General features: G+C 40.6%; 2 protein-coding genes and 1 long non-coding RNA gene across 5 annotated transcripts; 2 read left to right on the forward strand and 1 right to left on the reverse strand.

Moving 5' to 3' along the window:
* The first annotated feature begins 4,572 nt into the window (after nt 1–4,572).
* Nucleotides 4,573–44,162, forward strand: LGALS8 (galectin 8). 2 transcript variants are annotated; one of them, XM_028104579.2, is made up of 11 exons: nt 4,573–4,680; nt 21,866–22,013; nt 30,792–30,880; nt 31,818–32,028; nt 33,491–33,610; nt 34,281–34,337; nt 35,075–35,101; nt 35,228–35,350; nt 35,802–35,890; nt 36,665–36,830; nt 39,622–44,162. In XM_028104579.2, the coding sequence occupies exons 2-11, from the start codon at nt 21,972–21,974 to the stop codon at nt 39,769–39,771; spliced, it is 1,074 nt and encodes a 357-aa protein (XP_027960380.1). In that variant the 5' UTR covers nt 4,573–4,680; nt 21,866–21,971; the 3' UTR covers nt 39,772–44,162. The 2 variants fall into 2 exon arrangements, with proteins under 2 accessions (XP_027960380.1, XP_027960381.1); XM_028104580.2 differs by lacking the exon at nt 35,228–35,350.
* HEATR1 (HEAT repeat containing 1) lies at nt 42,254–88,773 on the reverse strand. Of its 2 annotated transcripts, XM_028104577.2 has the most exons (45): nt 88,691–88,773; nt 88,214–88,387; nt 87,437–87,653; nt 85,341–85,482; nt 84,361–84,462; nt 83,792–83,932; nt 82,808–83,019; nt 82,522–82,655; nt 81,019–81,121; nt 79,988–80,098; nt 79,416–79,533; nt 78,235–78,342; nt 75,729–75,824; nt 75,200–75,288; nt 74,122–74,333; nt 73,348–73,469; nt 72,569–72,760; nt 70,507–70,690; nt 70,226–70,362; nt 69,326–69,518; nt 65,181–65,350; nt 64,602–64,760; nt 62,889–63,131; nt 62,487–62,618; nt 61,590–61,693; nt 61,295–61,438; nt 60,558–60,676; nt 60,340–60,461; nt 58,640–58,768; nt 56,836–57,066; nt 55,977–56,103; nt 54,363–54,523; nt 51,416–51,462; nt 51,193–51,316; nt 50,443–50,583; nt 49,650–49,939; nt 48,808–48,958; nt 47,711–47,869; nt 47,412–47,546; nt 47,160–47,264; nt 46,902–47,070; nt 46,244–46,398; nt 45,531–45,689; nt 43,535–43,643; nt 42,254–42,559 (listed from the first exon to the last, which is right to left on the reverse strand). In XM_028104577.2, the coding sequence occupies exons 2-45, from the start codon at nt 88,353–88,355 to the stop codon at nt 42,471–42,473; spliced, it is 6,429 nt and encodes a 2,142-aa protein (XP_027960378.2). In that variant the 5' UTR covers nt 88,356–88,387; nt 88,691–88,773; the 3' UTR covers nt 42,254–42,470. The 2 variants fall into 2 exon arrangements, with proteins under 2 accessions (XP_027960378.2, XP_027960379.2); XM_028104578.2 differs by lacking the exon at nt 72,569–72,760.
* On the forward strand, nt 67,322–78,882 carry LOC114210304 (uncharacterized). The gene is made up of 3 exons (XR_003609502.2): nt 67,322–67,577; nt 75,220–75,308; nt 78,262–78,882. It is a non-coding gene; the product is annotated as an uncharacterized LOC114210304 (long non-coding RNA).
* Nucleotides 88,774–144,179: the final 55,406 nt, after the last annotated feature.

The following is a 144,179-nucleotide window of genomic DNA, read 5'->3' on the forward strand; positions in this document are numbered from 1 at the left end:
CCTGCCGAGCAGGGAGCCTGATGTGGGACTCGATCCCGGGACTCCAGGATCATGACCTGAGCTGAAGGCAGTCGCTCAACCAACTGAGCCACCCAGGCACCCGGAGGTAAAAAAAATTTAATTATAATAACAAAAGCACAGCAACACAATAACAAGCAAAACCGCCACCAGAAGTGCTTCCTACCTTTAAACAACACAATTCACATCATTGACAAACTATGGCAGGTATTTCTTTGTAAGGTGGTAATCCTACCAAGTAGCAAGAGCATACAGAGTTTCAATGCATAAATCCGAAATCATTTTTTACTACTTTTTTCAAAATTGGGGCAATATACGTTAGTTCACATTTTGCTTAGAAGACACAATTTTTATATCATACTATTTCTAAATTGGCAGCCACGCTTACCATACATATGTGTCTTGTTGGGTGAGGAAAGAGGACGGTAGCGATGGAAAGAAATTGATTCCAACTAGCGATGGTCCCTTCAGCTTTGGAGTCTAAGGCAACTGTCTGCAGATAATTTTGTGACATCTACGTTACTGTTTTGAACTGATTTCTGAAAGTATATTATGGTGTTTTGGGGGCAAAATCATCTAAAGAACCACTCTTGTAACCATCCCCTTTCTCCTACATCATTAGAGTTCTCTGTTCTACTGGATCATGCGTAGAATTACGGTCAGTAAGTGGTGGCAAATGTTTAATATCCAGCTTTGGAGACTGGGGTGAATGGGGGAAAGCCTTAGGTTGCAGTGGTTGTCTATGCCTGTGGTGTAAAAACTTCCATTCCTGGCGAATTTCAAGATACCAACGTGGAAGAGATGTGCAAAACTGGCTCTCGCAAGCCAGTGTGAGCCAGCTCCAATACACCCCTGAAAATGTTTTTCAAGGCTCAGTTTACAACCCACTAATGGGTCTTGCAAACAATTCAGTGGGTTATAAGCAGCATTTTTTTTTAAATGAAAAATTAGAATGCAAGAGTATTGTTTTGCAAAGTTTTTGTTTTCATAATTTTAAATATGTATGCAACAATTCACAATGTAAATGTAGTTGTTACTGTGGATTACTTGTTGAAAGTCTACAAGGCACCACTGTAGTATCTTCTTTTTTTAAAGATACAATTAATTTATTTATTTGAGAACGAGAGAGAGCACATGTGCATGAGATGGGGGGTGGAAGGGTAGGGTAGGGTAGGGGGTAAAGTTGGGTGGGAGAGTGGGAGGGAGGGTCAGGGGGTGGGAGAGGGACAAGCAGACTCCACGCTGATTGCTTGGGAGCTAGACCCCATGACCCTGAGATCATGACCTGAACCGAAATCAAGAGTGGGTTGCCTAACCGACTGAGCCACCCAGGCGCCCCAGTATCCTCTCTTTTTAAAAACAAACAAAAACAGAAACAAAACAAAATCAAAATCTTCTTTTTATCCCACCGCTTCCTTAGCTACAACAGTTGCTCTGTTCTTCACAGCTAAACTTCTTAAAATATAGATAGTCCTGATTTCTGCCACTTCGCCTCACATTTCTCAGCCCACTTCAGAGTGAATCACTGATGACCTCCCTGTTGCTAAATCCATGGGTCACTTCTATGTTCTCAGCAGCATGTGGCACCAACTGGCTTGTTCTCTCTTCAAACACTTTCTTTCGGGGCACCTGGGGGGCTCAGTCAGTTAAGTGGCTGCCTTCGGCTCAGGTCATGATCCCAGAGTCCTGGGATGGAGTGCCGCATCCGGCTCCCTGCTCAGCGGGGAGTCTGCTTCTCCCTCTCCCTCTGCCTGCCACTCTGCCTACTTGTGCTCTCTCTCTCTCTCCCTCTGTCAAATAAATAAGATCTTTAAAAAAACAAAACAAAACAAAACCAAGAACCTTTCTTTCTTTGGCTTCCAGAACACCACTCCCAGCAGGTCTCCATGGCTGCCTCTTCTCAGTCTCTTCCATTGACTTTTCTTGACTTAACCTCCCCAGGGCTCGGTCCTAGGTCAAATTCTCCATCTATCTACTCTCGTAGGTGACCTCATCAAATTCTATGATTTCATCTCACATCATTGTCTCCTTTACTATGTGTCAGCCATGCTTGTGACCTCTCTATTCCTGAACACGTTAAAATGCATTTCTCAAGAACCAGAGGGATCTTCCATTACTATTCCCTCTGCCTAGAATGCTCCTACCCAAGATCTTCACTTGGCTGCCTCTTTCATTCACCAGCAGTTTAAACATCACCTCTTTGCAAAGGATTTCCCCGGCGCCCAATTAAAGCAGTCACCCAACGGCTCCCAATTACATTACCCTTTTTTATTCTTCTCTGAAACTCCTCACTCTCTGTGTCCCCCGCTGGAATGTAAACCCCATTGAAGCAAGAGTAGTGAAAACTCCCTGTCCTCATGAAGCTTATCATTTGGTGGGTGAAGTCACATAAAGTAAAAAGGTAAATTATATAGCATATTAGAATATGATAAGTGCTAGAGAAAAATAAAGCAAGGAAAAGTGATAGGGATTTTGTGTGTGTTTTGGGAGGGTGTTTGAGATTTTAAATATGGTGGTCAGGAGAGTGCTCACTGAAAATTGGTATTTGAGTAGGCTTTAATGAGGAAAAGGTTGTCAAATGCAAAGGTTCTGTGGGGGGGGGGGGGGAGTGTGCCAAACAGGCCCTAGGAATACCAAGAAGGCCAGTGTGCTTGCTGGAAGAATGTAGTAGGAAAAGAAGGGAGAGTGTGTGTGGGTGGTAGGCGGATCATGTGAGGACTCCAGTATCTACCCAAAGAATGAACAATAGCTAGTGGAAGATTTTAGCAGAGTAGTGACATTGTTTGAATTATATTTTGTCCTGATCTTTCTGGTTGCTGTGTTGACATCAGATTGTAGGAGAGCAAGAGCAAAAAGCAGGGGGACCAATTAGGAGGCTCTTGCAATAATCCAAGAAGGAGATATGGGATTTCCATTTTTTTGTTTTGTTTTGTTTTGTTTTGGTCTCTTCTCTCCATCTAGAAGGGTCCCATGAGGCAAATACTACAAAAACCTTTTAGTATACTTATATTCCTTATCACTGTACCTTGTCTCGGTGGGCATTCAGCATATATTTGTAGATTTTAAATGATATAAAAACATACTGAGCTCATTGAACAAAACAGGGACTAATGAATGGGTTATTTCTAAGAACAGGTTCTCTGGCTTTGTGGACACTTTAATCCAGAATTAGTTCACCAACACTGGATTTCAGGCTGTTTTACTTTGCCACATTTGCACCTAGATACCACTTAACAAAGAAATAGAGAACTGCTGTGTATTGATTTCAACTTATTTTGCAAAGGAGAGGTACGAAACCCAGGCAAAACTGTGTAGACATTTGATTGCTCCTCACCTCATCAATAACCTATTATTTCAACCTAACATTTAGTGCCTACTTCATGAGAAGCATCACACTGAGCGTGGGGAGCATATAAGACAAGTTCCTTTTTTCGATTCAAAATCGAGTTGGATAAAACACAACGCACAGAAGGATAAGTACAAATCCAAGGTAGTGCACGTCATGGGTTAAATGCAGCTATTTACATTGGCTCCTGAAGAGTGAATCAAACTTGGAAAATGAATAGGAGAAAGAGAGAAAAGTAACAGTAAATCGGAACGTGAGTTCACTGGTATGGGATTTGTAATGAATTCTTCAATTACAAAAAATAATAAAAGCCGAAGCCACCGAGAAGAAAGCCCAAAGTGGCGACACCAAAAACAGGTCTTTCAAAACGAACGTGGATAAAAATCAAGTAGAGACACGTAGGAACATGAGATCTTTGCGGTGCCGAACAGAAAACCGCGAGCAGCCAACCGTTTTGGGTAGCTTACATAACCTTATTTACATTTCTCTGTTTTTACAGCAAACTAGCGGCCAGTGTGGGTGAAGCAAGAATAGTGAAAACTGAGCTGAGAAATCAGTTATTCACTGATTATCTAAGTCTGCTCGTAACTGTGTCCCATTCTGCTGGCATTTTTTTTTTCCCCCTAGGGAGGCGCGTATCTTAGAAAACCAGTGCGTAAAGGACTTGGCGAGTCAGCCTCAGCGGCTGCAAGTCCAAGTTAGAGTAGCCAGACGCGGTGCTTCGGCCTGGGCGCAGTGCCGCTGTAAAGAACCCACTTCCCCAGCATTCCTCTGACACCCAGGCTGTGTACTGGCCAAAAGGGGCGTCTCCAAGTCGGGTTATCGCTCACAGCACCATCTGGACTCTGACCCGAGGCAGAGGCCGGGACCCCTGCGCGGGCGGAAACACGTGGGGCGGAGAGAGCATCAGTTTTCTCCTTTCCAGCCCATTTCCGCGCACTCCCACCCCGACGACCGGGCAGAAGCAGGCGGACACGCTCAGGAATTCTTTAAAACACCCTCTGCCGTGCATCCCCTCCGTCCGTCCCGCAGTAAGCCGGTCGCGGTCCAATCCCCGGACGCTGTGCCGAAGGTCCACCGCGGGGACGACCGGCAGCCGGCCGGGCCACACGCCCGCAGTGCCCCGAGCACGCCCCGCACCCAGAGGCGGGGCCGCCGGCCACGCCCTCGGGGGGGGGGGGCCCGCGAACCGGGAAACGGAGGCGGGCTGACTCTTCCGGCTTTCCGTAGTCGCCCACGCATCCCGGGCTCCAGGAGGGCGCGCTGCGGCGGAGACAGCACCCGGTGCGCCCGGCGCCTGCGACGCCTGTCCCGGGGTGAGTCGGCCTGCGGGCGGTTCGCGGGGAAGGGCGGGGAGCGGCCGCGGCGGGGGGCGCGCCGGGCGAGGAGGGGCCGCGGACGTCGCTGTCTCCACGTCGGAGTTTGGTGGGTGGGACGCCTCGGGTGTACCGGTTCCACAGGTCCTCTCCGCGGCCGCGTGGGGCGGGGTGGCGGGAAGCTCCCGGGAGGGAGTCGCAGCGGGAGCTGTGGCCCTTTCCGCCCGGCCCTCCCGGCGGCGGCCGCGGGCAGCGGGGGCTGCCCGGCCGCAGACCCTCCCCTCCCCGGGCTGCCAGCCCCAGGCCGAGCGCCGCCTGCCCCCGCGGGAGGACAGGGTCTGTACTTTGAGTGACAGACCTCCTCTGCTCTCCGGCACTCTCTGAAAACACGTTCGTTCAAGATGCCGAGTCATTTGACTGCAGTGTTAAAAAGTTCGGAAGCGTAGGTCACCTCAGTGGGCTTTGGCCGTGCGTAAAACGTGACGATGGCTTTTTGTGAAGCGAATCAACACAGCAGGACCCGTCCCTGTGGGTACTTTGGGAATGACTGGTTTCACGCAAGCCTGTGGTTTAAACTGGGTTACTCTCTGGTCACCATGTAAACTATGAATGTGGTTATGGCATCTCGCTATCCTTTCTTTTTGCTCGTATTCGCCCTTCCTGAATTTTACGGAGCAGGAGGAAGAGTTTTGAGGTCTTGACTAATGTCTAAATTAATGACAGGTTGGGGTTACATCTAGATGGTAAACCAAGAGGAATGCAGGATTTTGTTTTTCTTAATAGAAACTCGTAGATGTGGTTACTGCGTATCTGCTGTGCGGTATAATGACAGAATTGGCGGAAGTAAATGTAGGAAGCTTCACTTTCGTTTCCCTTTTAGCTCTGTTTGACGACTTTTAAGGCTTCCCTGGAGCAATTTAATGGGTACTTCTACTAGATGAGTACTTTTATCTTTTAAACCTGCAGCTGATGCACAGCACACCCCCCCGCCATAGTTTTTTTTTTTTTTTTAAGCCACAAGGGAAACTATATCATTTTCTTTTCTCAGATTTTATTTATTTGAGAGAGAGAGCGCGTGAGCGTGAGCCGGGGGAGCGACAGAGGGAGAGGGACAAGCCGACTTCCCGCTGAGCTAGGAGCCCAGATCAGGACCCCAGCCAAAGTCAGAGGCTTAACCGACTGCGTCACCCAGGCGCCCCTGGATTGTTTTTCTTTTTGACTTGTTTAATTTGGAGGAGGAAGAGCAATGCCTTCTATTAAAATAAGAACAAAAATTTATAAAGCACTTACTATTCCGTTGTTTTATTAATTCATTTAATCAGAACAAACCTGTGAGGTGAATGTTACTCTTATTCTCACTTCACAGATGAGAAGAGTTAAATGAATATCTTTGGTAGTTGTACCGGACTATTTGCTGTTATTTTATTTTTAGTAGTAAATTCCAAGTTAGAGATTTTCTGTGAATGTATTGTTCTAAATTTATTATTCGGTTTTATTTCTGTTTGAGCAACTTCAGGATTTGGGTGGTAAACATAAAGGACAGTTAGTGCTGATTTTGCTTAGCACAATTAACGTCTTCTTTCCTCCTGCTGTTAAGTTGCCCCGCGTGATCTGATAAACTTGAGTCTTCTTTTTTATTGAAGAATAATTAACATATAATATTGTATTAGTTTCAGGTGTAACATTGGGTCAGTATTTATATGAAGTTTATATACATTATTTATGAAGTGATCACAATAAATCTAATTAACATCTATCACCACAAAGTTGTTACAGTATTATTGACTATATGTAGTAAACATCTGTTACTGTAACAGAACCAACAGGAGTTTGCTCCTTGGTGAGTCACAGAAACTACACCCAGGTGAGTTGTCCCACCAAGGAAGCTTTATTTGCATCAAATAAGGAGATCCTGGGGAATAACTTTCAAAGCTGGGACTCCCCCAGGAAGGGTGAATGGGTTGTTCTGTAAATGAGGTTTGTGTTCCTCCTTGGTATTACATTAGTATTATAATGAGGTAAAGGTAATTGTTGGTTATTCCGGAGGTCACTCCATGGTCCATCTGTACAAGCCCGAGTCAGGGGTTTAGGACCACCAGAGCTCTTCCTCTGGGCAGTTAGTTTTGCTTGAGTGGTAGTTTCTGTTTCATTAATGGGATGTTATGCCCTCAGGGTCTTTTGCCTGAGTTAAGACAAGCTGGAAAGAAGAGCTTAAGGAAAAATGCAGGACCAAGGTTGGTGGGTACAAGGAGGTGGGTAGTAAAGGTCAGGTCTTGGGGTCTGGCTGGTGACATCACCATACAAGATTGTTACAATATTATTGACTATGATTCCCTGTTACATCCCTTTTCTTATTTACTTTATAACGGGAAGATTGTACCTCTTCATTTCCTTCATCTGTTTCCTCCATCCCTCCCACCCCTGTTCCCTCTGGCAACCCTCTGTACCTATGAGTCTGTTTCTGTTTTGTTACTTATTTCACTTAGCATAACACCCTCTAGATCCATCCATATTTGTCCCAAATGGCAAGATTTCATTCTTATGTCTGAGTCATATTCCATTATATATGTATAAACCACATCTTCTTTATGAATTCAACTATGATGGACATTAGGTTGCTTCCATATCTTAGCTATTGTAAATAATGTTGCAATGAACATAGGATTATATATGTCTTTTCCATTTAGTTCTTTTTTTTTTTTTTTCATTTTCTTCGGCAAATACCAAGAAGTGGAATTGCTGGATTGTATGATATTTCTATTTTTAACTTTTTGAGGAACCTTCATACTGTTTCCCACAGTGGCTGCATCAATTTACATTCCCACCAACAGTGCACGAGAGTTCCCTTTTCTCCACATCCCTTGCCAACACTTGTAATTTCTTGTCTTTTTGATTTTAGCCATTCTGACAGGTGTGAGGTGACCTCTCATTGTGGGTTTGATTTGCATTTCCCTGGTGATTAGTGATGTTGAGCATCTTTTCATGTGCCTGTTGCTTCTCTTGTATGTTTTCTTTGGAAAAAAGTCTATTCAGGTGTTCTCATTTTTTAATAGTATTGTTTGTTTGATACTGAGTTGTATGAGTTTTTATGTATTTTGGATGTTAACCCCTTATTGGGGTATAATTTGCAAATATCTTCTCCCATTCAGTAGGTTTCCTTTTCGTTTTGTTGATGGCTTCCTTCACTGTGCAAAAGCTTTTTATTTTGTTGTAGGCCCATTTGTTTTTTTTGTTTTGTTTTGTTTTGTTTTAAGATTTTATTTGTTTATTTGACAGAGAGAGACAGAGAGAGACACAGGCAGGGGGAGTGGGAGAGGGAGAAGCAGGCTTCCCGCCAAGCAGGAGCCAGATGCAGGGCTCCATCCTGGGACCCTAGGATCATGACCTGAGCTGAAGGCAGACGCTTAACGACTGAGCCACCCAGGTGTCCCGGCCCATTTGTTAATGTTTGCTTTTGTTGTCCTTGCCTAAGGAGACAGATCCAAAAACACTACCGTTAATACCTACGTCAAAGACATAACTTACTGCCTATGTTTTAAGAGTTTTATGGTTTCAGGTCTTATATTTAAGTTTTTAATCCGTTTTAAGTTTATTTTTGTATATGGTATAAGAAAGTAGCCCAGTTTCATTTTTCATGTAGCTGTCCAGGTTTCTCAACATCACTTATTAAAGAGACTATCTTTTCCCCATTCTTGCCTCCTTTGTTGTAAATTAATTGACCATGTAACCTGGATTTACTTCTGGGCTCTCTGTTGTGTTCTATTGATCTATTTGTCTGTTTTTGATTAGTTTGTAGTGTACTTTGAGATCTGGGAGCATGATTACCTCCAGCTTTGTTATTCTTTGTCAAGATTGCTTTGGCTATTTGTTTTTTGTTTTTGTTTGTTTGTGGTTCTATACAGATTTTAGGATTATTTGTTCTAGTTATGTGAAAAATGCCGTTGGTATTTTGATAGGGATTGCATTCAATCTATAGATTGCTTTGGGTAGTATGGACGTTTTGACAATATTAATTCTTCCAGTCTGTGAACATGGTATATCTTTATTTATTTGTGTCATCTTCAGTTTCTTTCATCAATGTCTTACAGTTTTGAGATTACAGGTCTTTCACCTCCTTTATTAAATTTATTCCTCGGTACTTTATTCTTCTTGATGTAATGGTAAACGGGATTGTTAGTTTCCGTTTCTGAGAGTTCATTATTAGTGTATAGAAATGCAACTGACTACTGTATATTGATTTTGTATCCCGCAACTTCACTGAATTCACTTATTCTAATAGTTTTTTGATGGAGGCTTTAGGTTTTTTTTTATACATAGTATGTCAGCTGCAAATAGCAACAGTTTTACTTCTTCCTGTCCAATTTGGATGCCTTTTATTTCTTTTTCTTTCCTAATGGTTGTGACTAGGACTTCCCATACTGTGTTGAATACAAATGGCATAAGTGGGCAGACTTGTTCCTCATCTGAGAGGAAAAGCTTTTAGCCTTTCACCATTGAGTATGGTGTTAGCTGTGGGTTTGTCATATACGTGGCCTCTATTATGTTGTGGTATATTCCCTCTTTACTCACTTTGTTGAGAGTCTTTATCAAAAGTGAATGTTGAATTTAAGCAAATGCTTTTTCTGCATCTATTGAGATGGTCTTACGATTTTCATCCTTTGTTTTGTATGTGGTTCATCACATTTTTTTTTAAAGATTTTATTTATTTATTTGAGAGAGAGAATGAGATAGCATGAGAGGGGGGAGAGTCAGAGGGAGAAGCAGACTCCCCGCTGAGCAGGGAGCCCAATGTGGGACTCGATCCCGGGACTCCAGGATCATGACCTGAGCTGAAGGCAGTCGCTTAACCAACTGAGCCACCCAGGCGCCCTGTGGTACATCACATTAAATGATTTGCAGATATTGAAAGAACCTTGAATTCCCAGAATAAATCCCACTTGATCATGTGTATGATCCTTTTAATGTATTGCCGAATTCGGTTTGTTAAAATTTAGTTGAGGATTTTTACATCTATGTTCATCAGGGATATTGGCCTGTGATTTTTTTGGTAGTGTTTTTGTATGGTTTTGGCATCACGGTAATGTTGGCCTTGTAGAATGAGTTTGGAGTAGAAGCATTCCTTCAGTTTTTTGGAGTAGTTTGAGAAGAATAGATATTAACAATTCTTGAAATATTTGGTAGAATTCACCTGTGAAGCTTTCTAGTCCTGGACTTTTGTTTGTTAGGAATTTTTTGATTACTGATTCAGTTTCATCACTAGTAATTGGCTTCTTCGAAAAGTAATTGCTTTTTTCCTGACTCAGTCTTGGAAGATTGTATGTTTCTAAGAATTTATCTATTTCCTCTAGGTTGTCCAATTTGTAGGCATATAATCATTTGTAGTAATCTCTTATGACCCTTGTATTTTTGTGGTATCAGTTGTAATTTCTCCTCTTTCATTTCTGATTTTATTTATTGGGCCCTGTCTTTTTCTTGATGAGTCTGGTTAAAGGTTTATCAATATTGTTTCTTTTCAAAGAACCCATTTCATTGAACTTTACTATTTTTTGTCTTCATTTATTTCTGCTCTGATATTATTATTGCCTTCCTTTTACTACTTTTGCAGTTTGTTCTTTTTTTTTTTCTATTTTCTTGAAGTGTAAGGTTAGATTGTTTTTTCTTTTTCTTTTTTTTTTTTTAAAGATTTTATTTATTTGAGGGAGAGAGAGAGAGCACAAGAGGGGGTAGGGTCAGAGGGAGAAGCAGACTCCCTGCTGAGCAGGGAGCCTGATGCGGGACTTGATCCCGGGACTCCGGGATCATGACCTGAGCTGAAGGCAGTTGCCTGACCAACTGAGCCACCCAGGCACCCTTTTCTTTTTTCTTGAGGTAGGCTATGAACTTACCTCTTAGAACTGCTTTTGCTACATCCCATATATCTTAGAATGTTGTGTTCTCATTTGTCTAAAGGTATTTTTTTATTTCCTCTTCGATTTTTTCATTGATCCATTGGTTATTTAGTAGCATGTTCTTTAGTCTCCACATGTTTGTGGGGTTATTTTTTTCTTCTTGGAATTGATTTCTAGTCTCTTTCCATTGTGGTTGGAAAAGTTGCTTGATATGATTTCAGTCTTCTTAAATTTATTGATACTTATTTTGTGGCCTAATGTGTGATCTTTCCTAGAGAATTTCCATGTGTACTTGAGAAGAATTTGTATCTGCTCTTTTTGGATTGGATGTTTTGTATATATCTATTCAGTCCACCTGGTCTAATGTATCTTCTAAGGCCAGTGTTAATTTTCTGGTTGATGATCTATCCAGCGATGTAAAGTGGGATGTTAAAGTTCCCCACTATTACTTTATTGCTGTTAATTTCTCCATTTGTGTTTGTTAATATTTGCTTTATATATTTAGGTGCTCCTATGTTGGGTGAATATTTACAAGTGTTATATCTTCTTGTTGGGTTGATTTATCATTATGTAATGCCCTTGTCTCTTTTTACAGTCTTTGTTTTAAAATCTATTTTGTCTAATATTAGTATTGCTACACCAGCTTTCTTTTCTTTCCTGTTTGTGTGGAATATATTTTTCCATCCTTTCACTTTTAGTTGGTGTGTGTCTTTAGATCTGAAGTGAGTCTCCTGTAGGCAGTATGTGGATGGGTCTTGCTTCTTTATTTATTTAAAAAAATTACTTTAATTTTAGTGTAGTTAACATACAGTGGTACATTAATTTCAGGTGTTACAGTACAATTCCCTATATTACTCAGTGTTTATCAAGATAAGTGTACTCTTAATTCCCTTCCCTTCTTTCACTCCTACCTCACCCCCTCCCCTCTGGTAACCATCTGTTTGTTCTCTATAGTTAAGAGTCTGTTTTTTGGTTTGTCTCTTACTTTTTCTTTTGTTTGTTTCTTAAATTCCACATATGAGTGAAATCATATGGTATTTTTCTTTGACTTATTTCACTTAGCATTATGCTCTCTAGATCCATTATGTTGTTGCAGATGGCAGGATTTCATTCTTTTTTATTGCTGAATAATATTCCATTGTGTATATATATGCTACATCTTCTTTATCCATTCATCTGTTGATGGATACTTGGGTTGCTTCCATAATTTGGCTATTGTAAATAATGCTGCAGTGAACATAGGGGTGCATATATCTTTTCAAATTGTTTTTGTATTCTTTGGGTAATTATCCAGTACTGTGAATACTGGAATATAGGATAGTTCTATTTTTTATTTTTTGAGAAACTTCCATACTCTCTTCTACAATGGCGCACCAGTTTGCATTTCCACCACCAGTACACGAGGGTTCCTTTTTCTCCACATCCTCGCCAGCATTTGTTGTTTCTTGTGTTTTTGATTTAGCCATATCTCACTGTGGTTTTGATTTGCATTTCCTTGATGATGAGTGATGTTGAGCATCTCTTCATGTGTCTGTTGGCCATCTGTATGTCTTCTTTGGAAAAATGTCTGTTCATGTCTTCTGCCTATTTTTAAATTGGATTATTTGTGGGTTTTTTTGGTGTTGAGTTTTGTAAGTTTTGGATACTAACCCTTTATCAGATATGTCATTTGCAGATATCTTCTCCCATTCAGTAGGTGGTCTTTTAGTTTTGTTGGTCGTTTCTTTTGCTGTGCAGGAGCTTTTTATTTTGATGTAGTCTCAATAGTTTATTTTTGCTTTTATTTCCCTTGCCTCAGGAAGCATATATACAAAGATGTTGTTATGGCTTATGTCAGAGAAATTATCACCTATGTTCTCTTAAAGGATTTTTATGGTCTCAGGTCTCACATTTAGGTACTTAATCCATTTTGAGTTTGTCAGAATAAATGGTGTCAGAAAGTGGTCCAGTTTTATTCTTTTGCATGTAGCTGTCCAGTTTTCCAGACACCATTTATTGAAGAAAATGTCTTTTTCTTATTGCATATTCTTTTTCCCATTGCATATTCCCTCGTTTGTCAGATTAATTGACCATAACATTGTGGGTTTATTTCTTTGCTTTCTATTCTGTTCCATTGATCTATGTGTCTATTTTTGTATCATACTGTTTTAATTATTACAGCTTTGTAATATAACTTGAAATCTGGAATTGTGATACCTCTAGCTTTGTTTTTTCTTCTTCAAGTTTGCTTTGGCTATTTGGGGTAATTTATGGTTTCTTACAAAGTTTAGGATTATTTGTTGCAGTTCTGTGAGAAAAAAATGCTATTGGTATTTTGATAGGGATTGCATTAAATGTGTAGATTGCTTTGGGTAGTATGGACATTTTAACAATATTCGTTCTTGTAATCTATGAACATGGAATGTTTTTCCATTTGTTTTTGTCATCTTCAATGTTTTTCATCAGTGTTTTATAGTTTTCAGAGTACAAGTTTTTCACCTCCTTGGTTAAGTTTAATCCTAGGTATTTTACTATTTTGGGTGCAGTTGTAAATAGGAGTTTTCTTAATTTCTCTTTTTGCTGCTTCATTATCAGTATATTGAAATGCAGTGGATTTCTGTACATTGTTTTTGTATCCTGTGACTTTACTGAATTGCTTTATCAGTTCTAGTAGTTTTTTTGGTGGGGTCTTTAGGGTTTTCTATAGAGTATCATGTCATCTGCAATAGTGACAGTTTTACTTCTTCCTAACAAATTTGGATCCCTGTTATTCTTTTTTCTTGTCTGATTGTTGTGGCTAGTACTTCTAGTACTTGTTGAATAAAAGTGGTGAGAGTGGACATTCTTGTCTTATTCCTGACCTTAGGGGGAAAGTTCTCAGTTTCTCCCATTTAGGATGATATTAGCTGTGAGTTTTTCATATATGGCCTTTATTATGTTGAGATATGTTCCCTCTAACCCTACTTTGTTGAGGGTTTTTAATCATGAATAGATGTTGTACTTTGTCAGATACTTTTTCTGCCTCTATTAAAATGATTATATGGTTCCTATCCTTTCTCTTGTTGATGTGGTGTATCACATTTATTGATTTGGGAATATTGAACCACTCTTGCATCCAAGAATAAGTTCCACTTGACAGGGGTGAATGATATTTTTAATGTATTGTTGGGTTCGATTTGCTAATACTCTGTTGAGGATTTTTGCATCTATGTTCATCAGCGATATTGGCCTGTAGTTCTTTTTGTGGTATATTTATCTGGTGTTGATATCAGGATAATGCAAGCCTCATAGAATGAATTTGGAAGTGTTTTCCTTCCTTTTCTATTTTTTGGAGTAGTTTGAGAATAGGTATTAACTCTTCTTTAAATGTTTGGTAGAATTTGCTTGCAAAGCCATCTGGTCCTGGATTTTTGTTTGTTGGGTGTTTTTTTATTTCTGATTAAATTTTATCGCTAGTAATCAGTCTATTCAAATTTTCTGTTTCTTCCTGCTTCAATTTTGGTAGGTTATATGTTTCTAGGATTAAGCCATTTCTTTTAGGTTGTCCAATTTGTTGGCATATAATTTTTCATAATCTCTTAATAATTTTTTGTATTTCTGTGGTGTCAGTTCTTTCTCCTCTTTCATTTCTGATTTTTTTAGTCCTATTATTTATTTATTTATTTGATGAGCCTGGATAAAGGTTTATCAATTTTGTTGATCTTTTCCAAGAAAGAGCTTCTGGTTTCACCGACCTTTTTTTCTTTTAGTTTCTATATTGATTTCTACTGTAATATTTATTGCTTCCTTCTGCTGGTTTTGTTTGTTTGTTTGTTTTTCTAATTCCCTGAGGTAAGGTTAGATTGTTTAGTTTTTTATTTTTCTTCTTGAGGTAAGCCTGTATTGCTGTGAACTTCCCTCTTAGAACTGCTTTTGCCCCATCCCAAAGATTTTGGACTGTTGTGTTTTCATTTTCATTTATCTCCATGTATTTTTTTATTTCCTCTTTGATTTTTTGGTTGACCCATTCATTGTTTAGTAGCATGTTATTTAATCTCCATGTATTTGGCTCTTACCACATTTTTTCTTGTGGTTGATTTCTAAAGTTTCATAGCATGGTGTGATTTTGATATTTTTGAATTCATAGATACTTGTTTTGCGGCCTAATATATGATCTGTTGTGGAGAATGTTCTGTGTACTCTTGAAAAGAATGTATATTCTGCTGTTTCAGGATGGAAGGTTCTGATTATGTCTGTTAAATCCATTTGGTCCAGTGTGTCATTCAAAGCCACTGTATCCTTCTTGTTTTTCTGTGTGGATGATCTGTCCATTGATATTAGTGGGGTGTTAAAGTCCCCTACTATTATTGTATTACTGTTGATTAGTTCCTTTGTTATTAACCATTTATGTATTGGGTGCTCCCATGTTCAGTGCATAAATATTTATGATTGTTATATTTTCTTGTTGGATTGTTCCCTCTATGATTATATAGTATCCTTCTTTGACTCTTGTTACAGTCTTTGTTTTAAAGTCTATATTGGCCAATGGTTTTCTTTTGACATCCATTTACATGATAGATGTTTCTCCATTTCCCCACTTTGAGCCTGCATGTGTCTACAGTTCTGCGATGAGTCTTTTGTAGGCAGCATATAGATGGGTCGTGTGTGTGTGTGTGTGTGTGTGTGTGTGTGTGTGTGTGTGTGTATGGGTGGGTGGGTGTGTGTGTGTTTAAAGATTTTATTTATTTATCTGAGAGAGCAAGCACAAGCAAAGGGAGAGGGAGTCAGACGTGGGCTTAATCCCGGTACCCCAAGATCATGACCCGATCCAAAGTCAGCTGCTTAATCAACTGAGCCACCCAGGCACCCCTGGTCGTGTTTTTTTGTTTGTTTGTTTGTTTGATTTGTTTTATTTTTAATCCACTCTGTCACTCTATGTCTTTTATTTTTTAAATTTGTTTTAATGTATTATTTTTTAAAGATCTTAGATTTTTTTTGAAGATTTAAAGATTTTATTCATTTATTTATGAGAGAGAGAGAAAGCATGAGCATGTGCAAGCACGGGGAGGAGCAGAGGGGAAGGGAGAGGGACAAGCAGACTCTATGCTGAGTGGAGCCTGATGCCGGGCTTCATCCCAGGACCCTGAGATCACGACCCAAACTGAAACCAAGAGTCGGACACTCAACCAACTGAGCCACCCAGGCACCCCTCACCCTGTGTCTTTTAATTAGAGCATTTAGTCCATTTATATTCCAAGTAGTTACTGACAGGTATGTATTTATTGCCATTTTGCTACTTATTTTGTGGTTGTCTTTAAGAGTTCTTCTGTATTCCATTCTTCCATTGCTCCCTTCTCTGCTGGTAAGTGTGCTTTCTTTAGTGATTTACTTGGATTTCTTTCTCTCTTATTTTTTCATATCTGTTACTGGTTTTTGATTTGTGGTTACTAATAGGTTTGTATGTGACATTTTACATATAAAGGAGTCTGCATTAAGTTGATGATTGCTTAAGTTTAAGCCTATTCTTCACTTCTCTCTCCCCACATTTTTAGGTATATGGTATCATACTTTACATTCTTTTATGCATGGCCTGAGTGATTTTTACAGGTATACTTATTTTTACTGCTTTTGTGCTTCCTACTTGTTGCTCTTACTCATGGCTTTTCCCTTCCATTCAAATAGTCCCTTTTAACATTTCTGGCAGGGTTGGTTTAGTGGTCATGAACTCTTCTAGCTTTTGTTTATCTAGGAAACTCTTACCTCTCCTTCTATTCTGAATGATAGCCTTGCTTGATAGAGTATCATTGGCTGCAGATTTTTTCCTTTCAGCGCTTTGAGTATATCATGCTACTCCCTTCTGGCCTGCATGGTTTTTGCTGCAAAATCAGCTGGTAGACTCGTGGAGTTCGCTCTCTCTTGCTGCTTTTAAAATGCTCTCATTATCACTACTTTTGTGCCATTTTAATTACGACGTGTCGTGGCGTGGACCACTTTGGTTGATTTTCTTGGGGGAATCTCTGTGTCTTCTAGATCTGGATGTCTGTTTCGTTGCCCAGAAGATTTCGTTGGGAAGATTTCTGCTATTATTTCTTCAAAAAAATTTTCTGCCCCGTATTTTCTCTCTTCTCCTTCTAAGATTTCTGTAATGCAAATGTTATGCTTGATGGAGTCACTGAGTTCCCCGAATCTGTTCTCATTAAGCATTGTTTTATTTTTTTCTCTCAACTGGTCAGCTTGATTACTTTTCATTACTCTGTCCTCCAGGTCACTGATTCATTCTTCTGCTTTGGTACCCTGCTGTTTTTTCCATTAGTGTATTTTTTATTTCATTTGTTGTGTTGTCCATCTTTGACTGGTTCTTCTTTATCTCTGTTTAGGGTCTCACTGATATCCTCCACTTTTTTCTCAAGTCCATCCCCATTTTGCTTAGGTCTCTTGCTGTGGTTTTGTCCTTTTCCTTCATTTGGGACATATTCCTCTGTCTCCTCATTTTGTCTAACTCTCTGGGTCTGTTTCTCCGTGATAGGAAAGTCACTTATGTCTCCTGTTCTTGAAAGTTGTAGCTTTATGAGGAGGAGTTCCTGTAGTGTTCTGCAGTGCAGTGTCCCCTGTTCACTGGAAACTGGTGCTTCAGGGGTGTCTACTATGTGTGTTGCATGCACACTGCTGTGGTCCTGTGGTGGCTGAGCCACTTTTGACTTCAGTCCACTCATCCTCAATGGCTCTCTTTGTCTCTTGTGGGCAATGTTTGGTCCTTGTGGTGTTAGTGGACCAGTCTTGGGCTGCCGTGGGCTTGGGTTGAGTCAGACCAGGCATTTGCCAGAGCTGTAGTAGCTCTGAACTTCAGGGTGCTCTGTCTGTGTTGTTCCCTGCGAAGCTTTAGTTGGTGGGTGGCACGTGCCGTCAGAGTAGATGTCTGCCTCCAGTGCTCTGCTGGGTCAGCAGTCAGACTGCTGTGTGTGGTTATATTCCCCTTGCCCTGGGGCAGTAGTCATTTGGAGTCGTGCTGGCCCCCGTCAGGGCTACTTGCACACTGCCAGGCTTGTGGCCCGGATTTGAATGGGCTCCATCCAAGAGTGTATTGGAGGGTGTAGATCCGCAACATGGGGGCTAGGGGTGTTGCAGTGGGGCAACAGTGTTAGCAAGGTTTGCACACTGCTGGTTTTCTACAGGAGAGGTCCTGAAGTGAACTGAAGCACGCCTGGCTAAAAGAGGCACATTCCTTAAGCCCAGGGAGTGGGGAGCGATGGAAGCAAGTTAGGTAGTGAAAGTCAACACAGCACTGGTTCCCGCAGGTGGGCTGTGTGTTTATGCTGTGGGGAAGGTAAGGGTGGGAAATGGTGCTGGCCAGTTTCTTTATTCCTGGAGGAGTACCCCAGTGATCCTGCCCTTTCAGGACATACTCTGAGATAAGTAAATAAATCTCCCTCCCATGGACCCCAGGCATTTTTCAAATTGTTGCTTCTATTCTGTATCTCTCTAGGCTGTTTGTTGAGCTCTTTCTTTAAGGGTGAGGACTGAGCTTCTTCTCGTCCTCTGGGCTCTTCCACAGTTGGGCCCACTGATTTTTAGAATTCCAGGCTTTAAGTCCCACTGGTTGTATAAACTCACAAAATTCAGCCCCTCTGGCTTTCAAAGCCAAATGTTAAGGGAATTCATCTTCCCCGTGCGATCTTCTCAGTGTGATAGTCCGTTTGCCTTCTCCGTGCCTGCGGGTTCTTCCCTCCTGTGGACAGGTTCATAGTTGGTTTAGTTCCTCACTGTGTTTCCACCCTTCTTACCCTCTTATATGTGGTCTTTTCTCTACATTTAGTTGTGGAGTTTGTTCTGCCTTCGAGTTGTTTTCTGCTTTTTTACACTGATTATGGGTATTATCTAATTGTATCTGTGCAAAAAGGTGGGCTGAGGGTCCTCCTACTCCACCATCTTCCCAGCAATCCTCCACCTTGTCGTTTTGGGATTTTTTTTGTTGTGTTTTTTGAAATCCACTCAGCCATCCTAAGTCTTTTAATGAGCATTTAGTCCATTTACATTAAAGTAATTATTGATAAGTATGTATGTACTGCCATTTTGTTAATGGTTTTCTGGTTAATTTTGTAATTCTCTTCTCTTGTGATTTTATGACTTTCATGTGATGTTTGGATTCCTTTCTCTTTTATGTGTTTACCTATTATAGGCTTTTAGTTTGTGGTTACCACAAGGTTTATATATAACCTATGTATATAGCAGTCTGTTTTAAGTTGGTGGTTGCATATGTTGGAGCATGTTGTAAAAGCACTACATCTTTACTCTCGTTCTGTGTTTTTTTAACATCATGTCTTACATCCTTTTATTTTGTGCGTCCCTTGACTAATTATTGTAGATAGAGTTGATTTTACTACTTTTTCTTTTAACCTTCATCCTACATTTCTCTGTTGATCCACTACCTGTAGTATGAGTTTGCTTTTACCAGTGAGATTTTTAAAATACATGTCTTATTTCTACTTATGGTGCTTTCTGCTTAAAGAAGTCCTTTAATATTTCTTGTAAAACCAGTTTAGTGGTGAGGAAGTAAATCCCTTAGCTTTTGCTTTTCTGGGAAACTCTTTACCTCTCCTTCAATTCTGAATGATGACCTTGCTGGGTAAAGTATTCTTGGTTGTGAGTTTTTTCCTTTCAGCATTTTAAATATATTGTGTTTCTCCCTTCTGGCCTAAAAAATCAGCTGATAATCTCATGGGGGTTCCTTTTTTTTTTTTTTTTCTCTTGCTGCTTTTAAGATTCTCACTTTATTTTTAACCTTTTAATTGTAACATGACTTCACGTGGACTTATCTGGGTTCATTTTGGGGGGGGACTCTCTGTGCTTCTTGGACCTGGATGTCTGTTCCCTTCCACAGGTTTGGGAATTTTTCAGCTATTATTTCTTTAAAAAGTTTTTTGCCTCCTTCTCTCTCTCTCCTTTTTCTGGGACCCCTATAATGTGAATGTTAGTACACCTTATGTTTTCCTAGAGGTCCCTTAAACTATCTTGTACTTAAAATTCTTTTTTTTTTTTTTTTTTGCTGTTCATTTTGGATGTCACTACCCTGTCTTCTAGACCTCTGATCCATTTTTCTGTATCTAATCTGCTGTTTATTCCCTCTAGTGTATTTTTCATTTCTGTTATTGTATTCTTCGACTGTGATTGGTACTTTCTTATATTTTCTGTTTGTTGAAGTTCTCAATGTGTTCACTCATTTCTTCTCCCTAGGTCAGGAAGTGTCTTTTTGACCATTACTTTGAATTGTTTATTGGGTAGATTGCTTATTTGTTCTTTTTCTGAAGTTTTGTCTTGTCCTTTTCTGTTTGTTTTTCTTTCTGTTTTTGTTGTTGTTGTTTATTCTTTGTTGTTGTTCTTTTGTTTGGAACATATTTTTCCATCTCCTCATTTTGCCTAACTCTGTGTGTTTGTTTCTCTGTATTAGGTAGTTTGCTGTCTCCTGGTCTTGAAGGAGCGGCTTTATGTAGAAGTCCCTTGGGGCACAGAAACACAACCCCCCTTGGCCACCATAGACTGTTGCTGCAGGGCTCTCCCCTGCGTGGGGTACATGCGCCCTCCTGTTGTGGCAGCGCTTGGACTACAGGTGTGCTGGTGGGAAGGGCTGTCCTCCGGCCCAGCTGGCTGTCACGCCAGCCACAGCTGCTTCAGGTTGTCTGGTTGTCTGCAAGGCCACGCAGAGGCACAAGGCCGTGTGGGGCTCTCAGCAGTGTGCAACCCCTGGCATTAGCAGTCTGGAGGGCAGATCAGCATGATGGAATGAGTCAGCAAAAACAGTTGCCGCCAGTGTCTGCGTCTCCAGGGAGAGACCCAGCAGTCCCCTGCTTCTCTGAGCAGATGCTCCAAGTTTAATAGGAGGTCTCCTCCACCTGTAGTCCCTGTGCTTTTCGTCTGGTATGTTTGTGCTGGTTTCTGGGTTGAGTGAGTCTGCACGCGGGCCCTTTAAGAATAGGTTTTCCTTTCCCTACGGTTCTATAGTTTTATGGGTGATTCCCTGGTGGTTCTGAAAGCCAGCTGTTTTGGGGACTGTCTCATCTGTGCAGGATATAAGGCCTGATGTGAGCTTGAATCGCTCACTCTGGAAAAATTTCCATACCTTTGAGATCTGTCTGGACTGCGCAAGACCATGCCTGGGTATGGTTTTTCCATTAGTGAGACTGTATTTCTGACCCTTCTGTCTGTCTCAGTGCTGTGTCTTGTTGTGGAGGTTCTGTTCATCCAGTTTCTAGGTCCCCCTTTAAAAGGAGGAATTCCGTATGTAGTTGTAGATTTGTTGTGTCCGTGGGAGGAGGTGAGCTCTGAATCTTCCTTTGTGGCCATTTTGAACCCTCTTCTCTACTAATGTATACTTTGTCACTATTTCCTGCACTGATAATCTAAAATTATCTAGTGTACAAGTACACAATGAAAGATTTGGGGTCACAGCAATTGCACTACTGGGTATTTACCCCAAAGATACAAATGTAGTGATCTGAAGGGGTACATGCACCCCGATGTTTATAGCAGCAATGTCCACAATAGCCAAACTGTGGAAAGAGCCAAGATGTCCATCGACAGATAAATGGATAAAGAAGCTGTGGTATATATATATACAATGGAATATCATGCAGTCGTAGAAAAACCGAAATCTTGCCATTTGCAACAACGTGGATGGAACCGGAGGGTGTTATGCTGAGTTAAATAAGTCAGTCAGAGAAAGACATGTATCATATGACTTCACTGATATGAGGAATTCTTAATCTCAGGAAACAAACTGAGGGTTGCTGGAGTGGTGGGGGGTGGGAGGGATGGGGTGGCTGGGTGATAGACATTGGGGAGGGTATGTGCTATGGTGAGCGCTGTGAAGTGTGCAAGACTGTTGAATCACAGATCTGTACCTCTGAAACAGATAATACAATATATGTTTAAAAAAAAAGTAGGAAGGGAAAAATGAAGGGGGGGGCAGTTGGAGGGGGAGACGAACCATGAGAGACTATGGACTCTGAGAAACAAACTGAGGGTTCTAGAGGGGAGGGGGGGTGGGGGGATGGGTTAGCCTGGTGATGGGTATTAAAGAGGGCACGTACTGAATGGAGCACTGGGTGTTATACACAAACAATGAATCATGGAACACTACATCCAAAACTAATGATGTAATGTATGGTGATTAACATAATAAAATAAATTAAAAAAAGAAATAATTGGGGTCAGATCTTTGATTGTAATAGCATCCTATTATTTGGTAAATATAAGTAAAATAATTTGTAATTTAAGTTAGAAACAGTTATGAAGAAAAATGATGCATGCTAATTTTTCTTTCCCTCTGTTTTAATTTTACACAGGGCAAGAGCATCAGTTTCAATCTGGGAACCTTTAAATGAAACTTGCTTAAAATCTACATCATACGTAGAAGAGAGGCCTCAGTCAACGACAAGGTGGAAAAGAGTGATGTTGTCCTTAACAAACCTGCAGAATATCATCTATAACCCGGTAACTGACTTCTATAAAATCACTTTTTATCTGTGGCAGGATTTAAAGCAAATCCAATTGGATAGTCATTATCCATTGCTGGGGAGGAGAGATGATTAAAATCAGTAAACGTATGGAAAGTACCCATCCTGTGATAGGGACTGTGGTGGTTGCTGACGGAAAAACAGGTACAGCCCTTGGAGCTCAGTCTAGCGGAGGACGAAGTCACAGTGACAATACAGGGTGGTGAGAATGAGTTCTGAGTGGAGAACGTGGGGGTACGGTGGGGGGAAGCCAACTTTGGCGGTGCTGGGAAGATAATCACAAGACATAATTTTCAAAGGAAAATGGATTTGTTGCTCTAAAATTTTTTAATTTGCTTTCTTGATTAGACCCTGTTCATGAGAAGTAAATGTGTGTTTTCCCCTCAGCTTTTCCCGCTTTCAAGTACTGCTTCATACTTGAGTGGGGAAAAGGTCAAAAGCTAGGGGCAAGATGGAAAAAGAGAAGAATTAGGGTCTCTTGGTCCAAAAGCCCCAGTGACTGCAATTGCTGGAACTTTCAGTGTACGTCCTGGGAAGTAATGAACTTGTTTTAGTTTGATGTGGTGATAAGAATCTTCAGAAACGTCTGGTTTCCACATATCCGAAGCTGAATCCTGAATTTAGGTCTGAGGTAGAGTTGCTGCTTTTTTTTTGTAACCGCTCGCCCCCCACCCCAAGAGACTCGTGGGCAAGAGAGAGAGGGTGCAAGTCCTTGAAGTAGGGCCCTAAGTCAGTTTCATTTGTGTTCGTGGTCCCTTTTTTGTTACTTACTTTCTAGTTGTAACTCTTTTTCATCCAGGTTTTGATGTCATTATGCAGAGTGAGGGACAACCACCACATCAAGCAGATTCCATTTTATTTAGTTAGTTATTTTAAAAGATTTTATTTATTTAATTGACAGAGACAGCGAGAGAGGGAGCATAAGCAGGGGGAGTGGGAGAGGGAGAAGCAGGCTTCCCGCTGAGCAGGGAGCCCGATGCGGGGCTCGATCCCAGGACCCTGGGATCATGACCTGAGCCGAAGGCAGTTGCTCAACAACTGAACCACCCAGGAGCCCCAGCAAATTCCATTTTAGAAGAAATAGCCTTCAATAGTAGGCTTCCTTTAAAAAGGAAGATTGAGGGTGCCTGTGTGGCTCAGTTGGTTAAGCGACTGCCTTCGGCTCACGTCATGATCCTGGAGTCCCAGGATCGAGTCCCACATCAGGCTTCCTGCTCAGCAGGGAGTCTGCTTCTCCCTCTGACCCTCTTCCCTCTCATGCTTTCTATCTCTCATTCTCTCTCTCTCTCAAATAAATAAATAAAATCTTTAAAAAAAAATAAAAAGGAAGATTGAGTTTGAAGTCAGTGGGACATTCAAAATGATTTTCTATATCTTACAGTTAAAAAGATCTCAAGGTTGGGGACGCCCAGGTGGCTCAGTCAGTTAAGTGTCCGATTCTTGATCTCAGCTCAGGTATTGATCTCAGGATCATGAGTTGAAGCCCCACATTGGATTCCATGCTGGGTGTAGAGCCTACTTAAAAAACAACAGCAACAACATCTCAAGGTTGTAGATGGACTTTCTGCAAAGATTAAAAAAAAGAAGGCTCTCCACAAGGGTGTCTGAAGTACAGCCCCGGTTCCTGCCAGGAGGCGGAAGGGATGGTCAGGTGACCCTCCTCAGTTCTGCCCTTCGTGCACAAAGGTGCCTTACCTGAATGTGATTTAGAAAGTGATTTTTTTAGATTAAAATTGCTGTGCATCATGCTGATGATTCCTGTAATTTCTGGGATTAGCACATTCAGCTACAGGGTCAAAACAAGAGTGCACTGATGTTCATTTCCTGCCGAAGGGCCAGGAGACGTAGTGGTGCTGTAGGGCAGGAATGCAGCCAGGGCGCCCACGTGGCCTCACTGCTGTTCTGAGGATAATTTATGGTGACATCTTCTTCCAAAGTAAATATTTCTGGCAAATAGCCTTTTTTTTTTCTTTTCAGTTTTTCAGTTTTATAGTCCGTTTTCACAAGCAGAAAAGGGTAGAGGTAGCAAGATTGAACCGCATAGCAAAAATGACATTTTGCTGGGGTGCCTGGGTGGCTCAGTCGGTTAAGTGTCCTACCCTTGATTTTGGCTCAGGTTGTGATCTCAGGGTCATGAGATCGAGGCCTGAGCCGGGCTCCGTGCTCAGCGGGGAGTCTGCCTGGGATACTCTCTTTCCCTCTGCCCCCCTTCTGTCTCTCAATCTCTCTCTCCCTAAAATAAATAAATCTTTTAAAAACATGACATTGTGCTCCGTCTTTAAATTTAACTTCTTAAATATTCATAGCACCAAGTGCTCACACTGCTAAGCTCTTCTTCAGTTTTTTGAACTGATCACTAACAAAATAACTAACGCAAGAAAATAGTTCTTTTTAAGTCTAGCTTATACAATATCCTAATTGATTTAATATCTAATTTAGTATCTAATTTAATATCTAATTTAATACCTAAAATATCTAAGTTATTTGCGGCCTCTGTTTTTTTCCCCATTGTGTTTTGAACACTGAAAGGGCAGCTAGCTGCAAATGGAGAAGAGCTTAAGCAGTGTGGACACGCATGTGTTTACTGGCTTTTTACCGTAAGCTTTATGAAGCATTATGAAGACACAGAACTACCGCCTTTTAATTTTTATTCCTTAATGTTTCGAAAGTTTCCATCCACACTGGCAGCAAATTCTATCCATATTAAGTCTTCTTGGAAAAAAATAAAGTACACTCTGTAACTGTCCTGTGTGCTTTTTCATACCTGATTTATTTCACTGACTGTTGTTTATACAGTTCTTAACATGTGACTGAGTGTTAGCTGGTTAAGCAGTTACTTAGCAATGAATCAAATTGGTTGTTAACATTCATTCCACCTGGCGCCAGAACATCCTCCAGTCTCCTTGGGAACCTCACTTCCACCTTCATCCCTTTCTCCTTAGTATTCTGAGGACCCCCCTTTCCGCCTTACCACTTAATCTTAAAGCACAAGACAGTAAAATCTTTCTTAACCTCCGAGGTCCCGTCTGGCCTCGTGTCTTCCTGTTCTCTCTCGCCTTGCTCGCCGCCGTCCTGAGAACGCGTCCGTTCTGCTGTCTTGGTTTGCTCACCACAGCTCTGCCCTCTGATGTTTTGTTTTGTTTTGTTTTACTCTTTCTTAATTTCCTTTTTGTCTTTACTAGTCATGTCCTTCTCTTCATCTTGTGTCTTTACTGATCACCGCTCGACCTGTTGCGTACGTACACAGCATGTGAGCAGTTCTGGCCTTTTCTCTGAGGCTCTCAGATGCCCTTGCTTCAAGACTCCGGAGTTCGTATCTACAGTTACGTCTTCCTCCCTGAATCAGCTTCCCTTTTGCGGGCTTCCATTCCTTTCCGTGTCTTTCTGCGGTTTAACTTTGCCTCCTCCCACGCCGCCAAGCCCCAGATCGTTGGAAGATAATCTGTGTTCCAAACTTAATTTCACTTATGTCAAACCCAGTGGCTTTGCCTTTTTTATTATTATTTTAAAAATCTAAACATAGTATGTGTAAATCATTTTTAAAAATTAAAACCGTATTTAAGGGTTACACGAACCCATAAATTTTCCTTCTGCCCTGGTGCTCGGTTCCCCTCCCTGAAGGCAACCCTATTTACCAGTTTTCTGTAAACCCTTCCCAAGAATACACATGAATAGCCAAGAGTGTGTGTGCTGTGTGTACCACTGTTATTGGTCCTGTTTCTTCACACGTGTGTACCACACTACAGACCTCGTTTTATGGTGCTTCCCTCGACAAGCAAGTCCGTCAGCACCATTTTCCCAACAGCATTTGCTCTCTTCAAGTCTGTGTCACAATTTGGAAATCCTTGGAACATTTCACACGTTTTCATTATTAAATCAGTTACAGTGATCGGGGATTACAACCTGCTGAAAGCTCAGACAATGGTTGGCATTTTGTAGCAATATTTTTCAATTAAGGAAAGTACCTTTTTTTCTTTTAGGTATAATGCCATTGCGCACTTAATAGACTTCCGTGTCATGTAAACATCTTTATGCTCTGGGAAACCCCGGAGTGTATCTGAACAGCTTTTTTGCTGTCTTCACTTTATGGAAGTGGCCCGGAAGCCCACCCCACGGTATCTCCAACGGTGTCTGCATAGACACTGCCCAGGGTGCTGCTCTCCCCACTGAACACGTTTTGGAGCTCTCAGCACACTTGGGATTTCCTTGCTTATCATCAGGGCCGCGTGACTGGTCCCTCGGATGGAGATACCGTCACTTATTCAGCCAGTTCCCATGAAAGGACTGTTTCCTTTTGTGATGGGACCCAGCGCCCTGGGGTACAGCCTGGTATGCGCATCCTTATGCATGTGTGCCCGAATTTTATAGGGTCAGTCTATAAAAGGAATCACTGGGTCAAAGAGCATGATACCCACTTCATTATCTTTTTTTAAATCTTCCTTATTTTTCCATGTTAAGGATTTTGACAGTCTTGCCATATTGAGACTGACCTCCTGGGGGTGTCCAGCTGACCGATCCTTCTCTCCCCACCCCCCCGAATCGAGGTCCCCAACACACACACACCCAGGTGTGATGATTCACTGGCACATAGTCCTCCTCACGGCCGTGGTTTATTACAGTGAAACGATACAGAGCAACGTCACTAAGGGAAAGGCAGAAGGGGGCAAAGTTCAGGGGAATCCAGGTGCCAGGTCGTCCCCCGGTGGTCTCCCCCAGGATGTACTGAAATCCCCCAGCGGCAAGCTGTGACAGTGCGTGCGAAACGCAGCCCCCCCAGGGAAGCTCCCAAGAGTCCCTGCCTGGGGATTCGCTCGGGAGCTGGGCACGTGGACTGCGCTAACACGTACCGCCGTGCCGGACTCCCGAGAGGAAGGCGGGCTTTAGCATACGCTACATGGCTTGCACAGTTTAGGTACAGGAGACCACCCCTGGCCGTCTGGGTGGTGGGTGCTCTCCCCAGATCCAAGTTCCTAGACCCCAGCCAAGGGCCAGCCTCGTCAGGGGGCCTTGCAGGGCTAGCAGTCCCATCTGCTTTGTGAACTCTCTCCTGCGTACTCCCGCATTTTCCAAACCATTTTCCAAACCTTTGCCCCTGCCTTGTCCTTTCTCTCAGCTTATCTGCCTCGATCCCTTTAATAATCCTCTCTGCTCTGACTGGGAGCACTCACTCACCGTGTGGCCCTGGATCCCCCACTCCTTTCGGTGTATGTTCTCCCAACCCGTCACACAAGACGTGTTCAAAACTAAACTCCTCTTCCTCCTGAAATCCGTTTCCTCCCCGGTTTCACCATTTTAGACGGTGGCCCCTATAGATCGTTTCCTTTGAAGCGGTCCTGTGTCTGTCTTCCTCCCCGCGTCCCCCAGGGCCTACCCCCATCGCCTGGCTTGTGTCCTTGTGTCCGGCTCCCAGCGAATCCGCTGCGCTCCAGCGTTCTGTACCCCGCTGGACCGTGGCCCCCAAGCCCTGCCTTCATGATCTCATTGTACACTCTCCCCCGCCGTCTTGAACTGCCCCCTTCCTGCTCACTGTCTGCCGGATCTGTTTCGGCTTTTCCTGCCTCTCTGCTTTTGTAAACGGACATCTCTATCAGAACGGGCTTGCCCCTCCCAACCGCCCAGCTCACACCACGCTCCTTATCAACGTTCTTTGGGCAACTTGGAATTCTATACATTCTTCTGAAGCACCGACCTGGTGCCCTGTATTTGAAGATGTTGAACTTATGGTCTGTCGTTGGAAGCCCAGAGGCCAGTCTAAGCAGAAGAGGGATTTATTCAGTGATACTCAGTAGTTCTCAGACTCTCTAGCAGGACTGAAGAACCACACTTGGCAACTACAGAATCACAGACGACACCCAGAGCCGTGCTGTACGACTCTTCCCACCAAAAGGGTCCCTGTGCACCGGCAACCCCACCCGGGCCAGCCCTGCCTCCCACCCCGGGGACAGCTGCTGCCTGCCGGCAGAGCCACCACTCAGGGATCCCGGCTTCTTGTTGCTGGTTCTCACTTCCTGTCTGGAAGGTCTGGGGGGCCCGAGTGGCCGAGTTTCGTCCTATGCCCTTGCCCTTCCCTGTGGTCAAGGTGAGGCTGAGTGAGGATCTTCTAGATATGGAAGAAGATTGTGATTCTGAACAGCCCGAGTATCCCATTTCCACGGGGATCGGACTTCTTCCCAGCTGCTTTACAGGCTCCTCCCGGACAGGACGCGCATACTTTTAGCTGCAGAGTCCACGGAGGAGAGACCTTTGTGGGTAGGGGACATTGCAGAAGTAATCCTAAAGCAGGCAGAGCAGTGTGAGTCAGCTAGGATGTTCCGGCAGGTAACGCTAAACCCAAGTATGGCTTAAGCTTATAGTGTTGTCCCCAGTGTGATCAGAACTGTGCTTTAATTTTTTTTACATAAATTATTCGTGAAACTTCAAAGCTTGACATTCACCTACAAAACGGCGTCGTCCTCCCTTTTCACGGGAGCAAATAGTCATGAGTTCAAGGAGTGGGCTGCAGGGGGTGCCTGGGTGGCTCAGGTCATGATCCCAGGATCCTGGGATCGAGCCCCGCATCGGGCTTCCTGCTCGGTGGGAAGCCTGCTTCTCCCTCTGCCTCTGCCCCTGCTTGTGTTCCTGCTCTCGCTGTGTCTCTCTCTGTCAAATAAATAAATAAAATCTTAAAAAAAAAAAAAAAGCTACAGGGCATTTCGTGTCACTCACATGATCCAAATCACTTGAGTATGACTGATACCATGGAGGGAACTTTCCTAAGTAGGAAGTGTTAATCCAGACAACTAAAAGATCAAATGGCAAAAGTGTTCAGCACTGTTGTTTCTCAGACTGGAATGACTTATTAACCATTGTGAAAAACTTATTGGCAGTGACGGGTAGATTATTGGGTCTCAGAAAGCTCTTTCCAACCCTAAAGTTAAATATATAATAAAAACTTGTGGTTGTAAAAATATAAATGCTTATTGTAGAGAGCTGGAAAATATAAAAATACATGAAGAGAATTAAGATCCCATTCCTCAAGAAAACTATTATTAACATTTTTGGTTTATTTCATTACAGTGTTTTCTTTTTTTAATGTTTATCATTAACTTAGGTAAGATACTGTGTATAGTTCTGCAGGCTCTTTTCTCACTAATATTTTTATCCCTAACATTTTTGCATCATTAAATATTCCGCATAAATATAATTGGAATGTATATAAAATTTGAAGTTACAAAGACTATTCAGTCGATTAAGAGATTTCCCCTGCGGAGGGTCCTGCTGGCTCTTCCTGGAATCGGCTGTGGCCCAGAAGATCAGTGTGGACGCGTAATTCCTTCCATATCCTCTCCACCCAACACCCAGCTGCTTTGGCATGGGGCTGTCGCCACTCTGACGTGGTGTTTTCTGGTGGGATGGGCTCTGCTCCTCCCACCCACCTTGCTCTCAGCAGCTGTCCTGACACCAGGTGACACGAGGTGCCACCAGGTAACAGCGGGCTTCCGTCCTTTTCTGCTATTCTCGGTCATGGCTTGGCTCACTGGTTAAGGCAGCAAGACGTGTTGTTGAGCCGCTACTCAGCTGCTGCTGGTCTGGGTATGTGCGGTTTGCTAGAACCCAGTTTCTGGGCTGGTGAGAACTCACTCCTTCACCGTGCAACCACTGACCGGCTCCTGACCTCAGCTGGGGGCGTGTAAAGGTGCCGACCTAGGCCTGCCCTGCGCAGTTTACGATCTAGGCCGTGTCTCGTGCTGTGAGGGGTCCTCGGAGAGGGGCAGTGTCCCTTAGCCCACGGGGTCTGAAAAAGGCTCCATGGAGGAGATGGTGCTTGTGCTAAGATTTTCAGCTTAGGAATGGCCAATCTACAACTACTTTTATATGCCCTCTCATTTTAGGTCTTATTTCTTGACAATCAGAGCTACCTTGGATAGATTTTAGCATTTATGTCCTAACTGGGGTGAGCTTGGTGTAAAGCATGATGGCATCTGGCCCGCCTGGCTTGCTCAGATGCCCCCGAGTGGAAGGGGCAATGGTTGTGATGCAGGAGGTGCAGCCGGGGGGTGGGGAGGATGGTGGAGTCACCTCCGGGAAAGTGACAAGATCTGATAGTGTGTCCAGCCCCGGACAGAAAGGCTGGGTTCCAGGTGATGAGGGGGGCAGGCTGAGACCTGGATACTGTGTTGGAACCTAACCCTGCAGACTGGACCAGGCCAGGCCAGGTGGGTGCTGTCTCTTGAGAGACCACAGGCACCCAGAATCACCCCTGAGATCATGCGGTTCTGATTCCCGGCAAGGGTCTGGAGGCCTGGGCTGTGGTCTGGAGGCCTGGCAGGGAAGATGAGACACTCGGATCCCAGGTGTGGAGGAGGGGCTGTGTTCGGAGCCCCCTCCGCAGGCAGTGAGCGAGTGTCACTGCCTCCCTCAACACAGGCTTGGGGCCTTGCATGGTCTCGGTCCCGTGTTGGGATCATCGGTGGAACTTTAGGGGAAAGGGAGGGGGAGGGGGACAGGACTTCCAGCAAGTTTTTTTTTTTCTATTATCAGAATTTTCCTATTAAGTAGATGTTTTATTTCACAAAATCCCCAGCCAAATAAAAAAGTCTATGAACTTTCAGGTGTGTCTCTCTGTAAAGAACTCAAAGAGGTTTCAGACACTGTCACTATCCTGTTTGAATAGTGACTTGGAAAAATGCTAGATTCCGAGCAGATTTACATGTAGCCTTTCAAAATGTAGTCTGTTTTATGTAAACATCCACTAGTTAAAATTATTTTTTCCTAGGTAATCCCCTATGTTGGGACCATTCCTGGGGAGCTGGAGCCTGGAACGTTGATTGTAATACGTGGGCATGTGCCCTGTGATTCGGACAGGTAAAGCCATCATGTTAGATGAAACAGGAACACGACTGAACTGTCTTTTTGTGGGGAGACCGTTTTGGTACTTTGAGGCCTGGTTTTGCTTTCATCAGCAGCCCCGGCGCAGGTACCAAGGAGATGGGAGTAAATGACCGAAATAAAGGTCACTTCGGTGTTTAATTACAGTGAGTGGTTTGAATATAAAGGATTAGAGATCTGGTTCATGATGGGAATTGTGGTCAGACCTCAGGGACAAGGTCTAGTTACAGCATAACATTCCCACAGCATCACTTAAGATCCGTCCCGGGCAAGTTGTGTGACGCTTGCTTTGGGTACAAACTGTGGGCGAGGCTGTCTGACTTCGAGCTGGGCCAGCTGTGTGTGGCTGATGCCCGGATAACAGCGGTGGAAGTCAAGTCTGAAGAAGACATCCCACACGTTTCCAGGCAACTCCATAGAACCTAGAGAAGCAGGCCTCTCCCGGCTCACAGTTCTGCTATCCCTAGGGTGAGGTCCTCTTCCTCAGGGCTCGTGGCAGCTAGAAATCCAGCCCTCACACCATGTTTTGGGTGTCTGGGTGGGTGCCTGTGGGGTTTGGGAGGAGTGGGCAGGGGAGGGGGGTGGACAAAAGAAGGCAGATGCTGGCTGACTTCGGGCCATTCAGGAGCCTTCCCTGAACACTTCCACCTCGGCCGTCTCTCCAGGATGCCTGCCTGCCAGGGAGGCTGGAAAATTCTGGCTCTTATTCTGCACAGATGGGGCCCCAGCCACAGCTCAGGGCTCTGCACTGAAGAAGGAAAGGAAGATTCTGTAAGAAGGTATTCAGGCCACGTGGGTGAAGGAACAGAGGATCAGTCATGGGTCACTGAGGCTGGAGTTTCGTGCTTGCTGGGCCTTCCCCTGCAGCCTCCTTCCAAGTGCCCACGCGGCCCCTCGATCCTTGCTCTCGCAGGTTCCAGGTGGATCTGCAGTGTGGGAGCAGCGTGAAGCCGCGCGCTGACGTAGCCTTTCATTTCAACCCGCGTTTCAAGTGGTCCAACTGCATCGTGTGCAATACTCTGAAAAATGAAAAATGGGGATGGGAAGAGATCACCTACGACGTGCCTTTCAAAAAAGAAAAATCTTTTGAAATTGTGATGATGGTGTTGAAAGACAAATTCCAGGTAGGTTTTAGAGAATGTAGGTGGAATCCTCATGAATGGCCATAAGCGCCCAGGGCAGCTCTGCACCCCGCTATTGTTTCAGTTCAGAGAAAAAGAGTGGCTTTATCGTTTTGCTCAAAAGTAGGGGTCGGGGGGGGTACCTAAATGGGAGGTGGGGCACGACCTCTGTCTGCCCTGCTGTTTCATCCAGAATATGGGTCCAGGGCAGCCAAACCTTCTTATTAGATCCTGTTTCTAGCGTGGCTGAGCTTAGATCTGAATTGGCACAGCATCGTGTAAATATGGGATAGTCAGCTGTGGTCACCGTGGCCCAAAGTGTGGGGGCATCCGGAACTAACAGCTGGATACGGAGTCAGAGTTAAGTCCTGCCACAAGTTCTTCAGGATCATGAGATTTTAGATGCAGAGGAGGTCCTAGAAGTCCGTGTGGTAAATCCCACTGCTAACTTCAAGCGGTAAACACCCTGCACGTACTAGTGCATACGTGTGAGGTTAGCAGGTGGCCCCAGAGGCTTGGGGCGCACTTGCCCTCAAGCTCCGAGGAGCCCCGAGCCTCCCAGACTAGAGATCCGCTCGGCTTAGAGTGAAGATTTCCCGTCTCTGGCGCGGGTCCTTTCTGTCCTCTGGGATGTGCTCCCACCAACACACTTGCCCTGAATCTCCCGAGCTCCGTTCGTCCCTCCCCTCCCTGGCGCTCTGAGCACCTGTATCTGTAGCATTCTTTAAAACGCTCGGTCCTGTTCTGTGGTGCCTTTTCCTGTGGATTTTACCCGCCAGTGGGATTTTAAGCTCCTTGAGGTCGAAGACCGGTTTGCATCGCCTGTGTTTTCCCGACATCCCCTACCCGGGAGGGAGGGTCAGGGAGCCATGTGGAGTGGACTCCTGCCGGCAGGCCGTGTGCTGCCTGACTCTCAGGAGTGACTTCATGGTCTCCTCACAACAGCAGCCCGTTCTTTGAGGGAGAGCCTTTTCCTGCTTACACTAGGAATTGCAGCTGAACTGGGTAGCTTGCCCATGTCCCTTCGTTCAACAGATTCAACAGATACTTACTGAACACCTGCCATGTGCAGGGTGGTCTTCCTTAGAGTGTGGTCCTCAAGGACAGCGGGTGGGGTGGCAAGCTTGCAGGGCAGATCGCCAACCGGGGTGTTCACAGGCCTAGGGAATCGGGGGACTCATGTATATGCACAGGGACACACATGCAAATGCACACATACTCATGAACGCATAATGTCAGCGGGGCGGGGCGTCTATGGTGGTTTCTCAAAGGAAGTTAAGAAACACTGCTAGTATTATGGATGCTTTTCAGTTTGGTCAGACATGTAATGTGCAGACCTGTGGGCAAAGATATGAAATTAAACCCAAGTAACCACTATTTAAATTTGGATACATTACTAAATGTATTAATTGTTTTTTTGTTTTGTTTTTCTGGGGGTGCTGGGCTGTCTTCTGTTTCCATTTAGGTGGCTGTAAATGGGAAACATACACTGCTCTATGCCCACAGGATTAGCCCAGGGAAAATAGACACTCTGGGCATTTATGGCAAAGTGAATGTCCACTCAGTTGGTTATAGCTTCAGCTCGGTGAGTACCCTTCCATGGCCTGGGGTCTTCTTCAGTGATGTCTTCTGATGAAACGGTAGGAAATATCTTTAACGTCTTCTGTTAAGATAAAAATACTGTAAATGTTTCCATCATTAGTGTATTAATTTCTTGGAAGTAAATCTTTCAGACTGGTAGCGTGCTGTGTATTGGCCAGGGCTTTAATGTCTATAGGAGCTCAAATCTAGAATGGTTTTAACGACAACAAAAACAAAACCCAAAACAGTTATTACAAAACAAAACAAAAACCCTTTTTAACAGGGGCTAATTCCTTGACATAGGAGTACAGGGGAGGATTTCTCGAAAATCAATTCTTGAAGTAGAAAGTCTGAGTCAAAGGGTATGTGCATTTTAAGTTACAACTGATACTAGTTGGAGGGCTGGTGAGCTCACTCTCCAAAAAGACTTCCAGCGGTGAAGTCTCAGCAGCCATGCCCGCTTGCTCACATTCTTCTCGATGCTCGTTCTTAGTCTCTATAACTATGCTTGCCAGTCTGATAGGGGAAAGGACCCTAATGTGAAGTACATTTTTGGATTATAATTTTCAAGCATGCTTTCATGTTTAGTATTATTTATAATTCTTTCTTTTTGATGTGTCTGGGAGATTGTATTTAGAATTCTGATGGATGTTAAAAATTAATCTTATCTTCAGGATTTCAGAAGTACCCAAGCATCTATTCTGGAACTGACAGAGATAAGTAAAGAAAATGTAAATATTAAATCTTTTTATGAACTACCAGTTTAAAAATGTTCTTTTAGTTTCCATGTAAATCAAGTGGCAGGCAAGCTGAGTTTTTTAAAATAATGTTTTTAATGTGAAAAAATATTTTTAATTAATTATTAATAGGCTGGAAGTAAGCATTTGAAAATTAAGGCATTTCCTTCTGTCCCAGTCACTGTATGTTTTGCAGATGCTCGAGCTCTCAGCGTATCTCCCCACTACCCACCATTCTTACGTAAAAAAACAAACCCCTCTCTTTAACTGTTGAAGAGAACTGGCACACGGTATTTGTAAATACTGAACACGGTGCCTTGACACATGAACTTCCACATACATCTTCTCCCCAGTAGGAAGAAGTACAGTCTAAACACTGAGTCTCTGTTATTAATGGAGAAAGTGATGCCTTAATGGTCTCGGAACATGTGACCTAATAGATGGAATATAGTATCTCAGCATTTTGGGAGCACCTTGGAAAGAACGAGTAAAACATGTCTTAAGTTCACGTGTAGTCCTACGAAAAATTAATTTATGCTGGAAGATACCGGCTTCAGGTGACCAGGACCATGAGACTGTATCCCCAGCCTGAGTAGCCCATCACAAGTCCGCACCACCCCGTCAGGAAGCGCAGGCTCTGGCCGTTATAACCAGTAAGATCTGACTGCTCATGTTATAAAATGTAATTTTCCCCTTTCAAATGTCTTCACTTTGACTTTCTCTTCCAATAGGTACTGAAGTCCGACACACCACATTTTGTAAGTATTTTTGCCTAGGTTATAACATGGAATGTTTTATAAAATCACCCAGGACATGAATAGTTTAAACCTTAGAAGATAGCTTCATTCCTTCCCTACCTCACTGCAGAACTCTTTCCCCAACAGCCTAGTAATAGAGGAGACATTTCTAAAACCGTACCCAGAACTGTCTACACCAAGAGCAAAGGTTCGACTGCCAATCACACTTTGACTTGCGCCAAAATACTACCTACCAGCTGTTTGTCAAAGGTTTGAAGAGCCAAAAATTTTCTTAATTCTGTATAACCAATTAAGTTTCAATTAGCTGGTAATGTGTAACTTCTACCCTCAGTAGAAGCCCAAAGCAGCCACTCTGCCTTTCTGTGCTGACCCCGGAGAGTCAGCTGGGCATCGAGGCTCTGGGCTGTTTTTCTGTAATGCTCCCCCCCGGGGCTGCTTCCCCTCAGGCAGAATGTGGAGCACGGCTGCAGACCCCAAGTGTAGGCGAGTTTCTCGGAGTGTGTTTCACTCAGGCCCCACTTCCCGTGCATTCATGTCCTCCTCCGAAACGCTTTCCTTGAGTGTTCGCTGTGAGCCAGGCGGTGCTGACCGCTGGGGCTCACAGGGGCGAGGCTTTAAACATTGCCCCGTGTCTTTGGACAGTTTTCCCATGAGGTCACTTTCTGCAGGCTTCCTAGTGCTGACTGTGGTTTCTCCTCAGACTCTGCCATTCACTGCGAGGTTGAACTCCTCCATGGGCCCTGGACGAACCGTTTTCATTAAAGGAGAAGTGAATAAAACTGCCAAAGGGTCAGTATCACTATGACCAGGACTAGTGTGAGTACTTTGCCCGCACGTCTCTTACTGCCTTATAGCCCTACCAGTCTTGTGACCTGGGAGAGGAGTAGGGTCCTGATCCTCACTGAGAAGGTGAGACTGTCAAAGCCACAGGAGGTCAGGCTGCCAACAAGACTGCTAACAACTAGCTGGTGGCAGAATCAGGACTAAAGGCCAGGGTTTTGAGCTAGGCTTTTTGTGGCCAGACGAGAGGGTGGCGTTTTTGTCCGGAAGCCCCCCTGTGCCTTGTAGAACTCCAGGGCAGCCGGCAGGTCAGGTGACTCACGTTAGTGCCCCTCACGTCATGTGACTTGTAGAATTTCTGCTTAAGAACCTTTTCTAGAGACGTTCAGACTTCTGAAAGCTTGAAGTTAGCTATCTCCTAGAAGGCAATCACTTTCAAGAACAGTTGTAAATATTAAAAGAGAATAGTACGTGAGAGGACCGTATCCTCCTGCAGCCTGAAGCAAGCATTTAGGTTACTTGCTCTAACCCTTCGGTTGCTTCCCACCCAGATCCGAGGTCTCAACTCTTATGTTCAAGTTTTTTAGATTTTTATTTTGCAAAGAGCATATTTACATCAGTGGAATGCTAACTCCGAATTTAAAATTTCACCTTCATCTGCATTCCTGTATCTGTGTGCACGTGTTTTGTGTAGTTGTGATGAGAGTTCAGTTGATTGTTAAAATTGCAGAAACCGCACTGCTGTCTTCAACTTGATTTTGTGTTTTTTTATTCTCTCAAAAGCTTTAATGTTAACCTAGTATCAGGAAAATCAAAGGATATTGCTCTTCACTTGAACCCACGGCTGAATATTAAAGCATTTGTAAGAAATTCTTTTCTTCATGAGTCCTGGGGAGAAGAAGAGAGAAATATTACCTGTTTCCCATTTAGTCCTGGGATGTACTTTGAGGTAAGACTTTCTTATGGGACACGACAAAGAATCCTGAGAGGAGGGGTAGGATAAATGGTCTTTTTAAATCAAGTCCTAGCTTAATACGTGGAAATTGCACGTGGCTTTTATTTGGAGAGGGTCTGCATTATGAAAGGGGCGTTCAAAAGACAGTACTTTGGTCGGCGTAAGCGGCGCAGCCAGTAGAATACCACCTGGTTGGCTTGGAATTACTGCGTGGCCCCGTATTAGTTCATAGGAATTTTAACCGGAACCTCGCCTCAGGACAGAGAAACAGGTTTAGGATATTACCTAAGTGAACATAAGGACACAGGAACCATAAAGTTGTTTGCTCTGTCACCTGCCGTCTTGGTTATATATAGCTGTAGGTGGCAGTCCTTTCTTCCAGGTTAGTCCTGTTTGTATATTATTCAAGGGGAGAGATGTTTAGACCCTTACTAAGACATATGGTCCTGAGTCCCCCAAATGTGTGAATATTATGGTCACACAACCTTTCCCAAAATGTGTTTCTGGATGCTGAGCACACAGTAGTCTTGACGTGGATGCTGGGTGGTTGGCTAGGTTCACTCACCAGCTTAGGTGAAGCACTGCCTTATGTGGTCATTCAGGGTCACTGATTTAAGTCATGCTTCTACGTTCTCCAAACTGTCACGTGCTCTGGACCATTAAGTTGAGTTCTTTAAGGACTCATCAAAACTAGCTGTTAAAGGCAGGAACGTCAGGCAATCGGACATTCATGTGTATTCGTAAGTTCCCGGTATGTGGAGTAACAAATGTGCCCTAATCGTAGGAGGTGCCCTGGAAGGTGTGGAGATTGGTTTGGAATTCAGAAGGATGTAGGAGGGTGAAGTTAAAGGTGGGTTTTCCAGATTGAGGGGATGATTTGAGGTGGGGAGTGCAGCACAGGGGTTTCTTGGCTTGGCAGGAGTCTGACTGGGGGCTCACTGGCAGGAGACAGAGGTGACTGCTCCAGAAGGAAGTGGATCCTTGGGGCTGGTGACAGGAAACCAGTGACATAACTTGTTCTTTGAACCGACCCCAAGTTTGGTTCTGTATTAAGATGGAAAAGGACAAGAATTCTTTTAAATAACCATTTTTTCCTTTTGTTAGTTTTCTACCTCAGGAACAGTAATTACCCTCATGTTGGACCACTGTTTTTAATTTTCTGTAGTGACTGGTTTTTCTCTAACTGCTTCAAACTCCTGCCTTTTTAATATGCTTTCATTGAGATTCTGGGACTATTCCATTATGCCATTAGCTTGATTTTAACCAGTATCTTCTGTTCCTTATTGTTTCAGATTCATTTATTCAGCTGCCACAGTCTTTTAAAAAATATCTTTCAGTTTTGTAATTTCTTTTATCATCAAATCAGGTTGTTATGAGCTGTTCTAGAACATCAGATGGTTGTGAGGGATTTTGTTGTTCCGTGTTTTCTTATAGATTGTGGGCCTTTTGCCCGTTTTGTACTTGTTCGGCGGTAGTATGTTCCCCGGGCCGCAGACGGTTCCCTTCCATCTGTAAAGCAGTGGTGCCGCGCTTGCTCTGGTACGATGCGGGGGACCGATGGACTCTTCCCACTGTGCCCCTCTATTGCCCCTTCTGGGCATGAGGCTGTATTTTGTGTTCTCTTGAGATTTCGTTAAAGGTACCTCACCAAGGGTCCCTTCCACCTGGTTGAAACTGGGATTCCCACCACTGTTGTGAGGATGACAGAATCCCAGGTTATGGATATTTTCCCCAATTCTCTACATGGCTCTAAAGCCTTTGATTCTGTCACCTCTTTTATCCATGGAATTTCCCCTCACAGCCACTTTCACTAGTCAAGGCAAAAGAATAAATACAGTCTTTGCTTCTTGGCAGATTTGGATTTTGCCTCAGCCTGGTCCCTGGGGATGGAGCCGGGTTAGCAGCAGGGTTGGGCTGCTCCTTTCTGCTCTTCTGAAGCCTTGACAGAGGGAAGAGACAGAAGGGAGAACACAGTGCAGGTTCACCAAACCGGTCCTTTGAGTGTGAGTGGAGAACAACTGGCAGAATCGTGGCTGACTGGCATCGGGAATGTGTTACCAGAAGGAGGAGTTTCTGGTGTAAAAGTGATTGTAGTTTCTTTTGGTTTTCGCTGTTTTTTGAGTTTTAGGCAAAGACAACTCTGAAAGGCTCACACCAGTCATGAATCTGAATTGAATCTTTGCCAGAATGCTCATTCCTCTGTGGATTCACAGAATCCTGAGCTTTTGGGAAACAGATGGAGACCAAGATGTGCTGAGCTGGGATGGAAGTCAGGGTCACCACGCAGCTGTGCAGTCCTAGAGAGTGCCCTAAACTTCTGACGTTTTTGATTGTGTGATTTGTCTAAGACCCTAGAGTTTAAGGCAGAAAAGTCCCTTGGTTTTCAACCCGTAAGCTGGAATCCGCTCCTCTGTGTCAATCTGGCAGCAGTTTTTGACGTCATTACAGTTCCCAAACGTGGGCGGGGGGCGCAACTTTGCTGGGAGCGACGGGCAGGAAAGGGCACAGCGTAGGTAACGTGTGGAGGGCACGGAGGCCTCAGGCCCTGGGGACAGTGTGAGGCTCCAAGCATACTCAGAGTCACTTCCCTGAGTGGGACAAGGCAGAAGGTGCTACTACCAGATAAACTTTAGAGTCTTAGAAGTTAACAGCAGCAAGCTGGGAGAACGCCTCTGTGTATAAAGCAAACCCAGTGGGTTTACGTTTTGATGTTCTGTTAATGTGCAAAAAACAAAAAATGTTAAACCAAGAGGAGCCACTAATGTTGTGTGTACTTTCCTTCCAGATGATAATTTATTGTGATGCTAGAGAATTCAAGGTTGCGGTAAATGGTGTACACAGCCTGGAGTACAAACACAGGTTTAAAGAGCTTAGCGATATTGACACGCTGGAAATTGATGGAGATATTCACTTACTGGAAGTAAGGAGCTGGTAGCTGATATGCTTGCTACAAAAACTGAAATACAGAATGGCTTATGTAACCCTGGCCTTGTTAAAATGCATCTATTATATTTGTGTATATATATTGTTAAAATGAGCTTGCATAACATGAAGTCCTCCTAGGTGTTCTCAGTCCTTGCCACGCATTGTGGCTTTGTCTAGCACAGAATAAGGACATTTGAGGCAACAGGTAACTTAAAAAGTCATTATTCAGGCCTTCCTGTTCTCTCTCCCACTCTGGCCTCTGCTTCACATTCAACAAGTATCGGTTGATACAGAAGCTAATGTACATGGAGCACTTATTCTCTGTCAGCCCTGTGCTTGGAGCTGTGGATAGAAGTATACAGTGGAGCACACTCTGTTCCCTGTTCTCTTGAGCTCAGAATCTTCTTTGCTCTCATATCATGCCACTGATTTTTCTACAGGCATTAATCACATAAAGTAACCAGAGATAATTACTCAGCTGTGAAGTCACCTCCATGAACTAATTTACAAAACACTACTTCTCCATCGATCACTTTCATACCCAAAGTTCAATCATATCCCATAATGGAAAGGACTGATGTTGCCTTACATCTGGCAGTTTCCTTTAGCACGATAAATACCCAGCTGTACTAGCTGTAAGCATTTCCAAGTAATTTAACACTACGAAATCTGAACACAGCACAAAGATTAAGGCAAAAAACAAACACAGCAAAACAAAACCAATGGTATTAAAATTAACTTGATGTCAGGCCCCTGATGTCTGTACCAGTAAATCCTTAGAGTACCTGAATTCAGGGTGAGTCCGAAGTCTACACATACTCCAGTAGAAAGTTTAAGGTAGAAGCCTTCAACGAAACAATGTCAAGATGGGGTTTCATGACTGTTCATAAAATAGGCACTATCAATCAGAGGGTAAACTACACTGAGACCAATGGAGCAGAGAGAAGTGGTGTAACAGTCTGTTCTTGGCCTCATCCAAACCAACCTTGCCTCTCTGCTCTTCTAAAGATTAGTCCCTCATCATCAGCGACGGAGATCAAAACACTGTTCTACTTTAAGTGATTAAAATCAAACCTGTATCAGCAGGTTAAATTGTTGCATTTCTGTAATTTTTTCTATTATTCTTTGAAGCGAGTTGGCAGAAGTTCTTTGTACAATTCTTACAGGTCAGATCTTGTTACAAGAAATTTCCAAGGCTTGGGAGTGGGGAGGTAAAAAAAAAAAAAAAGCTGAATCAGTTTGATCATTTTATCTGTTAAACTGCTGGGCTGAATATGCTGCCAGCATTTACAAATATTTTCATTACAGATTTTTGGTTAGATAGTCTTTTTGGTATATGGGTACAAATAATAAGACTAGCAATCTGATTTTTTAGAAGTACTCAGTGTAGAAGCTTCTGGCACTTGATTCTTTTCTATTCATGTTAATTTATTATGTTGCATCTTGCCAAGCTCATGGGAGGTGGAGGAGGGGGGTCCTGACTTTCAACTGGGAAAGTTGTAGAAGGAATCTCCAGGATTTTTTTTTTTCCCCCTTTCTAAAGAACATCAGAGGGCTTACTCAGAGAAAAATAAAAGCACACATACATTGTTTCCTCTAATACCTAAACATACCTTCATGTGTAACAAAAGCGTAAACATCAAGTATTACTAAAAAAGACATGAGATTTTGACAGGAAAAAAAACCCAAAATATTAATGTGTTTTAAGAAGAAGCTGTTAACATTTACTAATCTTAATGGGAGTACACATTCCTAGCAAGTGGTATCTCTCCAAAGCTGCAATTTAGCCTTTTGCTTCATCACAATTCTGCACTAAATTTCTTTATTAGAACAAAGGCTTTCAAACTAAACATTCTATGTGCAGTCTTAGATGCTTTAAAATTTTTTTAAAGGTCTAAGTAAATAAAATGCCTTAAAGGCAGATTTTACTTCACGTGACATCAGAGATTAGAAAAACCTCAAAGCTTTGAAACAAATCTGATACTTTCTCGTACAAGTAATTCTTGGATTACCATCAGTGGAAATGTGATCACTTCTAATCCTGGAGGAGCCATGCCACCTAGTATTTCTGGGCCTTTTCTATTTGTGGCCTCTGCCTACACAGCCCACTGCCTTGGCCCCCCCAAAGACTGAAGGGTAAAGACAATCGTAGTCCTAAATGGGAAATGCATTCCAGAACCAATTCCCTCTGTGGCCACACACACAAAAATTAAGGCTGAAGTGTCATCTACCCAAAATGAAAAGTATTCCAAATCGCTTTACAGTCCAAAGTGCTGCTGCTGAGTAATGTCCTTTTCTTGAAGAGCTACCTTGAGTGAAATCTCTGACATGGATACCATGTACATAAGACATCCCTTTCTGGAAGAGAGTTAAGGTTTTACAGTCTTAAATGAGGTACTTTCACCTTTGAGTGCCCAAATTAAATACGTCCGTAATATCAGTAACTTCAATCAGAAAAGACTTCAGCAAATGTTTAAACAAACACAGCAGTCTGTATACAAATCCCAGGTATCATTTACTCTTGCTGCAATTCTGTACAGGTAGCTGGAGAGGTTTCTATGGGATCACAAACCAGGGGGGGATTTTGTAAAGGAGTCCGCATAGGTGTCAGGGTACCAAAAGTAATATGGTACCAAACACCCAAAAATAAAAATATGAAAAATAAATCTGACCTCTGAACAGAGTAAGAAACACCAAAACCCCAAAGTTTTAGAAGTAGCTCTGGAGCGGCTCTCCCAGTATAGCTTCCAGTTGCTGAATAGTCTTTTGACACTGATGTTCCACTTCTTCACATTCATCTAAAAAACAAAAATAAAAACTGAACAATCTCCTGCTTCAATTATCGTTCGTCTAATACTTCAGGTCTTGCATTCTCTGGCCATTGTTCAGTCAAAAGAGGGAAATGAAACATCAGTGCAGCAGAGAGCATCCCCTCTCCTCCTCCTCAGCATACCCCCCCCTTCTTGGTCTCAGACCTGGAAGCTGAGTAAGACAGAGCCCCCAAAATAGTGGTGCAGTAGTGAAAATTCTGAATTCCTAGTGATGCCCCTTGTCCAGGACATAAGAAACAGAGGTGAATGTACTTTTAGAAAAGTAGTGAACCATTAATATGAAAAAGCCATTTGTCTACTTGGCTCTGTCTGTCCTAATAAGACTTGAGCCGTTTTCCCTTGGTCTGCGTGGTGGCACGTGTGCGGTACGTCCACAACTGCTCAGGGCTGGATTCAAACCCCACTTCTACCTATCACACTCACATTATCAAACTCATCCTCGTCAAGCCTCTAGTTTCTTCCTTTATGAAAACAGGGATAATGGCATACAGCCCATCGTGAGGATTAAATGAGATCCTCCATGCAGAGCACGGAGTAAATGCTGGTCATTATTTACAGGCAGCTAACCTACTGCAACCTTAATGGCACTAGACACTCTACTACAATAACCCTATGTCTGGGGACCAAAATAGTCAATGATCTAAATGTCCAAGGTTGATGAAAAACCATATTGTAGTATGTTTTTACCATCATAAACACAAAAGTAAAGGTAGTGAAGATTACACCGTGAGCAAAGTTTCTTATGATCCTGGGGCAGCCCCCTAGCGCACTCCCCACCCTACTCAAAACAGGAGCTCAGCCTCCTGTGTCTGCAGCAGGAGATGCGGTGCAGGCGGAGGATGGGAGCCAAGGGCTCATCACATTCTATCCACATTTCCATTACCACTGGGCACATTTTCACAGAATTTTACTGAAATTATTTCTTAGTAGTTTAGGAATTACCTTCCATCAATTCAGCTAAGAAAGGAATGGACTCCGGCAGCAAGACAATATAATTCTCCTTTAGTTTCTCAGCCAGTGCTAACACGGTAATCAGAGCAGCAAAGCGGACCTGAAAGGGATAAAGAGGTAAAGAATGAGGATTTTTAAAAAAACCCCAAAAAGTATTGCCACGTTTATATCTTATGACTAACCTGAGACAGCCTCTGACTTTTTACACTAAACGTTCCTTCACATGAGTTTACTCCCCTTGTGTCCAGTCAGCTTTCATCTCAGAATACCAATTTAACAATTTGGGCTCCGTTTATAATATGAGCAACCTTCTACAAACCAGTGTTTTATAAGTGTCTTCCAGTACTGCAGGGCTTAATGTGAATATGTTTTTAATAACATTTTCTTTTTTGAGAGAGAACACGCATGCGCACACAGGTGGTGGAAAGTTGGGGGAAAGGGGGAGAGAGAGAGAATCTTAAGTAGACTCCGTGCTGGACCATGGTGCCCAATGTGGGATTCAGTCTCACCACCCTGAGATCAGGACCTGAGCCGAAACCAAGTCAGAAGCTTAATCGACTGTACCACCCAGGCGCCCCCACATTTTCCTTTAAAAATAAACTGCTACACACAAACTCAAGAGTGTCATTCCAAATTGGCTCGCCTAGCTGTCAGAGATGAGGCTGGCCTGGCTGAAAAGCATCCCTGGTCACCTCAGGCAGGGCCTCTCACTCAGAACCCGGTGTCACCACTACAGTCATGGGAGGGGATGGGCGCTGGCTCCGGTCTCATGCTCAGCACAGAATTAAAAAACACTTAATGTATTATGATGTTCTAGTCTAGGAACTTAAAAAAAGTTTGGGTGTCTCTCACATGACTGGTCTATGACAAGTAATGCAAGCAGTCGTCGGGCACTGTTAGTGATCGACTATTTTTTGTTTTTAAAAGAATTTATTTATTTGAGATAGCAAGAGAGGAAGAGCACAAGCTGGGGGCGGGGGGGAAGGGCAGAAGAGGAAGGAGAGAGAGAAGCAGCTTCCCCGCTGAGCAGGGAGCCCGAAGCGGGGGGCTCGATCTCAGGACCCCAAGATCATGACCTGAGCTGAAGGCAGATGCTTAATGGACTGAGCCACCCAGGCGCCCCAGTGATTCATTTTGAAATCAAAGTTGTACTAGTCCTCCTTCTAGTTTTGGATCATTTAAAAAATATTTGGATGCAGCAAAATTAATTTAAAAAGCGTCTTTAACTACCTATGTTCAAACCAGACTTTACTGATATTATACTATCAAAACAAAACATTCAAATAAATTTAATGCTACAACTTTGTAAGAACCTGCAATTTAAAATTTGGGGGTTCATGAAAATAGCCTCATTGTTCTCTTTGTTCTAATAAATATTACAAATTTCAAGTACGAAACCTTTCAGTAAAATTCTGCTTTGGTCTGTTTTATTCACTGAGGCTCTTGTATGATAATTAGAGAAATGGTGATGCACTGCCAACCAGTTTGAAAACACTGACACTCAGGCATGGAATTTAATTTCCATTCATCCTTGTGCAGGTCAGTGAGGTGCTTACCTTTTGTTATTCCACAAAATCCTAAGCCTGATAAATACAACGGAGGTAATATCACTGCTCTAACTCAAAGGAATGTTCTGCGGGCAAACTGAAAGTCTGTCTCTGGGAACACAAGGACATTTAAAGGCAGCTTAAGAAACACGAGGAATTACTTCAGGTTTTTTCAAAATTTAAACTATTTAGAAAATGTTAGTACTTGTGTCTAACACGTGGGGGTGGGAGAGGACTTCTATTATTTATAAATACCCTTTAAGTAAAAACCAAAAATTTCTCAGGCTCAAACTTCTGCCTCACAAGCAACCTCTAGTTCTAGAAGATAAGCAGCGTGTCCTGCTAATTTACCAGGGTCCTATATCCTTGACCGCTTTAAGGCTGTTTGGGTTGTATGATGAATACACGTAGCTTCGGTGCTTGTCAACCACAGCTCCTACCTTGGGTGAGGAGTCTCTTGTCTTGAGCAGAATCTGGTAGTTAAGTGGTTTCCAAAGAGAGTCATCTGCCATGGCCACTGAAAATTGCGCGATGCAGGGGATCAGGTGCTTCGTCACCCGCTCCTGGAAGCGTGCGTCCCCTCCCAGCCTGTTTTCTAGCTATGAAGAGAGAGACAAGGACTTTGAGCAACGAGTCTCCTTTTTGTTTGAAAAAATACCCAATGTATAAATAATTTTTTACTCTTTTACTCTTTCATGATGGCAGCAGGCTCAAAAACCAGGTGTAATTCTAGTACTCTCTCTCTAGAACAAATTTACCACGGTTTTGGAGCTCAGACTCTTCTAGCCCTTAGCATCACCCCTTTCCCTCCAGCAGAACAGCTGAGAGGAGTTCTTCCAGAGAGCAGACAAGTCCTAAAATATTCTCGATAAATCGAACTTTAGAAAATTAAAAATCTAACCATGATACCTTATATCATGCCTTTCATTTGAAAAATTCAAAAGTAAAACTTAGTACACACCACTATGAAGAGTTCTTTCCATTCAAAATGAAAAATCAATTTTGAAATAGAAATTTCATTAAAAAAAAAAGCCTGGAGAAGAAAACCCAGCAGCTGTAATTTTTAGTAGATATAAAATCTAGTAACACTTTAACAGGGATGGCGGCTTCCTCATCGTTTGTCAAAAAAAAAAAGATGGTTCTATTTGGTTACCTGGTCCACCAAGGGCATCATCAAGGCCTCGGCTCTCTCTTTACTGATAAAATGCTGAGTATCAAAAAGGAAGATTTTATATAAACAGTTCAAAATAAACTGTAAGAGCAAGCAACACTTTTCAGGGTCCCTGTCAGAGTCAAAAAACGCTTCATCTGTAGATAGGGGAGAGTAAAAGGGAAAAAAAAAACAATTTTCACAATTTAATCTCCAACGTTTAAATTCAAATCACTATTAACACCACAAACAGAAGGGTATTTCTAAAATGACACAGAACCCAATCAGGATAAAGGCACAATATGAATGGCTCTCAGATATGTGACTCCTTAGAGAAGATTCTCCGTCAAGATCACTTAGTTTGGCCAGCTCAGTTAGCAGCTGTCCAACGGGTTACTTATCAGCAGTACGGAATACACCAACGTGAACGTTTTACAGTTACTTTCAATAACTTACAGTTAACGCCCATGTACTTTATTCTTTCTCCCAAGGGAGTCAATTGATCCTAACATGTTTTTATGACCCTGGAACGACTACTTCAATGCCTGTCGACTGACCATCAAGTAAAAACTTCACCTTCCTTATGCTTCCCTATACTTACTGCGCCGTGTGTAAGGTACACAGAGCAAAGGTGTCAACTGAACTGGGGTCAGCTACCAACCTGTTTTGGAGATGTTCACCTGGTTCAAGGTGTCAGCAAAAGGCTTCACCAAGTGCCCGGCAAACAGAGTAAAAAGCCCTTTCAGCTTTTCAGCAATGCAATCCGCCAAGTTGTAAAATGTCAACAGTCTGTCCTTTGGGGCATCCTCTGTTTTAGCCCAATCAAACAGCTTAAAAAGATAAAGTAGTATTAGTTTCTTCTATTTATCTTGTACCATTTTATCTGAGTACAAAGGACACGTGGAAGAAAAAAGCTTACCTTGAAGAACAGGGGCCTGAACGTGACTTCAGAAAGTTTTACAACCATGGCTACTAGACAGTCAATGATATAATTTTCTGTTTTTCCAATTTCCTCCAGATCATTCTGAAAACAGAAAAGCTGACCTATTAGCCAGATTACTAACATCTGGCTCTAACTTTTGCAAGTAAAACAGGTTACATAGCTAGATTTTTCTCTGGCTCTTAAACAGGCAGATCACTTTAGGATTTGGGGAAGTGGAAATAAGCTTACTTCAGAGTGCTGTGCTCGGAAGTCCAGGGCTTCCAAGAAAAATATGGTTAGCTGAGGCTGATGGGAGGTGAGCTCTTCCTTCTTCATGACCCCAATGTGCTCTTGCAGGATGCTCATAAATGGACCCATGTGGTTCTACCGGTAACACAGTAAAGAGATGTGCCAATTTTTAATATTCTCAGAGTTAGTTAATGCATTCACCGAGGAATTAAATAACCACCCTCTTCTTTAAGTGAAAACGTAAAAATTTCAGTACCATATTTCCCTTCTCCAAAGTCTAATACCCAGTATGAACTAACCTTCCAGTTCTTCTCAATTGGCTTGTATGTTCTGTTGATTGCTGGCAGTAAGACTCGGGGTGAGAGCGTGGTAGCCACTGTCTTTTTAAGGGATGTGACGCGGACATTAGCTTGTGAGGCAGAACCCATTTCACTAGTGATCGTCTCTAAATGAACCACCTAGAGGAATATAAAAAAAGTGCTCAAAGCCAGTATGGGAACTCACTGACAATGTCTGCACACTTACAGAACTCAATTCAGATGCTAGTGGTTGCAAAAAGCTCAGTGCACTTCAGTTCTACCAAGAATTCCTTTTAAAGCCAGCCTTGAACATCTGTAGAGAAAAATGAACAGATGCCTCTTTCCCAAGTGGAAGTCAGGGATGTAGGTAAATGGCAGAAGGACACAGAGCACTCCTGACTTTTTTTTTTTTTAAGACAGGAATGCAGAGACCATGAGAAGAGTCAAGTTCTTCCTTACTAAAAAATTCTAGAAAGCTCCTCAGATGTAGTTGTCCCTTTCTGTAAGAAGTCTACTTTTAAGTCTTGGCTATAGAGTGTATGAATCAGCTAAATAATTTTCATCATGGCAGTTAAGGCTCCTAATCTCATAAATGGCAAATGACAACAGAACGAGGATCATTCTAGGGCATTTTCAGGTAGAAATGCCACTTGCCCACTGTCTATCTGCCAAGTATCCACTGAACTGGAATAGAGGAATTCTGCTTTGAAAGACACCTTAGGATTAAAAAACCCTCATGTTAGAAATAGGGCACACTAGTTTCTGCAAGAAGTAATAAAAGGCAGCTCTACCAGCCCAACGCCAAAAACCTCATGGGGGACAGGAGGAGGCAGAAGAAAGGCAATAAAACACATTCTGCAGACTCAAAAGAGATGAGCCTTATAAGAAAGCAATAACTGTATCCATGTCATGATCAAGCAGGTGGGACAATGGGAGAGAAAAAGGGCACACGTTTTTACTAAAAGGCAACACAGCTTTTCAGAAATAAGAACCTTCCTGCCAAACAAATTAAAAACTTAAAGAATAAAATCGTTAGATTTGTAATTTCCCCTCCCCCGTGCCACCCCAGACAACATGTTGAGGTCGCTGTGGCTCACCTGTGACAGGACCCCTTCTAGGTAAGGGCTAATGAAGTGTGGGAGGGTCTCCACAACCTTCTGCAGGGCTGCCAAAGCACTGAGCAGGTAGACCTCACCGGAGACCAGCTCGCTGGTGTTTTTCATTGTTGTCAGCAATGATGGCATCAGGCTAGAATTAAAAAACAAGAGTTGTAAAGTAACTTTAAGAAGAAACAGAATGGAGTAGAAGTCATGAAAAAATCCAAACAACTGTGCCCACCACATCACTTCACGGCACAGCCTATAAAATGGTGTCTACATAGTTACAAGACTAAGAGCAAGAAATCTCCCAGTACCCATGGTTACGCAGTCATTTTTAAAAATAACAGGGTCTCTCAATTTAACATTTGCTATGTGTCAGGCATTGTGTGAGAAACCTTACATGCATGGCCCCACCAGACTCTCGTGCGGTAGGTGCTATCTTGGTTTTAGAGATGGCAAAGTTCTAACAGACTAAGTAACCTGCCCAGGGCTGCGCAGCTAGTAAATACCAAGGCTAAGGACAAAGTCAGGAGCATACAACTTCCAAATGTGGGCAGCACGACACAGCTTTCACCCAAACAGATGGGCCCCTCTTAGAGGGGCTTCACCCACCACACTTGCTAGTTATAGCAGGCCAAAGGGGAATGAAAACGGGGACAATAAACATCATAAAGGAAAATAATATTGTGGGTTTTAGCTTGAAGAAAAGATCACATCTTTAACAAATCTAATCTTATGAAACTTTTACTTAGAGGCAAAAAAGTTGCGAAGGTACTATTTTTCAACGTGTACCAGACGCCCGACGTGACAGTTCCCGTCCCAGGTCCCAGTCAGCGTACCTGGGAAGCTGGGGGATGGCCAGTGCTTCCAGGGTGGAGGCCACCTCGGCCACACACAGCAGAGCACTTCCCAAGACATTCTTCTCTTCTTTTGTTTCCGGTGCAATCAGTTTCACTGCAGTGTTCAGCACTGGGACAAAATGCTCTGGATTTTCTGCACCAAAATTCTTGCACAAAAGCTTCAGGGTATACAACGCTGTCTGTCTGTTTATTGCTTGTTCTTCTACTGTCTTTTTTTTATGCTGCACAATGGCCAAAAGGACTGGAACCAGTTTGAGGAAACGATAAACCTGAAGAGGTCAGCCAAAATTTTCATATAATTTAAGCTGCAAAGTAAAATACTAGTCCATTTTTCCACTTTTACTGTTTGAGACTGCCTAAATGGAAATCAGACCAAGAGGTCCAATGCCACACAATTCTACACAAGCAATTGTTTGTCCATCTGCTTTACCACTGAGCCGGTGAATGTGCTTATGACCAATTTTGGACGTATTTATATAAAGCACCCTACCGATCTGGAGTAAAAGAGGATTAGAATTATGCCAAAGTATGCTAAACCACAACGTCTGGTCTGTATTACCAAGAATTCCATTAGGCTGAAATTCCATTCTAAGAATTCTTATCACAATGCCTATTAGAATTAACATCACATTTTAGAAACACACCTCACACAGCATTACATTCAGATAATGATATACTTAAATTATACTGCTGGACAAACTTAAGGGAGTTAAATGCAGCTCTCTGATAAAGCAAATAACAGTAAATGGGTCCGGCGTCAGTCTTCACTTACAATTTTCTTTTTCCAGGATGTATTCTGCTGTAGCTTACTGTTCAAAAGATCCAATGCTTTCCGGCGGACAGAGGGCAGCGGGTTATCCAGCAGCCCCCTGATCACAGCAATGAATGTCTCTGTGGGCAGCAAGGCATTGACCTGCACAGCAGTTTCACAATGAACAAAAAAATTTTTTAAAAAAGGAAGATCCACTCAGATTAAGACAGACTTCTGTTCACTGCAGAGCTTCTAGGTTCCAGGCACTTACAGGTCCTTTTTCTTATTTCTTACACTAACCTTTCAGGGAGGCATTACTAACCACGTTTATTTAAAAAAGAAGAAAACCAAAAAATCTGATACTAAGAGTAAGTGAACTGCTCAAAGTCTTGTAGTTTGATTTTGAACAGTGATCCTCATGTCAAGGCCAGTGATATTTCTAATACCCCACATACTCTACCTAAAAAGGTATTTTTCTCCTATTCCACTTCAGTAAAAGTGGAATATAATATAGTATTAGATGTCTGAATATTCAAAGAATATTTATTGAGACACAGTTCTCATAACTGGTAGAAAAACAATCCTTTTTTCAGATGAATTTCTTTCTAGCTATCAAGAGATAACTTTTCTAAGAAAAACGTGAGCTGCATTAAATTAAGAAAAGTCTATTGCTAAGTTTATTCTTAAAGTAAAACCTTATATGTCGACAGTTTCACAATGACATAAAAACAGCCAACAAAACACAGCAGATGGGGAGAAATGAAAACCTACCTTATCTAACATGTCGTAAGCTTTGCTCAGCAGTGCCCGCCAAAATTTCACAGTTAGTCTGTCTGCATTTTTCTCCATGGACTGTGCGACAGCATTAATATAACCAAGAACGGTCTCCAGCAACCTAAAGCAAAGGAGACTCAGAATTTTGTGCACTATTCTTCCGGCTTTTTGAGAGAAAGCTAGAAATTATTTCCAAGTTAAAAAAGAAAAAGTAACATACCTCTGTTCAAGGCCTTTTAAAACCTGAGGACCACCGCTTTCAATCACCTAATTTTTAAAGAAAACATCATTAGAACAGTATGGAAGTTAGTAATAACATCATTTGAGTAGGTGCAGTGAAACTCATCTAAGACTACTCAAGTCAAACTTTCCAGGGGCTGTTTTCTGACATTACAATTTAATCAGGTTCAGATAATCCCCACCACAGTAATAACTCTGGTTCCCCTTCCTTTAACTATTCCATTCATATTAAGGATACTCTATAGATAATTGTGACATTTGTAAAGCACCACAAAAATTCAGAAAAACACAGTCCTCTATACTCATTTACCCACTAATTTTATGAAATGCTTTCCTTAGCTCTTACCTCATTCTAAGCCATTCAACATTACAGATACAGGTATAGTCTCCTGTGTACTGCTCCCTCTTCCCTTCTCCCAGTACCCCCAGCCCCACAAACTTGAACTTGCCATTAAATGTAGTCAGAGTACACAGCAGTTAGCAACGTGCTTTTCTGGGAATATGGGAGTGCTGAGATCTGACTACGGGGACTCATGCTGTCCTAGTGCTCATTTAACTGCACACGGTGCTCCTCGCATACACCACAGGACACAAGATGGCACATCTGCTCATCCCCCTCTATTTACCGTGGACGTTTCATTTATGTCCATTTTTTCTGTCAGTAAGAACATCAGAAGACATTTTTGTATATCTCCTTGAACAAGCAAGCACATTCCTGTAGAGCCTATACCCAAGAAAGGGAATGGCTAGAACAGCGGAGATGCTCATCTCCAACCGGACCGGAGACTGCCGAGTGCTTTCTGGAGTCGCTGTCCGGAGACATCACCCATCACTGTGGACACAAATAACTGTGCCCCACAGCCTTGCCACTTCTTGGTAGTAAGAGCTTGCAAATTTTTGCCAATTTGATGGACATCATAGTGGCATCCCATTTAATCTGCAATTTCCTTCCTACTAGGAAGGTTATTTTGTTCTATATTAATTGGCTATCTGTGATTCCTTTTTAGTGAATTCATCTTCTCCGCCAGATGTTCTAATGGGAAGTGAATTTATGAACTTTATGTCTGTGGCTTTCTTTTCATTTTGTTTATAGTGGCTTTTTGTTGAACTGAACTTTTAAAGAAATTCTTCTCCATCCTCTGGTCACAGTGTTCTCAATTTTCTTCTGAACGTTCCTTTTCACACTGAAGTCAAATTTTTAATCTACCTAAATTCTCTTTTGTATATAGTGTGAGATCAGTCTTTCCCCAAATGGAAAACAAACCATGCTGGCTCTAGTTATTGGACAGTTCTCTTTCCCCAACTACTCTGTAAAGCCCCTGCCACATTAACACCTTTCTTACATTTGCATGGGTGTGCATCCAGACAGACGTCAGTCACACTGACCCCTCTGACTACTCTTGCACCACCACTGTCCTTGGCAAGCAGATCCAGAGTAGTGTCCATACTGACCCCTCTCAAGCAAGCTTGCAAATCTAATTATTAGTTCTAGGAATTTGGTGACTATCTTTTCGGATTCTTACACTTCATTCTTCCACTGAATAGAAACAGCAACGGGACAGGACAGGACATCCTTGTTCCAGACTTTATAATGTCTGTTTCATTAAGAAGTGTGATATAAACCAGTTTCTGTTATCTCCGTTAGGCCAAGGAAGTTCCCATCTATGCTGGATGCTGAGAGGATTTTTCTTAAACCATGAATTAGTATTGAATTTATCAAATTATTTCTCTATAAATACTTCAATTATCATAAGGTTTCCCCTGTTTACCTGCTCACGCAATAGACACAGAACACAGACTTTCTAATGTTCAACCACTCTGATGTTCCCAATCCTTCCTTCTCTTCGTTTCTGTATTTCCTCCTTCCTCTCTGTGTTTAAAGTTTCACACACAAACAGGAAGCCATATAAATCACAGACACAAAGCTTGCCATATGCAGGTAAAGAAAGAGCCTATAATTACAAGCACTTCAGAATCCTTCCTCTACTTGACCCCCATTACTACCCTTTCCCTCCTTCCCAAAGGTAAACACTGTCCTTACTTCTAAAACCACAGATTTGTTTTGCCTGTTTCTGAATTTTATACGACTGGAATTAGGGTGTATTCTTTTGTGTCTGCCTGCTTTCTTTTACTATTACCTTTATGACATTCATTCATGTCCATTTATGATGATGGACACTTTATCCGCTCCACTGTTGATAGACATTGGGTTGTTGCCAGTTCTGGGCTACCACAAATATTGCTATTACGAGTATTCTTATCAATGTATTTTAGCACATATGCTAAATATACGCTCATATATTTCTGTTGGGTAGACAGGCATACCTCGGAGAGACTGCAGGTTCAGGTCCAGACCAGCACAATAAAGTATGACAATAAAGTGAGCCAAATGAATTTTCTGGTTTCCCAGTGCATATAAAAGTTATATTTACGCTAACTGTAGTCTGTTATGTGTGCAATAGTGTTGTATCTAAAAAACAATGTACATACCTTAAAAATATCTTATTGCTAAAAAACGCTAACCATCACCTGAGCTTTCAGCAAGTCATAATCATTCATCACAGATCATCATACCAAATATAATGAAGAAGTTTGAAATAGAGACATGAAGTGATCAACTGCTGTTGGAAAAATGGTGCTGGAAGACTTGTGTGATGCCACAAGTCTACAATTTGTAAAAAATACACACCACCTGTGAAGCACAGTAAAATGAGGTATGCCACTGGAGAATGCAAATACAGAGTGGGCAGGTTTATATGTGTACAACCTTAACAGATCACTCCAGTTTATGGTAAATTCTACTGTTTTTTTCTATTATCTTTAAAGGAATGCCTCATGTTTTATATTTTGTTTTACTAGTTTAAAAGATAGTTCCTTCAGAAAAAGAAATTTTTTTTTGTCATAAATACATTTAAAGAACACATCACCTTTCTGATAAAATGGCTGGAAGCCAGGAGCTGAGACATGAAGGACACTGACAAGAATTTAAAATGCCGCAGCTGCTTGCTAGTGTGAGTGTCTATATTAAAAACCTGTAGCATTTCTTCTTTTGATTCGCTTTTAGTTGATACTGCTTTGGGAACAGCTTCTGAAAAAGAACAAGACAAGTGACCTCACTCATCTTCATGTGGAATCTTTATAAAGATATAGACATGGTACATGGGATATAATTTTCTGAGTGGAATTTGTGAATCTGTCACACCCAGTTTTTCCTCTTCTGAATTAGTGAAAGATGTGTATTTATCAACAAAATATCCAAAAGCCCCAAGAAGAGTGTGTGTAAGACAAAAACAAACAAACCAACAAAAATACTCAGGGCAACTGAGATAAGCAAATGAAAGACAAAAACACTAGAAGATGTCTTCAAACGTGGCCTCCCTTCCCAATCCTGAAGCCTCAGAGGTATTTACTTGGTGGCCCGCAGTAAGACTGAAGGAGGGTCCTCTCTAGCCTTCAATGTTTAATTCTAAGAGTTCACAGATGTGTCTCCTAAAACTTTGTAGAATCCCATATCCAAATTTACTAATATAAAAGGGTTTGAGGGTGCAGTAATTGGGAGTCCACAGCAGGTCATTTAAAAAACACTGCCCTAGAGAGTGACTCAAACTGAAGACTTCCTCCATAAACACGTCACTACATACAGCTCTCCAGGCTGGTCTGTCCCTGCCAGACCTAAGCAGACTGTAGGATCAGACAAGCCACTGCCTGGCCAAAACAGCTAGCCATACAGAAAATAGTCCCCATGGAGTCCTTGGTATCTTCTGTCCAATGCCCCTTGCTACTGTTTCAAAGGGCAGAGAACTAAGAACACATCAAACCCTTTCTTAAATCAGTCTCATTGGTGCTGCGATTAGTAGAATTTTTTTCAAGACTCACATATACAGTAAAATTTTAATATTTACTTATTTATTTTTAAAGCTTTTATTTATTTATCTGACAGAGAGTAAGAGAGAGAGAGAGCACAGCAGGGAGCAAGGCAGGCAGAGGGAGAGGAAGAAGCAGGCTCCCCGCTGAGCAAAGAGCCAGACGTGGGGCTTGATCCCAGGACCCTGGGATCATGACATGAGCCGAAGGCAGCCGCTTAACCGACTGAGCCACCCAGGCGTCCCTAACGTTTTAATATTTAGTTACCAAAGTTGTGTTGTTTTTTCTCTTCCTCTGTCTTCACAAATATTTTAATGGAAAGACAAGAGATAGCTAATAAGTTCCTCCTAACTTGCTGTCATTTTACCATAATGCATCCTGTACACCTGTTAACACTCCACAGCCAACACATCCACACAAAAGCACAGAAGTATAAAAGCCAATGTGTGTGTGAGGAGAGGCGAGTAGAAGTCCTACTTTCTATTTTCCCTAAGGATTTGAGAAGACACACACACACACACACACACACACACACACTTAAATTAAAAATTATTAAGTTACTTGCAAAAAAACCCTTCTAAAGATGTACTATGTGCTCTAAGGATGATAACCTGCACGGTCTTCTGCTTCTCCTGATCTTTCAGATTAAACAGTAATTAACACCTGATTATGCTTACCTTCTTTTTCCTCTGGCAGCTTTATTAAGTACTGAAGAATATTCATCAAGCTTTGTATCTGATGTTGGACACTGAATTCACAACAGACTGAAATCCAAAATTCAGTGTCTGCCTCTAAAATAGCATCCTGTATAGAGAAGAGAAATAAGTAATAAAACTATACCTATCAAATTTATGTTAGTAAGTACACGTTAGGGAAATATTTTAAAAATATTTCTTAGCGTGCAAAGGCATTACATACTGTTCCTTATAGTCGTGTGTATCAGCAGATGAATGAGTTACTAAGTGTCCTACTTATGTAGGACACTTATGCATTGTGATTTCTGGCAGAACTGAATGTGCTCCTTTACCTAGGGTAGGTCTAGATCTATTCCCAGATCCTATGTCTAAAAAAGTCATTTAAAAGCAGTCCTTGACCTAGAAGCTCTGCCCTCATCTATGTAAACAGGGCTCTTTAAAACAATCACCAGCGTTGTAATAATTTTGATGATCCTGACACTCCTCCCTTTCCCCATGAAATGTCTTCAAAACCATTTTCAAGAGACACAGTTTAATTACTTTACAGCTGTACTCTGTTGGGCTTAAAAAAGAACCACCCAACATGGCACTACAGACCAGTTCACAGGAAAGTCAAATCACCCACAGCAAATGATCTGTTGCTACTGCGGGTATTTGGAGTGCCACAGGCTCTGAAAGCAATTGTAAAGAATGTCAAAAACATCTTTAAAAACAATTTTGAGCAAGTACTGTTAAATAACAGACATAAGCATCACTGGCCCCACACATAAACTGGGAAATATCACGAAGTGTGGGTGAAACATCAACATTTCCTTCTAGTCACCCCACCCTATACTCTGACCTTTTCTCCATAGGCAGCCACCAGCACTGTTTTAGTGACATACTGTTCAAAAAGCAGGAGGAGGAGAACCCAGAGGAATCTCTCTGCACCTAATGTATTGACAAGCTGAACAAGGATGGGCAGGCGCCTGTGCTCTGGAACATGCGGCAGAGCGTCCACAAACACGTTAATGATTTTCACCACGACTCCTTCCACATTTCTTGTGACTTCTACAGAGTCTCCACCATCGGACTGCAGAAGAGCAAGCAGGGACAGTAAGTAGGAGCAAATAACCCTTCACAAGGAAGCTTTCAGGTAGACATGGAAAGGCCTTCAGATGTGCCCCAAAAAAGTCATCAAAAGAATGTGAATAATCAAGGACCTATTAATAAATATTCAGTGAGTATAGATTACGTCCCAGGCACTATATGGCCCCAAGGGGAATACAAGGTGTTGGAGGTGAGCCCAGCCCCAAAGAAGACCTGTCGTCTGTATGAACAAGGTTCACGTGGGGAAAGATAGCAACAGGCGGTCCTGAATGACAGATGCCAAGTATGTGGCCCATATAACAAGTCTGCTCTCAGGCCAACTGGGCGCCTGCACACATCAAGCAGGATTTGTGTTCTGCCAGGAGAAGAATGGGCGTAATCTACCTAAGCAAAGCACAAAAAAGGCCAACAACTCCCTGTTGCTTTCAGAGTAACATTCAAACCACTTAACTCTGGAACTGATACTCCAAATATGGTTGCTGAATGAAAGAATGAATGAACCAACGCCCTCTACTTCTCCCTGTCTCAATACTCTACACTCCACAAATCAATCTACAGTACATTCTTCACACACACTGTACACATTCCTGGACCTTGCCATTTCATTAAGCAAATCCTGTCCTTCATTCAAATCAGTTCAAATTCTATTTCTTATAAAACTCTGTGGTCTTCCTGGCCCATAGCTGCTGTCCTTTATTCTGAACTCTTCTAGCACTGACCTATTTAACTGGCAATATATGATATGGATGCGTAGTTATTTTTCTTTTAATATCTGTGTCCCATAACTTGCTGTCTTGTTGGACACGGAGAATACCAACCTAATACCAAGATTAAAAGGAGATGGTGCTGAATATGGTCATCCCTGGAATGGTCAATAATGGGAGGAAGACATTAACAACAGGTGGGGGTAAACAGAAAATTTAAGCAGATGACCAAGCTCTTTCATCTTTAAAAGCTGCTTTTTAGTTTCAAATGGTATATCCTTACTGGCAGAGACTCAATCATCTCTAAGTACATGGCTCTTAGAGAACACCTGGAAAATGTTTGTTGAACTGCATATTAACAAATTTGCCACTGTAGCTCTAAACTGTTCTATCTTCATCGACCTGCGTAAGGGTATTATCCAACGGCAATGTCCCAAAATATACAGCAAATTTAAATTCACTTTGTCAGAGTAACATTAAGATACATGTACAGTTATACCCTTTTAGCACAGAACCAGCTACGCGTATTTATTCGTATTTTTGGGAAGGACACTGTTACTAAGACTAATTCCTAGCTTTACTATTCCGAAATTTAAAAAGCACAAATACCTGAGCATTTCAGAAAGGCTTTTAACGTCACTTACTTCTACTTTCAAACTACGTAAAAATTTTAAGATTAAAAAAAAAATACTGGCGTGTCTGGGTGGCTCAGTTGGTTAAGCGTCCGACTCTTGATTTCAGCTCAGGTCTTGATCTCAGGGTTGTGAGCTCAAGCCCTGTGCTGGGCTCCAAGTTGGGTATGGAGCGTACTTAAAAAAACAAAGAACTACTGATTGTATAAAGACAGCTTACCTGAATAAGTGCTGGAATAACCATCTTCACTGTCTTATTAATAACTTGAAAACTGTAAGTATCATCTAGACGCATGACGCTGGCTCCCATAAATGTAAAAATAGACATGATGTTGTGTAGAACTTTATCCTGAAAGAAAACACATCTTTCAGCATTTTCCATTTTAAGCACACCAAATATCAATGACTCATTATAACCCAGCAATAAAAGAAGAAATAACCCTGTTTAAAAATGGGGAAAGAATTTCAAAAGACATTTCTCCAAAGATAAAGAAATGGTCAATGAGCACATGAAAAGATGCTCAATATTAGGCATTTAGGTAAATGCAAAATCCAAATCATAAGAAACGTCACACACACTAGGACAACTCAAAGGAAAAAAAAAAAAAAAGAATCAACTAGCAGTGAGGATTTGGAGAAATTAGAATTCTCATATACTGCTGGTGGGTACAAAATTATATAGATGCTTTGGAGAACAGTCTGGCCGTTTCTAAGAAAATTAAAGTTAACTTCTGACTCCGCGATTCCACTCCTAGGTATACACCAGGGAGAAGTGAAAACATGTTCATACAAAACCTCATATACAAATGTCCACAGCAGCATAATTCACAACAGCCAGAAAGTAGAAACAAATGTCCATCAAATGACAAACAAATAAGCAAAATCTGGTATATACATAAAATGGAATTTTATTGGGCCATAAAAAGGAATACTGATTCAAGCTTCAACACAGATGAACCTTGAAAACACTGTGTTAAGTGAAAGTCAAGCATTAAAAAGGGCACATATAATAGGATTCCATTTATAGGAAATGTCCAGAATAGGTAAATCTATAGAGAGAAAGTAGATCAATGGTTGCCAGGGGCGGAAACTGGAGTGACAGAGGGAATGAGGAGTGACTGCTAAGTATGGGGCTTCTTTTGGGGGTGATGAAAATGTTCTGGAAGTAGATAATGGTGGATGTTTATACAACTTTGTGAACATACTGAAACCAGTGAATAGGACACCTATTTAAATGGATGAATTATAAGGTGTATGAACTATATTTCAATAAAAGCAAAGAAAAAATATCAATGATTCTTAATTGTTTCTAGATTATCAACTCCTCTGAGGGCTACTGACTCCCTTCTTCCAAGGAAAAAAATCCTACATGCATAAAATCTAGCACATGATGTTAGTATATTGAAAGATCTGCTAAAGCTTACAGAGAACCCCAGGTTAAGAACCTATGACCTAAATCCCCAACAGGAAAAAAATTTCAATCTTCAAAAGATGTACTTCTAAGGAACATTTCTCTAACTGAGATAGTTTATAATCAAATTACTTTTTCTCAACTCACTGGATGAAGGCTGTCTGAGGATAATGGGATGGTAATTTTTTTTCAAGTAACACTAACACTACCACTTATCAGTTACACGGTGCCAGGCTCTGTGCTGAGTGCAAACCATAAAGTACTCAGTCACATCCTCCCAATACTCCCCCTTGAAAAAGGTTACTGTTATTGCTACTTTACAAAAAGAGGACCCGAAGTTTAGCAAGATCAACCAGCTTACATTGCCTCAGCTATTAAGAGACAGGACTGAGAGTCCCACCATTAAGACCCAAAGTCCACTGAATTCAGACCAGTGAGCACCTATGCATTTCCAGTGAAGAAAGAAAATACCAAAATATTTGCTGAAGTCTCAAATCATTAATACTTACAGGAAATATTCCAGCAACAGTACCCAAAAGTAAAAGGGCATGGTGATGGGTCTGTGGCATCTCTGAAACACGGATGCACTGTACGATCAATTCCACATTGAACTTCTCCTCATCTAGAACATCTATAGTGATGAGAAAAAAAAAACCTCTAAGTGGTAGGTACATTCACAAGCAAAGCAAATAATCCTTCCACCCTTTCCTTCCAACAAAATACATACCCTTTGGTATTTTGCCACCATCTGGAGAGAGTTTTTGGCAGATGTTGAGCAAACAACTAAGAATTAATTGTTTGGTGTATTCCATATTTCCCTGCTCTGGTGGCAGAGGTTCTAAACTCCTTCAGGACCCCCCGGAAAAGACATAATGGGAAATGAAAGTTACACAATTTCAGGGATGCATTAACGACCACTGTCCAGAACACATTTAATTAGGAATAACTAAAATATTAACATTAAACATAGTCTATAAAAAAGATCAAGATTCTAACTGATTTTTTTTCTCATACGGGCAGGTGCTTACTGTCAAATTTTCTCTCTCCTCTCTGTTGCACTTTCCATCAACCTATTTGAAATCTTAAGAGGACAACCTTAAGAATTACATTGCTTTTCAGACAAAATCGGGTAATTCACACCTAAAAAACAATGCGAGTTTCACACTTTATCTTTTAAAGTAAGGACGCCCCAAGGACATGGTGCTGAAAGTTAAGAAGCAGGCTATAAGGTGGGGGTGGGGGGGAATGGCCATTCACTATACAACACAGGAGGAAGATCCGTTTGGGGCACGGACAATGGGTACCTAACACCTTTCTTTTGATCTTTCAACTACTGTACTTAACTTGCTTTATTTTACAGACTAGTTAAGCAAGAAAAGACTATGTTTAAAAAAGAATGTTAACATATGCATGAATTAGAATCCTTTCCTCTCATAGATCAAAGGCAAAGGCAAGTGTCAGTACCTTGACAGAAGATTAAATAGAGTTGGTATCAGTATCTGAGGATTTTTGAGTTTCTTTTTGTGTTGCAGTAATTCTAGGATGAGGGTTACTCTTTGCCAGTAAGAACCTCCAACTTCCTGAACAGATTCTAGATCTTGTGATTTTCTGGGAAACAGAGAAAATATTGGAAATGCAAATATTATCAGTGCAAAGCAAAAATTACCATACCCATTTATGCCAAATTGATGGGTATCAAAAAATCATAATGGGGCCTGGGGAATGAACGGCATGTTCTCACTGCACTCCTAGCTCTTACTTCTGCTGCATTTTTTGTCTTCTTGTTTGCTGAATTGTGCCCAAGGACTTCGTTTTGTCTGGTGGCTCCAGTTCTATTCTGACTTGTTCAGCATTAACAGAAATCTGAAATATGAAGGAAGAATGACTGATGATACACTTCCATGGGATAAAATAAGAGAAATAAATATTGACTTAAAAAGTAACAGTGAAAATGTCCATGTCCACTTTCACATTTTCCTAGGACTCTAGAGCCCAAACCAATCCCCAAAGGCAAATGCCACTGACTATATATTCTTTTCCATATCCTAACAGCTGTATAAAGATGAAAACAACACACAAACAGGAGTGTAGTATACACACTGCTCTGCACCTTAATTTGTTTCACTTAGAAATCTGCATCTTAGAAATCTAAGAAAATATGTTAAAATTCCGAGAGTTGCTGAATCTGGGTACTAGGACTTCCCCATACTATCACCTATTTTTGTGAAGTTGTTTTCTGTGTTTTTTAACAACAAAGTAACTAAGTGGTTGTTCTGATGTACAGCTATGTTTTAATATACATAAGCCAACAAGCAGATGTTCAATTCCATTATAGATGCGTCATCAAACAACTATTTAAATTAAGTATAACCTGTACCCAGTTGAACATCCTTGCATGGAACAGGTAGACCCCATCTGAGTAAGATCCAAACTAACACACATACCCGACCTGGTTAAAACAATAAATATTTCACAAAATAAAAATAGTGGTGAAGACTTATAATTTTGATTATGCACTTCTCTATGAGCTACTTGTCCATGATTCTTATTTGTGCTAACATCTGACCTAAGGGCCCTGGATATCAGAGGGTGGTTAAATATGGTGTCACCTGGAAGAGAACAAACGTTAATAAATTATAGAAAGTTTGCAACTTACCCCTTTAAAAACACTGCCAACAATCTGAGCACAATGTGAATTTTTACAATTCACCAATAAATCAAACAACGTGTGCAAAAGCTTCTGCTGAACTTTTTCATCTGATATAGCTGCAAAAAATGGCTTTGTAATCTAGAGGAGGTAGAAAAAAGGCAATTGAGCTCAACAAATGGTAAATTCCAAAAACAACCTTTATACTGTTCTTTCTTACGATGTAATATTGTTCCCATTTTGTCAGCCAAAATAGTTTTATCACATGTTTATCACTCAATTTTGCAAAAACAGGCCAAACAGATCATATTCCTTTTAAAACATGCCCAGTCCACTTTAGCTTTTCCAAGTAAAACATTCCAAAATTTTAAGAGCTTGAACATACTTTAGTTTCTGAAAAAAGTCACTGACCTTTTCAAGAGCTGTTATCTGAATGGTTGGCATTCCTGAGTAAAGTTCCTTTGTTGTATGCACAGCTTTTATAAATATATCTAGACTCTTTGGGTCCTTACGTAAAAGGGAAGCTGAATATTCATTATATTTTCCCAGAGTGAGATGTAAAATAATGGCCTCATCTTTCAGGACAGCTGTCGGTTCCTTCTGGATCTTTTCTAACAGTTGTTCAGCCATAGGCAACAGCTGAGAAAGCACCATCTAAAGTTTGGGAAATTTATTAGCAAACAGTTATCTATACTGACATATTTTTGCCTGCTTTACAAAGACACCCAAAGATAGGATGTTGCAAGACTGGGAGCTTAGCCTGGAGGAAAAAACCCAATTAAAGATGATCGCTTGAGGCGCCTGGGTGGCTCAGTCGTTAAGCGTCTGCCTTCAGCTCAGGTTACGATCCCAGTGTCCTGGGATCGAGTCCCGCATCGGGCTCCCTGCTTCTTGGGAACTGCTTCTCCCTCTCTCTCTCTCTCCCTCTGTCTCTCATGAATAAATAAATAAAATCTTTAAAAAAAAAAAAAGGTTCCCTTGGACAAGAGGAAGGCTATTTAATCCAATTAAGCATTCAGGTCCCCTCTGATAGTTCAGTTTATAATGGTCAAAAGCTCTAAGCCTTTCAGAGTTGAGGAGTAATCTGTGGGTCTCCCCAGACTTTTTGACAACAATACAAACTAAAGTTTTAGACCACAAAAATAAATTTTAGCTTTCTCTAAAACACTGTATTTTCCTCAAACAGAACTTCCAAATTACGTATGTGAGGTCTTTAATAACTAAATCAAATGCCAGCACATTATGGCTTGTGGGCCAAATCCAGAGGACTACCCGTTTTTGTAAATTTTATTTATTGAAATAAAGCCAAGTTCATTTGTTTACATAACTGGCTCCAGCTTTCACAATACAATGGCAGAGCCGAGCACCTACAAGAAGAAATACTGTGGAGCCCACAGTGCCTCAAACATTTACTATTTGGTCCTTCACAGAACAAGACGGTCGATTCCTAGTTTAAATTACAAGGGATGACACAAAGCTGATAAATGCCAACTGTTTGCTGCCACCAGAAAAATCTAATTATGTGGTTTTCACTCCACTGTACCCCTGCTTTAGTTCTCCAGGTGGTAGTCAGTCCAAGACTGGTGAAGCATCCAGACTCTTTTGGAATAGTCTGCTGATCACACATGACGTCACATAAACAAGTGCTTCACAACCTCCTTTGTATCACAGGCCTCCCTGACAAAATAATGAAAGTTATGGGTTTTCCCCTATAAAAATGTTCAACCACACACATTTTATGAATGAACAAAGGATTCTGGAATGTTCACACTCTTATGTCCAAATGTATTACCTTGTGGAGGATTTCCACCAGAAGACACAGTTTTCTCAGCAGTGCATCTTCAGTGTTTTTCCCCGGTTTTTTTTTAATTCACTTCAAATCAAGTAAATGATTAAATAGGGATAACACACAATTTTAAAATGGGGAAAAAAAACCCACCAATACTTGCTTTTTGTGTCCTCTGTTTCTACATCTCAACACTTCTCCCCTCCCAAATTAGAAAGAAAATTTTCACTTCTGAGTGCATATTTGTAACTCCTGCAATGTTTTCCTCATTCATGAGCCGATACAATAGTGTTTAGTAACATTACATGGAACGTATAAGCCACCTGAATTGCACATACCTCATTGTTGACTTCCTGAAGTACTTTCACCAAATCTTTTGCAATGTAAGATGGGCAGCTATATACACAATTAAGTAGGTTTTTCAAAGTTTCAGATAACTTCTGATGAGATTTCAGTTTCTTTTCTCTCTGTAGTTCCTCAAATAAAGTAGCTAAATCCTAGGACACCAAAAAAAAAAAAAAAAAAAAGGATAAAAAGGGTTACGGAACTACAAAGGCTAAATGGGCTAAATGTACTAATTATGAAAGATGCTTTTCCAAATCACGTAATACTGATAATCATTTTTCATTTCCCCTTGAAACCTTAACAGGAAATGGTATCAATATGTCTAAGTTAGCTTACTATCAAAAGCCAAATACTGACCTTTTAGCCAAAGAAAGCAAAGCAGAACTGAAACACTGTATTGCTATCTTTTAAAAAATGGGAGGAGAAAGTTGTGCAGATATTGACACCAGTTTCTAAATTCAGTGACTTAAGTCGATCAAAATCCCTAGAAAGCAAAATGTCAAGAAAGGACGAAACTGTTCACAGGTATACAAAGGCATGTGCACACGATCAATCTTTGCTGATGAGTTTACCTGAGCAACATAGGTGACATCTGAGGTGATCTCCTCTGTTTTAGGAACCAAATGATCTATTACCAGACGGAACTGAGACACCACTCCACTGAGGGCCTGGAGACAAAGAATGGAGGCCCTTCGTACTTCTTTTATGGGGTTTCCCAGATTAACGAGTAGAGATATCACCACTAAAACCAAAGAGAAAAAAATTTAGCAATTTAAAAAACTGATACAGTACAAAACTTATAGTACCAAAGGGTATGTCGAAGTCTTCCTCCTCACTGAAATTCTCCCCGAAGACCACTATTTACTATTCTAGCAAAATGTTAGATATATGCTAGTATATCCTTTCGAAAACACACAAATGAGAGCAGGGCACACGATGTACACTCACAGACGCCAAGAAACGATCACATCTCAATTTATTTTGAAGTGTTTTCCACGTAAGTGTGTGTGTCTAAATTAAATCATTCTTTTAAAACTGTATGGTTCTCCATTGTATTTTCTGTATTTTTTAAACCAGTATCTTACTGGTGAAGTTCAGTTGCTCTTTGTCTTTCAGCATTACAACTGCTACAACAAACACCTCTGTACATACATCCTTGTAAGTATGCAGAGTAAACTACCCATTGTGCATCAGGCTTTGCAAATATTCTGTCTTTAACAGATGTCTGAGTTTCTAATGGAGAGATTAGTCTAATTTTTCTTCTAGTTTTGCATGTTGCTTAGAGAGGCCCTCCCCACACTGAGTTGTTCAAGCGTCTATCTCCATATTTAGAGAGAGGCCACATGTACTACATGTCTCTTCTAATGCTAGAGCCAAGTTGTATGTGCGTGTGTTTTTTTTAATGTGTAATCTTTAGTTCACATGAAATTTTTGTCTAAGGAATAAGGCTGGAGTCAAACTTTTTATATGTTTCCAAATGGCTAGCCAGATGTCCCATTTAATAATCCACCTAAGAATTCTACAGCTTTATCATTTATACGTTCTGTCAGTATCTGAAACAGCTACTTCTGCCAACTACTACTTCTAGAACCAAGTCCAGTAACAGTGATGGATGAATTTAACAGGAACACTTTCGCTTCCCCAACTTTGCAGTGAAAATGCTAGCTTTTGATTTGAGAAGTATTTTTATTACATCACTCTTATTTTGCTGTCACTTAATTAGAAGTAATGACTGATTATTCTCTAATGCCTTTCCAGTTCTTTAGAAAATGATATGGACTTTCTCCTTTAACAATGATATGGCTAACTGTATTAAGAGTTTGTTATTTTGAACCAATTTTGTATTGTTGGAATGAACTCTTTTTGGGTAAATGCTTGCTTTTCAAAAATATGCTGGACTCAGTTTGCAAATATTTAGAAACTTTGCACTATTATTCAAAGCAACTTGGACTATTGTTTTGTTTTTGTCTGGAAGCACTGTCAATTTTCAATGTTATGCTTATTTTAAACAAAGCATCTGGAAGCTTTTCTTCATTCTATGCCCTGCTCAGTTCAACAGCACTGAAAAACCTGCTTCAAAAATCTGGTAGAATGCATCCATAAGATCAACTAGGTTGGGGTTTTTTGAAAAGATGTCTTTGGGATAAAAAGATACCTAAATTCTTTTTATGGTAATTAGTTATTTAAGCTTTATTCTGTGCTATCTACTGAGACAAGTTGTGGTGACTTTTATTTTGCTCATAATGATCCATTCCATATATTCCACTTCTGGAATGCTAAGAGCTCAACAAATTTTTGAACTTTTCTGAGAAGGTAAACTGAAAACTGGAAATCTTTCCTGGTCTCTGTAATGCTAACTCATAAAGTCAGAAAAAAACACCTGTAAAACTGAATTCACACAAAGGGCAGCTTCAGGCCAAGATATTATTTGCTAAAATTCCCTGTGTAACTCAAAAACAAATTCAAAGTACTAAGTACTTTGTTCAAGTAACGTACTGGAACTCAAGGTAAGCAAAAACTACCTTATTTAAACAATCAGCTCTTAGGAATATTCTTCCATTTAAAACTATGTGACTTCATTCTCCCAACTCATTTTATTTATATTTTAAATAGCATATTTTACATAAAAATTGAAAAAAAAACTGAGCTTTGGTTTTAAATATATAAATTTACTATACTGATCAGATATTAAAAAACCAAAGGCAGTCTACATCTTTCTACAAATGAGGTTAAATGTTTATTCATCTAACAAAATTTCCTCTACGTAAGACTGAGCTGGAGTAAGTATCTGCACAGAAAGTAATAAATGGTGGTTAGATTCCCAAGCCCCTGATAAAGACTTAATTCATATAACACCATGCTATATTAATATGGCAATACCTTTTTCTTTTGAAAGGCATAACGTTTTTTGTAAACAGATTAAAAGAAGTACCAGCCAGCATTTCCTGGACTCCTCACAGACAAGGAAGGTATGCATAGAAGCTCACTGCATACTCAAAGAAGAGAGCACGGAGGACAGATGCAATGGCTAAATGACCTTCCACTTTAGGCCCCCTGGGACTCTAGTGCGCAGTCCTTGAGCTTCCCAGTAGAAAAAGGTGCATCTCTCCTGTTTTCAGTGGAGTACTGTGACATTTCTAAGCAGTATAAATGCAAAAGTACTTTAGGAAGAAGGGAGGTGACAGATGACAAGGCAGCAGGGGGAGGCAGGGAGCCTATCTTGCAGCAAAACTGGGGAAAAGTTAAGTTTTTTGGTCCTGGAGACATACATTCCTCAGGAACCACTACCTTTGATACCAAAAGATAACAGACATTTCAAACTTAGAAAATCAAAATAGTTATGACCTCTAAATAATCGTATCTTTATGAAAATTCCCAAATTTAACAGAAAATAACCATTTTAATAAATCATGCTATTTCCATTCAATGGAATAGTCTGCAGACATTTTAAAATAAATTTTTATATAAAGTATTACTATAAAATACTTGTAATACTTATAGTAATACTTTTATTAAAGAATTAAAGTTTAAAAAATGTACAGGAGGGTCTTCTCATCCAAAGGGGAAAACTGAAAAAACCTTAAAATAAGTTACCTAAAAACACAGACTGCAATTTTATAGTAAGTAGTAAAGAAATAATTATATTCATGGGATTTTATTTTGTAAGTAAAACATGAAATCTATGTATGTATGTTACCTTGTGTTTAACAAAATTTTGGTTACAATTACGTGCTCTTTCACAGAGCTAATGAAAGATAAACATTGAGAAACTGTTTTGGGAAGAGCATATGATCATTCACTTTACTTCCACAGAACATTTATAAAAAGCAATTTTAGAATTAAAAAAAAAATCTAGAACACCTTCAAATTTCCTAAGGGTCACTCTTATTCCTTTGACATTAAAATATTCCAGTTTGAAGTATCAATCATATCCATCATCCTTGTCAGTTCTCTCATCTTTAATCACCACAGGGTCTAATTCTACCAGATTCTCTAATTTGTCAGTAGTTTGTAAGGTAGTTTTCAATATCATGTTCAACTTCATGAAATTCTGCATCTTTTGCAAAATTTGCTAATTTCACTTTATCAAAAAATATAATTTTGGGTTGTTGTATTAGTGAGTGCCCAACCTGAAGATGACTTCTACCTGATAAAAGAGACAAATCCAAAAAGGTTGTCTGAGTGGAGACCCACTTTACAAATAGTTAGATGAATACAGAACTACATTAAATGGTCTGGCTTCTCCATGTAACCCTGTACTGCTGACACACAGAACATCAATAGTTGGATATTAACAACCCATGATTAATCATCTGCCATTTCTACTATCTATTTTGGTGATTAGAAGTAGTTTAGAGAGGGGCCTCTGGGTGGCTCAGTTAGGTGTCTCAGGGTCCTGGGATCAAGCCCCACATCTGGCTCCCTGCTCAGCGGGGAGTCTGCTTCTCCCTCTCCCTCTGCCCCTCCCCACCTGCTGGTGCATGCGCCCTCTCTCTCAAATAAGTAAAATCTAAAAACAAAAGTAATTTATATATACATATATACAATTTACATGCATATACATAAACCACACATACACAGAGAGCAGAGAGAGTGCACGCACTATTTAAAAAAAAAAAATTAAGAAGACATTCTCCCAACTACAACCTACATAAACTACATGTAGAGAAAGCATTCAAGTTGGCCATGACAGAACGTAACAGGCTACTCACGATACCTGGAGAAGATACAGATGCCAGCTGATGTTTATTCTGTGCCTTCTGAGCAGAGAGCATCTCACAACCTACATAAAGAGCTTGAGTCTGCAGTGCTGTTTTTACAGTGCAGTTAAGTGGATTTGAAAGGCTAGACCCGTATGTCCATAAAACAGAAAAGAACTTGAATAACTGAAAAATATCTTCTAGATGCACCTAAATTAAATAAACAAACAACAGTGAAGTTTAATTTTTACTCACATTTAGTTGGTTTCAAAGCCTCTTTTCACTAGTATACAATTGCAGAAAACAAATACTTTGTTGCAATGATTTGCCTTGTCCCACGACTTAAAATTTTCCATACTCATTTTAACCAATGAGAAGTATGTAAATGAATCCAAAGGACTCGCTGTAACTTTGCATTTGAACACACTGAACAATAACAACACGAGAAACAAAATAAGCAGAAAACCAAGACACGTGATGCTGGGGAAGCCTCGTTAAGAAAGAATTCCAAGATGGAGTAAGCGTCACCAACGGTGCCAAATGCTGCTGAGGGGTCAGTGAGACAAGAACAGAGACTTGACCGCTGGCCTGGCAATACGGAGGTCACTGAAATTTCTTAACTTGAGTTGCATATGCTAACTCACCCCCCTGAACGGCAGTTTCTCCTTGGTAATGGAATTGTGATTAGTAAGTACATCATAGGCCTAACACACTAGTAGGCATGGGGCAATATTAGTCTCTGGCCTACTGACTGGTGTCATGAGGATACCGCTACTTCATACGGCCTGTGTACATTACCACATATGCTTCACTGTTTAAAAATCTACTTTCATTTTCATTAAAAACTGCCATAACTAAAATGCTCTGCTCTATCTTCTGAAAGGGAAGAGTACGCCTGAAAAAGATGAGCCTAGTACCTTTATGAAAAGTTTCATCAGAACCCTAAAATGAATGGCATCAGCACCATGGAGTATCATCTCAAAGAGTCCAATAAGCAAGCGCAGAAAGGCTCTGCTGTCTTCTTTCAGCTGTTCGGGATTCCACCATATATCATCTACATGGACATGAAGAGAAAGAGAAACAATGAATAAACTTATGTGAACACACTGGTGGGAGTTTTCACTCAAGACAGAATAGTTGTGGAGATAATAATTCAGTTTTCTAGAGTATCACATTCAAAAGTCACACTTTGTCCTACCTTTAGGAAAAGATTTAGGAGCCTTTAGTGCATGAATAAAATTTTTCAGTGAAAATATGAGTAAAACAGAGTCCTCCACAGCAAAACGCCGGGCCGTGTTGAGCTGCTCTATGTAATGTGCCCACAGTTCCACTGGTATCTCTCTGTCCAGCATCAGCTCAAAATGCCATTCTGAGGGGATTTCCTGAAATGGTAAAGGAAACAAAGAGCATAAATATGAAGGCGTTCTGAACATGGGTTATACCCAGAGGACCTGCAATGGATAAATGATTGGGTAATATGCAAAAATTTTGTCTCTCTGTGCATTTAAGTGAGGAGAGGATTATTAGCTTTAACCAAATTTGTAGAGAGGTTCAACCATCACTATTTACAAAAGAAGGATACAAATAAATTATCCACAGCTTCATTTTATCTATATTTTCTTGAAACATATCTAAAAACAAATGTTATCCATATAAATTGTGTTTATCTAGTGGCACATTTCTACCCAGAAAGGAGTTGGAGCTCCAGGAGACCCTTAAAGGACCTTTCTCATGTCACACACTTCTAATCTGAAGAAGGTGCACGGTAAAATCTCCAAACTTGGAAATAGTTCTAAACAAGTAGCAAAATGTGAGGGTGTTTAAAATTATACCGCAGATACTAAAAAGCAGCATGAGAAAACATGAAGAAAAATGATAAACGAGACTCTGTGCAGGAGAGGGCAAAGTAGTAATTTAGAAGGAAAATAACCCAAAGCCAGACTTTTGAGAAAATGTCTCTAGTGAGGGATTTCATTGGCTCAGTGTGCTGCTGCAGCTGGAAAGAGACTCAGGACTCCCAGAAAGGGTACTAAATATAAAACAGCATATTATGTGCACATATATAAAACACTCCATTTGTTCACACTTTTAACACCAAGGGCAAACACCATTCAGGTTATCACATTCTACAAAGAAATTAAGAAGGGCTTATCTGGGCTACTTTTTAAAATACGAAGATTTACTCTTTTGTATTTTTTTCTAAGATTTTTATTTATTTACTTGAGAGCAACAGAGAAAGAGAGCACATGTGAACGGAAGGGAGGGTGAAAGAATCTAAAGCAAACTCCACACTGAGCGCAAAACCCAAGGTGGGGCTCTACCCCACGACCTGAGATCATTACCTGAGACAAAACCAAGAGCTGGATGCCTGACCAACTGAGCCACTCAGAAGCTCCGAAGATTCATGCTTTTAAAGTTTACATGATTTTAGGTAACAATGACTATGGCTAGAACTTGTAAAATCCTGAGGGTATATGTAAATGTAAGAAAGATGTAATTCGTTCAGCAAATCCTAGAATGAGGAGCCCTCTGAACGCTGGAGGACAGATAAAAACAAAATACTATTAAAGATGTTAAAAGAAATAACCTTATTACCTCAGGATGTGATACTAGGTAAGAACACAAACAGCTGAAACATGTTCCTTAGCCAGTACTGTCAAAGACAACAGTAAGCTGGTGAGACCCAAATCTGATGTAGTTATTAAAATAATACAAAAGATCAATTCTTGGGGCACCTGGGTGGCTCAGTTAAATGTCCGACTCTTGGTCTAGGCTCAGGTCACGACCTCAGGATCATGCGACCACACCGCACAGGGCTCTGTGCTCTGCGGGGAGTCCGCTTGAGATTCTCTCCCTCTCCCTCTACACCTCCCCTCGAGCGTACTCTCTCTCAAATAAATAAAATCTTTAAAAAGAAAATCAATTCTTTTTAAACAACAGAATGAAGTAATATTTTGTCCAAGCACTAACAAGCCTAGTGAATTCTTCATCACAAAGGGTAGTTAAATATAACTCAGATAATTACTCAATAAAGATAATACAGGGGAGAGTCAACCATCAGGTACCACACATCACAACCCTGAAATTCTATAATTCAATTAAATTTTCTAATTCACTACCTATTGCTACCCAAGGCTGCTTCACATTTCAGCCCTAGTACCCAAAGATTTAGCATTTCAGCCCCCAATTTTCAGTGTTGCTGTGATTAACAAGCCTGGCTGCCACTTTATGCAATGTTCCAGAGACTCTGCACTCCTTACCACTGCAGTAATGATACTTTCAAGCTTCTTTATTTTTTTTTGCAACAAAGTGAAGACTCTTATCGCCAATGGAAAGTGAGTTTCTTTTAAAGATGAACAGCAAGAAACAAGCACAGCCATGATCACGTGAAAAGTCACTTTCTGCTTCAGGCTAAAGCACTCCTTTTCCCCAATGCTTATTAAATCCTCCACCTTGAAAAATAAACATACTCCATTACTGATAGCTCTTAGTTTGAATAAAACTATGTTTTCTACCTCAGACCTACCTATTATGTGTTTTACATTTAAAGTGGGATGACAAATATAAAGCCTTTAAAAAGTAGTAAGCACTGATTTCTAAGTAATAATAAAATAATTTCAGAATTATAATGAACGTAATTGCATCTGGCAACTGGATAAATGCTTTAGAATTATACACCTAATACCTTGACAAAGGTTTATTTACTAACGCAAAAAAGATAAAAAATCCTTTTAGATATTATGCTATTTTAACAAAAAATATGACTTTATATTCTAAATGACAGGAAACAGAAAAGCGAAGAAGTATACACTATTCTTACTAGTCCAATGTAAAACCACAAAAGTTATATAAAATGTGAAAGATTTTAAACAATCTGCAGAATATACTATGTAACGCTATACATGTTTAAAGCATAACAAAGTAGCATAACAAAGTAGTCAAAAAATGCAAAATTATTTTAAAAAATCTAGCAAAGCAAACACTGAGAATCTAATAAAATTACAACAAGCCCAGGGGTGGTCTTTGACAGCATACGTACCATCTTTAACATTGAAGAAGGATCCCCTGAACTTATGTTGTCAGACAATAACGCAATTATCTTCTGATTTGCTACACCAATTAGTTTTCCTGACTCTGTGTTTTTAATCACATTTTCAAGAGCTGTTAAAAAAAAAAAAAATGAACACAGAGGACACATATCACCAATACTCACCTAAAGAATTCTGTAGAGTAAGAAATTTAGGCAAAAGTTTCACAGTTTTCCTATGAAGGTTTGCTCTCTATTTTTCCTTTTATCCAATTCTGAATCTGTGGGTCAGCATCCTTTTCATTGTAGTTGACTGTCCAAAAACATGGGGAATAGGGTTGCCAATGCCCCTCCCCAACAGTCGAAAATCTGAATATAACTTCTGACTCCTCAAAAACTTAATTACTAATAGCCTACTATTGACCAGAAGCCTCAACATGACATAAACAGTTAACACATCTTTTTTATGTTATATGTGTCATATACTGTATTCTTATAATCATGTAATCTAAAGGGGAAAAAAGCACTATTTAAATAACCATAAAGAAGAGAAAATGTATTTATTGTATTTATCAAAAAATACCTGCACTTGTGAATCCGTGCGGTTCAAACCTGTGTTGTTCAAGAGTCAACTGTAGGTTTTTGACCTTGGCAAAAATTTTTAAAAATCTTGCTGACACAGATCATAGCAAACATGATTTCAAATAATGATCAGAGCCACCTTTTAAATGTACTTATCTTCTTTTTAAAGTTTTTTTTGTCCTCAAAGGCAACCGGATTTCTTACCTTCTTTCCAGCCTCTTAATATAGGGTGCAGAGAGCAAATTCCTGATTTCGACAAATATATAGCAATTTTCATATCAGCAGATTCCATATCATCATTGACAATAATCATAAAAGGCAGCAAATGTACCACCACCTGATTTGACAACTGATCATTTTCACTCAGTATCTCTTCCTTAATTAATATGTCTGCTGCTACCTCAAGTACCTTGTACCTGAGACACAAACACATTTGGTTGAGAGACCCATTAGAAACTTAAATTAAATACAGCAAAAAATTATTAATTGTTCCCACTCAACTGACACTATCCTGATCTCCTCACCAAACATGTTATTCAGAGATACCTAGACAATCACTCAAAATCCATGCTAATAAGGGAGCTATTTGGAACAGTAATTAAACTGCTAATTCTCTCAAATCCTTTTTTTTTTTTTTGAGAAATCATTAGGTTAATTTTAACATAAAACATGTATCTCACAATGTATCTCAACTCCACCAGAAATCGGGGATTCACTCATAAGTTAAAGAAGCATCTGAACACACAGTATGTGCTAAGAACTAAATAGGACAGATACAAAAATCTCTAAGACATGCTCTCCTCCCCCAAAGAGCTTAAGTCATTTTTTTTCCCCATGCAAAAAGCTTAGATGCCAAAAATGAAACAACTAGAGCTCATCAAACAATTCAGAAGGGGACCATGTGCCTCTGAGCTTATTTTAATATGGTTACTTTTAATTATAAAGTAATATACTATCCTTGTAAAAATAATTAAATAGAATTATATAAAGCAGAAAATTAAAACTACTTCCCATCCTACTTTCCAGATTTCAGTTTTATGTCACCCATTACATACTCCCTCCACTTGATTAAGAAAAATTTCAAACACAGAGAATAGTATAATGAACCCCCACAAACCCTAATTCTTTTTATAATGCAAGAGTTACACTATGAACCATTCCACTACCATGACCAAAGGGCTATGTAACGAAATTATAAGATGCAAAAATGTAAAGAAAAAAAAAACTGAAACTGATATAGAATTGTCAATTCAAGATAGTATGAGGAGAAATGAATATATACCATTCTCTATTTTTTGAAAGTTCTGCTCTTCGAAAGAGGTTGAGAAGATTTGAAACCGTTACTTCCGAACTAAAGTGTTGTTTGAAAATCTACAGGGGAAGAAACGTACGTAAGTAAATTTTCACTTGCTTCAGATATATATGGTGCTTGTTAAATGAACTTTAAAAAATAATGAATTATAAAGAATTTATCTCCCAACAGCCCTCATATAATTTCAAAGCTTTATGAGAGTAATTTCTCCAAAGTGGCATTTATGAGACAATTTTCCATGATCCCAAGGTATTTACTATTGATAAAAATTCACAAAGTGCTTCTCCCTTTTGAAAAACTTCCATATACATAAAGCTGTGCAGTCTAATTTTTCCCATGAGCTTTCCTTAACCGGGCTTACGTCTATGTTCTCAAGAGAACAAATTTCCAATGAAGGAATAATTTCCAAATATGTTCCTGCCTAGAGCAGAGAATCACCTGGGAAGGGCAAGAAAATATTTACAAATTGTGTATTTCAACAGACAACAAATTCACTCACCTTAAAAGCGTTTATAGCTGACAAAACAACATCTATGCTATCATCACCTAACCGGGTCAAAACAGCTTCTTTTATGAAAGACTCATCGACACTCTCCTAAGCAAGAGAAAAAAAATATATAAATTTGGTTGTTGCCAAAACCTCCTAAGAGTTTACACTAGAAAGAAAGCTTAGTTTTATGAAAAGCACTCCAGATTATCAGTCAAGAAATACAGGCTCTGGCCTGAACACAAATTCAAACACTCCAAGCATACTTGCACTGAACTAGATATAAAGGGCCTTTTTAGATGAGTAATTATTTGGTACAAACTTTTCCCAGTTTCTATTCAAAATACCATAAAATATGTATAATCTGAACTTAATCTTTGCATTAAGAAGTTTGACTTGTTAAATAAGAGCCCGGGTATTGAGAGTCCATAGACTGAAGAACCAGAACGTCTAGGTTTAAATCTTAGCTCCACCACTGACCAGCTGTGTGACCTGCAACAAGTTCCTTAACCTTTCCAGGTCTCACTATTCTCATCCCTAAAATAGAGCTAATAATAGTACCTATCTGAGAGGACTGCCACAAAATGAAGTAATACACGTCAGTGCTTAGAACAAGGCCTTACACATTGTAAATACTGTTAAAAGTTAGCCATCATTATCAAGATTTTTACAAGTACATCGGCTGAGAAGCCAGTTGCCAGTCTGTCAAAAAGAGATCCTATTTTTCTTCATCAACAAAAGAAAATAAAGCATACAATCACTCAAAGTAATGGAAAAGTAAGACTACAAGCCAACCTAAATATATCCCTACCTGTAGGTGGTGGAAAAAAATATAAATAATGCTACAAAAAAGTACCAGGGCACTCTGTTGGGAGATAAAACCAAAATCCCTAGAATTTACAAAACTGAAGTCCAAGTCTGCTGTATCAAACGTCGCCAAAATTTTCTCTAGAGCTAACAAGTAGCCAAATATCCCAATCAGAAATTTTAGAATAGCATCTATGTTCTATCACTGATGGAGAAGGGAAAGTGAAAGCAAAACACGCAGAGAAAGACAGTAACTGTAGTTACAATACTTAAACCTAAAAGGTGGATATATATACAGTGCCCTTTATTGAAAAACTAACCAGATCCAGAAAAAGACAGGGGAGGAAGGGATTAAGAGTAAAAGAAGGCTGAAAACAGCTTCAGGAGTATTAGGAGCTTCCAGGAATCCCTTTTTCATTCTAGACACTGGAATCTTCCCATCACAACAAAGACCAGTATTCAATAGTTTAATTATCAAAAAAAAAAAAATCAGTAACACACACTTATCAGCAGTTTGTGAAACATAACTTATGCCAGATCAGAAATGAATCAAATCAAGCAAGAGATTATAAATCTGAGTACTACATCAACCATTTTTAAAGAAATATTCTCACAGATCCTAATGTTTTTATTTACAGATCATTTTAAAAATTAAGTGACTCAAAAATATAAAAATATTAAAAATACAAAACAAAAATTTTTAAGTCCAATATTTAAAAACCCTACAAAACCAATAAAACTCAAATTGAAATGAATTTACTATGGTAATTATGATTAGCTGAAATTAAATTCTACTTGTGATGTGAATCTGGTTCTACCAACCATGACACAAGTTCGAGTTCAGCATGTTTATATTACTATGTGCCATGGGGAAACAACTCTAGGACCACTTTTCTTTATTCCAGAAATTTTCTAAATATGCAAATAGTAGTACATATACAAGAGGATTTCAGATATCACACAGATGAACACTCCCATTTCAATTATAGTAACTACAGTAAAATATCTATACCAATTAGTTCTTCAAACCCGTGATTTGATGGCTATGTAAAAAAAAAAAAAGTCCATTTAAAAGCGGGAGAAAAATTTTTAGAACATGGTATCAGCAGTAAGCAAACACAGCAAAAAATCGTGAAGGTACTGTTTGAATGGCTTACGTCTGAAAAATACTGCTTCATTTCAATCATTACAAAGTCTCTGTAAAATACCATTTTGGTATAAAGACATTATTTACAAATTAAGTCAGCCTTTGTACTTACTACTTGCAGCCACCACAATGTGAAACACAAATACAACTGCAGGTACTGAGATCATGGAACGGTGTTCCAAAAACCTCTCATTCCCATGTCCCCAAATACACTCATGCTGACCTTGAGACTATCAAAGTCAAATTTCAAAACTAAAACATTCTCAGATAATTTGTGAGCCTCTGTAAAGGATCTAGAAATTCTAGTCTGAAAACACTTTAATAATCTGCAACATGGAAACATGTGAAGATAGTTCTTATTACAGCACACAAAGGTTAAAGTGTTGGCTGCTGGCATGTGTATGGTCCTAAATCTTCATCCAGTGCACTCTCATCTGCTTTATTCATCTTATGGCTGTAATTACACAGTATCAATTGTAGTTGGTAACTTCAATTTCTTACTCTAGAATCATACTGTTCACAATAAGGATAAAAATACCACAAATGAAGCTATTTAACACAAACCTCTGATGTTTTCATGATATTTTTCAGATGATTAATGGCCAGAAGTCTCACAGGAGCAAGTGGATGATTCAGACTGAGCATCAAGGAGGTATCAGAATCTGCTAAAAACTACAGGATTCATCACAGTCACCAAACGATTTCACCATTAAATCTGAGCAGCATCTGATCAAAATTAAGAACTAGAGAAAACCATCCCAAAATACCCAACATAGTTGATAACAATCATCTAATTTCAGACACCAAGAAGTAAAGTAAAATCTTTGTCTCTAGAACATGGTATGAGTTACAACAGATGAACAAAATGTGTATTATTAATGTGGTGATTTTGAGTACCCTCATGGCTATGGGTAGGTTTATTTAGCGAAGCAATTCTATGAAGTAACTTTGCATTCTTTATGTAGATCTGACTCCAGACTGAGAAGTACCTAAAATAAATCATTTTATTAGCACCTAAATGAAAATATAAATTAAAAACATTGGTCACTGAAGACAAAAAGCAATTCGTCTAAATGCTACAACAACGACAGTCAAATTTATGACAAGTTACTTCACTTAGTAATCAGACTAAGAAGGAAATCTGTCTACCATCCTCAGATTTGGAAATGAAACGCCATTAAAGATGAAAGTCTAATTATGGAAGAGCAAAACCAAAACAATCACATTTCTCTTCATAATATTTATCTTCAAGGTTATTTGTAAGAACTGCTTAAGTGTCTCACTTCTAGCAGAAAGATTTAGGGTGAATCACCAGGAAAGTTCTAAGTTCTAACATGCTCATGAAATTAAAATCCACCTACTCTTTCTAATCAGTGACTTAAATAGCCACATGTAGCTAGTGGGTACTGCACTGGAAAGTGCAGATATGGGAGAAAAATAAGGACACGCTGGAAACTAAGTGAAGCCACCTTTTAGTGATTGCTAATGACCATTTGTTAACATTTCCAAACAATACTCTTCCTGAAATACATATCCCTTTCAGTTAAATTACTGTGCCCTTTTCCAATGATTCAACCCCTGCCTCACAGCCTTACTTCAGGGAACTAGGTAAACTGTATCAAATCTCATCTGTCCATTAAACTTTCCACAGAAAGGCGTGATGTAGCAAATTTCCTTCCAGACCTCTTCAAAGAGCCACACAAATATACCCGTAATTGTAGTAATTTCTCTGAAGGAAAACTTACCTGATACTTTCCTCCACTTGTAGAAAGAGAGATAAACTGATGAAAAAGTTCTTGTTTTTTTAGATCTGTAATTTCTTTTAGGCGTTCCTCTAGTACAACATCTAATGTTCTGGGATATCTAGGAAGAAATTAGTGAGTTAATTATTCTTAGTGAAGTTACTGACCACACGTACCATACACATATAAAAAAACCATAAAACTTAAACAATTACTGAGACTTACAATTTTAATAAATGGTATACATAAAACCAAATGATGTTAATCAAGTTTGTTACTATGCACTTGATCTTAGCCAAAAGGCCGAGAAGCAATCAAGTTTGTTACTTTGACTACTGCAACAATGTCTCCCTATAAAAAAAATTATACTCTCTACAGTCTCCACACAGCCACTATTCCCTATATGAAAGTCATATTTCAAATACACCTAAATCCCCCACCTGTCTTCCTCAAGGCGGCAGGGGGGAAGGACAGCCTCTTTACAATTCATTCACTTTATTATGACGTGACCTGTGAATCTTCTTTTTATAAGTCAAGAGGCACACATTAGAGAAGGGCAAAAACACACAACTTACTTGCTTTCTAGAAGTCTGATAAGTGGAAGAAACTGTTCATTAAGCAAAGATACTTTATTAGGATCGATTTCTTCCTGTGAACTATATGAAGTGTACTCTTCAAAAAGAAGGCTGCAAAACAATACAGGTATCACCAGACATGAGAGCTACTATTTACTGAGTACCCATTATGTTCTAGCTGCTTTAGAAATATTATCTGCCACACTTCCACAAGGTAGAAGTCATTCTTACTTTACATATACAAAAACTGGGGCTAAGAATTCTTGTAATTTGCCTGAGATCAAAGGAGAACCACCAGAGCCAACACTTAGCGAGCCCTACTGGGCCGTTAAGAGGTAGAGCAGGTTTTCAACCCCAGTTTGATCCCGGGACCCGCACTCTCCACAGTACCTCCTGCGTATATTCTAATTCACAAGCCAACTCTGTGAGCGAGGGGCATGAATGACACACACCAGCAGACAGGCCAATGTCACCCAACAGCAAAACCAGATCCAGGCAGTCTGACCTTCAGAATTTACTACTCTACACTCCTGGAAATGAGAGAGGCAGGATTCAAGCCCATGTCTGACTGCAATGCCTACATTCTTTGCACTTGTATCAAGTTGCCCTTTAAGTAAAAAAAGAAAATGGGAAACTGAACTATCTTTATAGAAAAGGAAGAAATAACCTTTATTTCACACCAACCCTCAGTATTAAGTTTCTAGTTGATATTTACTAAATGCCAACTGTGAGGTATTGTTTCAGGCATTTTGATCATTTATTAATAGGAAACAGCCACTAGTTACATGTAGCTATAACCCAAATTTAACTTAACTATTAACTTTCCATGATCATACATAAGCACTAAAGAGAAATTACTTTTTCCTTCTATTGCCACAATTACTGCACTAAGTACTTATAATTAGTGAAATGATACTGACAAATCAAGAAGTACATCATACAGACATACTGGAAAACTGCTAGCCAATTCTAAAAAGTATACAAAACCATAAAAATATAAACCAAAAGCATGTCAGAAATAATAACCTTACCTAGCCAAAAAACGGTCTAAGTTGTCCTTCAGTGATATATTTGTAAGTATGGCTTCTAAATGTCTCCTGTAGATTTGACCATCTATCCCTTCAGTTTCTTCTCCTTTAGGATATAACATAAATTAAAATTGATTGGGAAAAGTTTTTTGCACTTACATTATTAAATTTATTTACAGCAGAAGACCCTTCTATAGGAGTAACTTTAAACCATATCCATCCATAACCAGCTTTTTACCTGTTTATAAAAGTGTATTTTACCTATTTATCCATTTATATATATATATATATATATTTTTAAAGACTTTTTATTTATTTGACAGAGAGAGACACAGCGAGAGAGGGAACACAAGCAGGGGGAGTGGGAGAGGGAGAAGCAGGCTTCCCGCTGAGCAGGAGCCCGATGCGGAGCTCGATCCCAGGACCCTAGGATCATGACCTGAGCCGAAGGCAGACGCTTAAAGACTGAGCCACCCAGGTGCCCCTATATATTTTTAAACATTTTTGTATACATTACCCTCACTTATGCTTTACCTGAAATTCTCTTTATTTTTAACAAGTTTTTCATGCCTCTCTTATTAAAACAGAAGTCCAAAAAATAGTCATTCCAGGTCATATTAGAAGTGGCTGAAGTTGGGACCCAAGCCTAGGTCTTAATAAACTAGCTCTCAAAACAGGCTCAACCATCATCTCGATATGCCTTCCTGAACCAAGAGCTGTCATCTTCTATTCCAGATTGATGATGGATGTGTTATGAATCAGATGCTGACCCTGTCTTCAAAGACTGGGACCACATTACTCATCACCAACAAAATATGAAAAACACACTTTTATACATGCTAGTCATGTTTCTCAAACACATATGTCAACCAAGATCTGGTTAAGCAAACCTAATTTTCAATAGACTGACATAATTTAGAGATGTCTTCCTTAGTATATCTTTCTTAGCCTAAGTGGCAATAGGACCAAGCATTTCTTCTTGTCTTTCTGTATTTATTGAAGGATAAAAAGCATATAATGGGAATAATCACTTTTAATTACCTTTTTTATGGCTTTTTAAAAATTTAGATCTTTATGTATGAGATTTTCTTGGTCTATGGTCAATGACTCAAAGGAGAAAAACTTTTTTGGCAACTGAATATTTATTATAAACGAGTCACTGAAGTTCATGAAATATCCAAATGAGAAGGGAAAGTTTTACTTGGCAACATATATTAATCATTTTAAAATAATTCCATAATCTTTTTCACGTAGAGATTGTTTAGGAACACACGTTAAAAAAAAAAACAAAAAACCAGGATTCTGAGTATATTGTTCATTGAACAAGGATCTCCCTTCAACCAACCTACTCCCCACCCCAAATGTTTTTCACATAAGTTACACAAAAACAATTATATAGCAGAAACTTTAAATATCTTAAAGATATTAAGGAGAGGGTGATTCCTATTTTAAGAGAATCAGATCTTAGACACTAAGTTTCTCAACATAAAATGTAAATCCACATACCTGTAACATGATTAACAATGGAGACAACCAGATGAGGAAGCATGTAACGCAGAAGAGGACTGATGTCATAAATTTCAGAAATCCCATGAAGTATTGTAATAAGATCAGGAACATTACACAAGTGAGGAAATGGTCTTTGAAGAAATAAGTACATGTTAACTTTAAAAGTCACATTAATATATGGCAATTAAAAAAAAAAAGTATAAAATTTATCTTTGAAAAGAATTATTCAAAATAACTTCATTCTCCTTTAATTACTATCATTTCTCAATTCAATTGTACATACTTTTTCCCAAGGCTCTCTGGCTTCTGTCTCTGCATGAGCACTATCAAGCAACCTAATCCATCCTTGATCAAAGAGGGAATTTTGGTCAGCGTTTTGATGATCTGTGAAGCCAACGAATTAACGAAGGTATCTTCCATTGTCACTTTCACAGATATCTGACATATTATCATATACGTTGCAGCTCTGTAATCTGGTAAAGATGATTTCAATCCCTAAATATTTTTTAAGATATAAGGAAAAATGATAAACTATACCACTGAATTCTACTTAAAGTGTCACTTTACCTTTCAAATTGAAAATGCCATAAATTAGAGATTAACACTACCTAACACACACTGAGAGTCAATCACTCCTCAGAAATTGACCTCTTTTCCTGAGCACACAGAGATAAGTGTCCTGGACGAGAGGAGGGATCTAAGAAGGTCTCCCAACTCAAATATCCACTATTTATGCTAACAGTGGCCAACAGGCTCTTCTTCTAAAGGCAAACACCCACCAGTGTAAAGGAGACTTCAGAAACAAAACAGTGTCTGATTAAAGATAATGATTTTGGGACACCAGAAGTGAAAGCAGTAAATCCATGAGGAATCTGGAAGGGTGACAGGCAACAAGGCACTTGGGAAGAAGAAACACTTAGAAGCGCAAGTCACTGTAAAAAGAATAAAAGAGCCTATGCCTTGAGATTTTCTAATCCCTTCCTTTTCCGGTGAGTCAACATGACTGCTAAGAAAACAGATCTGGAAGACAGCGGCAGGGCCAAATAGCCAACATTAATTCTTAAGGAACCCTAATTAAGATCCCACTTGGTTAAGTTTTTAAGACAAAAGAAGTCATATTTTTTTTTTTTACCAGAAAATTAAATCTTCCCAACCATCTGAAATAGGTCTTCAATTTTAAAATATTTATGTCTAAGTGAAATTTTTTAAAAACCAGGAAATTCCTTCAAGTATAAAATAATCTACTTTACGTATGAGCAGGACCAACCTTGTGGATGTATGGAAACAGCTTGGCAACTATATTATCCAATTTGTCCTCAGCAGTCACCAGAGCAGACACCATGGTAGAAGCATAAAATGTTAAAAGCACCCTCAACTGAGCTGAACTCCCAGGGTACTCAGCAAAAACCTAGAACAAAACACACAAAGCACATATAAAAGGGAAAGCCCAATGAGGTAAAAGTATAAGGAGATTTATAGCTCTCCTCAACTACTTCAGGCTGACGTGTTCATTTTTACCATATACAACATTAAACACACGAACGCAACGGTTCAATTAAGTACAAGAATGAACAATCCTGACATTTTTCGATCATCTCTTTATTTAAACAGTCACTAAAAACAGGATTTGGCAAGAAACAGAATAATTCATCTCTGTAGGAAGACACCTCTGGGGATGAAAGACTGATCAAACTGCTCATGCTCCGGAACAGCAGGTCACTTAAAAGGAACTTCTTCAAAGTATAGTAATTAGGAAATGCCTCAGCAGGCTTCCTTCATCCCAAGCAAGCAATCTTTTAATGGAATTATACAGTCAAGAAGCACGGTATTACTCACCTTCACAGATTTTGTCACCAGACTACAAATGAAATCCATGAATCCGAGATCTTTGTAGCAGTGGGTAATCAAGGTTCCCCTAGCTAAGGGCACTCCATGTTGCTGTCATAGACAGAAAGAACCAACTATCATTATGGACATCCACCAACGATTATTATTTTTTAAAGTACCTTCCCCAGTAACAGTTTCATACTGGTGCAGTTCATAAATAGAAAATACATATAGCTTGTGGTAGATAGGAGATTAAAATATAAAACTGTGCAAAGTTTAGAAATCCAAGAGATCAGCAGCAAGGTGCAGGCACTCAGTGAATACTGCCTACTTATCATGTTTTGCATTTCGATTATGTATTTACCTAAATCTGGATTGTCCAGATTCCTAATAACTCTAATAGTCAGATTGGGTTTTTCAGCCAATGTGATAGGCTGTCTCTGCTTTACAATAACACTAGTAATAGAAATAGACGAGAAAGAGAAAATTTATACTGCTATTCTCACCATTTACCATCATGCATGGCATGTACTGGGTGCTCAATAAATACTGAATAAATCAACAAAAGGAGAATCCGAAATGAATACTGAATAAATCAACAAAAGGAGAATCCGAAATGAACTTCAACAGGTCAGTGGGGGTTTGCATACCTGAAACAAGTGTGTCTAGAGAGCATCAGTGTCTGTGTGTAGAGTAGGGAAAAAAAATGGTCTTGATGTTATTAGCAGAGGGAGTAATTTGATAAGCTTTATCATGCTTGGCTTTCTCTTCTTAAACACCCTTTAAAGTGCTTTACACTCAAACTCTTAAACTGTACTTCCTTTCTTTTTACTAATTCTGATCACTGACCTCACTATCATCATGCATAAAGTTAACTCTTTCCATGGTCCTACAGTCTATTAGTCTACTCTTGTCCCCATTTGTCCTCCTACTAACCTGAACTGCCATGCTCAATATTCAGTAAAATACGTGTCATTCAACAATCATACCTTAACTGGTGACAACCAAAACCATTTGTGTTTTGGATTATTAATTTTTAGGAGCTGTATAACCCGTACAAATATTCTTGTCTCATGGTACGGTAGAACACAAGCAATGAGGCTATCTTGATTATAAAGATGGATATGGAACCTGGGGGGAGAAAAGCAAACAATTCAAACTGACACAAAACCTACGAGCACATATTTCCTTACATGTCCAAACTGTATGTCAATGAGCTAAAACTACTCAGAATAAGTATCAGTGAAAACAAGCACATAATTATAAGCAAGATAAAGAGCATTAAATATACGTCTCTATCTTGCAAGATTTGGTCAACTCTTAGGCAGTAATATTTTTTTAATATTCAATATCAAAATTCACACACCATTCACATTCAGCTTTTTTTTTTTTAAACCTATTATTAAGTTAATTAAACTGTACGATCACTGCAGTCAAACCAACAGAAAAGCAACCGGTCAACTAGGCAGCAAAGCTCAGCTCCTCTCCATGCTCTAAAGTTCACCTTGCACAGCTTCCTCAGCTTCCCTAATTATCAGAATTCTAAAACCAGAAGACTAATGAAAAAGAAAGTCACATTACCTTCTTTGAATTAAAAAAACTGTTAAATTACAACCATTTATGATTTGTCCCTGAACTTCACAAAACTTTGTGTTGGCTCCTCTACCATAAGAGGTTCATTAATTACATCAGATACATTAAATCCTTTCTAGCTCTGAAGACCTAGCTCAAATATCTCCTTTTTCGAAATGCTTTTCCTAATTCTCACAGTGGAGTGATCCCTCATGTCTAAACTCTAAACTTACTAGCCAAGATGCTACTTTCTCCATGAAGCTTCCCTCTACCTCAGGCAGCACAACACACCTCAAACTTTGCATACACCTTTATTTTAAAACAATAACCAAGGGCGGCCTACTCATCTTGTATTGAATTTAAAATTACATGAATACAAAAAGTACTCCTTACACTAATCATCTATGGGGGGGAGTGGGGGGGTTAAAAGCTAGAAGAAAAAGGGAACTATTACAGACTTATTGTGTTTTTTTTTTTTGTCTGATGAGTCTAACGTTCTGATACTCAGAAGACCCAAGTTAAACTTATGTTTTCTCAACGACTCACTTGGTTCCAGAAGGGAATCACTTTATCCCCATGTCTCTAATTAATGACATGTAGGTCTTTCTACTTTTGAAACATATTAACACATGGCAGAATAAACAAAACTGTGTAAGCTGTGATGTGATGGCAATTAAGTGAGAATATAAACTGAGTATACGAGTATACTTACTAACACAATTTCCAAAGAGGATAAAAGAGCAAACCTTGGAAACCATCTTGTACCTCAGCTTACTACTTGTGTGACTCAGGTAACTTAACTATGCCTCAGTTTGGTATACTGTAAAATGGGGAGAATACAACTATCTTCCCATAGGAATGCTGTAAGCACTGAGTGCATGCAAAGTGCTTACCACAGAAGCTGGCACAAAAATGTTCAATACACATTAGCTACTATTGTTTTTCTTAAGTTACAGTATTTTAGAGGATACGATTTGCCTCTTCCCAAAGCATTGGTTTTGTTATTTCGGCAAGAAAGAAGTTTAAGAATACCCTTTGCTCCATATATGTAGTAACAATTTTTTTTTTTTTTTTTTGTAACGGCAAAGTAATGAGCTCCTTAGAACTAATGAGGTTGGCCTTTTTTTCAAAGAGAGAGAGCACAAGCAGGCAGAGTGGCAGGCAGAGGGAGAGAGAGAAGCAGGCTACCGGTGGAACAGGGAGCCTGATTTGGGGCTCAATCCCAGGACCCTGGGATCATGACCCGAGCTGAAGGCAGACGCTCAACCGACTAAGCCACCCAGGCGCCCCTGAAGTTGGCCTATAAACTCAAGATCTCTAGGAGTTCTAGTTCTCACTATCAACAAAAGTGAATTTAACAGGGGGGCATGCTTATCTCACCCAAAAGACATGGTGTTAATCTCTTAATATACCTAATTTCTCAGCTTTAAATTGGTTTAAGTGCTCTCATTACTTATTTTTTTAAAGATCAAAGCTATTAGCCCATAATTATTTCTGTAATTTTATTTGCTACCTGTGAATCAACCACTCCAGGCACTTCTGTGCTGGCTTCAGTAGGAAGTAAGGAGACAAGTGAATAAGGAATAATGAAATGTTTTCATCCAGCTGCTTGTTCACTGCTTTGGTCTGAACGCTGCGCTCCAATGTTTTTGCTAGCTGGCTGAACAACGGTGCTTCAAACTGCTCAAAGGAAGGGTCGATCCCCAGCAGCTCTTCCAGGCCAGTGCATCCTAGGAAAAGGCCAGCTGATTTAACAATTCTTTGCAAGCAAACTCATCTCACCCCTCTTTTATATAGGTTTACTTACCCCCCAAATCTCTGTATTCTTTTATTAGGTATAATCGTAATACAGTCCCAAATACAGATTTCTAGTTTTCAACATAAAAAATAAGTCCCATCTCCCTCACTGGAACATAAAGTTCTGCTGGGCAGACGCCATTCCTTTAAAAACAAACAAACACCCTTTCAGTAACTAGGCCAGTCCTCCTAGGGATTAGGAGGACTCCTCCTGCATCGCAGTCACTGCCTCCAGCCTTTTTTGAGCTGTTCTTCGCTCTACCCATTCGTTAACCTCCCTAACCCTGTTTCCTCATCTGTGAAATTCAGATACCGCTACCTACGTACGTTTCAAGCATCTAGCACATGATTATTTGTTACTCTCTATCCCTGAACAACATAAGTCAACAAGTTAGAAACTGCTAAGAAAGAGGGAGGGTCAGAAGAGAAGACGATACACCAACATCCACAAAACAAACGCCTCAGAGCTTTTCTTAGTTAACGGATGGCTCACCAATGGCAAAGGCCGTGTCCCTGTCGATGGTGGCCGCTTCCTTGGGGTCAAACAACAAAGAAGCAACTTCATCTCTCGATAACAAACTGCGGTCACTCTGAGGGAGGGCGAGTCGTTGGAGTTGCTGGGCTAAGGACGTCATCGCTCACGCCGGCAGATTCCTAAAAACACAGGCTAGGAAAACAAAACCACTGTGAGAAGCCTCCAGGAAACTACCAAGTGACTTAACTACAAGCCCCTAATGCCTCACATGTAAGTAACTTCCCTCGCACTCGGCGCCGTCCCGGACACACAACCGGCTGCTCCGTGACTCACGGACTCCAGGGTGCCGACACCACAGCAACAGCGTTAACTAAGTAAAGCTCCTGGGGCCGCGCACCACGGCTTTCTTCAGTCCTGACTCCGCGACACTCGAAAACCCGCGGACACCTCACCCTCCCTTCGTATATCGTCTACTCCCCTACAGCTCCTGCTCACCGGGAACTTGACCTCGGGAGGCGCGTACAAGAGTAACAGGTCTTCACAGCAGTTCCCACATGCTACCCAAGCCGCCGGCTCTCGCCCGGAAATTCATAGCACGCTTCAGGAGAGCTTCCGGTTTCAGGCACTACGGCAAGGGAAGAGGTACAAGCTTGTCAGAAACGCGATGAGATGACTCCACCTCCCTGCATCGAAGCCCCACCCCTTCGCCGTGCCAGACTTCCGGCTCAGGCTCTGGTTCTGTGTTCCGTTGGGCTCCTCCGCTGGGGGCTACCCGTCCGCACCGTGCGGTTTGCGCCTGAACGGTTCAGTCTCAGGGCGAGTCTTTTGTGAGCATTAAGGATCTGTAACTGGAACCATTTATTAGACATACATTTATCCAGGCTTTTACTACGTAGCAGCAGATTCGCCAGGGGTTAAAAAAATGTGAGCTGTGAAATCACGTTGGCTGGGCTCAAAGCCCGGCGCTAGCGCCCCTGCGCTGTGTGAGCTCCACCGAATTATTTCATCTCTCTGAGTTTGTTACCTTCTTTATAAAGTGGGGAAAGGCGGAGGATTTCATAAGATGAGCTGCTGATCGCGCGGTGTGAGCCGCTCTGTAAATCCTGGGTACCACTGCCCTGGAGCTTGGGGACCTTCTTGTCACCACTTTTGCATTCCTGGAGAGCACATACTGAATATTTTCTTCTTTTAAAGTTAACCCTGTTGAGATACAACTTACAAACCGAATTAACCACCTCAGTTCAACAGTTCTACGAGTTTTAACAGATGGAGATGTAACATCTCCCCAGTCAAGACACAGTTTCCATCACCCCTAAAAGTTCCCTCTTGCCCGTGTGCTGTGATACCCACTCCCACTCCAGGCCCCAGGCAACAGCTGGGTCTTGGCATCATTAAAGATTAATGTTGCTGAAGAGTCTTCCAGATGGATATACCACCGTCTGTTTCCAAAGCAGTGTGGTATGTGCTATAATTGGGAGCGTCTCTCCAAGAAGCTATACAGGGTGCAGGAGTGAATGGATATCCTATACCTTTTCTGGATGCATTCATTTCTCTCAAAAGATGGAACTTTTCGGTACCAGGGTGTTAGTCTTTCAATAACCCTCCTCCCTGAAGATTGTTGGAAACAGTTACAAATCTGAAGGCTCTCTGCTTCTGTACTCAATGCATATCCTCCGCTTTTTATTAACACAGTCTTTTGTTCTTGTTTAACAGCATTCAGAACAACCCAAAAATCTCTTCAGTTATTCCTACAGATAGTTATTAATCTCCTTTTTCATGTGGTGTTAATTGCCTTACGAGAATAACAGGATTTTTTAAGTTCTGGTGGTATCTACTTTACCCACACAAACGGATCTCTTAAAGAAATTGTTTTGTCCTAATGTGTCAAAGGGAATTTTGCCTTTACAAAAGCAATCAGCTTAGGGAGAAGTTAAAGTAGTAAGAAATGAAAAATCGGTACCATTTGATCCACAAGACAAGTTTGCTTTTTCACTTAAAAAATCCTGAATATATTTTTTTAAAGCTTTTAAAAATGAAAATAAAAAGTGCTACAGGAGTTTGGTTCAACTTTGTCAACCAAGAAAGAATTCACTGAGATTTCGAGCAAACAGGTATTTATTTGGGCAATGAGAATGGCTATTCGGGAGACAGATTCAGATAGGAACTTGAATTGTGCTCCGCGGAAGACAAGGAGGGGACAGAGATGTAAAGGTGAAAGGTCATGAGTGCAGTTCTCATTTAGGTCCTCTAAGCAAAATAGGAATTGAAAGTCTGTTAATTGGGATTGGTTGGGTTAGTAGATAAATGAAGGATTGAAACTTGTTAATTCAAGTTGCCTCCTTTCAAAGTGAAGAATTTGAAAGATTCAGGTGTCCTGATGATGAAGGAATTAAATCCAGGCTGAGGCCTTGCAGCTGGCAAAAAGTTCATGGTTCCTCCAATGAGGATATGCATAAATTTTTCCTCCTTTACAGCCTCTCCAGCCTATTTAAAAGAGCTAGGCTTAGCTAGGCTTGCTTGCTCTGTTTTGAAATCTTTTATGCCTTTCCATGTCAGTTCCAATGGTATACAGTGCCATGTTGAGTTTTATTTTGGAAGTAAACTAGGAAAGAAAATGAGTCAGAGATTCATAAATAAATACATATATGTATTTTAAAAAGGGTTTATTTTAAAAATATACCATGATCTCGAATTATATCTTCTTCTCCATTTTAAAAGAATTCTTTGGATATATTCCTAATTGTTTTCTGATTATCTCCTCCTTGATTTTACTGTTATATGCCTATCTCCTGGTTTGATTATTCAGTTGAGAACCAGAGCAAACTTACTTTCTCAGTTGTTATTTGAATTTAAAATATCAGTTGTCTAAAAATCCTTTTCATGGCTTTTGCTACTTTACATTCATTAAATCCATAACTTTAGCTATAGCTGATGCATTTTTCTTGATGCAAGGATAAACATGGTTTTCAGAGATGGCCTTTTAACCAGGTGCTCTTTCATCTGATGCGAGATGCCATTACAGTAGAGTGATGAATTCTGTTCCTCAATTCAATAACTACTCAAGGCAAGGACTCAACCTCCACCCCACAGTTTCTAAGAGTGATTTGAACGAGTAAGTTGTTTTTTAAAGGATATTCTCCCTCCTTCACCCTACCCCTTTTAATTCTCAGTATTGATACTTTGGTTCATTCCATGTGTACTTTAAACCAGGCTAGGCATATAGTGGTGAACAGGACAGCTGGGCTTTCTACTCTTACGGAACCTACAGTCCACCAGGAAGAAATGAACAGTAAGCAAATAGATAAACCAGAAAAGCATCAAGTAATGTGATAAGTACTCTAATGACACTGCTACAGAGCCATATGATAGGGGTGACCAAGAAAAGGCATCATTAGTTTGAGTGGTTGGAAAAGGACTCTCTGAGGAGGGAACATTTAGGCAGAGACCAGAATGAGAAGTTTTGACAAAACGGAGATCACCCCAGATAGGACTGATCCTGACATTTACTCCACTCCGGTCACAACAGAGCATCTTTCTATCCATTAAATACACCAAGCTTGTATTTTCTTCACAACATTTTTGACTACCTGGAGCAATCTGATTTGCTTGCCTACTTATTTCTTGTGTCCCCTCTCTTGAATACTGTCTTCACATAGGCTGACATGAAGCCTGCCCCTAAGATCATGGCAGCTGAGCAGTGTGCAAATAGAGACTCACCTACCGTTGGTCTAAATATTTATTTTTTTAAAACGATTTTATTTATTTGACAGAGAGAGCACAAGCAGGGGGAGCTGCAGACAGAGGAAGAGGGAGAAGCTGACTCCCCTGCTGAGTAAGAAGCCCAGCCTGCGGCCAGATCCCAGGACCTTGGGATCATGACCTGAGCCAAAGGCAGACACTCAACTGACTGAGCCACCCAGGCATCCCCTAGATATTTAAAAGTTTTAAGTCAACCTAACACACTGTTAACTCCTCCTCCTCTACTGTTAACTATTATAACCTCCATTTTTGACAAGTAAACATTTATAATGACAAAAATGTTTTTGTGTTTTATGAATGAAAGATGGCAAAATATAAAAGATGACAGTACTTAATTATTGTACCTATGTGGGTGTAATGTTGATTGGCTGATGATTTTGGTTGAGTAATAAAGACATATAGAGCTAATTCATTCCCTCTATATTTATGCCATAAAATTTTGCCTTCATTTCAGCAAAATTACCAATCATGTTGTTTCACCCAGATTTTCATAAATTTTGTTCTATTGACAAAAATTATCAAAAAGATTTAAAAATAAAATTTAATTATATTCAAAGTATGCAAAATGAATATATTTTCATAAAAATATAAATTAAGTAAAAAGTCAGTACGTTTTATTTTTCACTTGTTTTCAACAGCTATCTTTTTTTTTTAAGATTTTATTTATTTATTTGAGAGGGAGAGCGCACATGAGGGAGAGCACAAGCAGAGGGAGTGGCAGACATAGAGGTAGAAGCAGGCTCCTGGTTGAGGAGCCCCAACAAGGGGCTCGATCCCGGGACCCTGGGATCATGACCTGAGCCAAAGGCAGATGCTTAATCACCTGAGCCACCCAGGCACCCCAACAGTTATCTCTCTTTTAAGAAGACAAAATAGATTATAATTAATGACAAAATTTTAAATAAAATTAAATAAAGCTGAAGTTGTTAATTTTTTCATAAATATTATTACCTTACTAAATATTTTCACAAGTGGCACCTGGGTGGCTCAGTCAGTTAAGTGCCCGACTTCAGCTCAGGAGCTGATCTCAGGGTCCTGGGATGGAGCCCCACCTTGGGCTCCCTGCTCAGTAGGGAGTCTACTTGTCCCTTTCTCTCTCCCTCTGTCCCTTCCCCTGCTCATGCTCTCTCTCTCTCTCTCTCTCTCTCTCTCAAATAAATAAATAAATAATTTTTTTCATAAAAAATAAATTATTCACAAGTTTGTCATTCAATGTCCATCTAGTTGCCAGTGTATAGAATCAGTATTACCCTTCACTGGTGTTACATCTCTACCTACCTATTTTCAAATTTAAGAGTCATATGAATTGTTTAATACTGTAAACAGTCATCAGCTGCCATATCCAATTGTTGAGAATACTTTGCTGGTTCATGAGTACATCCAGACTCAAATTGGAAAACAAAAGGAAACAAGAAAGTACGTTCGGAACTACTTAGAAATAACACTTCATTATGCAGAAATCTATTATGTTCATGCAATCTGAAAGGAAGAATGTGACAAGTTAATTACTTTGTTTTTTTTTCTTACCTAAGCCCTTTTACATACAAATCTTCTTTATGCTCTGACACAGTGTCGGGAAGCAGTACAACTCATAAACCTTCAGTGCATTCAAACAGAGTTTTCTTTTAGTTGAGGACACAGGACAACAGACCCGTTTCCCTGATGCTTAACACAAATCAGAGACTGGATGTTCAGGCTCACAGGTTATGCTACAGCAGTGCTAAAAAGCGGATTTTGAGGGACAGCCTCCCACATTTTTAAACAAATTTTTTATGCATTTGTGAAATGTAGGGTGCAGACCTTAACCCGGTCCAAGGGTGGTGTTGAAATCAGGGCTTTCTCATGCTTACTACTAAATCCTGGGGTGAAGTAACATGCCTGAGATGTGGTTGACAACAAATATTTATTGGCGGAACAAATGAGTGAATGAATGTATATATGTGTAAACTGTATCTGTCTGTATCTCTTTCCTGTTCAAGAAATGTATATCAGAATATAAGTGAATGAAAGTATTGTTACAGGAATGACTTAGAAATATTCTAACTGAAATAAAAGTAAATTACTCAGATACTTCCAAAATTTTTGTTTGTACATTATTTGCATCATATATCACAACTGATGGGACACTATCTATCTGAAAATATATCCACTGGTGAGAAATGAAATAAGATGTATGTAATGAGCAATGTCAATTCAGCATGTGAAACCTACACCTTAGTCAAGTGGCAACAAATACATGATTAGTTCAATGAACTGAGAAGTTAAACGTTTGTTCTTCATATTATGTCCTAGTCAGAGTCATTTACATTATTATGAATTTGAACACAGTGGTCCTGTCACCAGGAATGGCAATTATCTTTCTGGTTATTTTGAAATGCAGTCGTGGGGAGCAGGGAATTGAAAAAAAAGAAAATTTGGCAAGCAATTAGAGTTAAGTGCCTGATACAGCTCTAGGAACCAGCAGATGGCACTGAAGCATTTTCCTGACCCCCGCAGAGGGCATTAAGCCGCATCCCCGGGTAAAGTGTGGAGCAGCAGGTTTCAAACTTTTGAAATTTGAAAATTGTGTACAATTATATAAAAATTAATTCATATGATTTTTCGATATATTATAAAAAGCAATAAAAGGAAGACCTTTAAACATTTAGAGACCCACAGGGCTTGAAAGTGTTTAGATTTTCTTAGCTAATGAGAATTATTTGGTCATCTGTTTAATAAACACACATAACTGTAGGTGTGGGTGTCCTGAATCCCCTTCCCCGTCCCCACCTCATTCTAAGTTAATTTCCATTGAATGTTTGCTACTGGGGAGATTTTTGTGTTGAATGGGGTCATGGTGAAGTGCAGAATTGGGAAAGCCAGCAAGGGGAAATTAACAGAAACATAATGACAAAGAGTTATCAAAAAATCCAGGAAAGTTTAGATGGTTGGTGTGGAGGAGAAGGATTCAGCTCTCTGTGAGCTGGCTTTGAAGAACTTGGGGTAGAGAAGAGCTGGGGTGATAAATGGAAGAAAAGAGCAGCTCCATGTGTTAGATGGCATTAGATAGGAAGTAAAGAGAGAACAAATTTTTTAAAGTTTTCTTGGCGTTACATTTGTATTCTCCTTTTGGTTTTTTGTTTTGTTTTGTTTTGTTTTTTTGGTCTGGGTACAGTATACCCTATTGATGGTACATGACAAGGTAGGGCTCTCCGAGTCCCTCCCCTTCTTCAGGGGGTCTGGGATGGAAACTGTGTAGTAGAGGTTGGGAGATTCTCAGCGTGTTAGGGGATGAGTGGGGGTGAGGTCTCCCCAGCAGCAGAAGGCCTCTCTCCTCCTCTTGCTTTCACTGGGGCTGGTGGTCCAGGGGGCTATTACTCCTTGGAGGCCATGTGGACTAGAAGGTCCACCACCCGGTTGCTGTAGCCAAATTAATTGTCATACTGGGAAACGAGCTTGACCTAGTGGTTGTTGAGAACAATGCCAGGCCCAGCACTGAATGTAGAAGAGTAGGGGTCACGTGTTGAAGTCACAGGAGACAACCTGGTCCTCAGTGGAGCCCAGTGTGCCCCCCAAGGGGACTCTCTGATGCCTGCTTGATATCACTGTACATGGCAGCTTTCTCCAGGAAGCAGGTCAGATCCACCACTGACAGGTTGAGGTGGAGACACAGAGGCCATGCCAGTGAGCTCTCCATTCAGCTTCGGAATGACCTCGCCTACAGCCTTGGTGTCAGTAGAAACAGAGATAATGCTCTGGGCAACCCCTCGAACTTCCCAGAGGGGCCACCATGGTCTTCTGGGTGGCAGTGATGGCATGGACTGTGGTCACAAGTCCATCCATGATGCCAACATTGTCATGGATGACCTTGAACATAGGGCCAAGCAGTTGGTGGTGCAGGAGACATAGCTGACAACCTTGAGGGAGTTGTCATACTTCTCATGGTTCATGCCCATCACAAACGTGGGGGCATCAGCAGAAGGCGCAGAGATGATGACCTTGTTGGCCCCACCCTTCAAGTGAGCCCCAGCCTTCTCCATGGTGTTGAAGACCACAGTGGACTACACAACACACTCAACACCAGCATCACCCCATTTGATGTTGGCAGGATCTCGCTCCTGGAAGGTGGAGTTGGGCTTTCCGCTAATGACAATTTTCCCGTTCTCAGGCTTGACTGTGCCATTGAACTTGCCATGGGTGGAATTACACTAGAACATGCAGACCATGTAGTTGAGATCACTGAAGGGGTCATTGATGGTGACAATATCCACTTTGCCAGAATAAAAAGCAGCCCTGACGACATGGTGCTCAATACGGCCAAATCCATTTACTCCAAACTTTACCATTGTGTCTCGGGAAGTGACTGGCACTGCACCAGAATATGCAGCTATTTGTCCAATGGGGAGAAGCAGAGAGTCTCCCTTTGGTATTCTTAAAAGACTTCTCTGAAGATTTCAGTTTATTTCCAGTTCTGTCTAGGAGCCAGACTAATATTTTTTGTGCTATAACTCTATGCTGTTACTAGTTTCAAGACCCAGTAAACCAGTTTAGTTTACCATGGGTTATTTAAGTATTGCAAATAAAGAGATGAAAATAGCATTCTTTCCCAACAACATGATCATATACCTAGAAAATCCAAGGATTCAGTTCTAGAAAGAACTGGATATAGTATGGAATATAGGAAACTAAATAGTTGAGAGTATAAATACACAGACACACATATACATACATGTGATGTCCAGAGCATTTCATCTGTAATTGTAAGAAGACAAACCAACAAAATAAAGGCCAATTTCCAATAGCAACACACACACACAAAGTACCTGAGAGAAAAATATATAAGATCTTTGTGAAGAAACAATAAAAACTTATGGAAAATTAAAAAAATGATTTGACTGAGGAGCGAAGATTGATAGCTATATTATGTTCCCAGATAGGAAGACAAATATTATATAAAATGTCTATGTGTCATCTCCAAGTTAATTTACATATTTAATTCAGTCTTAAGAAAAATCCCAGAATGGTTTTAAAAATTTGACAAAACGTTTCCTAAATGGATATAAAAGAATAAGTATAACAGAATACATTTTAAAAATTCTCAGAGGGAAATTTAATGGAAAAATATAATAAGGTAGATTAGCATTATCAGGTATTAAAAATATATGACAAAGCAGCTCCAGGTAAAAGAGTATAGTTCTGGGGCAAAAATGACTAATATATCTGCAGTACCAAAGAGCTAATTCAGAAATGTACCCCAATATAGAGTACAAAGTAAATATCAAAGACAATCAGGGAAGAAAATATTCACTAGTTGATGTTGGGGTAGGTAATTTGGGTGGAGTAAAAAAAATCAAAACAGATATTCACCTCAATCCATACACAAGAATGAATTCCAGAATCATAAAGAAATCATAGTTCTGAACAGAATGGAGTAATCAGGGACCATATTAACACTCTCACTGGAAGCAACCAAAACATGGACAAAATATAAGAAACAATGGTTTTCAAAACACTGTGCATTGGGCAACTAAGTTACCAGTGATCTCAGAGAGACATGAAAAAAAAGAGGTGAGCCCTGTGGTTGCCCCAGTGTACTAGCCATGGGAGAGTCTCCTGGTCATAACCTGAGGAGAGGAAACCCAGGGCGAGCACAGGGGACTCTCTGAGTTGAAGATGTGGAGCTGAGTCCAGGGAGAGGAAGGTGGCTAAAGTTTGCAGGACAGAATACTGAAGAAGAGAAACCCTCAAAGAGAGAGAGAGAGGTGTGGAGATCTGCAGGGATTCCCCCTTCAGTACTGGTCAGAGCTTACTAAAGCTGAAGAAAGAGTCATCTGAAGGGATTAGAGGGAAGAGTGGACATAATCACACAGCATCGAGAATACAGCCCGTTCCTACCAGTGAGATGAAAACTTTGCAACTGGGGAGAGTTCACAGAAGAGTCTTGCCTCAGAAGTGGCGTAATTGGAGAAACTGGTTGGATGTAAGCACTGCCCAGTGCCACCCAACACATCTCAACAGCAAGACGTGAAAGACAGAACTATTGGCAAGTAACCTAGCTACATTCCAGAGCAAAACTCAACAAAGTCTAAAAGAATACAAAAATATCCAGCACCCAACAAGGGAATTTTCACAATATTTGGCATTGAATAAAAAAATAATGAGACCCACAAAAAAGGAAGAAAATAGTGAAGAAACATCAATTGAAACAGACCCAGAACTAACACAGACATTGGAATTAGCAGACAAAGACAATAATCAATTGTTTAACTATATTCTGTATGTTCAAAACGTTGATAGAGACATAGGATATGTTTAAAAAGACCCTCATCAAGCTACAAGACAAGAAAACTGTGATGGGTAAGATGAAAAATACATTGAATGGGAGGAATGGCAAAGTAGATGTCACAGAAGAAAAGATTAGTGAACTCAAAAGCATTGCAATAGAAACTACCTAAAACAAAACATCCACAGAGAATTGTTTTTTGAAATGAACAAAGCACCAGTAAATTATGAGACAACCTTAAGTGGATGGATGTATTTGCAGTTGGAATCCCCAAAGGCAGGGGCAGACACAAAAAATATTTGAAGAGATAATGGCCAGACATTTTCTAAATTCGATGACAAATGATGAATCCTACACAAGAAACAGGAAGAAAATGACACCAAGTCTTATCATAATCAAAATGCTGAAAATGTTATATAAAAACTTAAATAGTAGAAGAAACAGAAAGGAATGGAATTCTATATTTATCAACTTGGGGGATCATGTGAGAGAGAACTTCCCAGATGCTTCAGAAAACAATTACTGAGGGAAAGATCAGCAGATATACTACAAATTCAAATATCTGATGCTTTTTTTAAAGATTATTTTAAAGATTTTTTTTTTTATTTGAGAGAGAGAGAGTACGCAGAGGACTAGAGGGGGAGGGGGAGGGAGAGAAGCAGACTCCCTGCTGAGTGCAGAGCCCGATGCGGGGCTCCATCCCATGACCCTGAGATCATGACCTGAGCCGAATCAAGAGTCAGGCGCTTAGCTGAGTGAGCCACCCAGGTGCCCCTGATGCTTTTTTAAAATAATGCATAAACAAACTTAAAAGACAAGCAACAGAATGAAAAAACAAATGTAGACGAATATAGAAGATATTCTTCTATAACAAATATAGGAGATAAAAGGTTAATATTATATATGTACATAACACACAGCTCATAATAATAATGAGAAAAACACTAAGATTTCAACAGATAGATAGCTGGAAAACATAACCAAATGATTCGCACACACAAAATCTAACCGTTAAATTTGGAAAATTCACACACACAAAATCTAACTGTTAAATGGGAAAATATTCAACTTTGTGAGAAAGTAAACAAATGTAGATTAGAATAATACACCTCATACCTGTTAAACTGGCAAATTTTTATAAAAGTAACATTGTTTATTTCTCGAAGAAGCAGATTTTAATTCATATTTTCATGCATTACCAATGATACTGTAAAGTGGTGTCACCCTTTCAGAAGTAATTTGGAAATATGCATCAGGAACTCAAAATATGTTCATACTCATTAACTGAGTAATTCCATTTCTGGATGCCTGTTAACAATCCAACATTCCACAGCCATAAACAGACTGTTACCACTTTATTGTGTGAGATGGTGGATTTTTAAAAGTACAGTTATATATAATAAAATGTAAATTCAGTTAATATAAGTATGTATTTTAAATATAAACTTTTGAAAACTATACTTTGGTAGTTAAACAAAAATAATCAAAGATATTTTTCTGATTTATCTATGCATACCATTTTTACACGATATTTTCCATTTTAAATCAGCTTCTAATATTTAAACCTTAATAAGTATAGTCACCATTTTTCTCCATAAATAACTTTGTATAGCTTATTAGAGATAATATATTAACAACTACTTAAACACCAGTGAGTATTTGGGGTTATGCTGCTTTAAAGTCTTTTCTTTAGCCTGGGAACACAGAACATACTTTAAAGAAGGCATTCAGTTCAAGGAATTGGGTTTCTACAGCAGAAGGAGTAATGAAATGAATTCACTCTATTTAATATTCTTATGCAGACATTGGGAAATTTTTCATTATGTATCTCAGAGGATTTTTCTGTAAAAGTCAATGTAATTATAACAATTTTAGGCTTTAAGTATAATTATAGACATTAAAGAATCTTAGAATTAAAGGATGATATATTTATAGATAAGGCACTTACTTTGAATTGTTAGACAGGTAAAGGGGAAATGTATTTCATTAAAAGCTCCAAAATTGGTCAGGTCAAAATTATTTGAACATTTTGAAGGTTGGAAAGATGATGTTATACCTTTAAAAAATTAATTAAATGAACACTAGCAAAGTGAGTCCTATTATACTTCACACATATTGTTAGTCTTGTCTCTTCATTGAATGTGCTTTCAAACATTTCAGAAGGTCTCAGAATCTTTAGGGAGCCATGGCTATTGCACAGGAAGTACAAAGAAGACTATAAAAAATAACAGAATGAAATCTTTCTCATACCACCTTCCAATAATAAGGACCTTGGGATCTCTGTGACAGAGGCGGGAATCATTAATAGTTTGCCTAATTTGTGATTATAGATATAATATATCTATAGATATATCTCTACAGTATGTGTGTCCCTTCTTTGACAATGCTTTGTTGGAACTTATGCCAAGATCACCAATAAAATGAGTTTCCAAGTAATATCAGATTTGCCACTATGTCATTCAGTTCAAGTCAATTCCATTAACATTACTATATCTCTACAGTATGTCCCACCCTTTGATCAATGCTGGAAAGATGACCAATTCATAGGGCCTGGATTTAGCCAGAAAGAAGCATGGGCAGACTCCTAATATAGAAGACAGCCTTTTAAAAATAACCTCTGTCATTCCGTTTAACAGGCAGGAGACCAGAGATTGAGGGCACAAAGGGGTCAGCTTTCCCTGGAGAGTTCTTTTTCTCAGAGAAGGTGACAATTGAGCTGTGTCTTGAAAGGTCGAATAGAGACAAACAAAGGGATGACATGCTGGGGGACAAGTCATTCCGGGCAGTGGGGCCACCCATGAAAAAGCACAGATATGAAGCCAAGTGTTCGGGCAACCGTCAGTCTACGTGGAATGTGGGCTGTGCTAGAAGGAAAAAGGCAAGGAAGGAGGTGGGGTCCAAGGATCAAGGTCAGATATGGGAGACGTTCTAAGCCAAATCCCCTAAAAGGCAGGGAAGTTGTAGGTGGTGACTCTGGCCTCCACTGAAGTTTGGGTCAAAGGGGTGAAGGCTGGCTGCAGAGACCAGTAGGAGGTCATGCCATAGTTCAGTCCTGTGGTTATGTTGACATTTTAATAAATGTCCCTACAGATGCCATTGAGAAATTATTTCCTCCATTCTTGGAGTATAATTGACTGGAATTTTAAAAGCTGAAAGATTTAAAACTGCACAAGGAGTTTATGAAATAAAAAGAGCTCCCGGAAAGGAAATCATCAAACAAACAAACAAAAACTAATGGTAATTAAGACACTTAACCTTTACTCACAGTAGGAGCTTGGGGGAAACTCACTAGCACTCTAACTCTAGGAGATTGTTTCCAAACTGCTACAGAAAAGACACTGTAGCTCTTAATGGAACAACTGGATGCTGAAGCCAGAAGGTCACATCAATCAAACTAACCTTCCCCTGGTAGATTTTCCAGTGCTCTGTCATAGTCTTTTTTTCCCCTAGGGCTAACTGAAAGTTGTGTTAGCGTTAGCATACAATCTACATATTTAAATAGATTTAGTCAGAAAGAAGACATGAACTGAGATTGTTTCATCAGTGGAGTTATTATCAGTAGTTACTGAGTCCCTGCCAAATGCTATATTTTATAGATTTATTTATTTATTTTGAGAGAAAGAGAGAGAAAGAAATCATGAGCGGGGGGTCAGACGGAGAGGGAGAAGCAGACTCCCCGTTGAGCAGAAAGCCCAATGTGGGGGGCTTGATCCCAGGACCCGGAGATCATGACCTGAGCCAAAGGCAGACACTTAACCAACTGAGCCACCCAGGTGCCCTACCAAATGCTATATTTTAAATACTGAGCTTTAGTCCTTGCTTTGTTACATGCAATACTGAAGGAAGGTTTATATATTTTTAACCTTTTGTTCTGAGTTTGGTTTTTGTTTTGTTTTGTTTTGCTTTGCTTTGTTTTTTTTCATTGTTGTTGTTGTTTGTTTTTGGTACTATGGTTCTTCCCTTTTAGTTAAAATTGTTGAAAATAACAACATTAGTCTTCCTTCTCTTCAGATGAGATTGATGGTGGGTCCCCTAACTCTAACTGGGTGTCCTACCTCTTCTGGAATTCTCAGCAGAAACTCTCAGGACTGTGCATTATAGATTTGCTGATGGATCAGGAAAATCCATTATGATGCCTCACATGTATGTCTTTAGGCAAAGTAATTATGTTTTCCACATGTAGCATTTTAGAACCCAAGTGTCCTTAGAGATCATGCAATCCAACTCTATATTGTAGATTAAGAAAGTTTCAATAAGATCCTATGTCACTGATCAGACTGGCAAAATATAAAAAGATTGTGAAAGTTTCAGTAAGATTCCATGTTCACTGATTGGACTGGCAAGATATAAAAAGATTATGATATTCAGTGTTGATAAAAGTGTGCAGAAGGAGCATTCTCATACTCTATTGGGGGAAAGATCAAGTGGTATGTTTTTGGAGGGTAGTTTGGTACTCCCTACACGAATTTGAAATATGTGTACCTCAGCAGTTCCATTTTTAGAAAGCTATCCTAAAGAAACTTGATACATATACATGGAGATATATGTACCAATGTGCTTGTTGTAGGATTTTTTAGATGGTTAAAAATTGGGGTCGGTCATATTGGGAATCTTTAAATAAATAAGAATATCTCTGTATCATGAAATATAAGGCTACAGTTGGAAAGAGTGTCCATGATGCACTGTTTAGTGGGAAGAGCAAGTTAGGACAATATATAGAGTTTGATCCTATTTTTATTAAAATATATTTATTTATTTAAAGTGCTTATAGAGGAATGTGCAGTGTGATGTACACCAAATTTTTAACAGCTGTTCCACCATGGAGTAGATTTGGAAAGTGAGACAAAATAATTTTTACTTTATATACTTAAATATTGCTTAAAATTTTTATAATGCGCATGCATTATTTTTACCATTCTTTTAGTGAGGGAAGAAAAATCTGAGCCTCAGAGAAGTGAAGTAACATTTTTCAAATCACTCAAATGGCTAGTCAAAAAAGATAGGATCAGATTCCAGGTTTTTAAATCCCGGTTGGGTGTTTTTTCTACTAAGGAAGACCTTGAGAGACCTTTACCAGGATGCCTGACTTCCTGCAGATCGAGTCAGATTTCCTATTTCTCAGGGAAGTAAATAAAACATATGATTTCCTGCTTCTATCAGGCAAACAAGTTTCTGAGCCTCTTGATCAACAATATATCCTCCTCAAGACTTTTTTTCTCTGTATAGACCATGGTAATCATAATAGAAATATTTATTTATAGTTACTATGCTTCACTTACATGACCAATCCTGACCATTTCCCTAGCCACTAATCCACAAAGACAGGTCTGAAACTAACTTGGATATTATTCCATAGTTTCCCAGAAGACACAGACTTTCCAACAGAGCACACAAGTCTCTTCCCAAAGTACAGAGGAATTTACTCTCATGTTTCCTCATCTGTTCTTAGAATATCTTCAGCAGTTTTACTCAAATTTTATGCATTGTTATATTTAGCGGCATTTTGATATCCGTGAAGCATAACACCACTGTCTCCGTTACATCAAATAAAATACATGAAATTTTTGTTTACCTTAAAATCAACAGCAATATTTGCTTTTCCCACATGCTTAAGTTTAATTTTAGGGATTCAAATATTTAAACTATAGATGGTGTGTACCATCTCTACACATTTCCCTATAAGCATTTAAATAAATCTCAACACACTCCTCTATAAGCATGTAAGTAAATATATATATATATATTAAAGGTTTATTTACTTATTTTAGAGAGAGAGCACAAGTAGGAGGGGCAGAGGGAGAGGGAGAGAGAATCTTAAGCAGACTCCCCACTGAGTGCAGAGCCCTGTAAGAGTTTGATCCCACAACCCTGAGATCATGACCTGAGCCGAAACCAAGAGTCGGAGGCTCAACCAACTGCGCCACCCAGATGCCCCAATAAACGTACATATTTTAATAAAATTGGGATCAAACTCTATATATTGTTCTATAATTTCCTTTTTCCACCATACGGTATATCATGGACACTCTTTCCAACTGTAGCCTCATTATTTCCTGGTACTGAGATAACCTAAATTATTTAACAATTCCCATTATGATGGACATTTAGACTGACTCCAATTTTTAACCATCTAAAAATCTTGCAACAAGCACATTGGTGTATATATCCCCACATATATGTATTAGATTTCCTTAGGATAGCTTTCTAAACTATTCCCACAGTCTGGGAATTCCCATAATTATTGGGTTGATCTTTTTCTCAAGTAATAAATAAAAGGAAACATCTGAAAGTAATTCAGGGTAGGCTTTAAAAATATTATGTTTAAAAGAATATTTAATTATGTCAGAAAATGTCACAACACTATGCTAAATAAAAAGAGGTACAACAAATGTGTATCTCAAATTATACCCATTCAGTAAACATATATGTTTTATATGCAGTCACGTATGCATAGAATGAGATCTTTAAAAAATGTATGCAGACATTAACATTTGCTCTGGATGATGAGCCTCTGATTTTCCTTGTCTTCTCTATACCTCCTTGTGTTCTCTCATTTCGTCCAAAGAATGTTTACTTTTGACCACAGGAAAAAAAATTTTTTAAAGAAGACTTGGAAGCCAGTATAACCTGAAACAGTACTTACCGAACATCTTTTCCTGGGAATAATAGCCAATTCTAGGCACTCCTTGGAGAGAGCAATGAAACCTCAGATTAATTTGTGAGTACGCTTGCTGGTGGAGAAGTCAAATTGAATTTTGACCTTGTTGAAGAAAAAATGAACTTTGATAAAGCGAGAAAGGAAACCAAAGAGCAAGAAAAGAGAGAAAGGAGGGAAGTAGGCTGGCCGCCGATTTGCCGGGGCGGATCTCAGATTTTGATACAGCAGGTACAAGGGCAGGGGACTTCCAAGCAGGGACTTGATGGGAGAAGGTATGCTGCAGAATGAGAGAGAAATGAAAACACTCATCTGGGCACAGGACAGGAGCAGCCAAAACTGGGCAATTGGTTTGCTTTTCTTTTTTGATCCCATCCTTCAGCAAGGATTTAGCATAGTGTCCAGCACATGGCAGGCTCTCCAGGTTTTTTGTTGTTGTTGTTAAAATGACACATGGAGAGCACCTGGGTGGCTCAGTTGGTTAAGCGACTGCCTTCGGCTCGGGTCATGATCCCGGAGTCCCGGGATTGAGTCCCGCATCGGGCTCCCTGCTCAGCGAGAAGCCTGCTTCTCCCTCTGACCCTCTCCCCCTCTCATGTACTCTCTCTCTCTCTCATTCTCGCTCTCTCAAATGAATAAATAAATCTTTAAAAAAAAATGACACATGGAGGAAAATGCAGCAGTTGTCTGAACCTAGACAGGATTGAGGCTGAACCTACAGGTATAAAGGAAAACCCAACAAGATGAAATATGCCAGTGAAGTCTTGCTGGCGTCGTGGCGTTGATGGATGTCTTTGTTGCTCACCTGAGTGTACCTGAAAGCATTTTCTGGGCAAAGAGTAGGCTAAAAGGGGGAAACTGAGCTAACCATCATGAAATATTGGAATTATGGAGGGAAAATGAAAAGACCAACTACCCTGTTATTTGTTGTTTTATTTTTTTTAGGGATCAGGAAACCGGTGAAGAGGGGCGAAAGTAGCTCAGCCATACTTAATACAGATAGATTGATCAAAAACATCAATTTCTATTATTTGATGGGCCTGACTTTCCCGATCACCTCGTACCATTCCTTCAGACTCTTTCAGTGCTCCGATATTCTCCTCCAGAAAACAGGATTCAAATTACATTTCCCTCCCTAGCCTTAAAAACAACGTAAGCATTAAAAGGCAATGCAGACATAACAATTTATAAACATATTGTGATATGCTACCATTTAGTATTCTCAGGAAAAAAATCCCTTGCCCAATCACTCCTGGTTACTAACAGTTTATTCTGGGTGAAGCAAACAAAATACCAAGGGGTTACGTACAGTAAATTCCCACTATTTCAAGTGCTATGTATTCGGTTCATTATTCTTCCTCCTCCTCCATCCCGAAGTTCAAAACCAGTTGAGTACTCATTGCCAGGGACACTAGTGGTGGTCCAAAGCAGGAAGCGTAATGGCAACTCCATCGATTTTTCTACGTATTAGTATTCTTTTCCAAAGTCATAACAGGGAAGACAGTCCAAACTATAGAATAAAACAAGAAATATTTTATTATCTGTGAATTTCACTTGTCTAAACCATCCTTTACCAAGAGCCATGCCGTCTGCCACCTTTACCTCCTAGAATAGTTGATTCACTGGGGGAAGGTGAGTGGAGTTGGTTCCTTAGAAGAAACAGAGCACAGGTTTGGGAGATTTTGTTTTTGTCTTATTTGTAACAATGCACATAAATTAGTATTGTTTCACATTCCCATAGAATATCTTGGTGTTAGTTTTAAATCTTCTGAAATCCATGTATTTGTTTAGAAAACATTAAGAGCCTGGGACGCCTGGGTGGCTCAGTCAGTTAAGCGGCTGACTTCAGCTCAGGTCACGATCTCAGGGTCCTAGGATGGAGCCCCACATTGGGCTCCCTGCTCAGCGGGAAGTCTGCTCCCTCTCTCTTTGCCCCTCCCCCCTCAAATAAATAAATAAAATCTTTTTAAAAATCCATTAAGATCCTTATATGTCCAAGGGAGTTATGCTAGGAGCTAGAAATACAGAGATAAAGAACCCAGGTCCTTCATCTCAGACAGATTATACTTAAGATACAAAAAGCAAAAAACTTCTAAACTTGGCCCTTTATTACAAAAGCAATACATTTTATTATATTTTTTATACAGCTAAGTTAAAGGAAGACATATAAAATCACCCATTATCCTATCCGCCTAGAGAGAATCACTTGTAACATTTATACACACATACATGCATATATTTAAAAGGAATCATTTTTGAAATATCTACTGTGTTTTAAGCTGTCTTCACCAACCCCTGGAATATTTTTCCATGCTAAAATCTCCGTTAATAGCTACATAATTTGAGGGTACCATAATTTAAGGATATCACAATATATTTAAGTACTTTCCAAACATTTAGGCTGTGGGAAACATTCCATGTGTTAAAAAAAAAACATATGCAGGAAGGGATTCTGAGTACGTGCCACCAAAGAGAGGCTCATCTGTGACTTTACTATCTATACCTCACCTGGACCAGAGAGTTGCAGCAACAGTGAGGAGAAGAGGAACTTTTTCCCTATGTGAGGTTTAGCTGTCTTTGGGTGCCAGGGAAGAGCATGGAGGTGAATAACATCAGGAACTCCTGTGTAAAGCATGAAGGAGAGGCTCCTGGATAGAACATGTCCTGCCAAAATGAATGCACCCCCCTATGGTAGGTTGACTTTGAATGCATGAGTGGGTTTAGTGTTCCTGGAGCCAACATGTCACAAAGAAACTTATGGCAGACAGACTGTAAAGTGGCCCCACAGCCTCTGTATTAGCACTTGTGCCTTTATCCAAATCTCTTCCTTTTGATGTGGGTGAGGGCTGGGACTTGAGTGTTACCCACGCAACACGGCAAAGGTGAAAAACTGTGTGTCATTACATTGCATACAATTGTAACATCAGTCTTGACAGAAGACACTCTTTCTTGCTGGCTTTGAGGAAACAAGGGATTTTGGGGAAGATCCAGATGGCAAGGAAAGGAGGGCAGTCTCTAGCTGACAGCTAGAAAGAAACTGAGGCCCTCAGTCCAACAGCCCACCAAGAACTGAATGTTGCCAACAACTCAATGAGCTTGGATGCAGATACTTCCCCAGTTGAACTTTAGATGAGTACCCACCCACTGCCCCAGCTGACACCTTAATTGCAGGTTAATAAGATGCTGAAGTAGATGATCCAGGCTGGCTGTGCCTAGAGTCCTGATCCACGGGAAGTGTGAGGTGTTTAACGTATTTTGTTTTGAACCACTAAGTTTGCAGTAATCTTGGTACGTATCAATGATGCCCTGAGCCTTCAATGATCCTGAGCCTGTGAAAGTAAGAAAGCGAGAACAGAAAGACTGTGATCTGCAACACCGTTCACCTGCCCGCTTCACATTGCCAACCCACAGGAGTAGAGACAGCTCAACTTTTATTACATGAAGGATAGCTAACAACTTTGGCAATTCAACATCCAATCAGAGTTCCAATGAGCAAACAAAGAAAAATACATCTTATTTAAGAACTACTAGCCAGGGGCACCTGGGTGGCTCAGTCAGTTAAGTGTCTGCCTCTTGGTTTTGGCTCGGGTCATAATCACGGGCTTCTGGGATCGAGCACCAGGTTGGGCTCCACATTCAGCATGGAGTCTGTTTAAGATTCTCTCTCCCTCTGCCCCTTCCTCCCCACTTGTGTACTCTCTCAGAAAGAGAGAAAGAAAGAAAGAAAGAGAGAGAGGAAGATAAGAAAGAAAGAAAGAAAGAAAGAAAGAAAGAAAGAAAGAAAGAAAGAAAGACAGACAGACAGACTAGCCAAAAAGAGGAATATAAGTTAGAACTAACAAAACGTGTCTAGCAAAATGGAGTTGCTGAAGATGACAGATAACATCACGAATTAAAAGAAAAATAATAAAGATGTCTCACTTCTAGTACTTAGTAGTTAGGATAGATAAGTTTTTACAGATTAAATTAATAAAATCTTCACAAACTATGAAAAACAATAACTTAAAGTACTAGAGAATGACCCCAAAGCAAGCAGACACTGGAGAGAAGTTGACTCCTGAGTAATGAGCTGTGTACCAGCAAGATCTCTCAGTGTGATCTCAGTCTTTTTTCTCATTTTTAAATTCCCTGCTAGAAGTCAGCCAGGCTCAGCTGAACCTCTGTGTCTTGGTTTGTCAACGGCCTCCCGCGTACTGGCCTTTCTCTGAATCTTCTTGTCTCTGTGGACTCAGGATCTCAGTGCTCTCCAATCCCTACCAGCGAAGCCCCTGGTCCTGTGGTATGGCCTTCAGCCCTTCGCTTCCCATGGCTGTTCTTTCTTTTCCCTCAGGGTTGCATTATGCTGTCCTTCACAACTCTCAAATTAAAACCATCTTCACTATCTAAACACATAGTGAGCTTGACATCTGAGCATCACTATCCCAAATTAGTATAGCCCTATGTCATATTGTAGGTCAATGACCTATAAAGCCTACCCATCTTAAACCTATTTGATCTCTTCTCCTACTTCTCTCTGCTTTTCTCTCTCACCTCCAGCCATTCTTGCCTCTTTGCTACTCACTGTTTTTCTTACACAAAAGATATACTTCGACCTCAGGATCTTTGCACTTGCTGTTTCCTCTGTCATAAATGTTCTTCCCCCCAGGTATCACCTTGGCTCTCCTTCTTTTTCTGGTCTTTGCTCAAACGTCACCTTTTTGGTGAGCCCTTACCTAGAAATCCTGTCTAAAACTATCAACCCACTACCACTGTCATGACACTCTTTCCTGCTTTCTTTAGTATTAATTATTTAACATGCTAGATGTCTTACTTAGCTTGTTTGCTACCCATTTCTCCATCTAAAACATAAGTGCCATGTGTGCATGGATTGGTGTCTGGTTTTTTGTTGTCGTTTTTTTTTTTTTTTTGTTATTTCTGTAGTGTTTGGAACAGTGATTGACACATATCAGGCACTCAATGATTATTTGTTGAATTTCTCAATTTGGCTTAAGAATTTCATTTTCTCAAAGTATAATTTCTCTCACAGATTAGGTGCCTGGCATTAAATTGCAGAGGTATCTAGGGTGACCAACAACCATGGTTTTAATGTTCTAATTCCCTTTGGCTAGAAATGATACTTGATCCTTGGTGACTAAGACAGAAGGAAATAGAATATCTAGGACTTCCCCAATACACAGAGTCATGGGTTCTAAAGTTCATGTTTAAGTCAATTATTTGGACATCCTGAACTCTTCTTCAGAACATGATTTGGGCACAGCTAGTTAACTGCAGGGAGTCTGAGAAGACTGGAAAGTGCCAGAACTTGGAAACAGATCTGCCTACTGGGATGGAGCATGCTCTGGAAGGACAGAAACAGGTGCACTGAACTCTGAGAGTATTCAATGCAGCCAACAGGAAACATTGTCCTGAAGGCAAGGGCATGGGCTTCAGGTAGAATTAGAAAGGGCCCAGAGGAAATATTGTGATACTTAAAAAACAAGTTTAGTGAAAGACACAATTAAGTACGTGCAAAAGTAAACCAAAGAATAGAGAAAACATTTGCAATATGTCTATCTGACAAGTGTTTAATATTTAAGGAAATGAATATTTAAGGAACTGTTTCAAATGGAAAAGAAAGACAACCCGATAGAAAAATGGGCAAAAGACTTTAATAATCACTTCAAAAAAGACAACATCTGAATGTTTAATAAACATATAAGTACGTTCCCAGCCTCAATTACATGCAGTCAAATTAAGGCTGCAATGAGATTTTACTACACACCACCAGTAGGGCTAACACTAAAAGGACTGGCTATACCAGGTGTTGATAACAATGTGGAACAATCGAAATTTTCTTCCACTGCTGATGGAAGGGAAAATTGGTACAAATGCTTTGTAAAATTGTTGTTTCATTATTGCAGACCTCTAGGTTATAAGCTCAACAGCTGTGTATGCCCAAAAGGCTTGTCCAAGAATGTTTGCAGCAACATTATTTGTAATAGCTTAAACTAGAAACAATCCAGATGTTTATCAACTGAAGAAGGGACACGTACATTGTGGAATAGTCATACAATAGGACACCATTAAGAAACAAAAATAAAGGAGTGCTTGGGTGGCACAGTCGGTTATGCACCCGACTCTTGGTGTTGGCTCATGTCATGATCTCAGGGTCGTGGGATCAAGTCCCACATCAGGCTCCACGCTCAACATGGAGTCTGCTTAAGATTCTCCCTCTCCCCCTGCCCCTCCTGCTCATGCTCTCTCTCTCTCAAATAAATCTTGAAAAAAAAGAAATGAAAATAAATCAGTTACACACAGTAACATGACTGATTCTCTTATGTATGTCAAGCAATAAGAAGCCAGATAAAAAGAATATATATAATTCTATTTATGTAAAGTTAAAAAATAGCCCAAACTAATCTATAATAAAGGAAATAATAGTAATAGTTATCTTTGTGGAGCAGACCTAGTAACTGGGAGGGGCCATGAGGGTTTCTGGGGTAGTGGTAATGTTTTATTTTTCTGTTTAGTTAGTAAGTATGTTTTGTAAAAAAAAAAAAAAAGCCTTCAAGCTATACACTATACTTTTCTGTATGTATGATAGATTTCAATAGAATACGTATTTAATTTTTTTAAAAGAAAGAAAACACAGAGTCAGCATTAGGAAACATCTTGGCACATAGCAGGGCCCCAACTCTGGGCAGGGGGTGAGGAATTAGAACGTAATTTGCATGAGGGGAATTGACAAGAGTTACGGTGCCACAACCCAGGAAGAGAGAAGTAGAGCTTTGGAATTACGCAGACAGCTTTTTTTTTTTTTAAGATTTATTTATTTGAGAGAGAGAGAGTGTGGGTGGTGGGGGTTATGGGCAGAAGGAGAGGGAGAGAGAGAATCTCAAGCAGACTCCACACTCAGCACAGAGCCCAATTCAGGACTCGATCTCAAGACCCTGAGATCATGGACGAACCAGGAGAGATGATGGACTCTGAAAAACAAACTGAGCTTTCTAGAGGGGAGGAGGGTAGGGGGATGGGTTAGCCTGGTGATGGGTATTAAAGAGGGCACATTCTGCATGGAGCACTGGGTGTTATGAACAAACAATGAATCATGGAACACTACACCAAAACAAATGATGTAATATATGGTGATTAACATAACAATAAAAATTAAAAAAAAAAAAGACCCTGAGATCATGATCTTGGGCCAAAATCAAGAGTCAGACACTTAACTGACTGTGTCAGCTTTTAATCCAAACAACCTAGGCTCTAGTCCTTGCCATGCCATTTACCACCTTGGGCCACCTAACTAACCCTTCTGGATCTCAGTTTCTTCATTTGCAAGTCAGAAATAATGTAAAGCTCTCAGGGTTTGCTTGGTACAAAGAATGGGTTTCATACATATTAGCTACTCATAATAATAGTCATTTTTACCTCAACAAGAGCAATAAAGAAATTTAGTTACCATACCTGTGACAGAGTTCAATCTTTGGGCATTAGGAACAATGTAGAAACCCATGAATGCAAACCAGGGGTCAAAGTCAGAGCTGAAATGTGCATCAAAAGGGACTCAGAGGAGTTCCTGAGTCCTTACCAGAGATGCTCAGAATTCCACAAGGCCTCGGGGGAGGGAATAGGAGGGCTGCAGAGGGGGTAGGTTGGACCTGATGGGGGAGTTTTTCCTATAAATATGGCTACTAATAATTTCTTCCATCTGTGCATGCTTCTCCATCTGTTTTTCTTCTCCTTGAATCAGTGTTGGTTCTGGGACTTCCTTTGACCAATAGAGTCAAAGTGCAGTGAGGTTGTGCCTGGTCGTTTGCACTTGACTTTCTTGGAACCCAGCAGCCATACAGGTAAGGCAGTCCAGACTATTCTGCTGGAAAGAGAGGCCACGTGGAAAGGCCCTGGGGGATGAAATGTCACATGGAGAGGGAGGCCACGTGAAGGAGAATGGTCAGTGCAAGGCCCCAGACATATGAAAGAAGTCTTCTCTCCAGGAAAGTGAGACCACCAGCTGAATGCAGACACATAAATGAGATTTGGCCAACAATTTGGAGAGCAGAATTGCTCATTCAACCCACCGAATTGTGAGAAATAATAAACAATAGTTGTTTTGAATCATTAGGTTTGGGACTGTTTTGTTATGTATCAACAGGTAACTGATACAGAAATGGGTACCTGAAAATGGGGTGCCGCTATAACAAAAAAACCTAACATGCGTGCTGTTGGCTATGGGGTCAGACAGGTGGGACCACAGGGGTGGTCAGGAGACCACAATAGAGGCTGGAAGAGCAATGATGTAACCACCCTGGAAGCTGGAGAAAGGGCAGTGTGTGCTGCAGAGGGGCAGAATGTACTAAGCTAAAACATGTACCTAATGTATTTGTCAAGCTTGCCAAAGAGATTTTCCAGTGGAATGTGGAAAGTGCCAAAGACTTATTTTAAGTGTTGGTGATAAAGAGAGGAAAGAGAGAGATGAGCTAAAGAAGGAATGGTTCAGTTTCAAGCACAAGTTAGGAGATATATTTCTGATACAGGAATTGATGAGTTAGGAGGTGAAAATATTTCTTATTTCCAGCATGTCCAGACGAATAAAAGATTCTTTTTTAAAATTTTTTAAAAATATTATTTGTTTATTTAGAGAGAGAGCACAAGCAGGGGGAGTGGAAGAGAGAGAGAGGGAGAGAATCCTCAAGCAGACTCCCCACTGAGTGCAGAGCCCCACACAAGGGCCCGATCTCACAACCCTGAGATCATGACTTGAATTGAAATCAAGAGTCAGATGCTCAACCGGCTGAGCCACCCAGTCACCCCCAAAAGATTCTTAAAGTAAGAATAATCTTAAGACAAAGATCAAATCCGGGGTACCGCTAGTTAAACATGGCCTTAGGATCAAGATCAAGACAAGAGTCTCTATAAGACACTTTGTTAATGTCTCATAAAGCTATAAGGTGATGCCCTCCTACATCCTTTCGCTGAGGCTTCTGAGAACCTTAAGAACATGGCTCCACAACACACTGACTTGTAGCCCAAAATGGAGAGGAGATTGTCTTGGAAAGAATTGTGCATGTGGTTTTTGTTTAATGAAATGGATTGTAATTTGATAAACAAAAGCCCACAAGAGTTTAAAAGAGTTTTACCAGTTTAGACTAAGGGTGACAGAGACCATTCAAAATGGAATGAAACTTTGGAGCCCCACTTTCTTTGGATGGGATGAAGGCTGAAAGCAGAACCAGCATAAGCATGATCAATCACCATGAAAATGGAAGATGACACAGAGGACAGAGTCAAGAGCTCAGAGGGTACAACCAAGAGCAATGGAAAATACTGAAGCAGGAAGCCACATCCAGACAGCAGAATGGGGACATAAACAAGGATCTTCTTGTGCCCTGTCAGTCTTGCACTGGAGTCAAGGGAGCTCATGATACGTGCTTGGCTGGATTTCATAATTGCTATGGACCAGTGACTGCTGTGGGTCAGAGATAGCAACTATCTCTGTTTCACTATTAGATAGCAAATGTAGGGAAGGTAGATAACTTATATAATTCATGGACATCTAAAGCAAGAGGAGTCATACCCGAAGGGCCTCTTCTACATCCAGACCTAAAGCAAACCACAAGACAGTGGACTTCAAGCCTTATACCATAAGTGGATGAGACTTTGAAGAATATCAGGGGGGAAGCGAATAGTTGTGGCAAGATGGAGGACTGTGATGGATGAGTTCTGAAGATTTATGCCAACAATTTCCCCCATCCATGTATGTCACTCACCCCATCAAGAAGTAGAATCTAATCGCCTTCTTTTTCATATAAGCAGATGCCATGGAAGTGACACTCTCGGACTTCTGGTCACAGAAGGCATTGTAGCTTCTGCTTTCACCCTGTTGGGATCAAGTTGCTAAGGAGGAGATCAGGATAGACTACTAAATCATGAGGAACCACATAGAGACTGAAAGGCTCAGCCCGTCCCCAGCCATCCCAGCTGCTGTGGCTGAGGCTTATGGTCCCTAACATATAATTAGGGAAGCCATCTTTGCTGTTCTAGATCCAGGCAAGACTCAGCTGAGTGCAGCTGAATGCATGATCTCAGCCAACACCTCACAGAGTAGAGTCAAGTTGTCCCCACCAAGCCTTGCCCAAATTGCAAAATCACAAGCAAATAAATGGTGGTAGTTGTTGCAAAGCACTACGTTTTAGGATGGTTTTTATGCAGCAAGAGACAACTGAAATACCTAACACTAGCCAGCACACAGAAAGGTAATGAAGTTTTCACATTCTTTACCCCAGTGCACAAAGTCCTAAAAAATCTGTTTCTCTGCCTACTATCCTTACTTTCTGTGGTATTACTCCCTGTGTTAGTCAGCTCAGGCTGCCATACCAAATAACGTAGGCTGGGCAGCTTAAACAACAGGAATTTATTCTCCCACAGATCTGGAGGCTAGAAGTCCAAGATCAGGGTTCCAGCAGGCTTCAGTTTCTGGTGAGGACTTCTTCCTGGTTTGCAGATGGCCGCCTGCTCACTGTGTCCGCACATGGCAGAGAGACAAAACACGCAACTTTCGCACGTCTCTTCTTATAAGGGCACTGACCCCAACATGAGGGCTCCAGTTTCACAACCTTATATAAACTTAATTACCTCCCCAAAGCCCCATTTCTAAATAGGAGCCCTTTGAGAGTTAGGGCCTCCACATATGAATTTGGGGGAACATAATTCAGTCCATAGCACTCCCTTTTCTCCAGTAATGCTAACTTCAGCTTCTGGAACATGACACGCTCATTCTTATCTTCGGCTGTGTAACTGCTGTTCCCTGTCTGGAATGTTCTCAGATGTTCACCATTGCCTTCCTGTCATTCAGTCTTAGAGCAAAAGTTTCCTCAGAATGGCATTCTCTGACCCCTCAATGTGTTATGCCCCCTCCCTGGCCACTTTATCTCATCCCCCTATAGTATTTCATTCACAGAATTGAAGACTCTCTAAAATGATTGTATTCATTTGTCTCTTTACTTACTTATTTGCCGATCTCCCACCATGGGATGTCCATCACTATAGGTACTTTACCTGTCACTTGTATGGCTGTAGCTCTAGTGTCTAGAGTAGTTTCCAGAATGTGGTAGGTGTAAAATTGTTTTTGTTTAATGAATAATCTACAATACACTGCATCTACACTGTAGAACTGATAAATGATATATCATATATTTGATCATCAAATACAGCAGTTTACCATACACTAGTTCATTGGAAATTAAAGATGGTTCAGATATGTTCTTTGGCCTTCCAAAAACTTCCTCTGGATGCATATTGTGCATGGAGGAGGATAAAGGGTAAACAAAAACTTTAATATAATGTGACAAATTCTCTCATAGAAGGGTGTAGGAGAAGAATGGAAATTCTGGTTAGGGAGCAATAATTCTCCCTATACGGAGAGGCAGAAGCAGGTCATGGAGACCAACGGAGAACATTTTAGTTGCTCCTTGAAGAACTAGTAGCAAATGGGTAAGAGGTAAGAGAAGAATGAGTATCAAGGGCAACCACTCCACATAAGAGAAAGAACATGAGCAAAGTTAGAAGTGGTGTGGTAGCTTGAATGCAGGTGGTGGTGCAGGAAGAAGGGAGGCCAGATACAGCCAAGAGAAGGAAGGTGCTAGGTTATAAAAGGCACAGGATCATAATGGAATTTATACTTTATCTTACAGGCATTGTGGAAACAGAGCAAACCCACTGTGAGAGGGTCCTCACTTTGGACATCAAGACCTTATGTCTCCACTGCAAGCCAGGATGGGCAGTACATGACAGGAGCAACCTGGCAGACAGGAAGGCAGACTCTAGATTGTTCTATCACAGCAACTTCTGAGGTTCAGGGTCAAGCCCTGATGGGGTCCCCCAGGAGTGGCATTGACCTTTAATGGAAAGAATGGCTCCCACATAGTGTGACCAAGAGACTATAAATTAGAGAAAAGTTTGCTAGTCATTTGCTTTTTAAAAATAATATTAAGAGGCTTAGGGGACATATTTCAAATTTTCTTTTAAGCCTTTTCTCCAAACTTCTAGAAAAGTTCTGCTTCTATGCATTATTTTTCTAAAACAGCATGATAAAGATTTTGGGTTGCACACTCCCCTTCTCCACCACCATCTCATCCCATTATTATTAGAAGTAACTGTCTGAATTTAATTTTTAATGGAGTCAGTTTAATTATTAAGAGCTTATAAATGAATAACATTAGGTAAAAGTAACACTTGTAGATATTTTAAAAGGTTTATTTTGCCATTCTAACTGGTGTAAGGTGGTATCTCAATGTGGTTTGGATTTGAATGTCCCTGATGGCTAATGATGATGAACATTTTTCATGTGTCTGTTAACCATTTGCATATCTTCTTTTGAGAAGTGTCTGTTCATGTCTTCTGCCCATTTTTTGACTTTACTATTTGTTTTTTGGGTGTTGAGTTTGAGAAGTTCTTTACAGATCTTAGAAATCAGCGCTTTGTCTGTAGTGTCATTTACAAATATCTCCTCCCATCCTGTGGGTTGCCTCTTTGTTTTGTTGACTGTTTCCTTTGCTGTGCAGAAGCTTTTTATCTTGATGAAGTCCCAAAAGTTCATTTTTGCTTTTGCTTCACTAGCCTTTGGAGATGTATCTTGAAAGAAGACGCTGTGGCCAATGTCTAAGAAGTTACTGCCAATGTTTTCCTCTAGGATTTTGATGGATTCCTGTCTCACATGGAGGTCTTTCATCCATTTTGAGTTTATCTTTATATATGGTGTTAGAGAATGGTCGAGTTTCATTCTTCTGTATATAGCTGTCCAATTTTCCCAGGACGCTTTATTGAAGAGACTGTCTTTTTTCCATTGCATATTTTTTCCTGCTTTGTTGAAGATTATTTGACCATAGAGTTGAGGGTCCATATCTGGGCTCTCTGTTCTGTTCCATTGGTCTATATGTCTGTTTTTGTGCCAGTACCATGCTGTCTTGGTGATCCCTGCTTTGTAATATAGCTTGAAATCAGACAGCATGATGCCCCCAACTTTGTTTTTCTTTTTCAACATTCCCTTGGTGATTCGGGGTCTTTTCTGATTCCATATAAATTTTAAGATTGTTTCTTCCAGCCCCTTGAAAAATGTCATTGGAATTTTGATTGGGATGGTGTTGAAAGTATAGATTGCTCTGGGTAGCATAGACATTTTAACAATGTTTATTCTTGGGGTTCCTGGGTGGCTCAGTCGGTTGGGCATCTGCCTTTAGCTCAGGTCATGATCCCAGGGTCCTGGGATCGAGCCCTGCATCGGGCTCCCTGCTCAGTGGGGAGCCTGCTTCTCCCTCTCCCACTCCCCCTGCCTGTGTTCCCTCTCTTGCTGTGTGTCTCTCTGTCAAATGAATAAATAAATCTTTAAAAAAACAAACAAACCAATGTTTATTCTTCCGACCCATGAGCATGGAATGTTTTTCCATCTTTTTGTGTCTTCTTCAATTTCTTTCATGAGTGTTCTGTAGTTCCTAGAGTATATATCCTTTACCTCTTTGGTTAGATTTATTCCGAGGTATCTTATGGTTTTTGGTGCTATTGTAAATGGAATTGTTTCTCTAATTTCTCTTTCTACAGTTGCATTCTTAACAAATGTTGGAGAGGTTGTGGAGAAAGGGGAACCCTCTTACACTGTTGGTGGGAATGTAAGTTGGTACAGCCACTTAGGAAAACAGTGTGGAGGTTCCTGAAAAAATTAAAAATAGAGCTACCCTATGACTCACCAATTGCACGACTGGGTATTTACCCCAAAGACACAGATGTAGTGAAAAGAAGGGCCATATGCACCCCAGTGTTCATAGCAGCAATGTCCGCAATAGCCAAACTATGGAAAGAACCGAGATGCCTTTCAACAGATAAATGGATAAAGATGTGGTCCATACATACAATGGAATATTACTCAGCCATCAGAAAGGATGAATACCCAACTTTTACATCAACATGGATGGGACTGGAGGAAATCATGCTAAGTGAAATAAGTCAAGCAGAGAAAGTCAATTATCATATGCTTTCACTTATTTGTGGAACATAAGGAACAGCATGGAGGACATTAGGAGAAGGAAGGGAAGATTGAAGGGGGGGAAATCGGAGGGAGAGACGAACCATGAGAGACTTTGGACTCGGAGAAACAAACTGAGGGTTCTAGAGGGGAGAGGGGTGGGGGATGGGTTAGCCTGGTGATGGGTATTAAGGAGGGCACGTACTGCATGGAGCACTGGGTGTTATACGAAAACAATGAATCATGGAACACTACATAAAAAACTAATGATGTATTGTATGGTGACTAACATAACATAATAAAAGAAAAGAAAAGAAATAAAAGGTTTAAAATATGAAAATGATTTGGTTATGAAACACCAGTATTTTTTCATAGAGTTGAAACATTGAAGTACTTTCTGCCTTGGAGAAATCTTACACTTGACCATGTTCTTAGCAAAATTCACATCTCTCATTCTCAATTTATTGGTGGAGTCAACAGCCAAGGAAATCCTTTCATGTATCTTTGGCTCAATGAATTTTCCACACTTGTGTATCCTCCCTCCTCAGATCCAGGATGAGTTGGGGGAATGGTGGGAGAGAACCACAAATGTGTAAACAATGAGTTACGGCTTCTTCCTCTCAGCCTTCCCTGTAGAATTTGCTGTAGAATAAGAGGGGATTGTATACTTACCTTATAGAATCATCCATTAAGACTTCATCTATTTGGGGTGCCTGGGTGGCTCAGTCAGTTAAGCGTCTGCCTTTGGCTCAGGTCATGGTCTCGGGGCCCTTGGGATTGAGTCCCACGTCAGGCTCCCTGCTCATTGGGGACTCTGCTTCTTCCTCTGCCCCACCGCCCCCAACTTGTGCTCACTTTCTCTCTCTCTCTCTTAAATAATTAAATAAAATCTTTAAAAAAAAAAGACATCATTCATTCAACTACATGAGAAGCTATGAATAAGCTCATAAATAGGGTTTATTAATTTTTTTAACATTACATTCCACTGTATTGTTATACCAGCAACTAATACCCGCTAAAAAGTAGGTTCTGGACCCTTGCCCCAGCTTCCAGAATTCTGGGGATGGGTTGGAACTTCTGTAAGCATATTCCTATGCATCCTCCATAAAAATCACCCTACTCGGGACACCTGGGTGGCTCAGTTGGTTAAGCGTCTGCTTTTTGCTCAGGTCATGATCCCAGGGTCCTGGGATCAAGTCCCGCATTGGGCTCCTTGCTCAGTGGGGAGCCTGCTTCTCCCTCTGCCTGCTGCTCCCCTCTGCTTGTGTGCTCTCTCTCTGACAAATAAATAAATAAAATTTTTAAAAAGACTTGGTTTAAAAAAAAAATCACCCTACCCTATAGCAGCATTATTTACAACAGACAAATTATGGAAACAGCCCAAGTGTCCCTCGATAGATGAATGGATAAAGAAGATGTGGTATATATACACGATGGACTATTACTCAGCCATAAAAAAGAATGAGATCTTGCCATTTGTGGCAAAATGGATGGACCTAAAAAGTATTATGCTAAGTGAAATAAGTCAGACAGAAAAAGGCAAATACCATATGATTTCATTCATATGTGGAATTTAAGAAAGAAAACAAATGAACAAAGGGGGAAAAAGAGAGAGAGAGAGGCAAACCAAGAGATATACTCTTAACTATAGAGAACACACTGATGGCTACCAGAGGGGAGGGGAGTGGGGCGGATGGGGATCAAGGAGTGCATTTGTTGTGATGAGCACCAGGTCATGTATGGAAATGTTGAATCACTATATTGTACACCTGAGACTAATATTATGTTGTATGTTAACTAACTGGAATTTAAATAAAAACTTTTAAAAAATCATCTTACTCACATGTGTATGATTTATTTATGTATCTATATAACCTACTTACTAGAAGGTACTGTGGCCACTACTCTGAGACACTCGGCTGTAGAAATCTATATTTAAATATGTACATGTAGAATAAATCTTTATGTGTATGTCCTCTCCTGCTTGCTTGCAATCCTCTTTAGGGTCGGTTCCATGCCTGTCTATCTTTGTATATTTTTCTGATTTTAGCACAGTGCCTCGACCATAGGTATTAGATATTTGTTGACCGGTGTATGGTCTGCTGAACCAAAATATTAAAGACAACCACGAAACAGATGTGTTTGGACACATTTCGCTAAAACATCCTCACCCTCTAAATTCATACACTCTATTCTCTTCCGGAGCACTTTTCCCACATCAAATATTTGATGAAGTTTGCAAACTTCATTTTATTTTCTCGTAACTAGTAGCCTCGCTAGACTGGATGCTTCAAGTTGGGAATAGCATCTGACTTCAGAACATTCTCTGTCCACAATGCCGTCATAAGCACCTAACCCCCTGTGCATTGAGCTTGTGTGGTGCTGGCCGTGAACGTCAGCTGGGGTTCCGATATCACCCAGGCGTCTCCCGTCATGACTTTCCATTGCATCCAGTTTCTCGAGGCTCATTTTAGCTGTGAGGATCACGTGGCATAGCATGTCTGTGTCACTGGTAGAGATACGGGGACTGTTTTGCCCCTCCTGTCCAGTGCGCCCCCACTCCAATACCAAGTGTCACGTGCTGTGTGTGTGTGTGTGTGTGTGTGTGTGTGTGTGTATGGTTTAGAAGAGTGTCCATGCAGAGGGCTTTGCCTGCAGCCGAAGTTTCAAAAAGAAGGAGTGAGCAAGGCGGGTTCTCAGCGTTTGGCAACAAATTCGGCCACAGGATCCACGCAGCTGTAACCCACATCACATTTTCCATGGAGGAAACAGCAGCAGACTAAAAGTTCCCACTCTGAATAAATGATCCTGCGAATCTTCCCACGGTCCCACCCAGACTGTCGTCCGTCCCATCCGTGGTGGCAGGGATTGTGAGTAATCCATTTTCCCACCCAGGAACATCTCTTTAGGACAAAGGCTTTCATGTTACTGCCCTTCAGTCCCAGACCCATAAACGTAAAGAGGGAAATACAGGAATAGAATCAGAGGGACAAAGAAAGAAAACACTGGAACAAAATACTTTGTAAGCCCTACATGGACTCTGTGGAATTTCCTTTCTGAATAATCCCCAGGATCATCGAAAATACGTCCTGGTGGCCCATTTTGGTCCTGAGAAGTCCCAGGTCCTATGCCCCTTCTAACTTGAACACCAGGCTGGGCAGGTGGGAGTGCTCGGGGCAGGGGTCCCTTCCAGAGCAGCTGCACCAAGGCTTCGTGAGCTGAGGTCTGCCAGTCCTCCCGTAGCCGGTTGCCAGGTTTCTGGAGTGTTAGAATAGTAAACAGTTGTTTCTCAGAAACAGAGATAGGGTTATCCACAACCTCACCTGCTAAATTTAAATTTAATAAAGCTCTTTCCTAACAGCCTAGATCAGTGATTTCCAACCAGGCTGGGGGGAAGGGAGGAGGAGACATCTGGCTCCACGAGGCGAGGGGAAGGACCCAGCACGTGCACTTTGAAAAAGCTCCCCGGGGTGATTCTGTATCCTGTCTTTAAACATTGATGCCTCCTCAGAACACCACCAGCACAGGCCTTGGATGCCGACGGAGGGCCTCTCTAGATTTTCCTGCTATTTGCCCAGAGTGGTCCTGACATTTCAGAATTAAGCTCCGAAGCACTTAGGGAAGATCACATCGGGAGATATCCAATGGCCTCCCTCCCCAACATTGGCGTCCCTTCCCAATATTGACTGTGAACTTTCACACAGTTATAAGGAAGAGCTAAAGAGGATGAACGGTATAATGAGAATGAGGTACATATAACGAAATGTTGACAACAGTTGACTGGGAGTCATAGGTTTAATTCTTGGAGCTGCCAAAGATTTAGAGTGTGAATATGGATGTCATCAACCATGCCTTTCATAATCCCCATAGAATGGGTCTAGCTGCATAGACATACATCAGGGGAGCTTGGAGCAAAAGGCTGAAGGTAGAAGTAGGTGCATCCTTCTAGTGCCCATCGTTCCACTCACTGCCACCTCTTTCCTGAGCTATGCGTTCAGAAGGGACCCTTCCTTCTTGCCCATACTCCTAGAAGAGGAGAAGCACAGAGCTTATTCGTTTGAGCCACGATTGAAAAGACTCTATGACCTTTGAAATCCAAATGCATATGACAGAAACCAAAATGAGCCTGTGTTTTCAAAACTGCTGGTACTTTTCTGTTTGGTAAGAATTATAAGAAGAATTACACAGAACTGGGGAGAAGACGATTTCTTAGTTCTGAGACTAAGATTTGAATTGGCCATTTAGTTATACAAATAAAAGGCAAAGCTCAAAATTGGAAATGGGGACCATGGCAGATACTCTTTGTTGGCTAACTTGAGGCTTCCCAATTAATGATCATGTCTGCACTGTACTGGTTCTCAACGCGATCCTGAGATCCTTTTGGGGGATCTATGAGGTAAAAACTCATTTTATAATAATACTGGGGCAGTATTTGCCTTTAGTACATTCATCTTCTTGCAAGCATACATTCAAGTTTTCCCAGAACTATAAAATATGAGATAATGAAACAGATTGCGGGAGCAGTTAGGAAAATCCATTTGTCTTTTATTAAGATACGTAACAAAGAGATGTATGAAAATGCAAAGCAATGCTACTGTACCCACTATTTTTTGGGGGGACTAGTTATGTTTCATAAAAATTTGTGTTTAATCTATATTCATGTGCAGTGGATTTGCTATTGTTATTTTAATTTTTATTTATTTTTTTAAGATTTTATTTATTCGAGAGAGAGAGAGAGAGTGAGTGAGAGCACAAGCCCGGGGAGGGGTAGAGGCAGAGGGAGAAGCAGACTCCCCACTGAGGAGGGAGCCCAATACAGGAGCTCGATCCCACGATGCTGAGATCATGACCTGAGCTGAAGGCAGGCACTTAACCGTCTGAGCCACCCAGGCAACCTGTTATTGTTATTTTAAAGTGAATTAAGAAATACTCTTAAAATCTCTCCATTTCAAAACCTGACGTGGCAAATATTAATAGATCCAAGCCAGATAAAGAAAAGTTCTTTACGAGTCCTCACTTTTTAAGAGAGCACAAAGCGGTCTTGAGACCAGAAAACGTGAGCGCCATGCCACACCGTGCGTGTGAGCATGTGGAGATGGACAGAGGATGGGGGTGGGACCAGAAGCCACCAGCCTGAGGCCCCGTCGGCTGCCCTGAGGGGCCACTCTTTCTGCACAGTAACCTGTGCCTTGTCTGCCTCCCACTGCAGAAACTGGGGAAAGCAAGCAAACAGCCAAGCAAGCCGGTATTTGCTTTCCTGGCCGACTTTATAACCAGAAGAATGCACGCATCTTAGTTCTCCCCATTGAGATATCAAAGGAAGTGGGTGAAAGTCGTTTGGAGAAAGCATTTGCTTCCTTAGGAAAGGTACCGGTGGGGGAGAAGACTATGCTGGCATCGCCCCCCCAACCCCCGCTTCCCCCTTGCCTTGAACGCCTGGACCTGAGGCATATCGCACCTGTGAGGCGCCAAGCATGTGGCCTCTCTGGATGGTGGAGTGGGAAAACCAGCTTAGACAACATCATTGAGCAGGTTCCCTATTATTCTTGTCACCTTGGGCAAATAAATGCTATTTGTTTATGCTCCTGTTAGCATGACTTTCTGTGCTTTGCATACAGAAGCATTGCTAATGGTTACGGTTACCTAAGAGGCTCAAAAAGTACGTGGCAGGTGAAGTACAATGCTGCAGGTTTTGCTTGCTTGAGAAAAATGTCTTACTCACTTCTTTTTCCTTGCACATACTTAGAGATTACCCTGTGCCTAAAAACAACAGCAACAACAACAAAAACAGCAACACATGAAGAGCAAATACATGCACACTCCATGGAAGGAGTGGGTGTTTTGGGTTTTGAGAGTTGCTGATGGGTCAGCAGGTAGGCAGGAGCTAGGGAGCTGTCCCCCCACTCAGGCAAGAGCAGCCCTGTTTGGGCTCCAGAGACAGGCTGTGGGCCAGAGCAAAGGGGAGGGCTCGAGGGCCATTCGCCCCTTCCCCTCGCCCCAGCCAAACCCCACACCCTGGCAATGGCCACCTTCCCGTGCAACGCTACCCGGAGAACCAAACCCTGTGGCTCCAGGCAATTGCTCAGATCAGCCTCTCCTGGTCTGAGCCTCAGCTGCTTTTACTGGGACACATGACTCTGTTTCCAAACTCTTAGCACTTTGTCTCCAATTTAGACTTTTCTGGATTGGTGTTCATCTCCATTTTCAACTCATGACAGCGTGTGGAATTCAGGGCTTCTTCTACCTCGGCCCTCCTTCCACAGCATCTCCCATTTAGTTTCGCCGAAAATCTCTCACTTTGAGTCCTGGTCCCTGGGAAACTTACAACTCCCATAGGATCCAGCCCCCTGCAAAGGGGAGGAGCAGGGAATACGGCCACTTCCAGGGAACTAAGACAATCATCCTGAAGGAATCCCATGTGTGAAAATAATGTCTAAAAACAGAGGCACCCAATCATTCGTGATTACTATTGCCCTGAGTTCTAACATTTGGTGGGTGGTCTTAGGGTAGGACGGGACCCTGACGAGCCAGCCTGCCTCATCCTCTTTCTGGTCCCACTCACATTCCTCAGTCTGCACACTCCTTTTTGTGCCTTATTTTTTTCCTTAAGATGGCCTTAATGTTTGCTCTTCATTGTTTCACTGGTATAAGATACGTGCGCGCGCGTGTGTGTATGAGAGTGTGAAGAGGAAGGCAGGAACGTGTGTGGGGTAAGAGGGAGATGTGGTACATTCAGTGACTTTCCCCAGACCCCATTCCTCAAGTGTGGAGAGTCTCCTAATGGTCAGAGACCACCTTTTGGGGCCCAGGACAGACATGCTGCATGCGGAATGAGGAGGGACATAGAAGACGCGATAGAATTCCTAAATCCACACTCACCCTCTTTGTCTCCTCTTTCAAACCGTTTCTAATTACCTGCATCTCTCTTTCAGGTACAACTTGCATAATACGAACTCACCGTATTTCATGTGTTTTCTGAAAAACTTAGTCTCTGGCTTTTATTCCTAGACATAGCTGCATGCTGAGCAGCCAAGCTGGGACTCCCTTCTCAGACCAGGGGAGGCTAGACAATGAAACTGTGGATATGCTATTATTAAGTGCTTAGTCTCTCTCTTTCATGGCTTTTCAGGAAGGGTGAACTCTTGTTCACTGCATGAGGGGGGCAGAAGGGTAGGCATCTCCCGTCCATGCAGACTGTTTCAAATACCATATCTTTGCCAATTCTGAGGGAAGAGAGCCGCCCCTTGGTGCTTTTACCCTGCCTTCACCCAGGGGGCTGATCTGTTCAGCATTCATGCTTGGTTCCTTTTCCCAGTATGTATCGTGGGGAGAAGATGGGACTGGATTCAAAACATGGAAATGAATGATTCCGACTGGTTTACATGGGAATCTACCATAGGATGATGGCCCAACCACAGAGCTTTGCCATCTCTTTCTCACCACCATCTTCTTTGTGTGGTCATCTGTCGAAATTCCTGGGACCCTGGATCCTTTGTGGGGGCCTCCATCTAAAGGCCGGCTAAATCATGGCAGCATGGCTCCAAGGAGGGCCATTCCCTTCAGGGCACCACAAGCTGACCTGCCAATGACAACATTTCCTGGCTTATGGCTGCAAAGTGTCCTGAGGGAGAGAATCTCTTTTCTAAATTATACAGAAAGTCTCCCTGTATACAAACAATGGGGCCCCGGGTAGGAGTCCTTCAGAGGAAAAGAAGCCTCTACTGAATTTCAGAACACTCCGGCGCCAGTGTTCAGGGCCCAGCAGGGCCTCCCCGAATTCAAATCTGAGATTTATCTTGACCCGAGATAGAACTGTCTTTTGCGTGTAATTTGATACTGAAGAAAGGAAATATTACAGAAAGAAAGATGACCTTCTTACTGTCAGTGCACTCAATTTAACTGCCTCATGATGTATTTCTTTTCTGTAAATATCTTATGTCCCCAACTAAATTTCAGCCTTATGTGGAAGAAATTACATTTTTGGCCCCTTTGGATCTCCGACACAGAACACTGTCTCTGTGAGTAAGGTGTGTCCAATCAATACAGTAGTTGTCCCCAGCACAACTATTTACAGCACCCCCCCCTTCACTTTCCGATGTATCCAAGTTTGAACAACAAATTTTCTGGTCGCCCCATGAAGAAATGACCGTAGATGTGGACGACGGTAGAGAAGCATTCTTCATGCTGCATATTATCTGGCTCCTTTTTTCCACGCTCCCTTCCTTTTGCAATGTTGCAGCCAGATTTTTTTAATGTTTGTTATGAAAACAACAAACCCATGCAGTAGTGGTTCTTTCACATCAAAATATAGAATTGCAATTTTCATTTCAACTCCAGCAGTATGTTAGGATGTGATTATCATCTCCTGAAAAGCTGTAAGCAAAATATCGTTCTTCTCCTTTTGACTTCTCAACTCTGAGAGACAAGGGCAGAATCTAGTTGGCACAGAGATGACATGGAACAGATTCAACATTCTTCCGGTAGCCTCAGCTAACCCTTTGGGTCTGAATGTAAGAGCAGTTTAAAATCAGCAGGTGACACAATGCAACAGCAATTGGGTTGCCTGATACTTTAAACATCATTATAGTGAGTTGCATAAGGACGACATGTTTCCAGATATCAATTATCATTGGTATCAAAGAGATTAAGAAATTAAAATTTTACTTACTCCCTATGAAACAATGAAGATGTGATCCCCCAAATCCATGTGATTTTAGGATTTAGATTTTTGTTTATATTCTTTTGAAAATAGCAGATATGGCCTTGATTTGACTTAAACATGGCTACATTCCTCTGGCTCCCACTGACAACATAAATTCATTTTCCAGAAATAGGCAATGGGCACAATTTGTGAGAATTCTCCCTTTGGCAGGGATGTGGGCTGTCTTCTCTCCTGTGTGTAAAGACCTGCCTTTGAGATTAGAAGCTGTTGTAACCTAAGAACCTTGAATGGAAGAAATGTATCAGGTTCTGACTTGGAGGAGGCAAAAGTATTACAGGACAGGAGGATTCAGAATTGACCCTTGTGGCCAGATTTCCCTTTCTGGAGTCTGTATATCTTTGATACAAGTGATGCTGTTAGTGGTCAGTACGCTTAGACACCTTCTGAAAAGCACAAAACTTCAGAGGTGAGTGGTATCTTCAACCCTCCTCTGCTGTAGAATAAAAGCCAACTCTAGGATGGAACTAAAGTAGTATCTTGTTGGCTTGGATGATACATCTTACCCAAGTATAGGCATACTGATACAGTTTTTAATCCTCTTATGACTTGGTTTGATTAAATTTTGATTCTGGCTTCTATTTTTGGTCACCTTCTTCTGGAAAGCATCTTATATTCTCCACAAATATCATGTAGAACCTACCTCCTGAAGTGGTTCTCAGTCTACGCTCCTGCCAAAACCCTGTTGCTCCACATGCTGAATTTAGGTGTTCTGCTGGAAAATTCAGAGAAGAGTGTCTGTTTTTTAACTTTCAGAAAATGGTAATTTAGCGGATAGCATTTTCTCAACTTTAGTTTTCTGTAATTTTCTTTAAACTTAAGAACTTGGCGGGGCACCTGCCTGGGTCAGCATGAGACTCTCGATCTTGGAGTTGTGGGTTCGCTCCCCACACTTAAGAGATTGCTTAAAGATAAAATCTTAAGTGAAAAAAAACAACTTAAGAACTTGGGTTGACCAAAACCAAAATGAATAAAAGTTTAGCAAATAAATGAAACCAAGAAGCTATGCTAAGATAGGTTTTCTGCTTGCCTTTGTTATGTTCATATTCTTATAATTTTTATATTGCACCTGTTAAATAAAATTATCTTTCCTTTTAGTCAAATTGCCTTGGTTTTGATAAGGGAATTGAATATAACAGTAGGTATCAAGGCTTAGCACAGTGCAGCGCTCAATAAATGTGTGTTGAATGTTTGATTAATGGGTGACTACATCATGGCCTTCCCAGACAGCCTGGCCTTCTGTAAAAGAGTATCCTGCCTCCTGAAGAAGTTGGCAAATCACTGGCCAACCAGGAGAGATGAAGACAAGCTAGATAATTTCTGCCTTTCCAAGAATTGATGATCTTTGGCAGATATGGCGGGTAAAATATGGCAAGAACACAGATCTCTGTACTACCATATAGAGAAAGATAAGCGTCAAGAGAGGTGTTTCTCAATGGCCGGATGAATAATTATATCTGATTGGAGGTAATCAGGACAGACTTCATATGGTTCCAGCGCTTCATCTGGGCTCTAACAGACAAGCTTGATGTTGGTGAGCACAGGTGAGATGTATGGAGTGAATTGCAGGAGCAAAAGCGATGAGTAGAAAAGCATCAGAGCATATCCAGCAAATCTTGAGTTCTGTTGGGTGTATGTGAGTTGCAGCAAACTGTGCCTCCTCCGTGTAAAAAGGACTACAGGGTAAAGGGTTGTGGTTAATTAGGCAAATGATGGCAAGCACAGAAAGGTTTGGAACGGAGGAAGTGATGAGTGCGGTGCTGCTTTCTGGGAAGGTCAGTCTGGGTGGGATTGTTTGCTCTCCACAGGAAGTAGGTAGGATCCCACAATCATCCTGAGAGGAAGTAATGATTTTTTTTTTTTTAAGATTTTATTTATTTGAGAGAAAGAGAGACAGAGAGCGCATGCATGCGAGAGAGAGCGAGCCTGAGTGGGGGAGGGGCAGAGGCAGAGGGAGAAGCAGACTCCCCACTGAGCAGGGAGCCAGAGTTGGGCCTCCATCCCAGGACCCCAGGATCATGAACTGAGCCGAAGGCAGATGCTTAACTGACTGAGCCACTCAGGTGCCCCAAGGAAGTAATGATTAACAGTGATTCTATGTTCTTTTGAGTCTTTATTCCACAGCCATACAAAGGTCAATATGCAATAAATATTAATCCTTGACAATGAGCTGTTGATGCCACTCGCAAGGAGAAAGTAGTTAAAGACATATCTGTTGAAATCCCTGAGACCCTGGATCCTTAGTGGGGGCCTCTGTCTAAAGGCTGGCTAAGTCCTGACAGCATGGCTCCAAGGAGGACCATTCCCTTCAGGGCACCGCAAGCTGACCTGCCGATGATGACATTTCCTGGCTTATGGCTACGAAGTGTTCTGAGCAAGAGAATCTCTTTTCTAAATTGCACAAAAAGTCTCCCTGTATACAAACAGTGGGGCCTTGGGTAGGAGTCCTTCAGAGGAAAAGAAGGTTAAGCTAGTTGGTATTTTTAGAGCGTCTTCTCCATGTTAGATGAAAGCTCACTAGTCCCTTCATTTCTAGTCTGCTAACATCTCATCCTTCCAGTCACTCCTCACTAAAACTCATATCTCAACATTGGCCAAATCACTCTCTTCTCGGTGGGCGTCTTCACATGGGTGTCACACAAGAATCTTCCTCGGACAGTCTGATAAAATCTCAGTATAGGCCATGGCTCTTCCACTTTCCCCTTCTTTTTGTCTTCCTGGCAAAACGTGTCCAGGTTGTGTGTTTCTATTAGTTAAATGCTAGTTATCGTAGGGAAGCAAAATGAATGGAGTTTTGGCTTTATCCTTCCCTACACTGTTGACGCGCACAACTACAGGACTATATAAAACCCGAGTACTATTATCAGCTCTGACCAAAAGGAAAACAAGTCAAGAAGTATGCCAGTGTAGGAAATCCCTCCTAAAAAAAGAAGTGGGTGTCTTCATTTTGCTTCCCTCGCTCTGACTCTGCTAACAGTTGGCTTGGTTGTGTTGTTGGCGAGCTTTTAGGGTAGGCCCCTAAAGCATCTCTCCTCGTAGGGGTAAGATCATGTGGCAGTCTGGTCTGAGAGACAGGCTGGGTCGACAGTGCTCTGCATGCTATGATTCAAAGGGTGAAGTCCTCTATTCTCAAAAAAATACGTATATTTACATAATAATTTTGCTTTCTCCCTGGAGGTATTCTTCTGCACGCAGACATTCCTGCTAGAGCCTGTGAGTACATTTCTGCCTGGGGAGTGAGGAAAGCCCAGCGTACTGGGTGTGCAGAGAAGAGGGAGCAACAGAATGGGAGAAGCCTTAAGAGAAGAGGGATGACACTGGACCTCACTTTGACCAGTTTTGCACAAGCCTGAGGGCTTGCTTGCTAGCCCTCTGCTAGGTGCATGAGCAGACTGGCAAAATGCCTGTAACTAAAAGAACAATTTCTGTTTATTTATTTATTTGAGAAAGAGAGAGCAAGCGTGTGCATGACCGGGTGGGGGGGCAGAGGGAGAGGCAGAAGTAGACTCCCCGCTAAGCAGGGAGTCCAACCCAGGGTTCCATCCCAGGACACTGAGATCATGATCTGAGCCGAAGGCAGATGCTTAACCAACTGAGCCACCCAGGGGTCCCTAAAAGAACAGTTTCTAAATAAGCTTGTTTCATTGGGTGTAGAAATAGCTTAATAGTAGTGGCTTTCCAAAATGACCTTTGTTCATTCATCCAAAGTTTATCTGTAAAACCCAAACTGTGAATGGGACCAGCTACAAAATTTATCTGACCCAGTGCAAAATGAAAATGCAGGGCCTCTTGTTCAAAATGTAGAATTTCAAGTGGTTGGTGACAACAGGGCATTAACCAAGCATGAGACCCTTCCGAGGGGAGCAGGGAGGCTGGTGGGACAGCACAGAGGACCACGAAGCAGCCCAGACTACCTGTAAGCTTTTTTCACCAACTCTCCTTTGGCCAGAGTTTTCTCAACTGCCACCAGCTAGTGGTTCTCAGGTGTGAGGTCCCCCAGAGAGCAGTATCAGCAAAATCTTTGGAATTTGTTAGCAATGCCCAATCTTGGGCCCCACTCTGTGTTTTAGCAGACCCTCCAGGTGATTCTGTCTCTTGCACAGGTTTGAGAACCACTGCCATGTTTTGGGTTGCAACGACTGAAATGATGGATTTCGGAATGGACCCCATCCTGGGGGTCATGTGGCTAACCATCACATGGTATGAGGAAATTAAGGGCAGGGTGAAGGGGAATGAGGCATGGAGTTCTCGTGTTCATCCGTAGAATAATTTATAGAGCACCAAGTGGTCTATTTCACTAATTACTCATAGTCATCTTCCCAGTAAAGCGAGCTCATATCCCAATTTTAAAGATGAGGAAATCGAAATGCCTAAAGTGTTCAATGAGTCGACAAGTGGAGCTGGGATTAAAACCCAGAGCTCTTAAATCCCCTATCCACGGCCTTTTACTTGGCCTTCAGGCAATACGATCCAGCTGACAGGTGAGCTAAGCTGCTCTCCACCCTCCCATGGTATTAAAACCCAGCGCGAACCGGCACAGTGTGATCGGCCCAGGAAATGTGCAGTTCAAAGTGGTTCATTCTGGTGTAATGACAAAGACTGATGGAGGGCTGTGCTGTTTTTGAGAAGCTGGTATTCATGAGACCCAGTGTACAGACTCATGATCTTAGCGCCACCACAGAACAGAGGCTTGTGGTTTACTATCCTTGTCTAAGCAGCCTGCCTGAGAGTGGGATGCGACCAAAGTCCTCTGCACTCGAAGGTTCTTTGGGAGACCCATAACACACTCTTCTGTGTACTCAGGTCTGCCCCTTGCATTCCTGTCATTAAGTCACTTTCAAAGCCTTGGCCCCAGCTTATCATTTTTTCCATTCTTAAGGCCAAGGCTATTTGTAGTTTCCCCACCTGTCACCATGTGTGTTAGGCTGCAAAGGGCAAGGGCAGCTTCATTAATAGCATGGTAGCAGCTCGAGCTCACTTAGTGTACCATGCTTTCTCTGAATGTTCCACTTGAGGGACCATTCTGAATCCTCAGGGCTTTTCAGCTGTGCACTTTCACTTGGGTTGGGTAATACATCATGAGTTAGATGTACACTAGGTTAGTTGCTTTGAGAGCCTGACTTATTTCCCAGTCGTAGATGAGGAATCGTACTAATTGCACAATATGCTCATGATTAAAGAAGCCACTACATGAGTCCAAACAATACAAAAGTTATAAAAGGATTATTGTAGGAAAAATACCTGTGGAAAAGAATTAGGAAAACATGTGGAATAAGAAGTAAGAGGAAAACCTAATTCTCAGAGTGCAATTTAGAGGTAAAATGGAGAATAGTCAGCAATGCAATAATTAAAATGGGAACCTGTGGAGAGTAATAATAATAATAATAAAACCAGATTGCATCATAGACCTAAATGTACAATGCAAATGTGTGAAATTGCTAGAAGATAGGAAGAGAAAATCTACATGACTTTGGGTTTGGTGATAAGTTTTTAAATATGACACCAAAAGTCAGTCCGTGAATAAAAAAAGATAAATAAAACTTAATTCAAATCAAAAAATTTCTGAGAATGAAAGGACAAGCCACAGACTGGGAGAAAATGTTTGCAAAAGACATACCTGACAAAAGATTGCTATCCAAAGTGTACAAAGAACTCTTAAAACGCAACAATAAATGTTTATAGCAGCAATGTCCACAATAGCCAAACTATGGAGAGAGCCCAGATGTCCATTGACAGATGAATGGATAAAGAAGATGTGGCGTATATATATATATGCCATCAAAAAATGAAATCTTGCCATTTGCAACGATGTGGATGGAACTAGAGGGTATGCTAAGCAAAATAAGTCAATGGGAGAAAGACAATTATCATATGATCTCACTGATATATGGAACTTAAGAAAAAAGGCAGAGGATCATAGGGGGAGAGAGGAAAAAAATGAAACAAGATGAAACCAGAGAGGGAGACAAACCATAAGAAATTCTTAATCTCAGGAAACAAACTGAGGGTTGCTGGAGGGGAGGGGGGTGGGAGGGATGGGGTGGCTGGGTGATGGACATTGGGGAGGGTATGTGCTATGGTGAGTGCTGTGTATTGTGTAAGACTGATGAATCACAGCCCTGTACCCCTGAAACAAATAATACATTATATGTTAATAATAAAAAAAACCCTCAACAATAAGAAAAGAAATAACCCAATTTAAAAATGAGCAAAATATCTGAACAGACAAGAAGGAATACACGGCAAATAAGCAGGTGAAAGGATGTTTTATGTCATATGTCATTAGGGAATTGCAAATTAAAATAATAATGACATACCACTGCATATCTGTTAGCGTGGCTAAAATCCAAAGCACTGACAACACCAAATGTTGACGAAAATCTGGACTGGGAACTTTCATTCATTACTGGTGGGAAGGCAAAATGGGGCCATCACTTTGGAAGACTTAAAAAACTAAACACACGTTTGGGAGTGTCTTACAAAACTAAACACACTCTTACCATATGATCCAACAGCGGTGTTTGGTATTTAACCAAATGATTTAAAAAACTTATGTCCATGTGAAAAGTTACTTATGAATATTTTTGGAAGTTTTATTCATATTTGCGAAAACTTGGAAGCAGGTCAGATATCCTTTGGTTGATGAATGGGTAAACAAACGGTGGTACATCCAGGCAATGGAATGTTATTTGGCGATAAAAAGAAATGAGCTGGGCGCCTGGGTGGCTCAGCTGGTTAAGCGACTGCCTTCGGCTCAGGTCATGATCCTGGAGTCCCGGGATCGAGTCCCGCATCGGGCTCCCCGCTCAGCAGGGAGTCTGCTTCTCCCTCTGACCCTCTTCCTTCTTGTGCTCTGTATCTCTCATTCTCTCGCTCTCAAATAAATAAATAAAATCTTTTAAAAAAAAAGAAATGAGCTATCAAGTCATGAAAAGACATGGAGAAATCTTAAATGTATATTGCTTAGTGAAAGAAGCCAATCTGAAAAGGCTGCATACTGTATAACTCTGACTCTATGGCATTCTGGAAAAGGCAAAACTATTGAGACATTATAGAGATCAGTGCCTGACAGGGGTTTGTGGAGAGGGATGAAGAGGTGGAGGATGGGGCATTTTTAGGACAGTGCAACTATTCAGTATGATACTGTAATGATGACTACATGTCATTTTCCATTTGTCAAAACCCATAGAATATACAATACCAAGGGTGAGCTCTAATGTAAATTATGGATTTTAGTTAATAATAATGTATTGATATTGGTGCATCAATTTTAACAAATGAGCCACACCAAAACAAGGTGTTAATAATAGGGGTATCTGGGAGAAGATATTTGCAAATGATATATCTGATAAAAGGTTAATATCCAAAATATATAAAGAACTGAGATAACTCAATATCCAAAACACAAATAATCCAGTTAAAAAAATGGGCAGAAGACATGAACAGACATTTCTTTAAAGAAGACATACAGATGGCCAACAGACACATGAAAAGATGCTCAACATCATCGATCATCAGGGAAATGCAAATCAAAACCACAATGAGATACCACCTCACACCTGTCAGAGTGATTAAAATAAAAAACACAAGAAACAACAAGTGTTGGTAAGGATGTGGAGAAAGGGGAACCCTCATGTTATATAAGACTGATGAAACCCTGAACTCTACCTCTGAAATGAATAATAGGCTATATGTTAACTAATTGAATTTAAATAAAAAATTAATTAATTAAGAAAATAAAAGATTACAGTAATAAAAAAAGAGAGAAAGGGGAACCCTCATGCACTGTTGGTAGGAATGCAAACTGGTGTAGCCACTCTGGAAAACAGTATGGAGTTTCCTCAAAAACTTAACAATGGAACTACCTTACAATCCAGTCATCACACTACTGGGTATTTACCCAAATAATACAAAAATACTAACTCGAAGGTATACATGCACCCCTATGTTTATTGCAACATTATTTACAATAGCCAGGTTATGGAAGCAGCCCAAGTGTCCACCAATGAATGAATGGATAAAGAAGAGTGGTACACACACACACACACACACACAGGAATATTACTCAGTCATAAAAAGAATGAAATCCTGCCATTTGCAATAACAGGGATGGAGCTAGAGAGTATAATGCTAAGGGAAATAAGTCAGAGAAAGACAAATACCGTATGATTTCACTCATATGTAGAATTTAAGAAACAAAACACAGGAGCAAAGGAAAAAGAAAGAGAGAAAGAGACAAACCAAGAAATAGACTCTTAACTACAGAGAACACACTGATGGTCACCAGAGGGGAGGTGGGGGGGGGGGATGGGGGAAATAGGTGATGGGGATTAAGGAGTATACTTACCTTGCTGAAAAAATAAAATAAAATATAATGATAAAAACAAACAAACAAATAATAGTGGTAACTGTTAGGGGCTTAGGTGAGGAAGTAGATGGGAACTCTCTGTACTTTCAGCCCAATTTTTCTGTAAACCTGAAACTGCTCAAAAATAAGTCTATTAATTAAAAAATTATATAAACTTACAGTAAAGGATTAACGAAGAATAAAGGATCCTACCTCCACATTTCTTGCTATGTGGAATATACATTTTCCTTATTGTTTAAACAACTTCTAGGCAAATTTTCTATTACTTGCCGCTGAAAGTGTCCTGACATAAAACAGTTTCTCTGTTTGTTTTTGGTGGTGGTGTTTTTTAGAATCACACCCTTGCCTCACTCTGTATCACTTTAATACATGCATTCTCAGCGAAGAGGTAAAAAACACTGTACCCTTTTTATGAAGAAAGCACAGACACACATATGGTATATAAACAGACATACAGGGGCTTCTGGGTGGCTCAGTTGGTTAAGCGTTTGACTCTTGATTTTGGCTCAAGTCATGATCTCAGGGTCGTGAGATCAAGCCCCATGTCATTGGGGCTCTGAGCTCAGCAGGGAGTCTGCTTGAGATTCTCTCTCTCCCTCTCACTCTGGCCCTCCCCCTGCTTGCACCTGTGCACTCTCTCTAAAATAAAATAAAATAAACAGATATACAGATTATCTCTGGTATTTCAATGTCAATGGGGAAAAAAAGACTAAAAAGTTTCTGGATGGGGGGGTAATAATGAAAAATTGGTTGAGAAACACTACTTTCACTTAAAAGATGTGAAATTTAGATAAAAGTACAATGTACTCAAGAGAACATTTAATTTGTGTCAAAAGACTAGCTATATGACCTTGGTTTAAAATCACCTAAACCTGGTTACCAGAGAGGAGGTGGATGAGGGGTTGGGTGAAATTGGGGAAGGCATTAAGAGTACACTTATGATGAGCACTGACTAATGTATAGAATTGTTGACTCACTGTAGTGTCCACCTGAAACTAACATAACGCTGTGCAATAATTATACTGAAATTTAAAAATGAAGAAAAAAATTAAAATAAATAAAGTCACCTAAATCCCTTGGCTACATCTTCTTTGTCTATAAAATTGGGGGATTATACTGTTGATCTCCAAAGGTATACTCAGATTCTAATAGTCTGTAATTTTGTTTTTTATTTTTCAAATACGAAATTTTCTAGCATTGGAGTACAGTGCTATTGAAAGCAATCACAGGGCCAATAACACCATTTAGCTTTATAGTGAAGGAAACAATATAAAAATAGAATGATATTGCCCACAATGGAAGTGACGGCTGTTGGCCTTCAGTTTTCTGTGCTTAGGGAGCTCTTCACGACCATGCCCTAGAAAACTTAACTTGATTTGTCTTGTTCATGGAGATAAAGTTCTGAGAGCCTAATGCAACGGGTCCCAAGGGTGATTCATGTGTGATAGGGCATTTTTGGCGAGTTTGTTTGGCTTTTGTCAGGGTGTGTGACAACTCCTCTCTCTCCCCATCTCCATTCCCATCTCCTCCAACCAAACATACACACATATAGACATAGTCAGGCACACATCAGTTTGCCTCAACTGATATGCATCCAGAAATTGTGTTTTGTACTGGAGGTGGACAGAAGAGGCTGTGGTTGGGGGGCGGAGCATGAAAGAAAGAAGACAGAAAGGATGAACTGGCTGTTTATAAACTCAGGTTGGTGAAGGGGCTTTGAGCGGGAGTGTGAAACCTAGAAGTTGAAAGAACTCTTCAAGAACAGAGACTCTAAGTTCAAGCAGAGCTCAGTGGTGTTCCAGATGGGAAAGTTGGCAAGAAAGCTCATCTCCTGTCTTCTGCACAGACTCTGACTGTACCCTGACATTCCAAGTCCTGGACGCATTGGGGCTCAAGGGTTGGTGCCCTACTATCAGACAATCACTGAAAGCGGCTTCCAGGGTCCTTCCGTAGACAAGTGGCAAGGAAAGTAGGATCTGGCACTGTGGGGAAGTGAAGTGAACAAACTGCTTTGGGAGCCCATGAGGATTATCCCCTAAAATGTTCTAGAAATAACTGTGGGACGCTTCCAGGGGGCGTAAGACGCTCTCGTTAATGCACAGGATGCTGTTGAGCCAGTCAAGGTGTGGGCTAAGAATGACATCCAGTTTAATCATGTTTAGTGGGTATAGAGCTTCAATTTCGGAGGATGTAAAAGTTCTGGAGATGGATAGCAGTGATATATACTTAATGCCGTCGAACTGCACACTAAAACATGGTTAAAATGGTAAATTTTATTTTAAGTTTCCACGCAATAAGAAAAATCTGCAGACATGCTAATGGCCCATCATCTTGTATTACCACAGTCTTCCTTGTAAATAAAATTAATAAAGCAGAGGTCTGGGGAAGAAAATCGGATTAATACTTATGGGACTTTCTCGTCTGTAAACACGCTCTCCAATTTCCTCTAAGCTCTCTGATACCCAGCTTCCATAATTCTACGACTTAATTCGACAGGGATATTTGCAAAGTAGGAAGGTTGGATCGCTCATGAAGCAAAAGTGAAAGGGAAGCTTTTGTTTCCCATTTTATCATTTTGAGTCAGGCTCAGCTGTAGTGGTGTCTTTATGATCTGGAAGCAACTCCTCTAGGAAAGGAGGCCCAAAGGTGAAGGACTGTATTTGTTCTTGGTTCCATTTTTAGTATTTTTGCCCTTCCTGGTCAGAACTTCTTCTTCTTCTTCTTTTTTTTATTTATTCATTTATTTGAGAGAGAGAGAGAGAGAGCTCGAGTGAGAGGAGGGGTGGAGGGGGAAGGAGAGGAAGAGGGAAAGAATCCCAAGCTGACTCCATGCTGGGAAGAGCCTGGTGTGGGGCTCACTCTCACAACCCTGAGATCATGACCTGAGCTGAAACCAAGATTCTTAACCGGCTGAGCCACCCAGACGTCCTCTGGGCAGAACTTGTGAGCCCTCTCACACCCCCACCCTTCCTCTCACTCTGGGCTGATGACCTTGCTTCCTTTACGTCACTGGTGACTCCAAGAGCCATCAGACATGAGTGCCTCATCCTCCAGGGACCACGCCCTCAAGCCAACCTGCATCTGTGCATGTCTTCTCCCTGGTCCCTCCTTCCACGTGTGCTCCGCCCCTCCCATCCCTCCCTGGAGACTCTGCCCCATTTCCCATGCCTCCCTGGAATCATTGCTCTTCTTCTCCCTCCTGGATTCTTTCCCTTAACATTCAAATTTGCTTTAATGTGTTCTATTTTTCTACTTCCCTCCCTTTTTTTCTTACCTTTTTGTGGATAAAGTATTTTTTTCCTCAATGCAATTTTCCCCCTTTACTACTCTGGAAGTTATACATTGTCTACTTTTTATAGTAACTACATGCGAATTGCAACATGATATAGAAGTTAACAGCTTCTAGGGGCACCTGGGTGGCTCAGTGGGTTAAGCATCGGACTCTTGATTTCAGCTTCGGTCATAATCTCATGGTCATGAGATCCAGCCCTGGGTTGGGCTCCACACTCCGTGGGCAATCTGCTTATCCCTCTCCCTCTGCTTCTTCCCTGCTCCACTCACTCTCTGTCTCAAATAAATAAGTAAAAATAAGTTAATAGCTTCTAGAGTTATACGACATCCTTACCTTCCTCCTAGAGGATGCAAGGAATTAGTCACTGCAGTGCGGAGCACCTGTTTCAGACTTATGCGCTACTGTTGTAATGCCTTTACGCTCCATCTTGAATTTTTTTTATTGTGGTAAAATATGTATGCCATAAAATATACCATTTTAACCATTTTTAAGTGTACAGTTCATTGGCATTTCATACCTTCACATCACTGTGCTGCTATCACAACCATCCGTCTACAGGACCTTTCCATCTTGCGAAGTTAAACTCTGTATCCACTAAATAATTCACTCCCTCATTCCCTTCTCGCCCTAGCCCCTAGCCACCACCATTCTATTTTCTGTTTCTGTGAATTTGACTGTTCTAGGTACTTCATATAAATGGAATCATACCCTATTTGTTCTTTGTCTCTGACTTATTACACTTAGCATAATGTTCTCAAGGTAACCTCTGTTGTCGTATGTGTCAGAATTTCTTCCTGTTTTAAGGATGAATAATATTCCTTTTTTAAGGATGAATAATATTCCATACTTAAATATATATATATATATATATATTACATTTTACTTATCCATTCGTCTGTGACTGGACACCTGAGGTTACTTCCATCTCTTGGCTATTGTGAATAATGCTGCTATAAACATAGGTATAATAAGTATCTCTTTGAGTCCCTGCTTTCAGTTATTTTGGGTATATACCAAATCATATGATAATTCTATGTTGCCGGATGATATGGTAATTCTATATTTAATTTTTTGAAGAACCATCATACTATTTGCCACAGGAGCTGCACCATTTTATATTCCCATCAACCGTGCCCGGGGGTTCCAATTTTTCTGCATTCTTTCCAACACTTGTTATCTTCTGCGTACGGTTTGTTTGGTTTTTGGCTTTGGGGTTTTTTGTTTGTTTTGCTTTGCTTTTTGTTGTTGTTGTTGTTTGTTTTTGTTTCTGTTTTGTATAGTAGCCATCCTAATGGGTAAAGGGTGGCAGATTTGGTTTCCTTTTAATCAACATGACATTTCCACATCCAAATTTTGCAAAATGTCAATGATAGGAAAACATGGTCGATACTGAAGTCCCCATTTCTGTCCGGAATTTTTCCAGAAACATGGCTGTGTGTTCGCACAAGTAGTCTAAGTGCTCTGGCACTGATTTCTCTTGTGACGTTGGGGCTTTGTAAGATCAAGTGACTTTGGGGTTATAAAGGGAAAATGAAATAGTGTTCCAGTTACTTTTGTGCTTTTTTTAGGGCAGAGGTTGGCAAAGGTTTTCTGTGAAGGGCTGGATAGTAAGTATTTTTAGGTTTTGTTGGCCACATATGGTCTCTGTTTCAATTACCCAACTTACTGTACTTACAATAATGTAATTATTATTATACTTTGTACAGATATTCCATTGTATGTGTATTCTATCTTGATTTTTTAACCATCAAGACAGTACTATTTTTGTTTTGTAGTTTTTTTTTTTAAATTCTCTTTTGTCTGTCTATATGCTGCAAAGGGGGGGAGGGGCAGAGGAAGAGAGAGAATCTTAAGCCCCAACGTGGGAGCGAGGGAGAGAATCCCAAGCAGACTCCTCGCTGAGCACGGAGCCTGATGCAGGGCTCAATCTCACGACCCTGAGATTTTGACCTGAGCCCAAATCAAGAGTTGGACACTTAACCAACTGAGCCACCCAAACTCCCCTCATAGGTTTTTTTTGAAAGATTACCTACATATTTGCCACATTTTGGGGTGTGCTTTCTTGTTTCTCAGACCTTTTGACTGAGTTGCCTTTCCTTTAGTCTGAAGCACATTCTTTAGAATATCCTTCAGTGAGTATCCACTGATGACAAATTGTCTCAGAATTTTGCTTTCCCTAAAATGTCTTTAATTTACTTTAGTTGTCCAATTTTGTTGAATATGATTTATGTTGATGGTAATTTTATTATGTCACTGTACAGTGTTATGGGTTCAGCACTTTATCACACTTTTCTCCTGTCTTCTGGCTTCTGTTGTTGCTACTGAAAGGTCATGGTGAACCTCATTGTTGATTGTTTGTGGTAGTCAGTCTGGGTTTTCTAATTGACTTCTCTTAAGATCTCTTTCCCTTTGTGATCGAGGGTTTAACTATGTGTCTACATATGAATTTCTTTTCTTTTATCCTGATTGAGGGTCAATAAATTCCAGAATCTGTGGAGTCGAATCTTTCATCAGTTGGGACAATCTTACGTAATTATTTCTTTGAATATTGCCTCTTTCCCATTCTCTATTTTGTCCTCCTACAAATCCTACTGCTAATCCTTAGACTGCCTCACAGTCTCCTCCATATTTTTAAAACTTTCATATTTTCTAGCTCTTTCTCTCTGTGCTACATTCTGGATTTTTTTTTTTTTCACATCTATCTCTGGTTATTTATTTTCTTTTCAGAATATCTAAATTAGTTTTCTCTTTCTTCCATAGCAAAATGTCACAATTTAGTGGCTTTGAACCATACAAATTCATTATCTCACCAATCAGTAGGTTAGAAATCCATTGAGCTTGGCTGTTTTTCTCTGCCCATCTCTCACAAGACTGAAATCAGGGTGTCACCTGGACTGTGCTCCTTTCTGGAGACTCTAGGGGAGATCTGTTTCCAGCTTATTCACATTATTGGTAGAACTGAGCTCCCTATGGCTGTAGGACTGAGGTTCCCACTTTCTTGCTGGCTGGTAATCAGGGATTGTTCTCAGCTTCTAGAAACTGCCCTCAGTCTTCTTGGTTCATGGTCCCCCTTCTTCTGTCTTCCAAGCCAACAACAGTGGGTCGAGTCTCTCTGGCACTCCTAACATCTCCCTTGATTCTCTCCTGCCGTATCTATCTCTGACCTCAGCTGGGAAAGGTTTCCCACTGTTAAAGGCTCATGATTACACTGGGCCACACAGAGAATCCAGAATAATCTCAAGATCCTTAACCTTAATTACATTTACAAAATCCCCTTTGCCATGTAACATAACATATTCATAGATTCTAAGGATTAAGAAATAGACATTTTGGTGGAGGATATTATTTGGCTTACCACAGTATATTTCTAGCTGTGTCTAATCTGCTGTTAAATTATTTTGGGTTTTAATTGCCAATTATTATATAGTTTTTTTAAAAAAGTTTTAGTTTATTTCATTATTTTATTTTATTTTATTTTTTTTAAAGATTTTATTTATTAATTTGACAGAGAGAGAGAGAGAGAGAGAGCAGGAACACAAGCAGGGGGAGTGGGAGAGGGAGAATCAGGCCTCCCGCTGAGCAGAGAGCCCGATGCGAGGCTCGATCCCAGGACCCTGGGATCATGACCTGAGCCGAAGGCAGACGCTTAACGACTGAGCCACCCAGGCGCCCTGTTTATTTCATTATTTTAAAAGTCTTGTTTTTATAGTCCCTTGTATCTTCCTCATGTTTTTAATTCTCTTTTATTTCTTTAAACATTTTAAGCAGATTTTGTTTTATGTCCTGATTTTGACAATTCCAATACCTGAAATGTTAGTGAGTCTGATTTTGATAACTTGAAAAATTTTTTTGTGAGTTCTTTCTTCTGCCTTAATTTCTTATGTGTTTTGTGAATTTTGAACATGAGCTCACATTCTTGTGAAGTTAACTGGTGGGGATTTTTTTTTAAAGATTTTATTTATTTGTTTGACAGAGAGAGACACAGCGAGAGAGGGAACACAAGCAGGGGGAGTGGGAGAGGGAGAAGCAGGCTTCCCGCGGAGCAGGGAGCCCGATGCCGGGCTCGATCCCAGGACCCCGGGATCATGACCTGAGCTGAAGGCAGACACTTAACGACTGAGCCACCCAGGCGTCCTGGTGGGGACTTTTTGCCACCAGTGTTTAAGGTGTGTGATCCTGTGGACAGCATTTGGGTTTCCTTCTACCAGGTGGCTGTCGACACTAGCCACTGATGACCATTTTTTGGTTTTGTTTTATTTAAAAACTTCATTGAAGCACAATTAACATATAATAATGTACACAAAATGTGATAAATTTGCGTATACATGTACCTGTAAAACTATCACCACCATTAAGAAAATGAATTTATCTATCACCTCCAAAAGTTCTCTGGTGCCCCTTCATAATATCTCATCACTATCTGCCCTTCTCTATCCCCCAGACAAACACTATCTGTTCTTTGTAACTGTAGTTTGCATTTTCTAGAACTTTATATAGATGGAATCATGCAGTGTGTACTCTTTATTGCCTGTCTTCTTATACTTGGCATAATTATTTTGAGATTTAGTCATACTATTTTGTGCGGATCATGTGTTCATCCCTTTTTTTACTGAAAAACATTCTTTTGTATGTATATTAGTTTCCTGAGATTTCTGTAACACTAAAGCCACTAAATGGTTTTAAACAACAGAAATTAAGACTGAAATCCAGCGAGACAACTCTTGCCGGACTCTAGCGGAGAAATTTTCCCTTGCCTTTTCCAGTTCCTGGGGCTGTCTACATTCCTTTCCTTGTAACTACATCACTGTAATCTCTGTCTCTGTGGTCACATGGCCTGCTCCTCTCCCGGTTCCCTTCTCTGCATGTCTCTCTTATTAGGTCACTTATGATGGTATTTAAGGCTCATCTGAATAATCCAGGATTATCTCTTCAC

This window comes from Eumetopias jubatus, unplaced genomic scaffold (assembly GCF_037043125.1).
Source record: "Eumetopias jubatus isolate StellerSeaLion01/CBP00866 unplaced genomic scaffold, mEumJub1_p1.0 scaffold_17, whole genome shotgun sequence".
Taxonomy (NCBI): Eukaryota; Metazoa; Chordata; class Mammalia; order Carnivora; family Otariidae; genus Eumetopias; species Eumetopias jubatus.

Coding starts and splice junctions, on each gene's coding strand:
- LGALS8 (XM_028104579.2), top strand. CDS start 21,972: ATGTTGTCCTTAACAAACCTGCAGAATATCATCTATAACCCG. Junction 32,029..33,490: donor TGTTGAAAGACAAATTCCAG/GTAGGTTTTAGA, acceptor GTTTCCATTTAG/GTGGCTGTAAATGGGAAACA. Junction 36,831..39,621: donor GTCCTGGGATGTACTTTGAG/GTAAGACTTTCT, acceptor CTTTCCTTCCAG/ATGATAATTTATTGTGATGC.
- HEATR1 (XM_028104577.2), bottom strand. CDS start 88,355: ATGACGTCCTTAGCCCAGCAACTCCAACGACTCGCCCTCCCTCAGAGT. Junction 80,099..81,018: donor TTAGACCGTTTTTTGGCTAG/GTAAGGTTATTA, acceptor ATTGTTTTGCAG/CCTTCTTTTTGAAGAGTACA. Junction 42,560..43,534: donor CTTAGCTGAATTGATGGAAG/GTAATTCCTAAA, acceptor TTTGTTTTTTAG/ATGAATGTGAAGAAGTGGAA.